This window comes from Physcomitrium patens, chromosome 13 (assembly GCF_059467195.1).
Source record: "Physcomitrium patens ecotype Gransden chromosome 13, ASM5946719v1, whole genome shotgun sequence".
NCBI lineage: Eukaryota > Viridiplantae > Streptophyta > Bryopsida > Funariales > Funariaceae > Physcomitrium > Physcomitrium patens.
This window is the reverse complement of record NC_143422.1, coordinates 12,217,438-12,361,616: the sequence shown is the minus strand read 5'-3', so window position 1 is coordinate 12,361,616 and position 144,179 is coordinate 12,217,438. Positions and strand designations below refer to the sequence as shown.

At 33.5% G+C, this 144,179-nt stretch overlaps 6 protein-coding genes, 1 long non-coding RNA gene and 1 other non-coding gene across 14 annotated transcripts in view; 7 read left to right on the top strand and 1 right to left on the bottom strand.

Moving 5' to 3' along the window:
- Positions 1-4,217, top strand: part of LOC112290802 (glycosyltransferase-like At2g41451) — a 4,783-nt gene extending 566 nt beyond the window's left edge. For 2 of the 4 annotated variants that reach the window (XM_024537506.3, XM_024537505.3), the window contains exons 2-10: positions 181-1,031; positions 1,196-1,248; positions 1,453-1,561; positions 1,715-1,849; positions 1,995-2,227; positions 2,456-2,597; positions 2,821-2,867; positions 3,129-3,216; positions 3,529-4,217. In XM_024537506.3, the coding sequence (XP_024393274.1) occupies positions 555-1,031; positions 1,196-1,248; positions 1,453-1,561; positions 1,715-1,849; positions 1,995-2,227; positions 2,456-2,597; positions 2,821-2,867; positions 3,129-3,216; positions 3,529-3,819 (1,575 nt within the window). In that variant the 5' untranslated portion in view covers positions 181-554 and the 3' untranslated portion in view covers positions 3,820-4,217. Of the gene's footprint in view, positions 134-180; positions 1,032-1,195; positions 1,249-1,452; positions 1,562-1,714; positions 1,850-1,994; positions 2,228-2,455; positions 2,598-2,820; positions 2,868-3,128; positions 3,217-3,528 lie in introns of all 4 variants that reach the window. The other 2 variants (XM_024537509.3, XM_024537510.3) reach the window with 2 other exon arrangements.
- A 30,060-nt stretch (positions 4,218-34,277) lies between these two features.
- On the top strand, positions 34,278-36,756 carry LOC112290423 (SRP-independent targeting protein 3 homolog). The gene is made up of 5 exons (XM_024536623.3): positions 34,278-34,576; positions 35,388-35,469; positions 35,828-35,894; positions 36,053-36,170; positions 36,295-36,756. The coding sequence occupies exons 1-5, from the start codon at positions 34,359-34,361 to the stop codon at positions 36,470-36,472; spliced, it is 663 nt and encodes a 220-aa protein (XP_024392391.1). The 5' UTR covers positions 34,278-34,358; the 3' UTR covers positions 36,473-36,756.
- Positions 34,763-35,218, top strand: LOC141046102 (uncharacterized). Its single transcript, XR_012218800.1, has 2 exons — positions 34,763-34,901; positions 35,158-35,218. It is a non-coding gene; the product is annotated as an uncharacterized LOC141046102 (long non-coding RNA).
- Positions 36,757-37,158: 402 nt separating the features above from the next.
- LOC112290422 (protein INVOLVED IN DE NOVO 2) lies at positions 37,159-41,044 on the bottom strand. 4 transcript variants are annotated; one of them, XM_024536621.3, is made up of 9 exons: positions 40,900-41,044; positions 40,067-40,537; positions 39,702-39,914; positions 39,337-39,613; positions 39,041-39,222; positions 38,845-38,934; positions 38,225-38,551; positions 37,917-38,117; positions 37,159-37,644 (listed from the first exon to the last, which is right to left on the bottom strand). In XM_024536621.3, exons 2-9 carry the CDS (start codon positions 40,520-40,522, stop codon positions 37,306-37,308), a joined length of 2,085 nt encoding a protein of 694 aa, XP_024392389.1. In that variant the 5' UTR covers positions 40,523-40,537; positions 40,900-41,044; the 3' UTR covers positions 37,159-37,305. The 4 variants fall into 4 exon arrangements, with proteins under 4 accessions (XP_024392389.1, XP_024392386.1, XP_024392387.1 ...); XM_024536618.3 differs by having other exon boundaries at positions 40,880-41,037; XM_024536619.3 differs by having other exon boundaries at positions 40,713-41,007.
- An 8,630-nt stretch (positions 41,045-49,674) lies between these two features.
- LOC112290632 (uncharacterized) lies at positions 49,675-51,811 on the top strand. The gene is made up of 3 exons (XR_016506109.1): positions 49,675-50,220; positions 50,452-50,921; positions 51,214-51,811. It is a non-coding gene; the product is annotated as an uncharacterized LOC112290632 (transcript).
- Positions 51,812-53,217: 1,406 nt separating this feature from the next.
- On the top strand, positions 53,218-117,984 carry LOC141044409 (uncharacterized). Its single transcript, XM_090255084.1, has 3 exons — positions 53,218-54,522; positions 117,566-117,774; positions 117,883-117,984. The coding sequence occupies exons 1-3, from the start codon at positions 53,289-53,291 to the stop codon at positions 117,982-117,984; spliced, it is 1,545 nt and encodes a 514-aa protein (XP_090111210.1). The 5' UTR covers positions 53,218-53,288.
- On the top strand, positions 117,820-120,588 carry LOC112290633 (U-box domain-containing protein 1). Its single transcript, XM_024537122.3, has one exon. The coding sequence runs from the start codon at positions 118,096-118,098 to the stop codon at positions 120,130-120,132; it is 2,037 nt and encodes a 678-aa protein (XP_024392890.1). The 5' UTR covers positions 117,820-118,095; the 3' UTR covers positions 120,133-120,588.
- Positions 120,589-121,643: 1,055 nt separating this feature from the next.
- On the top strand, positions 121,644-124,258 carry LOC112290216 (uncharacterized). Its single transcript, XM_090255083.1, has 4 exons — positions 121,644-121,899; positions 122,077-122,575; positions 122,811-122,841; positions 123,087-124,258. Exons 1-4 carry the CDS (start codon positions 121,644-121,646, stop codon positions 123,609-123,611), a joined length of 1,311 nt encoding a protein of 436 aa, XP_090111209.1. The 3' UTR covers positions 123,612-124,258.
- The last annotated feature ends 19,921 nt before the right edge of the window (positions 124,259-144,179 follow it).

The window sequence follows — 144,179 nt, the reverse complement described above, 5'->3', positions numbered from 1 at the left end:
ACGTCAAAGGTCGAAGGGAGCGTGTTTCAGTTCCGCAGGCTTTCTGCAGTGTATTAGATGTTTTGGTCTCGATTGCGTCGTCTGGGATTTTTTGGATTATTTGCCCTTCTGTCCGGAGTGACCCCTGTTACTGGTATGTGTACTTTACATTGGTTTTCTTCATTCTTTTGATCGTGACAGATATCGAATCAATTTCTGACAGCATGGAAGAGGCGAGCGTTTTGAAGGGATAGCAAATTTCAGTTTTTTCACTCCGCCCATCGGCATAGTTGTTACCAACATTTTTGAAGGGGATTACGGGTTGGGATTCAAAATTGAGCAGGAAGTGAGAAAGAGAGCATCGAAGAGCGATGCCGTTCCAATTCCCAGCAGAGGTTTAAGGAATAGGGTTTCAAAGCAAGAAAGTCATTCGACAGTGAGATGGGGTTTGGCCAAAAATTAGCAGAAGCGGAATCTGGAGTTTGTTAGATGGTCGTGAAAGACTCTGGCAAAGTCGTTGAGAAAGTCGGTGTATCCCTGGAATGTTGTTGCAGTGATACATATGCTGGTGCATCATGCCTGGAATTTCCCATGGACCGCGTTTGTCACAACAATTAAGTTCTCAGAGGATTCTCTTTGTCACGACAGCGCTCACCCTCTGTTTGGCTCTCTTCGCTTTCATGACCCAATGGACCGACAGAGATCTAGACGATTCTGCTCAACTTGGAGAGATTGCTGGGGGTGATGCTCGTTTTTCAAGAGCAAAAGATCCTGTGAACTCGCATTTGGGTGGGCGGTTTGGGACGAGTTCAGTGTGTGGAAAAGTCCAGGCCTCTCACAATGGGATGCTCCCGAATCACATCGGATGGCAGCATGTAACTCAGAAAGAACAATCTTCTAAGATAGCTATTACTTCAAGCACATCGGCTGGCCTAGAGCAGATCCTGCCCTGGCTATACTATCATCGGGTTGTGGGTGTCACACACTTCTTTCTTTTTGTTGAGGGACAGGCTGCGTCTTTGAATTCGACATCGACTTTGGAAGCTATTCCTGTATGTTTCTTGCCCTAATTTCCTTTCTTTGGGCTGCATTTCTACTATTCCGCAGTAAATGTCATCAAGCACAGTATTTGATTTCGCTTCTTATATTCTTTTTGATTTTATTAGACTCACTTTGGTGTGAATAGCAGTCTGAAGCACTTTTATTTTGGTTATAGGGGGTGAAGATCATTCATCATACTGAAGAGCTACAAAACCAGCAGGCTAAAAGGTTCATGATAGACTATTTTTCATATCATAAAATATTGTTGTTACTGTCCTACGACGTATGAGATTACCATGATTTCGTCCAATTTGTCTTCTAGAGTAGTTTTGGTTTTGGTTCGTGTATTTTTGGCTGTGGTTAATGAAGTTATCATCGATTGATGAGTTTTCCAACGGGCGAATGCGAATTTATCTTGTTTATCCTTCGCAGCCGTATATGGAACGAGACTTGGCTATCTGGCTTTTTCTGGAAACCGTGCAACTATGAGCTTTTTGTCAAACAGTCTCTCAACATGGAAACGGCTATTGTATTTGCAAGGGTAACTTAACAACTCCGAAATTTCATGTTGATCTGATCAAATCTCAATATCTCAATTTGATCACCTTGTATGTGCACCATCGATCAGCTAGCTATGAAGAGGGCATCCGCGATTTCGTTGACTTATTTTACTGGGTGTTGGTACGTTGAACAGGAGATTGGCATCGATTGGATAATTCATCTTGACACTGATGAATTGTTGCATCCAGCTGGAGCCCCGGAATACTCCGTGCAGCGGTTGCTTCACAGTATTGCTGCCGACGTTGATATGGTGGTTTTCCCCAACTATGTGAGTCCTATTCCCACAGCATCGTATTACTCATCTGTAGCACTCAGTGGCCTTGTTTCTAGTAAGTCTACTTGGGGTGCAAGTTCTCATTGGTCTTTTACGAACTTTATCTACGTATAATACTACAATGTGCTGGTTGTTGTAGGAGAGCGCAATTGAGCGAGATGATCTTGAGGACCCCTTCCGTGAGGTAACCATGTTTAAGAGAAACTATGATCACGTATCTAAAGAGACTTACTTTGCCCTATACAAAGAAGCTACTCGGGGCAATCCCAACTACTTCTTGACCTACGGGAACGGTAAAGCTGCGGCCCGCATAAAAGACCATTTGCGACCTAATGGTGCTCATAGGTGGCACAATTACGCTAAAGCGCCAAAGTGAGTTCGTCGCTTATTGGTGTGCTGTTTCAGATCTAATCCCATGATGTTCATTCTGGTAGTTGAGAGGTCTGGTCGTGTGTCTATTTCATAGTATTTTGTTTGTTAGATGACTGAGAGTATCATAGAAGATTACTGAAGAAATTTAGAATGAAATGCATGGGTTACTGCGCTTGTGAAAAGTGGATTTGCTTATGAGAAACCGTTCTTGGTATGACATCTGAACAGTGAAATCAAGCTTGATGAGGCTGCAGTATTACATTATACATACGCAAAGTTTTCAGATTTGACATCGCGACGCGATCGATGTCACTGCAAACCAACCAGGGAGGATGTGAAGCGGTGCTTCATGCTCGACTTTGATCGGGAGGTAAGCCAATGACTCTGATTGTGCTTCAGGGGCGCTATTGATTTGTGCCTTCTGATAATGTCTGATGGACATGTATATTACTTTTGAATTTGGAATCAACTGATTTTCTCCTATTTTCCTTTGACGTCCATCCTTCGAGAGTAATTTTTAAAGTAAAATTTTCATATTTAGCATGATGTATCAACTTCTAAGAAAATAATTAAAATCGCATTTGTCGTGTCAGGCTTTCATTATTGCTTCTACAGCTTCAGAAGAGGAGATGAAGCGCTGGTATGGTTTCTGGACACTCCACCTCATAGTCACGGTAGTTTCTAAATTCAGGCCATTCTTTTACCGTAGGATTAAAATTAGTGGCCCAAACCTTCTATCCTCTGAACAGTTGTGTGTTGTGAATGCATGTCGGATCTGTGGCTGCCATAAAGCCTCTTTCTGAGCGGTTATTGTTGTCAGGACTCTGTCCGATATTGATTCTATCTACTCTTCTGACAGGCTGGAAAGAATAGAGTTGCTAAGACTGTATTCTATTTGCAGGTATAGGGAACACGTGGTATGGGCTGACAAGGAACTGAACCTAAAACTGATGCGCAAAGGGCTATTGACACGGCTGTATGTTCCTCAGGTGAGAGTCGAAGTGATAAGTTTTCTCTGTAACGTCTTCGCCTCTTTCATCGTACAATTAAGTGTAATAGAATTTCAGAATCTTAAGATCTACACATTCAGTACTGCACGTTTCAGGGACATATGCAGCCAGCTTGTATCGATTAGTTTGCAGCTCAAGCTTTGGACTTAACTAGTTAGCTACATCACTCATTTTAACATGTATATCTTGTTTGGTGATTATTTTGCATGACCACGAAATGCATACCTACATGAAAGTGGTGATAGGACTTCGTTACTAATATAAAGTGCTTTCGCATATCAAATTTTGCAGGCGATTATGCAAGGTTTACAAGTTGCAGGGGTGTTCAGGAACGCGGTGCAAGTAGGCCAGGACCGTCTTGCGAAGTCTCTAAAACAGGAACACAGTGTCTTCAGATCTTCCAGCTCTGCAAAGTTTCTAAATGGCAGCACCAGTGAAGGCAGGCTGGTTTCAGAAGCAATTCCAAATGAGTTTTTGAGCATAAATGAAGCCAGCACAACGGCTGCAATGCCCCCTCTCTCACCTCCAAGGTTGCATCACTTGGGCTCAAATTTTTCAAGTAGTTTTGAGGGCAGTCAATGACGCTCTTACAAGTAAAAAAATCGGACATTTTGTTGTTTTTGGGCTCCCCAAAAAACTGGGTGAGGTTTAGTTTGCAAAGTTACGTGTGAGAATTATGTGATTCGCAGTCTGGATGCATGAGCAGGTTCCTGAATCTGCCATGAACAGAGTTTGAGGCTCAAGCAGCTCCATGAATACATTATGGTCCTCCTCTTTGCTCTAGAGTATCCAAATATATTGTTCACTGCTTTCTAAATTCTTGCTAAGCTCTAGTCTAGGTTTTGGTTAGCCGGAGGTTTGTTGGGTTTTATTTCCAACATCAGATGCTATTTAATTTGATCCTGATATTTGATTAGAACATTTTAATTTTTTTAGGGTAGCACCATCCGATTTTCAACAAGGTGAAAATTATTGTATTATCTATGTGCATGTCCCTGCCGTTTGGAATATTTTATTCATTTTGTATCCATTTTTTAGCAATTATGAAATGATAACAATAGTTAGAATTTAATTATATTAAGGACAATGTGATGGATACCTAAATCAAATATTCATTGAATTTAACACTGATTTTGGTTTCTTCCAAGATTTAAAAAAGGAAAAAAAAAGAAAATGACTATGTTACTCAAATAATGTGTGTTGTACTTTCAGTAAATGTTTTTAGATTATTTTACTTTTTTACATAAGAGTTGATAATGGTGTTTTTATAGAATATTATTACAATTTTTTTTTCAACTCATAGAATTTAATTTAAATTAATTTAAATATATGCATAATTAAAAATATCTTTTGATAATATTAAAATAATAAATAAATAAATAAACAAAATAGTGGTAGCTAAAGAAGATTAATTTGTAGATTAATTTTGGTAAATTTCTTACTTTATGCTCCAGTGGTCTGAGTGTTTTAATACCATATTAATCATGTTTTAATGACTATAAATACTTAACAGTATAATATTTAACAGTATGAAATTTGTATGTAATTAGTAGAAACATGTGCCATTAACTGCAAGAGAAGTGTAAAAGTTTAACTTGTGGTTGCTAAGTCAAAAATTGACCACTCTTTAAGAAATGTTGATTAAGATAATATATATATATATATATATATATATGTATATATGCAAAACAATGAAACTATTTATGTTCTTTCATTGTAATAGAAAATAGAATTTTTATTTATTACAATAATAAAAATAGCTAAGTTAAAAGAACTTTGAATAAAACCACATTTATGGTAGTTTTTTTTTATCTTCATTATTTTTAAGATATAGAATCTTAATCATATTTGGAGAAGTGTATTATAAAAGTGCAACATATAATTATTTGTATGCAAATATGGAGATTTGAAGATATAATCTTATATTCTTCAATGTTGTTCTTAAGTTTTGTTAATGGTCAATGTGATTCCCACCTTTATTAGAGACTGTCTTTGTTGCAACTTGAACAAAATCTCTGTAGATGATAGACATAATATGATCTTTGGAGGAAAAGCCAATTATTCCTTGTGGTCTATGGATAAAAGTCTTGCCTCAATAACTTCATCAATGAGCAACATAATGACCATGTATGATCTATTGTAAAGTCCTTGATGATTCAAAATCATTGTATCATACAAAATAGTTTTCATAAGTAAGAATCTTGTATAATGCATAACTTCATGAACTTTTCACCAAATAATCATTTTTTATTAGATACATCTTTTAAATGCATATTATTGGTCAACTTGCATACTTTAATATAAGACCAAATATTTGATTGTTGCAACGAAGCAACAACAATCTCTTCTCTTGAGATTTTAACAACAACAGAAAAAATTTGCCAAAAATCTCTACCAAAGACTATAATAATTCTCCCAAATAATTTCTTAGTACCATATATGTCTTCAAACATTTTATCAATTGCCTTAGCACAATGGTGATGTTGCATTGCTACCTCATCTAAGATGATAAGAATTTCTTTTTATAATATATTTGTATTGTCTTATTATGTATATTCTTACTTGAGAATGCATTGGGTACTTAGTTGTGGAAGGTATGTAGAAATACAATAACAATCCTACTAAGTATATTCAAGTCTTAAATAAATTTTAAGTAATCTTTAATAATTCTAATCAAAATTTAACAAATCCAAAGTAAATTTAAAAGAATTTACAAAAAAAAACACAAAGAAATTATAAATTAATATCAAAGAAAAATAACAAAGAAATCCTAAAGAAATATAAAAATAAACCTTAAAGAAATAACAATAACCTTTAAAAAATATCAAAATTAGAAATCCTAAATAAATCGTAAATAAAACTTGATTCAACTTTAATTTAATCCTAATTAAAATCCTAATGAATCTTAATCAAATTCTGGATCAAATCTTAATTAAATCATAATAAAATCCTAAATTCCAACTAAATCTTAATCAAATCCTAAATCCTAGATCAATTCTAATGAAATCTTAGAAAATCTTAAATCCTAACCAAATCTTAAATCAAATCATAAGAAAATCCCAACCAAATCCTATATCTTAAAGAAACTCTTAACAAATCTTATAGCACATTGAAAATTCAATAACTAAAGATGGAATTGTTCATTTTGACTCAAAATTTATAAAATTTTCAACAACTAAGTTATTAACAAGCACAAAATATTTGAAGAAAATCGCACATATCAAATAGATGATAATTCCTAAATTCTACTCAAATATGGACGAGCTTCCTTCTCTAACCTTAATGTTGATATTTCTGAGCCATGATCTCTTATTTTCACTCTTCTATTAGTCTCAAACTTTTTATAATTTTTAGAAGCCAAACTAGCTAACTTTGAGAAAAGATTTATTTCAATCCATTTGACAGATTGATAGATATCTTGAAATCCTTATTGGTCCTTTGAATTCCAATTTTTGGGGCCATAATCCACAAAAATTCTCATATACTTTAATCTACCTACTTAATTGACTTCAAATTTCTCATACACATTTACAACAAGTATAACAACAAATTGCCAAATTTTTATTTATATACATGCCAAATTTTTATTTATATTCATGCCAAATTTACAAAATCCTCAAATTTGTAAACTTATATTTATTTCTTAAAATCTAAGCCCACTTTAAAAATCCTTCAAAATATTAATATTAATCCAAATGACATGAAACCAACTCTCAAAAATATTTTTTTAATTTCGCTCTCAAATCTTGCTCTTTGATTGGCAAAAGAACCTTGAAGTCATCATAGGTGCATGGCTTTGTGCTTTAAGGTCTGATTTTGATCCTAGTTGGCAACCAATCTTCTTTAGATATCAAATCTTATTTTTTTATTTTATATATATATATATATATATATATATATAATTTTTTTAAACCTATTATTAATTCTTTTCTAAAAATACCTATATTATTTATTTACCTCATTAATTTCAATTTGAGGCTTTTATGCCTGTACAAAATAAATAAAAGTTTTTTTTTTTTTTATAAATGTCATTATTAATACTAAATTTTTTACTATCTTTCTATCAATTATTCTTATTTTTCTACTACATTTCTCTATTAGACTCTTCTACAATAACAGCCATATTTTTATTTTTTATCATACAGTCATATTACCATATGATAGAATATAGTGTGTTCTTTGTAATATTGCAAAATAAATCCTCATCAAGTTTGAGAAAAATTTTAAACATAAAGTATGTACTTAGTTTACTACTTGAAAGTTGTGAAACAATTCCAAAAGAAACAACATACACAATAATTTTTTTATTACTTTGGAACTTCAATGCTCTTATATTATAAACAAATGTCTTTCCACTTTTAGTTGGTTCTTCCAAAAAATAAAGGTTTTTAAGATTATTATTGAATGAAACAAGAATATCCAAATATATGGTATGTTGTTTATTATTCAACTTTGGCACATATTCTTCTATTGTTTATTTTATCTTGTAATAATTTCATGTCATATATTCCATAAACATTCAATTTATAGTATTTTCATTCCAATTAAATTTCTACAATAATATTAATAGAAAATCAATAAGTATCTTTTATATTCTTAAATAATTTTATCAAAAAGAAATAATCTATAACCTAATATCTTCCTTTCTATTGGCATGTCAATTTTATAATTTTGAATCAATAAATAAGGCACATCATCAAAAAAAAAATCTTTAAATTTATATATAGCTCCTTCAAATGCTCATATGAATATTAAAGAAAAATAATAGAGAGTAATATTCTTAACTACTTTTCAATTTTTTATTCCATTCTTTGTCATCCTCAAATAATCTTATTTTTAAGCATGCACTTTTAAAATTTGGTTGAAGTAATACATTTATAAATCACAAATTTTTAATAGAATATGGCCTATGTACTTTTATTATGAGAAGTTAAAGATAAAATCTTTCTCTCATAGTAAGATCAATGAAATACAACCTTCTAATTGTAAATTCATATTATCTTATTTTCTACTTCTTTGAAATCTTATTTTGTATAAATTTTTTTCAAAATTCTTGCTACTTGTATTTCTAAACAATTTCCATAGATTTATACATTTCAAAAAATATCATCAAAATTATTTTTTGCTGCTCTCCACAAGGTCAGGCTTCAAGAGTATCATCATTTGGATCAAAAATTACTAAGTGTATTTTCAGAAGATGCAATGACAATTGAATCACATTTGAAACTTCTTTATAATTTTTTTATTCTAAACAAGTATTATTCTACCTCTAAAACTACAATATATTGTACATCAATATATTACTTGATCATATCCCCTTTATTTCTAATTTACATTGTTGTATATTCATGCCTTTTATAGATATACTTATAAATATATTTTACAGAAAAAACTAAAAGAAAAGCCTATTACAAACAAAAATTTATTCTAAAAATTATCTAGGTAATATGATTAGATATAAGTAGATTAAAATAGATTAATTTCATAATATCTTTTAAAAAACCTTCTTAAAAGCTTTATAGACATGGTATTGTGATGTAACATGATTAAGAAATGAAAAAAAGAAGAAAAAATTATATTATAGATTTTATTTTAAAACATTGTAAAAAATTATCTTAAAAATATAGATAATAGTAAAAAAAATAGTAAAATTAAAAAATGCTAATGCTATCTTTTTGCAAAATGGACTTCTACTTACTTTGAAGGGCCATAAATAAAGAAAAACAAAGTAGATTGGAAAATTAAATGATATAGACATGTATAAGAAGAAATTAAGAGTAGATTTTAGCAAAACTTACCTCAAGAAGCTAAGAATTGATACCTGAAGAGGACCAGCTATCAACTTTGGTCAAAAGCAGACCCCAAGGCACAAAACCAAACACCTACAAACATTTGGAATTTTTTTGTACATTGGAGAGTGGAATTTGAAGATTGACTTGAAGAAAGATTTTTAAGCATTGATTTCGTGTCATATAAATCAATATTAAGATTTTGAAGAATTTTCATAGTTAATGGTTTTTTTTGTGGAATGAGGGTTTGAAAAATAAAAATAAGTTTACAAATTTGATTAAGGATTTGTTTAAGATGCAATAAGGACTTCAATTAAGATTATATTATGTTTTTTATTTTTAGTATTTTTTAAGGATTCTTTTTTGATTCTATAAAATTTCTATTTTTGATATTTCTTTAAGATTATTGTGGTTTCTTTAAAAGTTTATTTTTATATTTTTTAAAGATTTCTTGTTATTTTTCTTTAAAACTAAATTATTATAGGGATTACTTGAAGTTTATTTAAGGCTCTATTAGACTTTATAGAATTATTACATTTTTATTTACCTTTCAAAATTAAATACTTAGTATATTTTCAAGTAAGAACACATGAAATACGACAATAAATTTATCTTTATACATGTTTATAAGTGATTGGTAGGTTGAAAACTTAGCCAATAAGTTAGCAATATATTACACATATTAATAGCTTGTGGTACAAGCTAACAATCTGATGTACATATAAGAAATTTGCCTTGTAAGTTAAGACATATGTCTTTCAATTTCAACACATGCTAGAGGTCCTATAGAATGTTGCCATATAGCTCCTAGGAAGATAGTATATATAGAAAAAAAAGTGAAGCCTTTTTCATTCTTATCAACATCTTGTTTTTAGTTTAATTTCAAGGATCTATATTTTTCTTGTTTTTGGCAATAGCCATTCTAGTCTTAATACTATATTACTTTTAGAGTGCATATTTATTTTTTTTGAATTATATAAGAGTGATTTGAAGTTCTTATTTTTATTCGTATCTTTATTACTTTGATAAGAGTGCTAATTCGTTATTCTTATCTTATTTTAGAAGTAAATAAAATATATTATTTATAGTATTTTATTTTAAAGATTATAGATTATCCACCTTTAAACAAATAGTTTAGTTTTCTAATACTATTTTTTTTTAAAGTGAAAAAATTACCCTTCTTTGTAGAATTATTTTTTGATATTAGAAGTTATAGATTACCTTCCTTCAATTTGACTTGTGGATTTATTAAGTTGTTTAAAATGGAAAGAAAAATCATAGATTTTATACTTGGCAAAAGAAAGGATATATTTACAATTATCGCAGATCTTCACAAGCTTGTTAAAACTCTTAAGGTAGAAATTTCATACATCACCAATGCCAACAATGGAATTATTATTCTTATACTTTTGAAAGAAGTCCAAGGTATATGTCAAGAAGTTGTACAATTGAAAGAAGTAAATAGATCAACCTTTCAACTAAATCTAAAAAGTCCTACTTTTATAAGTATGAGAGAGACAAGAATTAATATGCACAAGAAGTTTGAAGGATTAAAATCAAAATTTCTAAGATTTTTTATAAAAAGTTAAGCTTTATCTAAGATTGTATCTATTTTAATATCTTAATGGATTTACTTAAGTTGGATTCATATGTATCTTTCTATCTCAAAGTACTCTTTTTTGATTTGTACCCTTGATAGAAAAGAATTCACAATTCTTTTATAATTTGAATTCATTCTTAGAAGTGTTTATAGCCACATTTGGAGAAAGTCATGAAGAAAGAGTAACAATGATCAAACTATTATTTTTACAATAAGAATCATGGTTAGCTATTATATATGCTATAAAATTTTAAAACCTTGCTTGTGATGTGAATTGAAATAACAAAGCCGATATTAATTAATTTCAATATAGATTGAAGGATAATATCAAAGATATATTATTAACGATATCAAAAATAGATTCTTTAAAATAATTTATTGCTCAATGGCATGTAATAATTAATTATTTGAAAGACATCAAGAATAAAGATTTGGCTAGAGAGGAATGAATCAAGTAATGATAGCAACTCTTAAGTTTTCAAAAATTTATTTATTAAGGCTAGAACCAATGCAAATTGATACAATATGTTTTAAATTTCTTAAAAAGTAAGAAAAGATTTAACATCATCAACACTATTTGTGCTTATATTATAGAGAAGCTAAGCACACTAAACATTATCAAAAGAAACAATACAATCACAAAATGAGAACCAGGATTACTAAAAAAGATAATACATCAAAACATAAGTTTTTTTTAACTACAATAGGAACTATGAAGCTAAAATCATGTGCAATATCTAAGAAAGATCCTAATCTCTCCTCAAATCCTTCATCTTTATTTTACAATAGATGTATATTTAAGACCTAAGAATTACAAAGACTTTACCTTATTAGATTTAAAAGCCTTAGCTTACTTTATCAATGACTTTGTTAAAAAATAAAAAATATATTTAATCAAAAAATCTAAAGCCATATATATAGAAAACATTGATGGTCATTTTTTACCTTTAGAAATGTTATCTATAAGACTATTCTTTTAAATATAGTAATTAAAGATCATAATAGTATAATAATATTTAATGTGATAAGATCTCTTTTTAATTTGATTATTTTAGGATTATTATGATTAGAAAAAATAATCCTCAAATAGATTGAATTTCTTGTAACCTTGATTTTTTTTGTAATTTAATCCAAAATTCTATTAATAAGGTAAAAATATATAAGTCTAATATATCTAAACCTTTAATAATAAATACAAGAGCTTTCATATATGCAACAAAAAAAGAGTTGTCTTTTGCTATATGTACTATGCCTATTTTTAATAGTAGAAACATGTCAAGTAATATCCCTAGCCAATATCAAGATTTTCAAGATATTTTTTTTTTAAAAAAAAAATTCAAATATTCTTTTGAAATATTAATTCTATGATTGTTTAATTAATCTTTAAAAAAGAGCTTAATGGCCATTTAGACCAATCCACAACGTATTGCAAAATAAGTTGGTTGTATCAAAAGAATAAATTGAAGAGAATTTAGTTAAGAACGTCATATACTATTCAAAATTTTTATCAAGAGCTTCTATCTTATTTATGAAGAAAAAAGATGAATCTTTACAGATGTGCATAGACTATTAAAGGTTTAATAAGATCACTATTAGGAATATGTATTCTTTATGTCTAATTTTAGGACTTCTTAAACAATTGAATCAATTAAAGATCTGTATAAAAATAGATCTATAAAGAGCAAATAATATGATCAACATCAAAGAAAAAAATGAATAGAAGATTAATCTTTAAACTAGATATGAATATTTTGATTATAATATTATGCCTTTTGAATTCACAAATACATCAGATACTTTTTAACATCTTATGAATGATGTTTATTATAAGTTTTTTAATGATTTTATTGTCTATTATTTAGAAAATATTTTAATCTACTCTAAAAATATAAAAGAACATAAACTTTATGTTTGTCATATATTACAAAAACTTAGAGATGTAGGAATATGTATCAAGATGGAAAAGTGTATATTCCATACTACTTAAGTTGACTTCTTAGAGTATATTATTTTTAACAAAAGGCTAATGATGGATCTTAAAAAAGTTCAAATTATTATAGAATAGAAGATTTCAAAAATAGTTAGAGATGCACAATACTTTTTGGACTTTGTCAATTATTATCGGATCTTTATTAAGATTTTTTTAAATTTTTAATTCCACTTACGTATTTGACTTGTAAAAACAAATTTAAGTAGAATAAAGAAGCCAAAGCATTGTTTGATGATTTGAACAAGAAATTTATTTTTTTACCAATCTTGTATTGCATTGACTTCTCTAAGGTATTTTTTTATAGAAACACATGCATCAATCTTTATCTTAGGTGTGATATTATCACAAAAGAAGCAAATAACAAATTCTACCCATTAGCTTTTTATTCTAAGAAATTTTTAGTATCAAAGATCAATTATAAAATCCACAATACAAAACTTCTTGTAATTATTAATTCTTTTTAGGAATTATGTCATTATCTAAAAGGTACTTGTAATCTAATCACTATATATATGGATCACAAGAACCTCAAATATTTCATGTTAACATATATATTGAATCATTGCTAAGTTTGTTAAAGCATATTATTATTAATATTTGATTTTAAGATCATATATCAACCTAAAAAATAATAAAGTTTATCAAACATACTTTTTAGACATTCTTATCTTGTACCAAAAAAAAAGTTGTAGCTTTTGATCAACAAAGAACACTTGCTTTGAAGCCGGAGTAATTTTATCTTTGAGTAATAAATCAATATTAACTATTGATTTAAGCTTTGTCAAGCATATTCAATCAAGTATGTCTTTTGATCTTCTTGTTTATAATATTAAGAATACTTCTTTTAAATCTAATGATACTTCTAAGTTCAAATTTAAGAACAACCAAGTCTATTTTGAAGGTTACTTATATGTTCTAATAGAAAAAGTATATTTATATATTCTCAAGCTTGTCACGACTTTCCAATAGTATCACATTTTAGATACAACAATACTTATGAGCTTATATCTAGAGATTTTTAGTGGCCACAAATATCAAAGGTTATAAAAGACTTTGTAAATTTATGTGACATTTGCTCAAGGTCAAAAACTCTTCATCATCAACCTTATGGACTTCTCCAACCATTGCTTATATCAAAACAACCATGGTCCTCTATTTCTATAGATTTTATTATGGATCTTCTAAGTTCAAGTTCATATGACTCTATATTCGTGATCATAGATTGTTTCATCAAAATAGCATATTTTGTATCATATATAAAATCTATTTTAGATGAAGAAATAACTAAGTTTTTTTTGACAACATCTATCACTATTATGGATTGCCATAAGATATTATATGAAATAAAGGGACATAATTTGTATTAAGATTTAAAAAAATCTTTTTTAAAATATTGAAGGTGAATATAAAATTTTATTTGATCTTTTATCTTCAAACTAATAGACAAACAAAATTAGTGAATCAAGTACTTGAATAATATTTGAGGTATACCATCAACTATTATCAAGATGATTGAACAATTCTTTTGCTATAGGCAGATTTTGTGTACAATAATTTATTACATTCTTCTATTCAACAAACACTTTTCTTTATTAATTATGGTAATCATCTATAACTTAATATTTTTAACTTTTCAAAAGTTAATAATTCTAAAGCAAAAGATTTGACAAATCATTTATCAAAGCTATATGCTACAATGAAGATGTAGTTAAATAAAGCTCAAAAATGACAAAAAACTAATGCAAATATATATTGCAAAGAATAATCACATTTCAATGTGGATCATAAGGTATAGTTACTTTGTAGCAATATCAAGACTATTTATTATTGTGATAAGTTAGATTATTATAGGATTTAATCTTTTTTAATTTATAAACAAATCAATCTAGTTGCTTATTGATTATATCTATTAGAATTAATAAAGATCCATCTTGTGTTCCATTTGTCTCTTTTTGAGTCATATAAGACAATAGATATATCAAAAAGATGACAAAAGTGATCTCTTCTTATAAAAATTAATAATAATCAAGTCAAAAACGACCAAATTTTCTAAGATCTAAAACCTTATCAAATCCATAATAACAAAGATTTGGATACAATGTACAACGAAACACACTAAAATAAAACTGAAAGTAACTAAAGAAAATGAAATCTAAAAGACAAGACTGAGTAGAAGAGAATAGAACTAAATAAAACCAAATAAAATCTCATAGAACACAGTAAGAAAACCAAATTTTATCAAGTGAAAGAGTTTGAAGCCATATTTGACCAAATGTCCAAATGGTCTTACTCAGTCCTATTTATACTTTGTTCAACTATCTTAGAATTTACTAGAATGTCAATCATTTCACTTTTGGTGGTATTTCTAAAAGATTTCTTGATAATAAGTGAGGTTTTATGTGAATTCTCACATTACATTATAGAAAGAATAATCTTTCTAAAGTACTTTGTATCAAAGTTGTGGACATCTATTACTACAACAAATGTAGTGATGTTCCAAAATATTATCCACTTCATATTCCTATTGGTCATCAATAACAATTGGTGGTAGTAGTGGTGGTTGGTGTTGGTTTGAAAAATACTTTGGTTCAATGTGAAACTCCTTGAGCTACAAAATATGAAAGATTGGATAGACCCACTTATGTGGTAAAAACTTGTGGTAGTATGCAACATTAGAAATTATTCCAGATATGCAAAAAGGTCCAAGCCATTGAGGTACTAGCTTATGGACTTGGATTGATATAGCAAGTAGAAGATTGTCATTGAAGAATAATACTTGGTCACCTTTTCAGAAGGTCTTGTCTTGCCGGTGGTTATCTGCATATTGCTTCTATCAATTTTGCGCAATAAACAAATAATGTTGTGCCTCTTGCAAGGCCGTTGTAAGCCATTATATAAACTCCTCTATTGTTGGATTGTTGGTGTTGATATGATAATAAAGAATTACTGGCATAATCAAATGTTCATTGGTATTAAGAAAGAATAGTGAATAATTGGTACTTACTTGAATACTATCATTCTAGGCAAATTTCAAAGGCATCAAATATTTATTCCAATCATTATAGTGAATTGCTACAAATGCTTGTAGTATATCATGTAGGATCAGATTTGCATGCTCTATTTCTTCATTTGTTTGAAGATAGAAGGCCATAGACATGATAAGTCGTGTATCCAGTAGCTTGAATAAGGTCTTTGAAAAACTCCTCGTGAAGCACATGTCTCAATTTGAAACAATGACATGAGGTAATCTATGGTGACAAAAGATAATGTAAAAAAAGACTTGTATAAATGTTGGAACATCAATATCAAAGCGCATTGGAACTAAATGAAGTTGCTTTGAGAATCAATCTACAAAGCCAGTAACTACAATAATATTATGAGGTGTCTGTGATAAACACGTTGTCGTATTACATGCTTTCTTGCTCGAGAACGCGCCGGGCGTCTGGCTATAGAAGGTAGTATGGAGATTCGTTGATAGTCAAGCAGTCTATCAGTTTTGACTGCTGGAATATAAACGACTGCAACAATGTACCGTAAATCTATACGGATGCTCTTCGACTGCTTGTCGAAGTCCTTTCTGCCCCAGCCGGTAGGTCTCTAGATGTTACAGAGAACCCCGAACAACCCAAACTGTTAATCTTCAATACCGCTTTGTACTTACGATCTTGTATCCACTGACTATCTTGTTAGATTAACCCAATAAATTTCATTCACTCCGCATACTCAATCTTATAGACACCCTTTTAATCCTTCAATCACAGACATAACTCGATTTCACAAAACAGTCAAGAGTATTCAAACCCACTTCATTAAAAATCCCGATTCACCATTACAATACTGACTTCAGCAGTAATTGCCTCAGTCTTCCCAAAACTCTACGAAGAAGTAAAATCCAAATTCTATGTCTTTCCTTCCCGGACTCAAAGCATGAAGCTCCTCTCTCTAATCCCCTTGATCTTCAAAAACTTCTAATGAAACCGAACTAGTAACCTTGCAAAAACTTGAAAACCCCCCCTGATCTTCAAAAACCTCCAATGAAACCGAACTAGTAACCTTGCAAAAACTTGAAAACCTCCCTGATCTTCAAAAACCTCCAATGAAACCGAACTAGTAACCTTGCAAAAACTTGAAAAACCTCCCCCTTGATCTTCAAAAACCTCCAATGAAACCGAACTAGTAACCTTGCAAAAACTTGAAAATCCCCCTTTCCCCCGATTCCCCTTCAAACTTATTCTTCCCCTAACCTTATCCTCTTGAATTCCTTCAATCTTTTGTCTTGGATCCGAAATTGGCTCCCGCCGTCAGAGTTTAGATCCAAAATTGGCTCACGTCATCAAGGCCTTCTCCTCCGTTTTTACCTTTAAGACATTCATTTGCCGCAAACAACGTTCCCTGGATGTTCTCGTAATTGGGTCTGCATTGGATTGCCCGGCCAATTCAGGTCTCATATTGGGTAAGAGGACCCAGATTGGATTCTCGAAATTGGATCCAAGTGGCTCTTCAAACCCGTCGTGTGAATTGGTCCTTCTCTTCTTGCTGACTCCTGTTATTGGAATTGAACGGAGCATTTCAGTATGCTCCGACTGACTGTAACGGGGTGACTGAACCTAGCCACTCAGTATTTGTACAGAAGTTGGTCGTTGCTCCCAATATTCAAGGTAACTGAATATTAATAAAATTCCCCTTTCTTTTTATTTTCACTGTATACTCGTGTTACAACACGACATCCACCCCCTCTGAACCTGTGCATCCTCCGGTATGCACTAATTTACCCAATTGCTGTTTGCTTCAGAATATATCCTCTACGTATTTGTCGAGTTCATCTTCGTCACCTTCATTATCCAAATCACTTTCATCTTCTTGCTACGGAATCTTTATACCTTCATTAAGGTCTTCCATATTCATCTCTGCATGTCTTCGTTTAAATATTTTTACTCGCTTCCCTGCAATTGGTATTTTCAATTTTGTACCATCTAACTCCCGTAATGAGTAAGTCGCATTATCATGAACAGTTGTTACCACATATGGTCCAAACCAACGTTTTGAGAATTTCCGCAAAGTACTATGTTAATTATCCAGACTATTGTCATAAACAAATACCAAGTCACCTTCTTCGATTGCTTTTGGTCTCAATCGATATTGCTTATCGAATCGCGCCTTAATTTGTAACCTTGCTCTTTTTAACCTTCCCAATGCTATCTGGACATCTTCCATTCTGTGCTCCAACTATCGAATCCTAATAGCCAGAAGTTCTTCTCTTGTCAATCCATCTTCCCATGGTAGCATACTCCAAGTAAGTACCTTTTCTCCAATCGACATAATTGGTTTTTGACCTGTCATAAGTTCTACTGGCATATATCCTGTCACCGAACTATGTGTTGTTCGATCAACCCATAATGCAAATGACAATAGCTGTGGCCACTCTTTAACTTTCCCATTACAAGCTTTAACCAATGCTTTCACAATCGGTGGGTGACCACGTTCGCTTTTTGCATTCTCTTCCGGATTATAAGCAGTAGTCAGTGATAGTTTAACTCCACATTTTTCAAAGAACTTACGAGCTTCTTGTGCATTTAATTCTCCACGATCTGCAGTGATTTTTCCTACGCACCCGTAATGGCAAATGACATCTTCAAGCAAAAACCTACAAATTTCCTCTGTAGATTTTGTCCTCAATGCTCTTCCTTCTACTTGATTTGATAAATCTTCACGAGCTAAAACCAAATATCTCATCTGCCATAACCCAACCGGCATAATAACCAAATCAACAACCCATTTAAAATGAATAGCCAGAGGATACGTAGGATGAAGACCATCTCGTTGTCGGATATTAGAATACGATTGACAGATTTCACATGACTCTACAAATGAGAGCACATCACGATACATATTTTTCCACCAATATCGTTCCTTGAGTTTAGCAAAAGTAACCCAGATTCCTCTATGCCCTGCCCATAAACTATCATGAAACTCCTTTAATAATTTTAGTTTTTCTTCCCTTTTGCCTATCACTCGTTGTGGCATCCCAATTCCTTTCTTCGGTCTCTTCCATAAGAATCCATCTCGAAGTAAAAATCCATATGCTTTTTTTCTTATTTGTTTGAATTTTTCTGTAGACCAATTCCCCTGCTTAGTCAAGATATTCAAATAATGACCAATATCCAATAATTCTCCTTCATAAGATTCTTCAAGAAATAGCTTGTCTTCTTTGTTGAGATCTAATATTGAATAGAATTTCAATCCGACATCATCAATGTCTTCAACCATTTCGTCCTCCCTCTTGTATCTTGCTCGAGATAGCATGTCTGCTACTAAATTATCCTTCCCAGTGATATGCTTAAATTCTGGATTTAGTGACTTAATATAAGCAATCCATCTCAACATTGCAATATCTGGCGTTGAACAGTTAATAATCATTCCAAGCAATGGCAAGCAATCTGTTTCAATTACTACTACTGCCCCAATCAAATAGTCCTTTTCAGCTTTTATAGCCGAAACGACTCCCCAAAGTTCTCTTTTGACTTGCAAATATGCACGCTGATGAATACTTAAAACTTTAGCCCCAAATCGAACTGTAAATCTACTCCCATTTGAATCATCTTGACCCACAGTCCATCCAACGGCAATTGGACTAGCGTCTACAGTAAGAATCACTGGTCTATTGCACTTGTAATCAACCTTCCTCAATATTGGAGGTGACATCAGTAATTTCTTCAATCTTTGCATTGCCTAAATATGCCTTTCTTTTCATTTAAATCGGTAATCCTTGCGTAACAGTTCATATAATGGATCCGCTATGTGAGCAAAATGAGGGATCCAGATTCGATAAAATACACATGCACCCAAAAACCTGCGAACCTCTGTTAAAGAATCACAATCCTCTTTCATCCTTCCAATTGCATCAACTTTAGTCGGATCTGATTTTCTTCCGTAAGATCCACATAAATGTCCAACAATTACAACCTCTCGTACTCCAAATACGGACTTCATACCCAATAATATAAGATGAACTTCTCCAAGCTGAGTTAAAATCTTTTTACAATCCTGTATATGATCAACAACATATCTGCAACACCCCCTCGTATCTAAAGTTTCATCCTTGTCTCCTTCTCTGCACCCTTTTATAGGAACATCATCCAAAAAAGGCATAGTCTTTTCCGGAATAAAATCTCTCAATACCTTATTCATCCGAGTCATCATATGCGCAACTGAGTTGGTCGCGCCTTGAGGAAGAGTGCACATTCTAACCAATCCAAGCGGTGTCCTCATCGTTGTCATATCTCTACTTCCTTCGGCAAGTTGAAATTGATCATAACCTGAATACAAATCACCCATTGAATAGATCGCCCTTCCAGCAAACGCCTCAGCAAATTCATCCACAATAGGTCCAATTCCTACATTCCTGACAGTTACTGCATTCACCGGTTGCATATCTTGAATAAACCGTAGTGACCCATTCTTCTTAGGTACCGTAAACCATCGACTAGAATACGACGCAAATGAAGGTTCCAATATTTTCATCTTTATCTTTTCTTTGAATAGTTCCACCAATTTAGGTAAATGTGCCCTCGGTACTGAAATCGGTCTTAGATTCCAAGGTACATACGGTACAGTGAAGATAACCATAGGTGTTATAATATTTGGATCTACACACCCAATTTCATGAGATTCGAAGGCAAACGATCTACCTTGTTTAGCCAACATCTTTTTGAAGCAAGTAATTTCCTCCGGCAATAAAGAACCATCAGAACCAATCTTCAATTCTTCAAAAGTCTCTTCAGTAAACTGATGTCCAATACTCATTGGATCTCTTAAACTTGCTTCTTTTGATGCTTCTCCCATTTGTTCTTTAGAATCCTCTGGTAATGGTCTGGCAACGGACTTTACCTTCTTATCTGTCGTTTTATATCTCGTCTCTACTGTGACTTCTGGTGCTTGAAAAGATTCAAGCATGGTATAATCCTCTCTCGAATGAATCTCAACAATCTTATCATTATTCCCTAACCCAATAGATGTAATCAATTCCAATGAATCTTCCAGTCCATTTTCTTCATAAACACCCAAAATCCTCTCATCATCTTGCAATGTACCTATCTTGCGTAATTGTCCTTCAATATTATATAATCTTTTTCTTTCTTTTCTTTTAAAATCATCAACTTTCTTATACATAATATTTCCATTCTCCAATATACCAATAAAACTCGCATCAAAGGCACCTTCATCTCGTGAGAGTACCTCCTCTTTTGTACCTCCATAATCTCACTTTATAGTGGTACCTCCCCAAAATCCTTAAATCCTTCAACAATCTTTGGCAATGGTTTCTCCCTCAACCTATCTCGATTCCGTTCATGGTTAGGAGGTACTGTTAGAAATTGTACAGCTTTCCTCCCATCTTCGCTCCGTACCCTTGCATAAGCAGAACCATCGTCAAGTACTTTTGTTTCCATCCGTGTTGCCGTGATATAAGGTTGTCCTAAAATCAACGGATAAGGCGTTGTATCTTGAACGAAGAAATGTTGCTCCGTCGCAACATCCCCAATCCGAATTTTGACATCTGGACAAGCTCCATATAATTCGCCTCGTGTGTTATTAACTGCTCGTATTGTCCATCCATGTTCCATATCAATTGGCCATTTTTGCTTCTTATAAAGATCTTTAGACATGAGATTTATTTCAGAACCATGGTCGACCAAAGCAACTATTGGTTCTTCTATATCTCCTACCTTCACCAATACCTCAGTAGTTGCCCTTGCCCAATGCTTTCGAGTATAATGGCTCAAAGTTTCCATTTCCTTGTCACTAGAATCTTCAAAACGTACTCGCTGATTATACCCATTCTTTTCATTTGTTGGTTGCTTGTAACCAATATCAACCTCTTCTTCATCTCTACATATTCTTGCATCAATAGCATGACTCATTCAAGTTTTGCCCATTAATTGCCTCTTTCGCTTAATGCTGTCAATGATAACATCATGAAACTCCTTCTTTGCAATTCCCAAGACTTCTTTCAATGTGAATTCCACCTTAGCGTTTAATATACGTTCTTCCAACACCCCTTTCAAATTTGTTGCCGCTTCAATGTCAGAAAGTAGCTTATAAGCAATTGATTTGCCCTTATCTTTTGTCTCCGTTGTTTTTTCTCCCAATGATGATGAGGTATCCTTTACAGGAAATTCTTGTGAAGCTTCCTCTCAAGCCTTGTCTCCTCGAGTTTGCCTCTTAAAAGAATTTCCTTCTCTAGTATCATCAAAATTTCCTCGTCTTTTTTCTTCCATCAAAGCTTCATGTTGGCTCTTAGCAATATGTGCATGAACTGAAAGAGACTCAACAGGATCCTCCCAACCTGTTCTACTTCGTATTGTAGCTGCAGTTTTCAATAACGCTTCTCGAGGTAATTTCCCTTCTTGCATTGTAGAAACGGCAGAAGCCCAAAACTCACTAGTTTCCATACTTCCACCAATTTCATCATCTACTCTAGCATCATAACTTGCACTTTCTCGTGCTACTGTTTCATGCTCTTTTAGGTAATCTTGAACCAATGCTTTCATTCCTCCCTTGCCAAAATTGGTTTGAAGAAGATCCTCTCTATTTTTCAATGCTATCTTTCCATCTTTCTAGCAAATAATTCCCTGCCGTATCATATTATTAAATTCATTGCAATCTTTTCTAATGTGTAAAGCATCATCACACCAAATACATCTTTGTACATATCCTTGTTTTGAAACATTCTTCGAATTGTTTATAGAAGTATTCTCTTCAAGTCTTGCCAATTTGATTTGAAGATCTCGCATTCCTAGTATAATTTCTTCCATACCCATATCTGCTTTCTTTGACAAGGATGTCGAAGGTTGAACTGTAGGCATTGTTGGTGGTGTTGTACGTACTGGAGCTTTGGGTGCTTGTACTGTTTTCGGAATATTGCTCCTATCCTTCCTCCTTTCTTTTTTTGTAAATAACTCCACCGCATCTTCAACGTTCTTTCATTTTGTTGTCAATCCTTCATCTTCTTCTTTGTCTTCAAGAAGGGGTTCTAATTTCTCTTGCAATTCTCCAACAGCAACTTGAAGAAATAGATCAACTTTGTTCGGCTCCAATGTCAATTTTTCTACCTTCGATAATTGAGAGTACTGCCTCTCAAATTCCTTTAGTAGCTCTGTTGCTTGCAAATTCTTATTGGGCCGTTCAATCCATCCCAAAAACAGCTTCTTAGTAACACAATCAGCATCTTCCAAGAAATATTCGTCTTTCAATGCATGTAAAAAATCCTCCCATGAATTCCCATAACGATCCGTAATCGATGTAATGTGGTCTCTTATCTCCGGTATCGTGGCAAGTCCAAATAGTGCAACCATTTTCTTCTCAGAAATCCGATTTAATTCCATTTCACGAACATAACATCTTAAATACCTTGAAATATTCCTCCCATCAAATTGATCAATTTTATTGACCATTGCTTGCAATGCTTTGGTTGCCAAAGCTCTCTTTCGATCATTGCTTTGCTATTGCTGCATTGACAATGAGAAGGCTTGAAACAAACTAGCAATAGATGGATCTATGTGCATACCTTGTCCTTTAGAAGACTCCCCACCAGAAACTCCTCCCAAAAATCCTTCAAAATTTTTATTTTCGTTTTCCATAAAAATAAAGATAAAATCAACCAAAATCCAATACCTTCTACCTCAAGCTTTCACGTCGGGTTCACCACTTTTTGTCGTATTACGTGCTTTCTTGCTCGAGAACGCGCCAGGCGTCTGGCTGTAGAAGGTAGTATGGAGATTCGTCGATAGTCAAGCAGTCTATCAATTTTGACTGCTGGAATATAAACGAGTGCAACAATGTATCGTAAATCTATACGGATGCTCTTCGACTGCTTGTCGAAGTCCTTTTTGCCCCAGCTGGTAGGTCTCTAAACGTTACAGAGAACCCCGAACAACCCAAACTGTTAATCTTCAATACCGCTTTGTACTTACGATCTTGTATCCACTGGCTGTCTTGTCAGATTAATCCAATAAATTTCATTCACTCCGCATACTCAATCCTATAGACACCCTTTTAATCCTTCAATCACAGACGTAACTCGATTTCACAAAATAGTCAAGAGTATTCAAACCCACTTCATTAAAAATCCCGATTCACCATTACAATAGTGACTTCAGCAGTGATTGCCTCAGTCTTCCCAAAACTCTACGAAGAAGTAAAATCCAAATTCTATGTCTTTCCTTCCCCGACCCAAAGTATGAAGCTCCTCTCTCTAATCCCCTTGATCTTCAAAAACCTCCAATGAAACCGAACTACTAACCTTGCAAAAACTTGAAAACTCCCCTGATCTTCAAAAACCTCCAATCAAACCGAACTAGTAACCTTGCAAAAACTTGAAAACCCCCCCCCTCCCCTGATCTTCAAAAACCTCCAATGAAACCGAACTAGTAACCTTGCAAAAACTTGAAAACCCCCCTTTCTCCCGATTCTCCTCCAAACTTATTCTTCCCCTAACCTTATCCTCTTGAATTCCTTCAATCTTTCATCTTGGATCCAAAATTGGCTCTCGTCGTCAGAGCTTAGATCCGAAATTGGCTCACGTCATCAAAGTCTTCTCCTCCGTTTTTACCTTTAAGAAATCCATTTGCCGCAAACAACGTTCCCTGGATGTTCTTGTAATTGGGTCTGCATTGGGTTGCCCGGCCAATTTAGGTCTCATATTGGGTAAGAGGACCCGGATTGGATTCTCAAAATTGGATCCAATTGGCTCTTCGAACCCGTCGTGTGAATTGGTCCTTCTCTTCCTGCTGACTCCTGTTATTGGAATTGAATGGAGCATTTCAGTATGCTCCGGCTGACTGTAACGGGGTGACTGAACCTAGCCACTCAGTATTTGTACAGGAGTTGGTCGTTGCTCCCAATATTCGAGGTAACTGAATATTAATAAAATTCCCCTTTTTTTTATTTTCATTGTATACTCGTGTTACAACACGACAACGTAATGATATTTATAGTCACTTACTCTCAATATGCCATAGGTAGTAGAATTGGCTACAACAATCTACGAGATGTTGTTTTGAGTGCTTTGTCACATTAGCATAATTCACAAGAATGCACAAAAGCTCAAACATCACAATCCAAACCTATCTAAAATCATGTCCTTTAGATCTATTCTAGAGTCTTCTTATACCTTAAGTATCCAAATATTGGAATATTGTATCCTTCTTGAAGTAAGCACATTTGAAATATAACATTGTCAAATACATAAATTTACTTCTTAAAATAAATTAAGCCATTATTGAGATGATAATCTTGACATTGCCTAACTTCAATCAATAGATAATCATCTAATAAGTATTACAATGCATAACTTTTTTTTATTCTACTCCTCTCATTAAGTCTAAAATCACACTACTGATGGTAGTGACTTCTATTTTGTCATTTAATTTAGATTTTAAGTCAAGTTTATACAATAAGGTATCCGATACTATGTATTGTCATCGTTGTTTGTATTCAAGCTAAATATCAAAGAACTTCAACTGTTCTTTTCAACAATGATGTTGTGATTTCATATTTTTTAAATGCAAATCGTATAGCAAGGATTGATAGTCAGTCTGAATAGTTACTAGCTTCATTCAACAAGTAGTATCACTACACCTTTGTGGCATGTACAATTACTAATTGCTTTCAATGACATATAGAATAATTGTACTCTACCCTTTTGAACTTGTACAATTCATACGCTATAGGTTGAAGGCCCTTATCATAGTCTTGTTGAAGAACTGTGTCAATAGTTAAATCAGAAGCATCAATGTGAAGTATACATAGAAGGTCAAAATCATATGGTTGGAATATTGGAGCTATAATCAATGCCTTCTTCAACTCCTTGAAGGCCTTTTTTTGTTCCAATTTCCATTCAAATGAGGCACCTTTCTTCAATAAGCTTGTCAATGAGGCAATAATGTGTGCAAATTATTAAATAAAATAGCAATAATATCTAGTAAGGCCCAAGAATGAATAGACTTTAGAAGCAACTTTGAAGGTTGGCTAATCCTTTAGTGCTTTCATCTTATCATGTTTCATATGCATGCCTTCATATGCAAAAGATATTACATGCTTTAAAAATGTGACCTCTATCTTTTAAATTTCACACTTTGATTACTTATAATAGAAATAACTGTCACGTAGCCAACACATCACTTCTCATAGATGTTGTTTATGTTCCTCAAAGGTTTTATTATAGATTAGGATATCATCAATAAAGATAATTACATACTTATCCAAAAGGTTTCAAAATAATCTGTTCATGTGATCCATATGTATATCTTTTCTATATTTTCTTTGACAATAGGAATCTACCAATAACCACTATGAAGGTTCAATTTGTTGTAGATGGATGCATCTTGAAGTTAATCAAGAAGATCATCTAAACATAGAAGTCAATATGTATTCTTCATAGACTACTTATTCAAGCCCTAATAATCGATGCAAAGTTTAAATCTACCATCTTTTTGGATGCAAAGAATACAAGTGCTCTCCTACGCCAATGTACTTTCGTAAATGAGGCCCTTCTCTAAGAATTCATTTAATAACTTTTACAATTCTTTAATTTATTTCATGCTAGAAAATAAATTGGCCAACTTGCTAGTTGGATTTCAAACATTAGTTCTTTTTGAAAGGAGAAACCTCAAACAAGTGGCACACCATTAGGTAAGTTGGTTGGAAAGACAATTCAATATTCACGTATGAGTTGTTCTACTCCTTATGCTTCTTTGATTGTCTTTTCGACTACTAAGTCAAGATTTGAAACCACTACATATACCAATTATTTATATTATATTTATTTCTTTATAAAGATTATTCCTACAAGTAAGCTCTTATTTATAGATTATTTTCCTATTCCACTTCATACAAGGGCACAAAGAGTCACCATGCATCCTCCATTCTCAAAAGAGATTGCCTTTGCTAGCTCATTGACTTATTTATTCTCTACCTCTAGCTATGGCATATTAAAAATAACATCATATGTAAGCTTTATTATTCTAAACTTTTCCCTCAATGCATAAGAGTCATTTAGCCTTAAGATTTTTTTTCACTTATTTCACTGAATATGTTGTCTTGATCATCTATTAGGTATATATTCCATCTTTTGATCACCTTTCATTTAATCCCAAGTTGGTTGCCCATTGCAATCAAGATGTAATTTTTTATAGAACTATAATCTACAAGCACTTCATAAGGTCGTGCTCTTAGTCAATCCATTAGACATATCAATTAACCATTCTAATAATTTTTCAATGCCATGTTGTTTCTCACTCAAAAATAACAACTATCTCCAACATTGGACCTCGATGCCTTTATTGGAAAGCTTCATTTTCCTACTCCACTTCTTCATCAGCTTGATGGCCATCCAAATTATGAATCCATCGAGACTTTTTGATGCTTGAAATTTGATATTTTAAACAGCTTCTAATTTGATGGTCTAGCTTACAACATTAAAAACATAATTCTTTTTGTGCCAATATTTATCGTCTTTGTGGTATCAAAGGGCTTTGCTAAGCATCAATCTCTATCGAAATTGGTTGTTGTGCCACAATATTAGGTAGTGGCATAGAATTCCGTACTATAGGTCATACTCCATGATTCTTGAAATCTATAGCATCAATCTTCTCTACAATCCTAACTGCCTTTTCAAATGTTTGTGGATCCTTTAATTCCACCTCTTGTTGGACCACAAGTTTCAATCTTTGTATGAACCAATCCACCATCTTTACCTTTGAGACTTTGTCAATTTAGAGACATAGGAATTTAAATCAAGAAATATAATCTTACATTGACATAGATTATGTCAAGTTAATCAATTGATCATGTTCTAACTTCTCTACATTGATAGGCTGAAATTGATTCCTAAGCTTAGTCTCAAACTCCTCCCAATCACCAAATCCACCTTAAGCTCTATAGCTTTGAGCTTGATGTCACCACCAAATGGTTGTTATACCTCTCAAATAATTGAAGGCATATATAATCTCTTTATTAGTGTTTGCCTTAGATAATTGGAAGAATTATTGCATATTGAAGAGCCATTGGCATATATCTTCGTGTCTTAAAGTCTTTGAACATGTATCAAGCTTGCTCAATTTCAACCTAGTAGTTGTCAACTCTTTTGTCTTAGAAGCTTCTATTTGTCCTTTCAAACTAGCTATCTAGACTAAAAGGTATTGTATCTGAGTCTCTATCTCGGATTGCTTTGCCATATCTCTCATGCTATAATTTCCTTATTGAACTTTGCTATTATAACACCTTCTCTTCTTCCAGCTAACTTCTTAAAGTAGCTCGTTGTAGTTCAAAAATAGTATCTAATGTAATCACAATAATTAACTTTCAAGTAAATGGTGGCTATTAATATACTACCAAAGAACAAATAAAATAAGAGGCTTTTATAAAATCCATGTTTAAATAATTTAAGACATTTAAACATGGATTTTATAAAAGCCTCTTATTTTATTTTCTTGTCTTTATAGCAAGTATATTGAAGATTAGCTAATAATTTTATCTTTTAGGATTTAATTTTTTTTATTACTTTAAAAAGTCCATATATTAATAAAAATAGGATAGAAGGAATAAATAACTAATATGGTTGAGACTAGCATTAAATTGAAGATAGGGTCGAACTAAAAAATTCTTAGAATATTTTGGATTGATACTTGAAGGTCGACCATTTTTGAGATAGGATCAAAATCAAACTTCTAGCCATTGAAATGATTGCCTAGGATAAAATATGGAAGTATTTGAAGATTGACGATTGGAATAGGTGAGCTAGTTTTAAGCTTGTTCTACAAGTATAAGTCTTGTTTTCATAGGATTTGGGATGATTTTAAAATTATTATTCAAAATTAGGATTTATTTTAGTGATTTTGGATTTATGCAATACAATTAGAGCTAGCACTCTCAATTAGTTCGTACAATTGGTGTCACATCCACATGTCAAAATTTGACAATGCTTGGTTGATTTTGTATAGATCCAAATATTATAATGCCTATGGTTATTTTTACTATACGATATGTATCTTAGAATTTGAAGCCAATTCTAGTTCCAAAAGCACATTTATCACGCTTGGTGGAATTATTGAAAGAAAAGATGAAGATTAAGATTTTTGAGCCTTTATTTGTACTATATTTTAATCAATGGTTTATAATACTTGAGAAAAATGGATCATTATAATTTATTCAAGATATGTAGCCAATAAATACAATAACTATCAAGAATACAAGAATTAGACAAATAATATATGAATTTATTGAAATATTTATAAAAAAGGTAATTTATTCAATATGTGACTTGTATTTAAGCTATGACCAATTTTAACTTACAAAAGAAAGTAGAGTCATGACAACAATGAGAATACTATTTGAATTAGTTAAAATATGTATGCTTTTTCAATGTACTACTAATTCAGTTGTACATATGATGAACAAAATGAATAAGGTGTTCAAGGATTTTATTCCTGAAAAAATTATGTTATTTTTGGATGATGTTCTTATTAAAGGATGCAAAAAAGAAAACAAAGATAAAACTGTGGATAAGAAGGGGTGTCGCAAGTATGTTATTGATCATATATAAGATTGTAAAAAAAATATTGACTCCACTTGATGAAGTTCATCTAACTTTATTAAATGTAAAATCTACATTTGAAGTACAAGAGGTCATATTTTTTGGAAATTTATGTGGATTTTATGGAAGGAAATTAGATCCAACCAAGGTTGATGCAATTGAGAGAATGAAAGTAAATTATGATTCTTTAATAGAGGTGCATAGGTTTTTGGATGTATGTTTGTTTTATCATATTTAGATTCCTTACTATGCTTACATAGTGGATCCATTATATGAATTGTTACTCAAAGATTATCAATTTAAATAGGAAAAAAAAGTAACAAGTATAAAGGAAAATCAATAAAAATTACTTAAGGAGTTTTATGATAGTCTATAGGTGATGTATAAAGGAATTTGGACTATTTTTGTTAAATTCATAGAACAATATTGATAGAAGAATATGTATCAAGATGTAATTGTGTTTGTAGAATCTTGTATAACTTGTCAGATGTATTCAAATATATGACATTGAGATGGTCTACATCCAACATATCCTTATATTATTCATTTTAAATGAATTGTGGATTTGATTATTATGTCAGTAGAACTATGAAAAATAAGGTATTTAGTTTTGGCTCGTGAAGATTTATCAAATCAAATAAAAGGAAGGACACTAAGAACAAAGTTTACATAAGGAATTTGCAAGTTTTTGCTTGAAGATGTTATTTGTCACCATAGATGTATAGGAAAGATTACTACAAATTGTAAAGAATTGAATGAACATAAAGCTTGTGAATTCTTTAAGAGATGTGGGATTAAATTATCATTGATTATTACTTATAATCTAGAAGAGAATGCAAAGAGTAAATGTGAATATCCACCAATTATAAAATCCTTAGTTGAAGCTTGCAATGAAAAAATGAAGGAACAGCCTCAACTTCTATTTTATGCATTATAGACTAATTGAACAACATATAGTTCAATGACATGATATATGCCAATGGACCTTATGATAGGTCAAAAACCTATTATGCCAATTGAAGAACATATGCCAAATTAGAATATGATAACTTGAGAAGATGGATTGACAAGAAAAGAATTATTGGCTATTAAAATTTAACAACTTAAGCAAAGATTAGAAGATATAGAATTAACATTGAAGAAATTATAAAAGATTAGACTAAGAAACAAGGCTCGGTTTAATAAACAACTTCAATTGAAGCCTAGAGCAATTGAAGAAAGGGATTGAATACTTATTTATGATAGCAATTTGGATAACTAGTATAGTATTTTGAAAAAGTTTTTAAAATAGTGGTTTGGACCATATGTAGTAGTAACAGTCCATGTTAATGCCATATATTTATTGAAGAAGTTTGATGGTACAAGGTTAAAGATATCTATTTCTAGGAAGCAAATGAAGATTTTCAAAAGATAAGATAGAGAAATCAATGTAGAGGATCATGTTAAAGATATCAATATTTTTGAAGAAGATAATTGTAATGAAATGAATGGTGAAAATAATAATGAAAGAATTGATGCAAAAAATGAAGAGATGGTATAATGCCAATCATGATGTATGATTCATTTCATGCATACTAGAGGATGCACAAGTTCAAAGGAGGTAGATGTCATATTTTAACACAAGTGTATGATGAAAATATAATCAAAAATAATTTTTAATTAATATTTAATTATTTTAAATTAATAATAATTCAAGACACGTAAACATGGCTTTTATAAAAAGCCTCTAATTTTATTTTCTTGTCTTAATAGCAAGTAGATTAAAGATTAGCTAATAATTTTACCTTTTAAAATATAAAACTTTTTTAGTACCATAGAAAGGCCATAAATTAATAAAAATAGGATAGAAGAAATAATTAATTAATATAATTGATACTAAGATTAAGTTAAGAATAGGGTCGAGCTAAAAAATCTCTATGATAGGTTGAATTGATACTTAGAGATCGACTATTTGTGGGACAAGATCAAAATCAGACCTCTAGCCATTAAAATGGCTATCTAGTACAAAGTATGGAGGCATTTGAAGCTCGGCAACTAGGATTGGTGAGTTAGTTTTAAGTTTATTCTATAAGTATAAGACTTGTTTTTATAAGATTTGAGATGAATTTGAAATTATTGTTCAAATTTATGATTTGTATTGGTGACTTGGAATTTATGCAATACAATTAGGACTAGCACTCTTAGCTAGTTTGTGCAATTGGTGTCATATCCATGGTTCAAAATTTGGCAATGCTTAGTTAATTGAGTGTGCTAAATGAATGTAGAATTTTTTGTTGATCTAATGATGTGATTGAAAGTTATTTTTTTTTTGATACAAGAAGATATTGGAAGTTGGTAGTTTGGAATTGAATAGGGTTTCTATAATATTTTAAGATCTACTAGCTAGATCATAGTGAAATTTGGTATAGTTTTAAAAGACTTGAAGATCAAACTATACATGAATTTTGAGCTAAAGTTAATAGTTGAAGTAGAAAAAAATTATATTGGAACATCTATATCAATATTTGAGTTGGTAGCCAAGTCACATTAATATAGTTTTTTGGACATTTCTCACAATATATAAGTTGGATTGGACTGAATTTTTCTAACATATAGAAGATTTATAGTGGCATTTGTGTGCAAAATTTTTCATGGATTGAATGGTCAAATTAGAAGTTACAGCTTGCTGAAGCTTACTCATTAGAATTAAGGCTTGCAAAGAAAAATCAAAATTACCTAATTATAATAGTAATAAGGCAATTGGAGTTTATATATAGTTTTCGTTAATAAAAAGAATATTTTTGAGTACTTTGTATTGGCTTTAAGTACTTTTGAGTTGAAATTCAAAATACATTCTTCTTATAATGGAAAAATCTATTAAAATTACTTAGATATTTGTAAAATACAACTTTACTTTCTACAGCTATATGCCTAGTGTATTTTCAAACAAAATAATACATAATATGACAAAAAAATGATACTAATAAATGTATATAGGAGCAAGCTAAGAACCTAACAAATATAGCAATTAAGGTTGATGCTTCTTATCAATAACATCTATCCAAATGAAGATGAAGGATGTCAAATCTTTGTTATAAAAGAATCATGATTTGAGAAAGATTTCATTCTAATTTCTATCCATGTTTGTATTTTTTTATTTATTTGTGGCATTAAAGAGATAAAAAACCAAAAAATTAAAAATTAAATTAAAAAACTATTGTTTATTGAGTTATTGGACAAGACATTGCGATTATCACAATCTTCAAGACAATACAATAGAGATGAAGACCTTCAAGAACAACATGATCTTTGTCAAATAGATAGTAAAATGCAATGTATTTTATATCATAATTTTAAAAAAGACTTCTATTACTTGGTGATATTATTAGATATTAAAACCACCTTTAATAGAATAATAAATATTTTATTTGAAAGAAGTTATGAAGGCCTTAACAATGATCAAATAATAGAGTGGTCTTTTTTCCTGAAATGGAATATTATTGATTGCTAAGAAAATCTATTGACTATCTTTGAAAAGAACAATAATTGAAGTACGTGACAAATATAATTCATCACATCTTAGACCATAAATATATAATCACTGTTCTTTGTGAAACTTATTTCTAGAAAGAAGGATAATATCATAGATATGTATATATTTTAATAGTTACTCAGGCAATATGATTAGGCTAAAGTAAATATAAATAGAGTGATTTCATAATATCTTCTTGAATAGTTTCATGGAAGCTTTATAGATACAAATTCACTTTTATACATATCTATAAGTGATTGATAGATTGAAAACTTAGCCAATAAATTACCCACATCTTATTTATATTAATATCTTGTGGTACAAGCTAACAATGTAGCACACATGTAGGAAACTTACCTTGCAAGTTAAAACATGTATCTTACAAATTGAACACATATCGGAGGTCCTGTAGAATGTTGCCACATAACTCTTAGATAGATAGTTTATATAGAAGCAAAAGTGAAGCCTTTTTTTATTCTTGTCAACATTTTTTTTTATTCTAATTTCAAGGATTTATACTATTATTGTCTTTAGAAATAGACATTTTAGTCTTAATACTATACTACTTTTGGAACAAATATTTATTCTTCTTGAATTACACAAGAGTATTTAGATATTCTTCATATTTTGATTCATGTCCTTGACAAAACTTCAATGTTGATATGACAATTATATTTTTTTTTAAGATTAGGATTGTATCGAAAAACATCTCAATTGTCTACAACATGATTGCCAATATTATACAAGTTATTGCATTATATATTTATATTAGAAATTATGTTTATTCATCTCTAAAGAATATAAAGAAGATAATTTCAAAACTTTAAATACTCACTATAATATTTCATAATTCTTATTTGTAGCATGTGTACCATCATACCCAAACCAATTCAAACAAGAATGGATCTTAAGTAATAATACATAATAATATTATTATTACGAATATTTATTGCAATCTATTACAATAATACAAAACAAATCTACTAATAGATTACAATAGATTGCAATAGATACTACTATCCACCAATCTATCCACCAACCTTTAATTTTTTATAGAATATTGAAGAAATTATATTTTTAAAAAATTAAAAAATAATTAGTCAAATTGCACCCAATTAAGTATGAATCATCAAGAATTCAAAACTAACAATACTTCCTCACCATAAATCTCCATTAAACATATCTCAAGATCATAAACAAAAACCACCACATGCCTTGAAAAAGTTCCAATCACAGAGTTAATTTTCATACAAACACACACACTCTCGCTCTCTTTCTTTGTATTGGTTCACGTCTGCAAAGAGTGACGCGGAGTATCCGACGTGGAGGAGATGTGGCGGTCAGGATCCGACGTATGCTGAGGTGGCAGAGGCCTTGCAATGGTGGCGTGGTGACGTCAGAAGACGAGCCTAACGCCGACCGCGACGTGAGGAAAGCGGACGCCGCAGTCACAGGGCCGCCTTCTTCCTCCTCCGTCTCCTTCCCCTTCGCCTTCCTCTTCTCCTTTTTTGTTTTCTATACAATCCCTTATTTCTGTAGTTGTTGTTGCTGTTGTTGTTGTTGTTGTTGTATTTGAGTTTCCGTGTGCGTAGCCCCTCGCGACGAGTCTCGCAGCTTAGTCTCATCGCGTTGCGGCAGCCATGGGGATGTCGTGGAAGATGATGGTCGGCCCAGCCATGCTGATGGGCATGAAGGCGGCCAAAATCGACTACGACGCGCCGCACAACTTGCTCATCATCCGGGTTCTGTACGCCGTCTCGCAGCTCGCGCTGTTCGGTGCTCTGTTTGTGATCTACCAGCGGATCAACCAAGAGGGCGATGAGAAGAGTACGGTGAAAGTGAAGGTTACTTCCGCCACGTAAGACCCGACTCCCTCCACCCTCTGGTTTTTTTAGCACATTGAAACCCTATGCATTTCCTGCTCGTGGGGATTTTGCCTGTTTCTGTTGGTGTCTATCTTCCGAGGGCTCGGAACTAGGTTGTGATGCCGGTGAATGTGTTCATCCGCGCTCTGTTAGTTTCGCTGTTATCTTAGTAATATGGTGGCGTAGATGGATGGACTTTATCATAGTTTAGTGCTGAAGGTTTCTTTGTTCCTTAATCAACGGATGGAGTTGTTAAGAGACTCAGGCGCTTAGATATCTGCGGTTCGCGACTTAGCATGGGTTTTTGTACAGCGCATGGTAACTTCACTTTGTAGAAATGTCGTCAAAGCTGTTCTATTAGGTGTAGAGAGGCCCTTTTGCAACGGTCTACTTGATGGACATTGCCCAGGTTAAGTGGATCTGATCGGTTGAGTGCCTAGGGCTTTTCTTTAAAAATAAAAATAAAAATAATATTTGGGAGATAAATTGAAGAATATGTTAGTTATCTTCGAACAAAGGTGATCTCTCTGGTAGAAATCTGTGAAAATATGTCACCTCGATTACCATTGTGCAGATGGTCTCGACTGTAAATGATAAGACATGTGGTTTTACCATGGCGTTTCAGATTCTTACACGTGTTAATCTCTTTCTGGCGAGTATCCTTCTCGCTAAGTTGCTTTCTGTGGTCTAGGATTAAGAACATGGTCACGAAACCCTTCTTCTGAATTAACGCAGATGTGAATGCTTGAAGCAAAAAATTCATCAGTCTTAACCTTAGTTCAATGTTTCATGTTTATGATGCAGGGGTACTTCAGAAGAAAAGGTGATGACCCATAAGGACTATGATATGTCAGAACTAATGAAGCTGGTCAAAAGTTTTGGAATGGTTAGTATTCTCTTAACGTACATTTTTCTCCCTATCAATGCCATTCCTCTTTGGCGTTGTAGAAGGTTGATCATTAGATCGTTTCATTTCATGGGAGTTGATCATGAGATCGTTCAGGCGCTATTTAGGTAAATGGTCACCACGTTGGGTTGTTTCCCCCGCCCCTAAATCACATGTATTGGTGCTATGAGCATGTTCATTGGACTCGTATGGTTTGTAGGTAGTGTTATGTGGTGCGTCTGAACTGCCTCACCTCGCGTTCAATAACTTATTTAGGTAGTTGTACAACTCTCTGAATAACGTTCGTGAATTTATTCAATCAAAGTATGACAGGAGTGGTTGGATAATTTTACTGCAGGGAGCTGTGATGACGGTCGGCATTCATGTCTACATGGCAGTGGTCCCCGCCCTTCTGTTACAATTGGGTACGATTCTTTTGAAATCTTCTTTCGCCTCTTTGGGTTAAATGTTAAGTTTGTTGTAAGTCACTAATATAATATGTAGAATTCAACGTGGGTATTTTTGCGTCACGTTGTAGCATATTCGAATCATTGTTTCTTACTGAAATGGAATTTGGATGCAGTCACGAATCCGATGACCTTGTGGGACAACGCCCTATTTTCCATATACATTTTGAAGAAGGATTCTAACAAGGATGAAAAGCTGAAGCGACCGTTCCCTAGTGACTCTCCTTTCGCCAAGTAAGTCCGTCGCTGAGCATTGATGTACAATCAACTATGCTTTGTAAGATATGTTTTGATCACGTGGTTTGAATAATTACACTTATATAATTGATTTTGGTTTCACTTGTGCTGATGACGACAGGATTGAAGCAATGAAGAAGGAGATGGCTGAAGCAGAGGAACTTGAGAGGAAGAAAAGAGAAGAAGGTGACCAGCCGGTAATTGAGGATACTGCCACTGCCACGGGAAGAGAACGTGTGTCAAGGGCTGAGAGAAGACCACGAATCAGGGATGAGAGTTCCGATAGCGATAAAGAGTAGGGGCAATTTTTTGGCTAGGAACTTTGCTATGGGTACACTGTTCTGATTTCTTGGATGTACATGAAGTTTTAGATACAAATACCCACATTAGATTATAACTCAGGTTGTATACGAGTTATTACTTGGTCAGGTAGTTTTGCACACCCTACAATGGGAATCTACTTTCAAATCTCTAACACCTTGTATTATTGTTAACAATACTCTTACATGTGCTAAATTTTCCAGACGATAGGATGTTAGATTTGTACCTGCATTAGGCACATTCATGGAAGATATTTCATTGATATGCGACGTGTTTACGGAGTACCAAGTCGGCCGCTAAATGTAGTACAACCGGGTTTTACGTATGCGATTACATCTGGCTTTAAAAACGTGGTGAAATTTTCTGACTATTTGTATAATCACTTGTTAATAATGATATTTTTAGACGTGTATACGAACAGAGGAACATTACTTGTGTAGCAATTAACAAACGGACATGTGGTTAACTTGCATTACATAAGTTCTATTCATCACATGTGCACATTTTCTGTTCCTAATGAACTATTTCCTAAGGTTGCGCTCCTAAACCTGGAATTTACCATGGATATATCACATGATCATTCTTCCCTGTATAAAAATCATTCTTCCGTGTATAAAGATCATTCACATTCATACCGACTTGTAGCGCATTAATGCAGAGCACGTGACAAAGCGATACGCAGACCTGGAATTGCATATACATAAATATTCCATAACATTGTAGGTAGATTAAACAAGGTTAACTAAGGTATCTAAGTCAAAATGCTCAGAGCAGATGGATCTGCTGGCTATACCTGTGCAGGTCCACTGTATTAGGGACGAGGCCTTTTTTTTCCTTTGGAGACACCAGAGGCGGGACCCTTCGTCTTCTCCTTCGTCAGCGCCATCGCTTCCTCCAACGCTTTCAGCTTCTTTTGCGTTTCCTTAACTTCATCTTCTTTATTTTTAATAACTTTTAGGAAAAAGTCAAAAAGTTGGCTCATAGTGGCTTTCTGATTTGCCTTGAAATCCCAGGGCATTGAGACAATATACCTTCCGCTAGGATTCCAAGTTGTCAACTCCAGCATGGCAGCTGCAACAGCATTAGCCACCAAGGGACCATACTTTTCGCGGATATTTGTCAACTCCTTATCGTCTTCATTAACGGAGTACTGCAGAATACACAAGCAAAAACCTTAATTAGCAAAGTCAGTTCATAAATATACACAAAATTTATCAGTCAAATGGTCATAACTTCCTTCAAATGTACTAAGAGAAAACTAACCAGAACGAAAAAAATACCCCTCTATCATGAGAAATGAAAGAAATCTGCACGAATCAAATAAAATCTCGCAACCTAAGATCTCTCACACGAACTATACAAACTAGATCAGTTCGACATAGAGGAGCTCTGCAATAATCCTCAATGTGGATAAAATCGTACCTTATGTCCTCCTTTCCCGTCGGACTCCACCCTGATTGGATTAAACGTATTATCTGCCATTAGTGTCTCTACTCTACTTTGCCACTTACAGAACCTCATTTTGCTTGGAAACTTGTGACCGCACGCTTCCCACCAACCTTCTGTGTTCAGCTGTCCCAATCTCTTCACCCCAATGTCGGATGTGCCATATTTTTCCAACACCTGGTCCACAAAAAGGATGAATAAATTACCATTTCGTGAAAGTATAGCCCGCACGTAAAAGAGTAAGTATATTTTCAGAAATACAGACATATGAAAACACTACTCACTTTCAATTTTATTATTAATGTCTTAGCATCTTCGACTTCACTATTTGCTTGTCTGTGCGAAATTGTTAATTGATTCACAAGATCATTGTTATAATCCATGTCTTCTTCGCAGTCCTTTAACTTTTCCTCCAACTCAGCGATCTTCTTGACATATTCCTCTTTTTCTTTTTCTGTTTCCTCTATGTTTGCTTCGATGATCTCTGCCTTCTTGGCCTTTTCCGCCTCCAATTGCTCCGTCACACGGTGATTCTCCAACTCACGCCAATGCTTTGCTTGAAGTTTTTTCCGTTGCTCTTGAAGCTCGTTCTCTAATTTGTCACTCTCATCCTGCAGTAATATGGACTCTAATTAAACCCAATCTAAGCACGTGTCCACGTTTTCATACTGTAAAAGAGCCTTGTGTACTAGACATTATAGAGACATACAAATCAATTTCAGAAGAATTCCACGGCTATTATTTCAGGATATCTACTTCGTCTGTCATAGCGGTACTCTAAGTTACACAGTCGTCATAGAATCCGCATTACAACAATGAAAATAGTTAAGCACGAATCAATGTCAATTACGGAATATTACACTATACACCTAACGTGGTAAAACAGTAGAGTAGAAATACCAACCTTGTGCTTTTTAATGAGCTCAATCTGCTTGAGTTGTTGCTCTTCCTGAATCTTAGCTTGAACCTTGTACCATGCTAATAGTTTTTGTGTCTACACGTGGAAATATGAGGTCAACACAGGTTTGAATGTAAAAAGGAAGAAAGAAGAATGGGTAAAAGACTAAAAACATGGATACTGTATCGAAGTTGCCGAGTACCTCCTGTCTTTCTGCAAAATTTCGAGCCTTCTCAGCCTCATTCTCAATTTGCAACATTCCTAGTTCAGAGCATTTGCTTTCTAGCTCTTTCATCCTGTTTTCGATTTGTGTTCGATAAGCACCCATATTCCTCTCATGCTCTTCCGCTGCAAGAGATGCCGCTCGTTGCAACCCCTCAAGTTCTGCGGATAAGATAAGCAAAAGCACATCAGAGAAACTTCAACAATGTGCCCCACAGATGGCAACAATGCTGAAAGATGTGGCTCTTATCCAAGAGAAAAAACGCAACACCTTACCTTTTTTATGATTCTCGATAAGCTTTAGCTTCTCACTCTCTGCTTGTTCACGTTGGGCAGTGACAAGATCTACCTTGTTGGTCAAGCTCCAGTTCTCCCGATGAGTTACTTGCAAGACATCATCCTTGTTTATGACGACTTTCTTCAGATTTTGCACCTGTTGCTGTGCTGTAAGTTCCAATTCCTTCACAATCTCTGGGAGGCATTTCAGGTCGCCATTTGCCCTCAGGTGCTCGACTAGAAGTTTGTGAGAGCCCTTGTTCCAGCCATCGACATCCTGTAAATTTGCCACTTCAACATCACCACCGTGAAATAAGAATCTAAAGAACTGGATAAAAACTAATTTGTTCGCAAGGAGAGCATACCTTCTCAGTAGCCATCCATCCATACAAGTGTTCGCCGAGGGCATGTGGATAGTTCATCTCGAAATCCTTCCGTCCTCGCCTTTTCAGGCAGAAGCTATTCTCAAACGCTTCAGCGTCTTTGAACCCATCCATTGTGTTCCGAAACCCAACGACAGCCATGCCTAGATGACCTTTATAATCATATAACACCTTAACCGATTCTGGGTTGAAAGCCTGAAATCAAAATAGAGCTTAATGGTTTTAATAGCTGAACCTTGACGAACAACAATTCACGACATAGATTGAATGAGGCTAACTTTACGCTTCGAATTCATGAATAGAAAGTTCATGCGGCGAACAATTGTATTCCTGAGTAGAAAATGTACCCGGAGATGCTCTTTGATATCTGCCGCACCAGGGCCGATTCGGAACTGGTCCGCTGGCCTGCGAGTTCGATTGTCAATGTTTTGCAATATGCCCATCCATGGACGGACACGTTTGTCGTCGTTATCCACCCTGGAAGGTACCTCTTGCTGCAAATGAATAACTCGCTCCGCCTGAGGGTGTGCCCTTGCAGCCATATCCTGTTCCAGGTACTTTTGCAAGGCGCGATGATTTCCAGCAGCGACAGGACCCCGCTCCCCTTTACCAACTCCCACAGCATGCTGATGTAATTCACTGTATACATAGTTCTGCTTCTTACGACCGGGTGAATAAGGACACCTGAAGGTGCCATCGGAGTTCAAACACTTGAGTGACCCATTTTTAAGTCCTGTCCAGGCTAAGTCGAATGCCTCATTCATTTCGTCAGAGTCATAGTCGTCACTGTCTGGCTCATCCATCTCTGAAGACACCTCCTGTAAGCAGATTAAAACAAAACGCCTAAAATACTCGTTTGGTAGGATTCTTACTGCTCAATTGTCCACACTCACCTTAACAAAACAAACCCTAGCATCTATTACTCCACATCCTCCACGAGATCATCCACGTTATTCTGAAGATTTCTAGCAAATTATGCGACACTCACGTCACCTTCAACTTCAACTCCCTTCAAGTCTCCGGACAATCAGCACTTAGGGAAGACGGAGAGTCTTCGGAGGAGAAGATCAAGGGAATAGAGATACTGCAGCCAATGTTTGAATCCACATTCGAATCGATATAAAAGCACAAATCGAAACACACGATGCAACATTCCAAACCTCCAACGGCGCCATCCTACCAAAGCCACAAGATCCAAAAGGAATCTCAAATGGCAGCGAATTACTCGGAGCCCGAAGCTTGCCTAACAGGCAGAGGCAAGAATCGCAAGAGCCAAATCGTATCAATGAAGCGAGTCTTTAATAATCTGTAGGCCACACACGTGCAGACACAACCACGCCCACTGTAGGGCTCCGGAGCAGCATAGTGCAAACTGACGGATGAAACAGCGGAACAAGTGAATGAATAAATTATGGATGAACGCAACCACGTTCTCATCAGACTCAAATACCCTGAACCGTGTCGATATCCGTGTTCGTTCCTCACAAAGGAGCCTTAAATTGGAATTCAAAATGCTAATCCTACGTAAACAATTGCATATTGTATTTGTCATTAAAGAAATATTATACAATGTTTAAGTTGAAACATACTGTGCAACTCTTTGTTGAAAAGTACACAATACTATATTGTACCAATAATGCTAGTGATTTAAAAATAAAAAAGGCATAGATTTTTTCTTTTTAAAAATATTTTGGCTAAAGTGCCAAATGTGTAATGAAATATATGAGCTTGATATCCATTTTTTCAATAAATAAATAAAATATTCACATCTTTAAAAAGTAATTAAGAATCATCAAAATAATTATTTTATACAACTCAAATTCAAAGAAAAATGAAATATATTTCTTTCATAGATTTATTAATATTGATTTTGAAATTTTTAATATTGAATTATAAAAAAATAAATTTTATTTAAATATTTTATATTTTATAATATATATGTATATATATATATATATATATATATAAAGAAATAATAAAGCAACCTAAATTGTTACTAAATTGATCCAAACTATCAAAACCATCATTATGCTCCCATCTCTCATTCTCATTCCTATAGTTCTCAATCTTCTCATCTTCATTCTCCATGTAGATCCTTCTAGATCTCTTTCTTAGTCATCTTATGCAACAACTAAGCATTGTTGCTATCGTGTGATAATACAACTATGTAGTGAAAAATAAAAAATAAATTGGATGTTATTATAGGAGATACTAGTAGAAAGATGTAGAAGAAAAATAATGATAAATTATATAAAGGGAGTAAAAATTTTAGTCCTATGTCTATGGAAGAAGTTTAAAATCTATATTAAGAAGTTGTGCATTTGAAATTAGCAAGTAAATTAATCTCACAACCAAATCTAAGAAGTTTTGTTTCTATAAGTATGATGGGAATTTGGATTAATTTGCTTGATAAGTTTTGATGGAACAAGATCAAAATTTCAAGGATTTCTACAACAAGTAAAATTCTATCTAAGATTACATTCCTTCGAACAATATTGACGTAAGTCGACATAGATGCTGAAAAAAAAAAAAAATGGAACTATAAGCAGGAGTCATATTAGATGTTTCATAAACGCGAATGACCTATCGAAATCTAGTTTATCACCCAGGATTCTATGTGTGGAAGAAGGAAAGAAAGGTCAAGGATTACAACATTTTAGAGGCACTAATTTGTGCTTTCTTCCTACAGTTTGAATATGATAAATACAACATACAACACCATGATGAGAAAGTTCCTTCTTCAAAAATCTGATGTTACATCCACAAGTGTGTCTCAACATTTCAAGTTTCCAAGTGAGGGACTTAAGAGCTGGTCAAATATGGATAGGGAAGTCTTGACATAGTTGAATTCAAGTTGATCAGTTCTTGCACTACGCATTCTTATACATTGGGTCAAATCAATCTGTTTGGCTACCATAGTAGCTAACCAAAATTATCAAAGTTTCGATATCTAAACTCTTGTTCCTTGTATGAAAACATCTTTTAAAAATCCTACTTAATGAGGTCACGACAGACGAAAAATCTTACATTGACCATAGACTAAATATATTGCATCAATCTTGAGAGTTTGAACCTAAGGAGCCGCTATATTATCGTTTAAATCATAAGTAAAGTCAATGCTTGTAACGTTGCTTATAATATCGAAAGGTAAACTTGAAAGTAAACAACCTGCATGTGTGACTTACACTTTAATTACTTCTCTCAAGGATAATCAAATGCGCCACTGCTGAATATAATGGATGTTCCAACACTGTGGATATCTAGCATTATAGAATTAGTACAAAACGAGCTACGAGCGGAAGTTGAATATGTATGTAGTATTTTATAAAAACAAGCATTTTGCAATACACTACCTAATCTAAACTTATATAAGTGGATCGAAACTCAAAGTTAACTTGAAGTTGTACCTTGTCCACCAACTCCTGTTTGACAAACCATAGATACATACCAAGATGAGGTGCAACTCATAAGAAACTATGTAATGTTGTGTCACAACTGAGTTCTCTATTATGATTAATACAAAACGGTCATAGGAAATTAACATCTTTTTTCATCAGCAAAGAAAGTAAAACCAAAGAGAGAGAGGAAAAAAAAAAAAAAAAAAAAAAAAAAAAAAACTGCTTCAGATAAGATTGTAAAAGCAGGATGCCTATGAAGATGGATATTAGAGCATGTAATAGTCAAGGAATCGGCTGCGGCAAAATTTTCATTCAGATCCATACTAAAATGGATCGATACTTATGGGTGCATCCCACTTGTTTAAACTATTGCAGATTCTTAGAGAGAAATTCGATCCTTGAGACCAAAATTAAAGCATATCAACATCATACCAACCTTGAAGAGAGAAATCTTTAAGGTTGATTCTACACAATGAGTAAATATCTGCAAAGATAGATTTATATTGAAGCATGGAAGCCAAGAATATCACACAGCAGAGCGCTTGCAAATTCGTAATCAACATCTACTAGTGAACCTCCAACAAGTATCCGTCTATAGCTGTGCAACAAGTTGCACTGGATGGCGTAGTTGTCAGTGTATATCGCTACAAGTAAAGAGACACCGACGAGTTAGGAAATCCACCCTAGAAACTCACGATGCTGACTACAATGTTAGAGAGCCAACTTTTTCATCTCTAGAACATGGCAAACGAAAATGACAGTTTGATAACATCAATAATCAACTAAATTATTAAGGATGAGCTAATTTTGTCTAGTTTTAGCTTCAAATTGGAGTATTTCTAAATGAACAGCTGCTTGTCCATTCTGTCCGGATATGTTCCTGCAAGCATATTAAAGATGTGACACTTGAAACAGAAAAATGTGACACTTGGTGCTTCAATTGTCAAGCCCTCCTTGAAAACATACAACCTTGATGAACATTCACATGAAAATTTCAGCAGACAATTATCACGTCAACAACAGAGTATATAAAGGGTATAGCCGTTTCGAAACATCATTCCTCACCTTTGTTGACACGGCAGCTCATGAAGTTACGCAACATGGAATCTAAACGAAACTTATTAAAGTTTTTTTCTTAAATATTGTTTTCCAATCAACTAACAAATCCCACACTTATTATAAGTATATGATGTGGTGCCCTAAGGACTAATGTCGACCATGTTTCAACACCAACCTTCTCTAAATATCAATCTAAGACTTTTCTAGATAATTTTTGTTAAAAATTATTCTTTATTTTTACCTAAAGATGCATATTTGACTTATTTTTTTATCTTATAATGTAAATAGAAGCCATTTTTATCAAAAAGAAGTACTAGCTCTAAAACATTTTACCACCTTATTAATTTTTATTTATATTCCTAAAATATATTTTTATTATAAGATCTTATATAATAAAAACCTTCCATTTATCTTTCATCTTAAAGTCAATACAACAATACAAAATTGTTTCTTTATTTTTAGTAAGTTTTGTATAAAAAAAGAATGTATAATTTTATTTATATGATTGACTATTATAAAGTAAGATATAAGAATTTGATAATTGAAATTTTATAAAAAAGACCATTAAAAAAAATGATTGATGGTTTTTAGAAATATATAGAGGTTACAAAGTCTATAGAAATGATAATGTAGAGTCTTTATTCAAAAATAAGTATTATAGTATTGAACAAATTTATTTATATTATTTTATATTTGATGCCTCCAACAAATCTCTATAAATAATTTTTAAAGTTAAATTATATTTAAAATTTTATGGCTCTAGAAAGTATTGTTATACTTGCAATGCACATAATAGTATTTAATCCTTTAGGTTATAAAAAATTCTTTTAAAATAAAGAATTATCTTTAAAATCATATTTTTTAGAATCATTATAATACTAATTTTTTAACACCAAGAATAAAAGAATTTTTAAACAAATTAAGACAAATTTGATTAATAAAAGTTGTGCCATCTAAAATTCTTATAATAATAGCTTAAAGATACACCTACTTTGATTTTAAAAGAACATTTTGTTGTGAATCATATGCGGCACCTCTTTTTTTCAATACAAGATAAGAATGTCTAGATAAGGCATTTTAAAAGCTCTATTCTTTTTTAAATAAATACATAAATATAAATACAAATCATAGAAAAGACATACTCCAACAACATTCACAATAATTTAAAATACATGTTGACATAAAATACTTACAATTTATGTGATTGATAAAATAAAAAGCTATTTTTAAGTTGGAATTCTATCATTAAAACGAATTCATAACAATTAGAATTTATTATTGTACTTTTTATAATTAATCTTGGTTGTTGAGAAGTTTTAAGAATAAAAAAAAATAGAATAAAATCTATCTATATTCAATTTTTATAGAATTATATTTAATACAAAATTAAATATATTTATTTTAATTAAAATATTTAAAGAAATTTAGAAAAAATAAAATAAAAGTTAAAATGAAAGTTATTTTTCAAACTTCTTATGCTCATTATATTTATCTTGATTCTACAAATATATATATATATATATATATATATATAGAAGCTAAGCATATAAATAGAACAACTTAAAAGTTCTTAAAAATTCTTGATAATTATTTAATAATTGTTTAGAAATACTAAAAAATATTGATTATATATAATTATTAGAATTGTATAATCTATAATAGTTTGTACGTTTTTAGAGTTTTTATTTAAAATTAGTATATCTATTAGTAATATCTAGAACTTCTACATATATTTTCTTATTTTTTAGTTGATTTTATCATAGCATATAATCCTACAACATTGAAATTTTATAATATAAGACAAATATTTTTTTTATGTCTGATTTTTTTAAAATATATTAACATTATTTTTACTAAATTAAGATTCTAATCTAATCTCTATCTAAATAAATACTTCATACTGCTTAAATATTTATAGAATAATATATTTTTTGTTTTGCAATTTGCATAACCATCTTCGCTCCAACAAATAAAGTTTAAGATATTTTTTTAGTATTTAGGCTAAATTTTGCAAGGACCTTTTCTAATCTCCAAAAACAATATCATAATTATACAATTTAAACTTTTTAAATTTATTATTAGTGGATATGAAGGATATTAAATGATATTAAAGACAATTTTAGATTCTTAATTTCTAAATGCCACTTTATAAGGCCAAGTTTCTTATATAAAACTTCTAATTGGAAGTAGTTGTGTATTAATAGCCTTATTTTTAAAAAAAAACATTCTATAATTGAAGTTGTGCTCTGTATCTTAAATCTATTAGATTTGATGTTGCAATATTTTTATTTTATGACCTGATTCTCTATAATATAAATATATATTTTTACAAAAATAATTATCATTTATATCTTTTATTGATTGTTTGAATTGAGTTGAATTGATCTATAAATATTTTGGGCTTAATCAATAGATATATAAAGCTTTAGAAGTTATTATTATAACTTGGATTGTTATTCTTTAAATAAATCATTGTACTTGGCATCTTTTGAAGAAATGACTATTGTTTGATATTGCTTAAGTGATGAAATATTCTAATGAATCTAATTTTTAAATTTTCAAAAATAAATTTATAACCTTTTCTTTTAATTTATTTTTAAACTATTTAAAAAAAAAAAAAAAAAAAAAAAAAAAAAAAACTTGATTGTTTTAATTCATGTCACAAGCAAGCTATTAGAATTTTGTAATACATATAGCAATTGAATGTGCTTTCTATTGCAAAGACTAAAGTTTTGTTTTTACTAGTCTTTTATAGTTTCTCTTTATTAATGTACTTGTAAATACCTCCAAAAAATAGTTTAAATCATTCAAAAGACTTAAATATTTTTTTTATTATTATTTAAGATGCAAAGCAAGAAAGAATATTTTTAAATAGAATTGAGTCTAAAATCCTACTTTAGTAAAATCATCAAGCTATCAAGAAGGATTTATTTGCAAAAATATTACTTAAAAGACAAGTTTCAATAGCCACATGGTGCAATTATTGGAATCTAAATTTCAAATCTCTATTTCAAAAAAATCTTCAAAGTTTCTCAAAGAAGATACTATCAATCTAATATATTTTACCTACTTCTACTTACTTCTATTTACTTAAGTAACATAGGAATTCATTTTGATCTTTAACTGAAGAGTACTCAATAAAACTTGATTATTAATACAACAATATTTTGATATTAATTATTATAACATCAAGATAAGATCTAATTAAAAAATAAAAAATAAATGTATAAAATCTCTTAAGATACTTAATTTATAATATTTTTTATTTAAAATTTATTATAAAATTATAAAATAAATATTATAGAATTTATTAAAATATATGATATATTGGAACCTTATTTATTATCATGAGTAAAAAAAAGAGGTTGTGATGGTTGAGTGGTGTTAGCAATCAGATTAGATTAGATTAGACTCTTGTAGCAAGAAAATAAATAAATAAATAAATAAATAAATATGATACAATAATTGATTTGTCATGTTTGGTACTCTTTCAGCAGCAAACCTTATCCAACTTTTTCAAAATTTTTAAAGATTTTTTTAATTCATTTTTTTTTGCTTAATCTTCCGAGAATAGTTTTTTATCATTGATTTTGCAAGCTTAGGTACACAAGTTCTGATATTGTTTTTTTGAAAGAGGCTACACATCTACAACAGCAAGCATCATTGAAGGTGTTATTTTATTATTATATGTGAAAGATAATCATAAATAATAAGCTGCTTTTTTAAATGCCACAATTGCCCTTTTCTACCACTTTATTGAAAACATAAGCAAGAATGATAAGAAGCAGATGTGACTAATTTTGACAATGTACTTTAGCCTCCCTTTGTGCAATTACATTGAGTAAAGGAAAACATGGTGAAGCAAATAACTAAGTTACCTATCTATCTAGAGTCACCTCAGTAGCAAACATGTATTTGCTTTATGTAATCCCACACGCGTTATATAATTCCAAATTGTCTTTGATGTAGGTAGTTTGTATAGTGTTATAAGTTGTTATCTCCATAATGCAAAAGTATTTTTGCACGAGCTTTGACATCTTTCAAACTTCAAGCATGTTGCACTAAATTAGATGTTATACTAAATTAGATGTATTGGGTGCAACCTCAAAGCCATTAATTACTTATAATTCTACTCCACTTAAGAGAGCATCCAAATTAATACTTCAAGTGCAATAATTAATTCCATAAAATGATAGAATTAATAGAGTGCAAGAAGAATTATGAAAAGCCATTGTGGATGGAGTTTTGTACTTACACTAAAGGAAATGAAGGATTATTAGTGCTCTGATACGATGTAAGAGAAAGAACACTAACAATGATAAAATAAAACATAAAGTATATTAATACAATAACTTGATTACATCATATTCATAAGAGCCTTTTATATTGTCTTATGGAGTGAAGTAGTAACTTTTGTAGTAGTAATAACAATAATAATATTAATAATAATAATTGCACTTGCAAGTGGATTCTTTCATGTCTTTCTTTCTAGGTATTTCATGATTCTCACTTGTTATGTATTTAATTAATAATAGAGAATAAATAAATAAAAAGTAGGAAAGAAAAGAAGAAGTGGTCGGATGATGGAAATGGAATGAGTATCTGATTAACATTCTCTCTGCTTACTCTGCCAATTGGGTGTTTCGTTTGTTTCGGTTCTCATTTGTTCTGATCCTTGCAATCACTGCACATGCCACCAACAGTTTCAAAATTGAAAGGTTCGCACGAAGGAAACAACTGACCGTGAGCCAACTCCACAATTGAACACAAAGTCCATCGAGGTTTTCATCCTGTCTGCCCAGCTGTGACAAAGCCATAAACATTCCAGGACAAAACTGAGGTACATGTAACATGGACACTCCCTACGAGCCCTATAAACACGGAAAGTCATCATAAATGTGATGACATTTGGCTACCCAGCCCCTCCACGACGCAGTAAAGGAATCCTTTTGTTACACAAGTAAGTACAATTTCATCGTCTTGGAAACCCTAATTCAGAGCTAGTTTGAAGGCCAACTATTCTGTAAACGTACATTGGATTTTACACCTAGCTTGAATCCTAACCAGGCATAATCTACAATACAAAAACAAAAAAAATACACCTAAGATGTATCCAAAAGATGGTGTGAATAAAAGCTTACTAAGTTCTTACTGAAAAGAACCCAGCTTGAAACTGAGTACTTTGTCTAGAAAGGGTAAAGGAATTGATTTTGCTTTGTAATGAATTTAGGAACTATTTTTCGAAGGCATTGGGCCGAGGCCAGCTTTCATCATCTTCTTAGTAATGAATTCATAGACTGTAGGTTGCAGAAGACTGAGCACATCAACAGCATGTAGGGATGGACAACGAGGACGAATTCATCCAGGAGCCGAGGAGGATGAGGGAGCTGCTGTATTGAAATGTGCTTTCGATCACAGAGAGCCGTCGATGCGGGGTCCCGATCCACATTCCTCGGGGAGAGAAGTTGTCGAGGGGGGATTCTGCTGCTGGATGGACTCTCTCGGTTTTTCCCCGGTTTTTGTTTTCGAGAGCTTCGCTTTCTTTGGGTGCTAGGGTTGGTGCTGTTCAGGTGCGGTGTGTTGTGGTGACGGCAGCGGCGTTGCTGCAATCTTAGTTTCGCTACGTTTCTCCTGTTGCCATTCCGGTGGTCTATGCTCCTAGTGTGGCGACGCTGGTTTTGCATTCTCTTCCTCGCAGTCGTGCAGTTGGAGCGAGATCTGGCTTTTTGCTCGCGTTACTGTTCCCGTGGAGGGGGGCTGCTCGTCATTTAGGGCGCTTCTGCAACGCCGTTCCTGGCTGTTCTACCTTTTTTGTTGTCTGTGGCGATCCTGCTTCGGAGTGTGCTGCGATCAAGGCTGGTGGCTGCGGAAGCTCCTGTTGTCAACGTGATCTGTTTTCCGTACTTCTTCCGTTGGTCTATCGTTAGAGGGCGAGCGATAGGGGTGTTCATGCTAAGGTGGTAGTTTTCGACGTCGCCTTGTTGCTCTATTGTTGTTATTGCGCCGCCGCCTACCACTGGAGTGTCGACGGGTGCCCTTTTGGGGTATTTTTTTTTTCTCCCTTTTTCCAGCTTCTGCTTCGAATCTTGTTGCTGTTTGTTGTAGTCGTGCATCGAGCTGGTGCTCGGCCCATGTTCTTCTTCATAGTGTGTGAAGGGGCGTTGGATGGTGCTGGTTGCACTGTGGTGGAAGCATCAAGTGTTTGACGGTGTCTCATGATTCTGTTCCGTTTGGTGCTCTCTGGTGGCGCTTCTTTTTTCGGGTTGGTGGTCCAGTGGCATTGAGGATTGTCGACGCTTTCTTGTTGCTGGCCTCGTCGTTTTCGCCTGGTTATTCTTCGGTTCTGTTCTCCACCGTCTTGTTGTTGGCTAAGGCCGTTTGATGCCACTGTTGCGGTTGTGGCTGCAAATTCGACTGCTTCACCGACTGTACTCCTTGAAGTCATGGCTGCTGCTGCAAGTTCTTGAAGAGAGTAGTGGACGTTTAGGTCGTGGTTGGTAGCTGTCGGGGAAATTGCGGTATTTGCTGTCCGCCGACCCGCGTTTTCGTCGCCGTGGATGCTGGAGGATTAAGTCCTGCGGTGCAGTGCCGTCAATTTTGACTGGTGGTTGACTTAATCCGGCTCTTGTTACTGTGCTCGTTCGTCTCCGACTGTTTTTGGGCTCCGGTGTTCAACTATCGCTGAGTTTCCAATCATCGTCCTCGCCTTTAGTCGGCACTCTCGGTGGACTGGCGGGGTTGGCAGGTATTGTTGAATGGGAGAAATGATGTTCTGCAACTAGTAGGCGGACGCGAGTTCGCTGGTGATGTGGGTCTGAATAGCAGATATCAATGCTTAAATTTGGAGATGTGACTGTGTCAGCGAAAAGTTGAGCAAGTAATTTGACGGTTAGAGTCCCTACCGACAATTGCAGAGAGGCAACGTTGTTCAGAATTCATTGTTGCAAGGGTGTTTGAAATGTAGTACCGATTTGTTAGTGCTGATGAGGTAAGGTGGTTGTTCATTAAAACACAGAATCGTGGTGTATGGTTGGCAGCGGAAGGTCCTCGTGAGGCAGGCATTGAAGTTGACAGCGTAGTGAAAAATTTATGTAAGCAGCTTGGTTGTCGATAGAACCGTCGGCTTCGCAGAAGAATTTCATGTGAGCAGCTAGCATCTGGAGTTCGGATAGCTTCCTGTGATACTCTTGGACTCGGAACAATTATGATACCATTATCATCCGGCAGCCCTCTTTTCCATATCCCGAGTTTCTGTTGCAAATCATCTTCGCCTATCCAGTTTCATTCTTGTGAAGGGTTGTAAAGATTGGTGGCAGCTTTGCCAACCCACTTTCATTCCTGTAAAGGGTTCTGAAGATCGAAGGACTTTGAGCCGCCAGTGGGTCGGCGAGCAATTCCATTTCTTCCTGCACAACTGCTATCGCAGCTACTCCAGGCTCGTTTTCGATATCTTCCACATTGCGGTTAGACTTCCAGATTGGGTGAATTGTTGGATTGGATGACTAATTGAGTTGGATAAAGTTAGGTTAGGAATTTGATCAACCCATGTGGATGAACAACTTGAATGAATACTTAGGTATGGGTGAATTCTTATTGTAAGATGACATTTCATTTATGGATGAAGTTTTGTATAAAGATGAATTCTTGTCAATGGATGAGAATATCTAAATTGGAGGTATGATTTTTTATTTTGGTTGCTTGTGATACGTTGGGCTGGGCTAAATTGAGGGAGTTAGAAGGTTAGGTAATAATTGTAATTTATTGGATATTAAAATTTGGTGAATTATTGCATGGTTGAATAAGCCATAAACCATTAGGGTGGTAATATTTATCTTGCAAGAATCTAATCTAGTTTCTCATAAGTCAAATGCTAATATTTGATGTGTGCATCAACAGGTGATAAGGCCATTTCTTAGTAATAAATTTGAGCATCCTAAACTACTATTTTCTAATTCTTCTTTGAATAATGGCTAGGTTGGACCCTACAACTCATACTTCAGAGTCAATGTTGTCGAATGTTAATGGTGTGGGTAATGCTCTTTCCACTACAAATTCAATATGGCTTGAGTTCAAAATGGTTCAAAATGGTTGCATTAGTGTGCCTCTTTTCATATTATAGATAGTGTATTTTCCTATAGGCATGTTTTTGGTTTTTTCTAGTTGTAAGTAATGTTGTGCTAATCTTTACAATGTCTTTTTAATTGTATCCACAACCATATCTTTTTGATTGTATCTACAATCATACGATTTAATATTGGTTCATGGTTATGAAATACATGTACATCATACTTTTGGTGGAGTTGTATCAAGCAAAAATTTAGAGTTGCAATTGTATTTAAAAATTGCAATGAAATCCATGGAAAAAGTCCAAGAGTTAATTTCTCAAAGAAAGGCAACAAATTTGCCAAAATTCAATAAAGAGCAATGTGAATATTTAGCTTGTAAACTCAAGTTCATCATTGAGAGTGCTAGTTCATTCTTTCATGCCATATGTCATCAAAAAGATGTTCCAGTAGAAGCTTTGGCAAGTTGTGTGGGTAATTTCAAGCTATTTGTTGCAAAGGCAAAAGAAATTGAAATCTTCATCCAAGATTGTTGCAAAAATGCATGGATCAAGGTTGTCATTGTATTGACAAAAGTGTAAGAGCGTGTTTCATCAATAAGTTTTAATTTGGAATTATGTAGACTTATATTTTTTGACTATGAGTTTAGAGCACCACTAAGTAGAACTTGGACAGAACTTGTTGACGAAATTGAAGAGATCAATAGCATTGAAGCCAAGATTGTGCAAGAGAAAGCATTTCAAGATGAAGATGCATTGTTAAAGAAAGTGGATTTGGAATTGAGATCATTGAATGGTAAGGAGAAAGAGTTGGCTTACATTTTGCTTGAAAGACTTACAAGCACATCAATTGCATCTTCACGAAACCTATTGAAGGGACAATTGGACAAGGTGAAGCAACACAACCAGATAGGAAAAGGTGCATGTGCAACTGTATTTAAAGTTAATTGGTTAGAGATGGAAGTTGCAAAGAATGTATTTTATGGATCAAACAATTAACATTTTGAATAAGAAGTGTCAATTGTATTGGAGGTGTTTCATGCAAATGTTATGTCCATACTTCACTATACTTCAAGCGAGCATCATTGCTCTATTTTCATGGAGTTGATGGATGGAGATCTTACTTCTTTAATATGGCATAGATTGAAAACTCTTCATCTAGATAAACCATTCTCTAATATAGTAGTTGTTGACATTATTCTTCAAATTGCAGAAGGTATGGTTTGTCTTCACTCAAAAGATATTGTGCATAGGGACTTGAAACCAAACAATGTTTTGGTGAAGATAATAAATATGGAAACTGGACATGTACATGCCAAATTGGCAGATTTTGGAATGTCCAAAACCAAAAAGAGTAGTTGTTCTACTCAAATACTAAATATAGGTACTACTAGATATATGGCTCCAGAAATGATTAAAATCCATGAGCAAAGAAGTGAAAACCATGCGCTTACAAGTTCAAACAAACGAAAGTATCTACCAAAAAGTGATGTGTATAGTTTTGGTATGGTGTGTTATCAAGTACTAACTGGAAAAGTCCCTTTCTCAAATCTAAGTAATAGCAAAGCTAAGAAAAAGATAAAGAGTGGAGAGTGCCCATCTCTACCTCATCATTGTCCATCAATTTTGAAGAGTTTGATAGAAGTCTGTTGGAAATTTAATCCCAAAGATCGTCCAACTTTTTTGGAGATTTGTAAGGATTTAAGGTGTATAAAGTATTTATTGATAATATTGCCAAATAAATCAATCAATTTTCTATCTTTTACAATCTTGAGAATAAGTGAATCTTCAAGTTTGATATCATTGTTAAATAAATTGGACAATTATTCATCTTTGACTACTTGTGAAATAACTAAGTGCTCAAAATTGATATCATTGCCAAATGAATTGGGCAACCTCTCATCTTTGACTTCTTTAAATTTAAGTGGATGTTTTAGCTTGATTTCATTGCCAAATGAATTGGGCAACCTCTCATCTTTGACTTCTTTAAATTTAAGTGGGTGTTCTAGCTTGATTTCATTGCCAAATGAATTGGGCAACCTTTCATCTTTGACTACTTTAGATATGAGTAAGTGTACAAGCTTGGCATCATTGCCAAATGATTTGGGCAATCTCACATCTTTAACTTCCTTAAATATATGTGAGTGCTCTAACTTGACATCATTGCCAAATAAATTGGGCAACCTCATATCTTTGACTTCCTTAAATATATGTGAGTGCTCAAACTTGACATCATTGCCAAATGAATTGGGCAACCTCTCATCTTTGGCTACTTTAGATATAAGTAAGTGTTCAAGGTTGGCATCATTGCCAAATGAATTGGGCAATCTCACATCTTTGACTTCTTTAAATTTAAGTGGGTATTGGAAGTTGACATCATTGCCAAATGAATTAGACAACCTCACATTTTTGACTTCCTTAAATATATGTGAGTGCTCAAACTTGACATCATTGCCAAATGAATTAGGCAACCTCACATCTTTGACTTCCTTAAATTTAAGTGGATGTTCTAGCTTGATTTCATTGCCAAATGAATTGAGCAACCTTTCATCTTTGACTACTTTATATAAGAGTAAGTGCTCAAAGTTGATATCATTACCAAATGAAATTGGCAACATCACATCTTTGACTTCCTTAAATTTAAATTGCTATTGGAAGTTGAAATCATTGCCAAATGAATTGGGCAACCTCACATCTTTGACTTCTTTAAATTTAAGTGGGTGTTCTAGCTTAATTTCATTACTAAATGAATTAGGTAACCTTTCATCTTTGACTACTTTAGATATGAGTAAGTGCTCAAGGTTGGCATCATTGCCAAATGAATTGGACAACCTCAAATCTTTGACTTTCTTAAATTTAAGTTGGTGTTGGAAGTTGACATCATTGCCAAATGAATTGGGCAACCTTTCATCTTTGACTACTTTAGATACAAGTAAGTGCCAAAGCTTGGCATCATTGCCAAATGAATTGGGCAACTTCACATCTTTGACTTCCTTAAATTTAAGTGGGTGTTGGGAGTTGAAATCATTACCAAATGAATTGGGCAACCTCACATCTTTGGTTTCCTTTAATTTAAGTGAATGCCCAAGTTTGATAACATTGCCAAATGAATTGGGCAACCTCATATCTTTGACTTTCTTAAATTTAAGTGAGTGCTCATTCTTGATATCATTGCCAAATGAATTAGGCAACCTCACGTCTTTGCTTTCCTTCAATTTAAGTGAATGCTCAAGCTTGATAACATTGCCAAATGAATTGGGCAACCTCACATCTTTGACTTCCTTAAATTTAAGTGGGTGTTGGAAGTTGATATCATTGCCAAATAAATTGGGCAATCTCACTTCTTTGACTTCCTTAAATGTATGTGAGTGCTTAGACTTGATAACATTGCCAAATGAATTGGGCAACCTCACTTCTTTGACTTCCTTAAATGTATGTGAGTGCTTAAACTTGATAACATTGCCAAATGAATTAAGAAACCTTTCATCTTTATCTGCTTTGGATATGAGTATGTGTCGAAGCTTGACATCATTGATAAGTGAATTGGGCAATCTCACATCTTTGACTTCCTTAAATTTAAGTGGATGTTGGAAGTTGATATCATTGCCAAATGAATTGGGCAACCTCACATCTTTTAATTCCTTAAATTTATGTGATTGTTCAAGATTGGCATCATTGCCAAATGAATTGGGCAACCTCACATCTTTGACTTCTTTAAATTTAAGTGGATGTTCTAGCTTAATTTCATTGCCAAATGAATTGGGCAACCTTTTATCTTTGACTACTTTAGATATGAGTAAGTGTCGAAGCTTGGCATTATTGCCAAATGAATTGGGCAACCTCACATCTTTGACTTCCTTAAATTTAAGTGGGTGTTGGGAGTTGAAATCATTGCGAAATGAATTGGGCAACCTCACATCTTTGGTTTCCTTCAATTTAAGTGAATGCCCAAGCTATATAATACTGCTAAATGAATTGGGCAACCTCACATCTTTGACTTAAATTTATGTTATTGCTCAAGGTTGGCATCATTGCTAAATGAATTAGATAAACTCACATTTTGTCTATCTTAAATATACGTAGATGTGGAAAGTTGAAATTATTGCCAAATAAATTGGATAACCTTACATTTTTGAAAGTCATTGATAAAAAGAGTTGGGTATCATGGTCGAAAGCAATAATCGATGATTATTTAAGAATATATTTATTAAAAAGGTTTTAAATCAATCAAATATACACTTATGTGTTAGTAAGAAATGTAAAATTAAGCCTAGATAGGATACTTTGAACATAAAATAGCACAATAATAATAATAATTCTAAGAAGATAGATTCAAATTTAAAATTTAGAATTTGGAGGATGAGATTTATATATTCTCTAAGAAATAAATAGACTTTTTAAAGTTGTAATTTGAACTATCTCTATATTTTGGAGATCTACAAATTTAATGGTGGACTTTTAATTTTCTATAAGTTTTATAAATTTTAAATATAGGGCCATTTGGTGCTTTACTTTGTTAATTTGTATTTTGCTTTATCTTTTTGAAATTTCAAATTGACAAATCTTTTTTTTAATAATGCTTTTGATTTTAGCAATACATTTAAAATTTTAAGCAAGTCTCTAGATTAAAAAATATGAAGTTTTCAAAATTTCTTAATAAAATTTAAAAATGATCAAAGTTAGAGAATAGAAGATAATGCTTTTAATCCACTAAAATATTGGATGTTCTCTCTTTCTAATATTAATGCAAAACTTCAAGCTTTAGTATTTCTCTCTTAAATTACAAACTTATTCTCAAATATTTTAAGAATATGAAAACTTTACTCAACCATAAACACAAATAATATTATTCTAATCTAACCAAAAATATGCTTAAAAATAAAAAATCTAATTTTTAAGATTCTAATTTATTTAAATCTTAATTAATTTTTTATTGTAATATTCAATTGTATTCAAATTTACAATACACATACACCACATATGTCTTCACAAATCCATAAAATTTTATTTATAAATTTGCTATAAAACTTATACACTTCCTCAAAATAATTTTTTTTAATGTAATACAAAGAAGAGTCAGTCCAAAAAACCTAAACTATATAATAATGTCACAAAGTCAATAAGCACTTAATCCCTCAAAAATAATGCTAAAAAAACTTTTTAAAGATTTCTTTTAGATAGTGCTTTCAATCAACAAACAAATCCCATATTTATTGGTATATGGTTTTGTGCCTTAAGGACTAATTTTCACCATAGTTCATTATCAGCCTTCTTTGAGCATCAATCTAAGACTTTTTTAGATAATTTTTTATTGAAAATTACTCTTTAATTTTATCTTAAGATGCCTATAATATTATTTTTTTTAAATTAGTTTATTTTGATTTATTTTTTATCCTATAATGTAAGTAGATTTTTTTTTTATTATTTATTTTTTTTTAATTTTTTTTATTATTATAAAGAAGCATTAACTCTAAATTATTTTATTATCTTTTTAAAATTTATTTATATTTTTAATATAATTTTTTATTATAAGATCTTATATAATAAAATTCTTCCATTTTTCTTTTACTTTAAAGCCATACTATAACATAACATTGTTTTTTTTTATTTGTAATAAGTTTTGAATAATTTTAAATAGATGATTGACTATCACAGAGTAAAATGTAAAAGTTTGATAGTTAAAAATTTGTAATGAAGTCCATTAAAAAAAATGATTGAAGGTTTTTAAAAATACATAGAAGTTATAAAGTCTATAGAAATGATATTATAGAGTCCCATACTAGGATGAAAAGACCACCTTGAAATTTGGTTGTTGTTGAAGCCTTCATAACTTCCTTCAAATAAAATATTTGGAACACCATTAGCGGTTGTTTCTACCTCTAATAAAATTACCAAACATTGAAAGTCTCTTCGAAGGTCGTGATATCAAATTCATTATATTTTGCCATCTATTTAAGGAAAAACATGTCGTTCTTGAGAATCTTCATCTTAATTGCATCGTATCGAAGATTGTGACAATCACAATATCTTCTCCAGTAGATCAGCAAATAAAGGCTCTTCAGTCGAATCTACTGATTATTAGTTCTTCATCTCATTAGCGTCACAAATATAAAGAAGCTACAAACAACGATTGAAAGTAGAATGTTATCTTGCCTAGATCTTGTTTCTTTTATAGAAAAGGTCTTTATCTTGATTTTGATGGATGTTGTAAGTGAAAAGTCTCCACCTTCTTTGTTGTATTTATAAGATTCTTACTAGATTCTATGTACATTCACTAATATTGTATCTATACCAATGAACAAGATATTCTAACTTATTTTGGTGCCACCTTGAGTCTAAGACTTCTTCTACTTCAAATTCTTCTTTATTATCCACTTCTATAGGAGAAGGTGGTACTTGTTTTCTTCTTGGTATGTCCACTGTCTTGTATGATTCAAGAAGAAACAAGTGGAATAGTAGATGGATTTTTATTGATTTTGATAGGTGTAAACAATGTGCAATTCGATTGATTTGTACAAAAATAAGAAATAGTCTAAGCCTACAATAGTCTAACTTGTTATAAGGACGAGTAGACTTAACATTGCAATGAAATAACCATACCTTGTTACTCACATAGAATGGCAGTTGTTCCTTTTGATAGACATCCTCATTGATCTTTCGTTATTCTTAAGCTTCTTTTAACTGCTCCTTGTTATATGTAGCTTTGACAAGCGATTTGTAAAATCTTCTACTACAAGATTATTAACTTCTGAAAAGTTAAAAATATCAAGTCGTAGATGATAACCATAATTGGCAAAAAAAGGTGTTTATTTTGTTGAAGAATATATTGCATTATTATAAACAAACTCTGCTAATGATAAAAAATTATATAATCATCTTATTGGTAGTTGATGGTACATCTTAAATACTATTCTAAAACTTGATTAATATGCTTCGTTTGTCTATCAGTTTGAGAATGGAATACTAAAGATAGTTTTATATCTACTTTTGGAATCTTGAAAAGAGTCTACCAAAATTTTGATACAAATTGAGTTCCCTTATCTGATATGATATCCCATGATAGCAATAGATATTGTCAAGAAAAAGTTGAGCTGTTTCTTCACTTATGATAGATTTTGTACATAGTATAAAATATGCCATCCTGATAAAATGATCTATTATCACGAATATAGAGTCATAAGAATGTGAGATTGGAAGATCCATGATGAAATCCTTAGAAACAGAAGGCCATAGTTGTTCTGAAATGGGTAATGATTAAAAAAATTCATAAGGTCGATTACAAAGAGTTTTTAATCTTGAACAAATATTACATGACTAAACAAAATCTTTTACACCTTTCCATATTTGTGGCCACTAAAAATCTTTGGATATAAGCTCCAAAGTCTTATTGTATCTAAAATGTCCTATTGCTGGAAAGTTGTGATATTGTCAAGGACACGAACTTGATAAAAACAAATAAATAAGTGAGACTTTTCTCAAAAAAAGTTGAAAAATAGAAATAATTAAATATACACATTAAGAAAAAAATTGGAATGGCTATTACCAAAAGACAAGAAAAACTAGAGACCCTTGAAACTAGACTATAAGTAAGAAATGAATCAACAAGAGTGAAGAAGGCTTCATTCTTGCCTCTATATATACTATCTACCTAGGAGCTACCTGACAACGTTCTATAGGACCTCCAAAAATGTATTGACTTTTTACAACATGTATCTTGAAAGACAAGTTTTCTACAAAGGTGCCACATAGTTAGCTTGGTCAGCAAGCTACCAATATGTGTGGTACGTGGTTAACTTGTTGATCAAGTTTTTAACCTACCAATCAAGTATAAACATATGTAAAATCAAAGCAACATCTATAAAGCTTCTAGGAAGCTTTTCTACAAGATATTATAAAATCAATCTATTTTTATCTACTTCTACCTATTCATATCATCTAGGTAACAATTACAATAAATATATGTCCATGACATTGTTCCCTCTTCTAGGGACGAGTTCCACAAGGAGCGGTGATCACATATTGAAGAAGTCTAAGATGTGGCGAATTGTATTTGCCACATACTCTGATCTTTGTTCTCTTCGAAGATGATTGATAGGGCCTCTCAACCATCGATAGTGTCCCATACCAAGGCGGGAAGACCACCCAATTATTTGATCGTTGTTGAGGCCTTCATAACTTCCTTTAAATAAAATATTTGGAACAACATGAGGAATTGTTCCTACGTCTAGTAAAATCATCAAACATTGGGAGTCCCTTCTAAAGTCATGATACTAAACGCATTGTATCTCACCATTTATTTGAAGAAAAATATGTCATTCTTGAAGATCTTCATCTTGATTATGTCGTCTTGAAGGTTGTGACAATCATAATGTTTTGTTCAACAGGTCAACAAATGAAGACTCTTCAGTCAAATCCACTAGTTATTGGTTCTCCATGTGTTCAGTATTACAACTACAAACAAGGATTAAAAATAGAATATTATCTTAACTAGATCTTATTTCTTTTATAAAGAAGGTTTTTATCTTGGTTTTGATGGATGTTGTCGATGAAAAGCCTCCATTGCCTTTGTTGCATTTGCAAGATTCTTTGTTGGCTCCCTTATGCATTCACTAATATCATATCCATGCTAATGGATAAGATATTCCAATTTATTTCAATGTTGCCTTGAATCTAGGACTTCTTCTACTTTGAACTCTTCATTATTGTTCACTTCTATAAGAGGAGGTGGAATTTGTCTTCTTCTTGGCATGACCACTATTTTGTATGGTTTAAGAAGAGACACGTGGAATATTAGATGGATTTTCATTCACTCTGGTAGATATAAATGATATGCGACTGGATTGATTTGTATAGAAATAGGAAATGGTCCAAGTCTATGATAGTCTAATTTGTCACAAAGATGAGTGGTCTTGATATTGTGACAAAGTAACCATATCTTGTCACTTGTATGGAATGGTGGTTGTTCCTTTCTATAGACATCTGTATTGAACTTTTATTGTTCTTGAGTTTCTTTTAACTGCGCCTTCATTGTTGCATGTAGCTCTGACAAATGATTTTCCAAATCTTTTGCCGCAAGATTATCAACTTTTGAAAAGTCAAATGTATCGAATTGTAGATAATAACCATAATTGGTAAAAAAAGGTGTTTGATTTATAGAAGAATATATCATATTATTATAAGCAGACTCTGCCAATGGCAAAAGAGTTGTCCAATCATCTTATTAATAGTTGATGGTACATCTTAAATATTGCTCCAAAACTTGATTAATACACTTCGTTGTTATAATACGTGAAGTCTTACTTAAAAATGCTCCGGGCACTTGGGTGTGAAAGGTGGAATAGAAATTATGACAACAAAATCCTAATTCTAATAGAACACTAACATTTTTAAACAAGCTTTAATAAAATTCAAAGAAACCTCAAAGGAATTCTAAAGAAACAATAAGAAATCTTAAAGAAATATTAGAATGATTACAAACATATCTCAAATACATCTCAATTCAATCTTAATTTAATCCTAGTTAAAATCTTACTTCATTCAAACTTTAGGCCAAAAACTAACTAAATCTTATATCCTAAATAAACTCAAATAAAATCCTAAATCTTAAATCAAACTCTAATTAAATCCTAAATCTTAAACCAAATCCTAACCAAATTCTAAATCCTAATCCTAAATCAAATCTTAACCAAATCCTAACCCTAATTCCAAATCCTAAACCAAACCCTAATCAAATCCTAACCAAATCCTAAATCCTAATCCTAAATCAAATCCTAACCAAATCCTAACCCTAGTCTTAAATCCTAAATCAAATCTTAATCAAACCTTAATTCTAAATCAAATCCTAACCAAATTCTAAATCCTAAACCAAATCCTAATCCTAAATCAAATCCTAACTAAATCCTAATCTTTAATCAAATTCTAATCAAATCCTAATCCTAAATCAAATCCTAACCAAATCCTAACCAAATTCTAACCTTAAATCAAACCTTAACCAAACTTTAACCTTAAATCAAATTCTAATCAAATCTTAACCTTAAATCAAATCCTAACCAAATCCTAAATCCTAAACTAAATCCTAATCCCAAATCAAATCCTAACCAAATCCTAACCCTAAATCAAATCCTAACCAAATCCTAGTAATTTCTACAATAGATTTAAACCTCAATAACTAATGAATGAACCATCGATCTTAACTCAAATTTTTCATACTTCTTAAAAACTAAGTTAAAAATAAGCACAATTTTTTTGAAAAGGATCGGAATTACCAAATAGACGATAACCTCAAAGACGTGCTCGGGTATTCGTCAGCCTCCTTCTCCGACCTTGATGCTAGTTTCCTAGAGCCAATATCTCTCTTTTTTACCATTTGATTGATTTCAAAATTTTCATACACATAGAAAAATAAGTCTAATATCCTCTCACATAAATTTCATTATAATCTAATTAGTAGATTGCACGAAATCTTGAAAACCCTCACTGAACCTAAAATTCTACTTTTTGAGACCTTGACTCACTTAAACCTCAATAATCCTTAATTTAACCATTAGATCAAGCTAAGATTCACAAAAAATATTAAGCACACCTATGACCATTAATCTACAATTTTTTTTCCATAGATTTATTATAAAACTCTTGAAATCACTAGAAACATCAATCCTATTTTATTTCATAAAATCCAAGTCATCTGAAAACAATCTTGACTTTGTAAAGCTCTTACAAATTCATAACAACTTCAAATTGCCCAAAACCAATGCTCATAAAAATCTTATCCAATTTGCTATTGAATTCCATTCTTCGATCTACCAAAGAACCCTCGAGTTGCCGTAGGTACTCAGTTTTGTGCCTCTGGATCTGATTTTGACCTAGGTTGATAACCGGCCCTCTTTGGGTATCAATATCTAGTTTTTTTAGGTAATTTTTTCTAGAATTTATTCTTAACTTCTTCCTAAAGATGTCTATATTATTTATTTTTCCAATCTATCTTATTTTTTCTTATTTTTGGTCCTACAAGATAAGTAAAAATTATTTTTTCTAAAAAGGCAACATTATTACTAAATATTTTACTACCTCCCTATCTTTTATCCATATTTTTCTATTTTTTTTTTAAATTGGTACTTCTATAATAAGTTCTATATTATTATTTTTTACCATATGGTCATGTAACAACATAACACCATTTGTCCATCAGTTTGGGGATGGAATGCTGAAGATAGTTTTATATCTACTTTTTGAATCTTAGAAAGAGTTTGCCAAAACCTTGATATAAATTGAGTTTTTCTATCCGATATAATATCTTTGAGTAATCTATGATAGCGATAGATATTATGAAAAAAGAACTTAGCTATAGATTTTGTACATAGTACAAAATGTGTCATGTTAGTAAAACAATGTTAGTAAATCTACTATCACGAATATAGAATCATAAGCACTTAAGATTGGAAGGACTTTGATGAAATCCATAGAAACAAAAGACCATGGTTGTTTTGGAATAGGTAAGGGTTTAAAAAGCTTGTAAGGTCAATGATGAGGAATTTTTGATCTAGAAAAAATGTTGCATGATTGAACAAAATCTTTTACATCCTTCCACATTTACGGCCACTAAAAATCTCTAGATATTAGTTCCAAAGTTTTATTGTATCCAAAATGTCTTGTTGCTAGAAAGTCATGATAAGCTTGAAGAACATATAATCAAGCTTCATCTTCTAGAACATATAGGCGTCCCTTGAAATATAGTAATTTGTTCTTTAATTCAAATATGGAAGTATCATGAGACTTTGAAGGATTTTCTTTAATATCAAAAATAAGAGTATCAGAAGATATACTTGACTGAACTTGCTTAATGAAAGTTGAATCAACAGTTAGTATTGATTTCATTGCTTGAAGATGAAGATGCTTTGGTTTCAAGAGAATTGTGTGTTGCTGATCAAAAGGAGCATTTCCATCCTTTGATGCAAGGTAAGATCGTCTAGAGAGTGCATCTGACAAACCTTATTATTTTTTTCGATCGATAAGTGATCTTGAATTTGAATCTTGACATAGATATACTCCAATAGACTTGGCAATGGACTTAACTAACACGTGTTGACGTAAAATATCCAAGGTTCTTGTGATCTATTGTCGTGTTGTGGTTCGGCTATTATATGAAAATAATATAATTATATACTTAATATATAATTTATTAAATAACATGATAAGAATCATGTTAGTAGATTTTAATTAGTTGTAGAATATAATTTGATTATTACCTTGAAAAGAGGTTGTTTAAAAAGATTACTATAGAATTTGTATAACTTTAATTCCTTTTTTGATAGTGGCTTTTAAGATTGGTTTTAGTTGATAGTAACTTCTAAATATTTAGAATCACCTTTGTTAGACATTGGTGATATTTGAAAACTTATTTTGGTTCTTTTATTTGATGTTTAGAGTATAAATTATATAAATCTTATAAGAAAAAGGATTGAAGAAGGGTTTTGGTAGCAAAGGGAGTAATTAAGGCACCAATATAGATGAATGGAGATGGATGATGAAAATCTCCATTCCTAGTGGTCAAAAGTCATGACCAATGGGCTTTGAGGAGGCTGCCCAAGGCCATATTAGGAATTAGGATTAGTTTTTCAGAGCCATTTGAGCTTTGAAGGCTAGATTCAATAAGTTTAGGTTTTTGGCTATGGTTTTGGTACAAATCTTGTATGATTTGGAGTTTATATGAAGGAGATATATGTGCTCAAAGTTAAGATGTAGATTTGGGAGCTACTTTCACTCTTTTTGACATAATGCATGTGTACGGATGGCAATTGAAGAATGGCAACTACGACTAAAGAGAACACTTTTGCGGCTATACTTTTTATATATTACTTGTTAGATTCTAAGTTTAAGTGAAGGAGTTATTGGATTTTGAAGTTAGAGTATGGAATCTAAGATTTAGGATGAATTCTATCTACTCTATAAATTTGAGACAAACTAAACGGCTAGATTAAGAGTTATGAATTTCTAAAATTTGGGACAACAAAATCCTTTGCGGGAAAAATATGCTTTGAAGGAATTTTTTTATATTTTGAGTTTTAAGCAAATCAAAGGAATTTTGGAAGTTAAGTCAAGATTCATATAAAGGTTTAAGCTAAACTCTCTACAATTAGATACTCAATGTATTCCTAGATAGTAAATCATGCCATACAATACTGTATATTTAGTGACTGGACTAGAAGCACCTTCTAGGTAATGGCGCCATTCTTGAAACGAATCCACAATTGCAAGAAGTTCTTTGTCATGGATCTTGTAGTTGATCTTCGTTATTAAAATTTTTTTGAAATGAAAAGCTATTGGATGAAGTTTATCACCTGTTCCGATTTGTGCTAATACGACATTGAAAGCTAAGTTTAATGCATCTATTTTCATAAAAAATGGCTTAGAAAAATCAACACGATATATAATTGGTACAGAATAAAGGTGTCACAGACACAGAAATAACTACATCAATTACAAATTTTGGTGGTGCTCTCCTCCTTTCTTATATTCTTGGGTGAGAAAGCTTCAAAAAGAAGCTATCGTCGAACTGGCTTAAGTTTATGAGGATGTTGTTGATGAAACTCATGTACCATTTGTGGCGCATTGGCGAGATTTTCAGTTAGCTCTTACGTTGTCGTATTACGTACTTTCCTGCTTGAGAATGCGCCGAGCGTCTGGCTGTAGAAGGTAGTATGGAGATTCACCGATAGTCAAGCAGTCTATCAGTTTTGACTGCTGAAATATAATCGACTGCAACAATGTACCGTAAATCTATATGGATGCTCTTCGACTGCTTGTCGAAGTCCTTTTTGCCCCAGCTGGTAGGTCTCTAGACGTTACAGAGAACCCCGAACAACCCAAACTGTTAATCTTCAATACCGCTTTGTACTTACGATCTTGTATCCACTGATTGTCTTCTTAGATTAACCCAATAAATTTCATTCACTCCGCATACTCAATCCTATAGATACCCTTTTAATCTTTCAATCATAGACGTAACTCAATTTCACAAAACAGTCAAGAGTATTCAAACCCACTTCATTAAAAATCCCGATTCACCATTACAATACTGACTTCAGCAGCGATTGCCTCAGTCTTCCTAAAACTCTACGAAGAAGAAAAATCCAAATTCTATGTCTTTCCTTCCCCGACCCAAAGCATGAAGCTCTTCTTCTCTAATCCCCTTGATCTTCAAAAACCTCCAATGAAAATCGAACTGGTAACCTTGCAAAAGTTTGAAAACTAGCTCCCCCTGATTCCCAGAGAAAAAAAAAAAAACCCCCCCTTCAAAACTATATCCCTTATAACCTTATCCTCTGTATTTCTTCAATCTTCCGTCTTAGATCCGGAATTGGCTCCCACCGTCAAGCTTGGATCCGAAATTGGCTCTTGCCGTTAGAGCTTTCTCCTCCGTTTTTACCTTTAACAAATCCATTTACCGAAATCAACATTCCCTGAAACGGCACAGAGAACAGGACAGTCTGAAACAAAATCGAACCCCGTAATCGGGACCACATTGAGTCGCCCGACCAATTCAGGTCCCATATTGAGAAAGATGCCCGTAGTAACCTGGATATTTCCGTAATTGGGTAGAATTGGTCCTCGCATCAGATTGGCTAAGACCCATAGTAAGACCTGGATTTTCCGTAATTGGACTGCATTGGGTTGACCGGCCAATTCAGGTCTCATATTGGATAAGAAGACTCGGATTGGATTCTCGAAATTAGATCCAATTGGCTCTTCGAACCCGTCGTGTGAATTGGCCCTTCTCTTCCTGCTGACTTCCGTTATTGGAATCGAATGGAGCATTTCAGTATGCTTCGGCTGACTGTAACGGAGTGACTGAACCTGACCACTCAGTATTTGCACTGGAGTTGGTCGATGCTCCCAATATTTGAAGTAACTGAATATTAATAAAATTCCCCTTTCTTTTTATTTTCACTGTATACTCGTGTTACAACACGACATCCACCCCCTCTGAACCTGTGCATCCTCCGGTATGCACCAATTTATCCAATTGCGGTTTGATTCAGAATATATCCTCTACGTCTTTGTCCAGTTCGTCTTCGTCACCTTCATTATCCAAATCACTTTCATCTTCTTGCTGCGAAATCTCTGTACCTTCATTAAGGTCTTCCATATTCATCTCTGCGTGTCTTCGTTTAAATATTTTTACTCGCTTCCCTGCAATTGGTATTTTCAATTTTGTACCATCTAACTCCCGTAATGAGTAAGTCGCATTATCATGAACAGTTGTTATCACATATGGTCCAAACCAACGTTTTGAGAATTTCCGCAAAGTACTATGTTGATTATCCAGACTATTGTCATAAATAAGTACCCAGTCACCTTCTTCTCTCGTCAATCCATCTTCCCATGGTAGCATACTCCAAGTAAGTACCTTTTTTTCAATCGGCATAATTGGTTTTTGACCTGTCATAAGTTCTACTGGCATATATCCTGTCACCGAACTATGTGTTGTTCGATCAGCCCATAATGCAAATGACAATAGCTGTGGCCACTCTTTAACTTTCCCATTACAAGCTTTAACCAATGCTTTCACAATCGGTGGGTGACCGCGTTCACTTTTTGCATTCCTTTCCGGATTATAAGCAGTAGTTAGTGATAGTTTAACTCCACATTTTTCAAAGAACTTACGAGCTTCTTGTGCATTTAATTCTCCACGATCTGTAGTGATTTTTCCTACGCACCCGTAATGGCAAATGACATCTTCAAGCAAAAACCTACAAATCCCCTCTGTAGATTTTGTCCTCAATGCTCTTCCTTCTACTTGATTTGATAAATCTTCACGAGCTAAAACCAAATATCTCATCTGCCATAACCCAACCGGCATAATAACCAATTCAACAACCCATTTAAAATGAATAGCCAGAGGATACGTAGGATGAAGACCATCTCGTTGTCGGATATTAGAATACGATTGACAGATTTCACATGACTCTACAAATGAGAGCACATCTCGATACATATTTTTCCACCAATATCGTTCCTTGAGTTTAGCAAAAGTAATCCAGATTCCTCTATGCCTTGCCCATAAACTATCATAAAACTCCTTTAATAATTTTAGTTTTTCTTCCCTTTTGCCTATCACTCGTTGTGGCATCCCAATTCCTTTCTTCGGTCTCTTCCATAAGAATCCATCTCGAAGTAAAAATCCATATGCTTTTTTTCTTATTTGTTTGAATTTTTCTGTAGACCAATTCCCCTGCTTAGTCAAGATATTCAAATAATGACCAATATCCAATAATTCTCCTTCATAAGATTCTTCAAGAAATAGCTTGTCTTCTTTGTTGAGATCTAATATTGAATAGAATTTCAATCCGACATCATCAATGTCTTCAACCATTTCGTCCTCCCTCTTGTATCTTGCTCGAGATAGCATGTCTGCTACTAAATTATCCTTCCCAGTGATATGCTTAAATTCTGGATTTAGTGACTTAATATAAGCAATCCATCTCAACATTGTAATATCTGGCGTTGAACAGTTAATAATCATTCCAAGCAATGGCAAGCAATCTGTTTCAATTACTACTACTGCCCCAATCAAATAGTCCTTTTCAGCTTTTATAGCCGAAACGACTCCCCAAAGTTCTCTTTTGACTTGCAAATATGCACGCTGATGAATACTTAAAACTTTAGCCCCAAATCGAACTGTAAATCTACTCCCATTTGAATCATCTTGACCCACAGTCCATCCAACGGCAATTGGACTAGCGTCTACAGTAAGAATCACTGGTCTATTGCACTTGTAATCAACCTTCCTCAATATTGGAGGTGACATCAGTAATTTCTTCAATCTTTGCATTGCCTGAATATGCCTTTCTTTTCATTTAAATCGGTAATCCTTGCGTAACAGTTCATATAATGGATCCGCTATGTGAGCAAAATGAGGGATCCAGATTCGATAAAATACACATACACCCAAAAACCTGCGAACCTCTGTTAAAGAATCACAATCCTCTTTCATCCTTCCAATTGCATCAACTTTAGTCGGATCTGATTTTCTTCCGTAAGATCCACATAAATGTCCAACAATTACAACCTCTCGTACTCCAAATACGGACTTCATACCCAATAATGTAAGATGAACTTCTCCAAGCTGAGTTAAAATCTTTTTACAATCCTGTATATGATCAACAACATATCTGCAACACCCCCTCGTATCTAAAGTTTCATCCTTGTCTCCTTCTCTGCACCCTTTTATAGGAACATCATCCAAAAAAGGCATAGTCTTTTCCGGAATAAAATCTCTCAATACCTTATTCATCCGAGTCATCATATGCGCAACTGAGTTGGTCGCGCCTTGAGGAAGAGTACACATTCTAACCAATCCAAGCGGTGTCCTCATCGTTGTCATATCTCTACTTCCTTCGGCAAGTTGAAATTGATCATAACCTGAATACAAATCACCCATTGAATAGATCGCCCTTCCAGCAAACGCCTCAGTAAATTCATCCACAATAGGTCCAATTCCTACATTCCTGACAGTTACTGCATTCACCGGTTGCATATCTTGAATAAACCGTAGTGACCCATTCTTCTTAGGTACCGTAAACCATCGACTAGAATACGACGCAAATGAAGGTTCCAATATTTTCATCTTTATCTTTTCTTTGAATAGTTCCACCAATTTAGGTAAATGTGCCCTCGGTACTGAAATCGGTCTTAGATTCCAAGGTACATACGGTACAGTGAAGATAACCATAGGTGTTATAATATTTGGATCTACACACCCAATTTCATGAGATTCGAAGGCAAACGATCTACCTTGTTTAGCCAACATCTTTTTGAAGCAAGTAATTTCCTCCGGAAATAAAGAACCATCAGAACCAATCTTCAATTCTTCAAAAGTCTCTTCAGTAAACTGATGTCCAATACTCATTGGATCTCTTAAACTTGCTTCTTTTGATGCTTCTCCCATTTGTTCTTTAGAATCCTCTGGTAATGGTCTGGCAACGGACTTTACCTTCTTATCTGTCGTTTTATATCTCGTCTCTACTGTGACTTCTGATGCTTGAAAAGATTCAAGCATGGTATAATCCTCTCTCGAATGAATCTCAACAATCTTATCATTATTCCCTAACCCAATAGATGTAATCAATTCCAATGAATCTTCCAGCCCATTTTCTTCATAAACACCCAAAATCCTCTCATCATCTTGCAATGTACCTATCTTGCATAATTGTCCTTCAATATTATATAATCTTTTTCTTTCTTTTCTTTTAAAATCATCAACTTTCTTATACATAATATTTCCATTCTCCAATATACCAATAAAACTCGCATCAAAGGCACCTTCATCTCGTGAGAGTACCTCCTCTTTTGTACCTCCATAATCTCACTTTATAGTGGTACCTCCCCAAAATCCTTAAATCCTTCAACAATCTTTGGCAATGGTTTCTCCCTCAACCTATCTCGATTCCGTTCATGGTTAGGAGGTACTGTTAGAAATTGTACAGCTTTCCTCCCATCTTCGCTCCGTACCCTTGCATAAGCAGAACCATCGTCAAGTACTTTTGTTTCCATCCGTGTTGCCGTGATATAAGGTTGTCCTAAAATCAACGGATAAGGCGTTGTATCTTGAACGAAGAAATGTTGCTCCGTCGCAACATCCCCAATCCGAATTTTGACATCTGGACAAGCTCCATATAATTCGCCTCGTGTGTTATTAACTGCTCGTATTGTCCATCCATGTTCCATATCAATTGGCCATTTTTGCTTCTTATAAAGATCTTTAGACATGAGATTTATTTCAGAACCATGGTCGACCAAAGCAACTATTGGTTCTTCTATATCTCCTACCTTCACCAATACCTCAGTAGTTGCCCTTGCCCAATGCTTTCGAGTATAATGGCTCAAAGTTTCCATTTCCTTGTCACTAGAATCTTCAAAATGTACTCGCTGATTATACCCATTCTTTTCATTTGTTGGTTGCTTGTAACCAATATCAACCTCTTCTTCATCTCTACATATTCTTGCATCAATAGCATGACTCATTCAAGTTTTGCCCATTAATTGCCTCTTTCGCTTAATGCTGTCAATGATAACATCATGAAACTCCTTCTTTGTAATTTCCAAGACTTCTTTCAATGTGAATTCCATCTTAGCGTTTAATATACGTTCTTTCAACACCCCTTTCAAATTTGTTGCCGCTTCAATGTCAGAAAGTAGCTTATAAGCAATTGATTTGCCCTTATCTTTTGTCTCCGTTGTTTTTTCTCCCAATGATGATGAGGTATCCTTTACAGGAAATTCTTGTGAAGCTTCTTCTCAAGCCTTGTCTCCTCGAGTTTGCCTCTTAAAAGAATTTCCTTCTCTTGTATCATCAAAATTTCCTCGTCTTTTTTCTTCCATCAAAGCTTCATGTTGGCTCTTAGCAATATGTGCATGAACTGAAAGAGACTCAACAGGATCCTCCCAACCTGTTCTACTTCGTATTGTAGCTGCAGTTTTCAATAACGCTTCTCGAGGTAATTTCCCTTCTTGCATTGTAGAAACGGCAGAAGCCCAAAACTCACTAGTTTCCATACTTCCACCAATTTCATCATCTACTCTAGCATCATAACTTGCACTTTCTCGTGCTACTGTTTTATGCTCTTTTAGGTAATCTTGAACCAATGCTTTCATTCCTCCCTTGCCAAAATTGGTTTGAAGAAGATCCTCTCTATTTTTCAATGCTATCTTTCCATCTTTCCAGCAAATAATTCCCTGCCGTATCATATTATTAAATTCATTGCAATCTTTTCTAATGTCTAAAGCATCATCAAATCAAATACATCTTTGTACATATCCTTGTTTTGAAACATTCTTCGAATTGTTTATAGAAGTATTCTCTTCAAGTCTTGCCAATTTGATTTGAAGATCTCGCATTCCTCGTATAATTTCTTCCATACCCATATCTGCTTTCTTTGACAAGGATGTCGAAGGTTGAACTGTAGGCATTGTTGGTGGTGTTGTACGTACTGGAGCTTTGGGTGCTTGTACTGTTTTCGGAATATTGCTCCTATCCTTCCTCCTTTCTTTTTTCTTAAGCAAGCCCACCACATCTTCAACATTCTTCCCCTTCGTTGTCAATCCTTCATCTTCTTCTTTGTCTTCAAGAAGGGATTCTAATTTCTCTTGCAATTCTCCATCGGTAGCTTGAAGAAATAGATCAACTTTGTTCGGCTCCAATGTCAATTTTTCTACCTTCGATAATTGAGAGCACTGCCTCTCAAATTCTTTTAGTAGCTCTGTTGCTTGCGAATTCTTATTGGGCCATTCAATCCATCCCAAAAACAGCTTCTTAGTAACACAATCAGCATCTTCCAAGAAATATTCGTCTTTCAATGCATGTGAAAAATTCTCCCTTGAATTCCCATAACGATCCGTGATCGATGTAATGTGGTCCCTTATCTCCGGTATCGTGGCAAGTCCAAATAGTGCAACCATTTTCTTCTCAGAAATCCGATTTAATTCCATTTCACGAACATAATATCTTAAATACCTTGAAATATTCCTCCCATCAAATTGATCAATTTTATTGACCACTACTTGCAATGCTTTGGTTGCCAAAGCTTCCTTTCGATCATTTGCTTTGCTGTTGCTGCATTGACAATGAAAAGGCTTGAAACAAACTAGCAATAGACCGATCCATGTGCATACCTTGTCCTTTAGAAGACTCCCCACCAGAAACTCCTCCCAAAAATCCTTCAAAATTTTTATTTTTGTTTTCCATAAAAATAAAGATAAAATCAACCGAAATCCAATACCTTCCACCTCAAGCTTTCACGTCGGATTCACCACTTTTTGTCGTATTACGTACTTTCCAGCTTGAGAACGCGTCGAGCGTCTGGCTATAGAAGGTAGTATGGAGATTCACTGATAGTCAAGCAGTCTATCAGTTTTGACTGCTGAAATATAATCGACTGCAACAATGTACCGTAAATCTATATGGATGCTCTTCGACTGCTTGTCGAAGTCCTTTTTGCCCTAGCTGGTAGGTCTCTAGACGTTACAGAGAACCCCGAACAACCCAAACTGTTAATCTTCAATACCGCTGTCGTATTACATGCTTTCCTGCTCGAGAACGCGCCGGGCGTGTGGCTGTAGAAGGTAGTATGGAGATTCACCGATAGTCAAGCAGTCTATCAGTTTTTGACTGCTGGAATATAAACGACTGCACCAATGTACCGTAAATCTATACGGGTGCTCTTCGACTGCTTGTCGGAGTCCTTTTTGTCCCAGCCGGTAGGTCTCTAGACGTTACAGAGAACCCCGTACAACCCAAACTGTTAACCTTAAATACTGCTTTGTACTTACGATCTTGTATCCACTGACTGTCTTGTTAGATTAATCCAATAAATTTCATTCACTCCGCATACTCAATCCTATAGACACCCTTTTAATCCTTCAATCACAGACGTAACTCGATTTCACAAAACAGTCAAGAGTATTCAAACCCACTTCATTTAAAAATCCCGATTCACCATTACAACACTGACTTCAGCAGCGATTGCCTCAGTCTTCCCCAAAACTCTACGAAGAAGAAAAATCCAAATCCTATGTCTTTCCTTCCCCGACCCAAAGCATGAAGCTCCTCTCTCTAATTCCCTTGATCTTCAAAAACCTCCCATCCCCAAAATAAAAACCCACACCACTCCAAAACTATATCCTCCCTAACCTTATCCTCTGAATTTCTTCAATCTTCCGTCTTAGATCCGGAATTGGCTCCCATCTCAAGCTTGGATCCGAAATTGGCTCCCACCTCAAGCTTTCTCTTCCGTTTTTACCTTTAAGAAATCCATTTACCGAAAACAACGTTCCCTGAGACGGCACAGAGAACAGGACAGCCTGAAACAGAATCGAACCCCGTAATCGGGACCACATTGAGTCGCCCGACCAATTCAGGTCCTATATTGGGAAAGATGCCCGTAGTAACCTGGATGTTCCCGTAATTGGGTCAAATTGGTCCTCGCGTCAGATTGGCTAAGACCCATAGTAAGACCTGGATTTTTCGTAACTAGACTGCATTGGGTTGCCCCACCAATACAGGTCTCATATTGGGTAAGAGGACCCGGATTGGATTCTCGAAATTGGATCCAATTGGCTCCTCGAACCCGTCGTGTGAATTGGTCCTTCTCTTCCTGCTGACTCCCGTTATTGGAATCGAACGGGGCATTCCAGTATGCCCCGGCTGACTGTAACGGAGTCACTGAACCTGACCACTCAGTATTTGTACTGGAGTTGGTCGATGCTCCCAATATTCGAGATAACTGAATATTAATAAAATTCTCCTTTCTTTTTATTTTCATTGTATACTCGTGTTACAACACGACACCGCTTTGTACTTACGATCTTGTATCCACTGATTGTCTTCTTAGATTAACCCAATAAATTTCATTCACTCCGCATACTCAATCCTATAGATACCCTTTTAATCCTTCAATCATAGACGTAACTCGATTTCACAAAACAGTCAAGAGTATTCAAACCCACTTCATTAAAAATCTCGATTCACCATTACAATACTGACTTCAGCAGCGATTGCCTCAGTCTTCCCAAAACTCTACGAAGAAGAAAAATCCAAATTCTATGTCTTTCCTTCCCCGACCCAAAGCATGAAGCTCTTCTTCTCTAATCCCCTTGATCTTCAAAAACCTCCAATGAAAACCGAACTGGTAACCTTGCAAAAGTTTGAAAACTAGCTCCCCCTGATTCCTTGAGAAAAAAAAAAACCCCCCCTTCAAAACTATATCCCTTATAACCTTATCCTCTGAATTTCTTCAATCTTCCGTCTTAGATCCGGAATTGGCTCCCACCGTCAAGCTTGGATCCGAAATTGGCTCTTGCCGTTAGAGCTTTCTCCTCCGTTTTTACCTTTAAGAAATCCATTTACCGAAAACAACGTTCCCTGAAACGGCACAGAGAACAGGACAGTCTGAAACAAAATCGAACCCCGTAATCGGGACCACATTGAGTCGCCCGACCAATTCAGGTCCCATATTGAGAAAGATGCCCGTAGTAACCTGGATATTTCCGTAATTGGGTAGAATTGGTCCTCGCATCAGATTGGCTAAGACCCATAGTAAGACCTGGATTTTCCGTAATTGGACTGCATTGGGTTGACCGGCCAATTCAGGTCTCATATTGGATAAGAAGACTCGGATTGGATTCTCGAAATTAGATCCAATTGGCTCTTCGAACCCGTCGTGTGAATTGGCCCTTCTCTTCCTGCTGACTTCCGTTATTGGAATCGAATGGAGCATTTCAGTATGCTTCGGCTGACTGTAACGGAGTGACTGAACCTGACCACTCAGTATTTGCACTGGAGTTGGTCGATGCTCCCAATATTTGAGGTAACTGAATATTAATAAAATTCTCCTTTCTTTTTATTTTCATTGTATACTCGTGTTAGAACACGACAACGTTCGCTCGTTACTGTCGTAGCCGCACCAATGAACAAGATACTCCAACTTGTCCCACCTTCGCCATGATTCCAACACCTTTTCAACCTTATATTCATCGTGGTTCTCGATCTCAGTACTAGGTGGCGGACATTGCACTCTTCCAAAAAAAGATGACTCTCGATAAGGCTCCAATAGAGAAACATGAAAGACTGGATGTACCTTCATAGAAGCCAATAATTCCAGACGATACGCCACTGGATTGATTTGCTTCTGGATGATAAATGGTCCTAATCTTCGATAGTCCAACTTATGACATGGTCGCTTGGTCTTGATATTCCGTCGAAGAAGCCATGCTTTATCTCTAATTTTGAAAGTAGGTGCTTGATTCCAAAATCTATTTACAAACGCCTTGTAGGAATCTTGAGCGGATTATAATTGAAGCTTCAACATAGTTTGAAGCTCTGATAGTTGCTTCGTAAATCCTTCAGCTATTGGATTGTTATTTGTTGACGGACTCAATAAATCAAGCTTCACATGATACCCATAGTTGAAAAAGAATGGTGTGTATTGAGTCGACGCATGGAGGCTATTGTTATATGCAAACTCGGTTAGCAGCAGATATGCGGTCCAATCATCTTGTTAATAGTTGATGCTATATCGTAAGTATTGTTCCAAGACTTGGTTCACTCGTTCTATTTGGCCGTCACTTTGAGGATGAAAAGTCGAAGAAAACTTGATATCTACCTTCAGTATCACAAAGAGAGATCTCCAAAACCTTGATCTGATACGATATCATCGGATAGTCCATGATATCGATACACATTATCGAGAAAGAGCCTTATTGTGACTAAACTAGACGATATCTTCTTGGAAGGGACAAAGTGTGCCATCTTTGTAAGCCAATCTACCACGACAAAGATGCTGTCAAATGAGTTCGATGATGGCAGGTCCATGATGAAGTCCATAGAAACTGAAGACCATGGTCGATGTGGAATCGATAATGGCTGTAGAAATCCATAAGGTCGATGTCGAGGATTCTGGGATCTTGAACAGATGTCGCAGAAGAGGACAAAATCTTTCACATCCTTCCACATTTGGAGTTGCCAAAAATCTCGAGAAATAAGCTCCAAGGTCTTGTTGAATCCAAAATGTCCCGCAGCTAAAAAATCGTGGCGAGATTGAAGAACTCGGAGTCGTGCTGGTCCTTTTGGAATATACAACCGCTCCTCAAAGTTTAAAAGATCTCCCTCCACCTTGAACTTATCGTCATTGGCATGCTGCTTGATATCAATGGCTACTGAATCTTCAATGGTCACGACACGTACCTAGTTTAGGAAGTCATCATCAACTGAGACAATAGTAGTGCAAAGTCAAAATTACTCTGGCTTTAACAACATCGTACATTGTTGATCAAACGCTGCTTCTCTAGCCTTTGATACAGGATATGATCTCCTCGATAAGGCATCAGATAGTCCTTGCTGCTTTTCAAGCCGATAAGTGATAACAAAATCGAACCTAGATAGCGACATACTCCACCAAGCTTGATGTCGTCTTAGAACTCGAGTCGACATGAAATACTCCAAATTCTTATGATCTCTGTATACAATCACTAGATGTGCAGCTCCTTCAAGAAAGTGATGCCATTCTTGGAAAGAATCCACTATAGCAAGAAGTTCCTTATCGTAGATCTCATAATTGATTTCAGCTGCAGAGAACTTTCGAGAATAGAATGCAACCAAATGGAACTTCTTGTCTTCTCCCATTTGTGAAAGTACAGCTCCCAAAGCAAAATCCGAAGCATCAGTTTCTAAATAGAAGGCCTTTATAAAGTTTGGATGTACCAAGATTGGAGCCATAGTAAATGCCGTCTTCAGGTCTTGAAACGCCTTCTCTGTAAGAGGTCGCCATTCCAGCTTATCCTTGCATGTCAATCGAGTGAGGGGAGGAGCAACTTGAGAGTAATTCTTGATGTAGATCCGATAGAAGTTGGCAAAATCAAGAAAGCATAGTACATCTCTAACCGTCTTGAAAACCTCCCAGGACACGATTGCTTCCATCTTCTTGGGGTCCATCTTCAAGCCTTCCGTAGTCGCAATGAACTCCAAAAACTCCATCTCCATTTGGTGAAATAAGCACTTCTCTAACTTGGCATATAGTCCTCACTCGCGTAGTTTCTCCAAGACCAAACCAACGTACTTTTCATGCTCTTCCTCGTTTTTGGAGAATATCAAAATATCATCCAAGTAGATGATAACAAAATCGTCAAGGTGCTCCCAAAAAATGTCATTCATCATATGTTGGAAGACCGCTGGAGCATTGCTAAGATCAAAGGGCATGACATTATACTCAAAATGGCCATACCTTGTACAGAACACAGTCTTCCACTCATCTCCTTCTTTGATTCGTACGAGGTTGTAAGTTCCTCTTAGATCAATTTTTGTAAAGATCCTTGCACGTCCAAGTTGTTCTAAGAGACCAAAAATCAAGGATAACGAGTAAGGATTCTTCTTTGTTACCTTGTTGAGGCCTCGATAATCCACGCACATCCACAATGAGCCATCTTTTTTCTTCACAAATAAGATGGGTGCTCTAGTTGACAATTTTGAATGACGGATGAAGTTCTTGGCTAGATTCTCGTCGATGTACTTCTGCAACTTCGCCAACTCCATCTATGATAGATTATAGATTGGGCCAAAAGGCAGTTGTGCTCTTTCCTGCAAGTCTATGGCGTAATCATATGGTCGGTGTTCCAGTAGCATGTCGGCATTTTTCTTTTGAAATACGTCTTTAAAATCCTTATATTGCTCAGGTATACTTGCTGTCGAGATCTTCTCCTCGGTAGTTGGAGCCGCATAAATGACGAATGGTGTGCCTTCCTTGGACGATCTTATAAACGCTCTTGCTCCAATGAATAAGGATTTCTCTATTCGAGATTTTTTACTAGGCTTGCTCTTGGGTGGTTTTGTGGGAAAGGTCATCTTCTGCAACCTCCAATCTATGGATGGATTATACTTTTTCAACGAAGAAAGACCAAGAATAACAGGATTTGATCGAGTTCTAATAATATTAAAAATAATATGACTACTATGGCCCTTAAATGTCACTTCTATAGGTTCTGATTCATGGGTGACACTATCAGACAATAAAGGTCGTCCATCTATGACCTCAACGTGAACAGGTTTGGATTTTTGTACTAAAGGGATCTTATGACGCTTTACAAATTCTTCGTCTAAGAAACAAGCAAATGCTCTTGAATCTAATAATTCTAAGGTTCTTAATTTCTGACGGCCAATAAATAAAGGGATTATAAAGCAAAAGACAGGTTGAGCGAAAAGAAAGGAACTTGGTTGTTGTTGTGATATTTCACTGTCAAGGCGCACAATTCCTATTGTAGTTGGGCATCCTCGTTTTCCTGAATAAACGTGCCCCTGGTCCTAACAATGTATTGATTTTTCTTCTTGGGGCAATTCCAACTTTGTGGCCTTCTTCACCGCAATACAAGCATAGGCCTTCCTCCATACGTCGTTTTTTTTCTTTTAGAGTAAGGAATTTGACTTGTACCGCATTAATTTGCATGTCTTGTACCTCTGAATGTGAATTCATGCTACTTGCTGACATAGTTGGGGCATGGTGAATCGTATGTTGTCTTAAATGTTGGTCTTGGCAACATTGGAATAGGCGGTTATCGTACTTCACAGCTTAGCTAATAGCTTCATTGAGCGTTTGCGGATCTGGAAGAATTAACAACAAATCCTTCACATTGTCTTTTAAACTCCAATAGGATTGACTCATCAACGCTTCTTTGTCTCAATTGATGTCGCATGCTAATTGCCTGAAATCCAATGCATAGAATGATGTAGAGCGCATCCCTTATCATAGTGACCAGATCTTTGTTGTAGCCCATCAAACCTTGTCGTGTTCACCAAATGCTTTTGCAAACGCCTCCAAAAAGGTTTCAAAGTTGTTTAGTATGGATGATCATTTCTCAAACAAAGGAGCAAACCATGATAGACCTTGTCCTGTAAGTAAGGTTCTAACAAGTCCAACACGTGACTCCTCGGTTGGATAGCGTTTTGGCTGTAAAACTGTTATCAACCTGATTTGGTTGACGAATCCTCGAAACTTGGAACGTGTACTATCGAACTTGTTTAGAAGGCTAATTCGGGACTCCTTATATTATAGAACCAGTGGTACATGTCGAACCTGAGGCAAAGTTGCTTCTCCAAGTACAGAAGTTTGAGGCTGGTGTAACCTAGAGTGTGCCATCGCAGATGCTCCATCATTGTGAAGCCTTGCCACAACTCCTTCAATCTCTACAATTCTTTGTGATAACGTAGCGAGGGCATTCATGATAGTATCCAACTTGGACTCCGAACTTTTTGTCATACTAATGTCTTAGCCTTCGGCCATTCTAAGAGAAGGACAGAAATTACTCTACAAGAAGACAATATTGGTTTAGAGGAGGGTACTCCGCAACCTCTAAAATGCCTTAAGAGCTTGAAGAAAAGGAGTAATCTACTCTCTCCAAGAAGAATAAGACTACAATATTGTAACAAAAGAAGTATCAGTTTAGAGGAGGGTAATCCGCAACCTCTAAAATGCTAGTATACTTCCAAGCAGAGGGGTAATCCACACTCTAACGAGGAAGAAACTAGCTCTAATATCTAAGGTGAGTGAAGTCTCGACAAACTATCATGGACACAGAAATACAGGCTCGAGATCTAACAAGAAGTTCAAGAAGAACTGATAAGAATTACATTAATGAGATGAATACAAGAACAACACTAGAGAGGTGAGCTAGAGCTCTAAGAGATGTGTTGTCAAGACTGAAGAAATCTTCAGCCTTGATTCTAATATATACTCCTATTTAGGAAGCTTCTCAAGTAACTTCTACCAATTAGGAAGCTTCTAGAAGGTTCCAGAGACTTGTTTCTAGAAGGTTCTAGAAACTTGTCTCTAGAAGATTCTAAGGACTATGTCCCTAACAAAAGGTTGTGTTCTAAGCTTCAAATACTACTTCCGCTTCTTGAATCCATTGAAGTTTGTCTTTACAAGTCAAACGTGTAAGTAGAGCTACAACTTGAGAGAAGTCTTTGATGAAGTTTTGATAGTAGTTGACAAATCCCAAAAAAAATTCAACATCTCTTATCATTTTTGGGATCTTCTAATTCATAATAGCTTGAACTGCCTTAGGATCCATTATAAGTTCATCATTTGAAATGATGTATCTTAAGAAGTCGACTTGATTAGTATGAAATATACACTTTTTTTTTATTTTGGTATAGAAACTTGTATGTCTTACTTTTTGTAACACACGATGAATATGAAGTTCATGTTCTTATATATTCTTAGAATAGATTAAGATGTTGTCTAGGTAACAAATAAAAAAATCATCTAAAAACTCCCATAAGATATCATTCATTAAATGTTTGAATGCTGCTGGTGCATTTGTAAGTCCAAAAGGCATGACGTTGTCGCGGTAGAGAGAGTTTGCCTCAAGAATGCGCTAGGCTTCTAACTACCACTAAATACTCAATCAAGTCTAAGATATAAAAATACTAAGTTATATATATATATATATATATATATATATATATATATATATATATATATATATATATATATATAATATTTTCTCTTTTTGGACAATTACATCAAAACACAAGCCCAAGTACCAAGAAAACACCCAAATGTATGATAAAGATCTTAAAACCTTATATATCCTTATGAGAGATGTTTCCTAAACTTCAACAGCTCATATCTCATGATTGGACCATCCAAACAACCTCAAATCTTATATAAAGTATTGATATACTTTCAAAAAATTCCACACAAAAATTCAACTGCAAATTTGTTACGAATCTTGAGATATCGCCAAAACCCTAATAGTAGCTTTAAATCCTAACTTACATACATCCATGTGCTAATTTCTTTATATCTCACAACATAAGTACTCAAATACCATGAAACTTTGATCTATAGCTTTTTTACTTAATAACTCACACTTATGAAAATTTTGAGCTAAAAATTCGTCTAAGAACTCAAGATATGACTCCAACCATTACTATCAACAAAATGACTCACTTACTGCCTTTGAATTACATGTGCTGCCTTCAAATGTCTATAATTCCTTCACTTAGACTTGAAATTCATCAAACAATGTATTTAAAGTGTAGCTAAGAAAGTGTCTTTTCCAACTCAAGTCGCCGATCTTTCATTGCTCTCCGTACGCATATGTTATGCTTCAAAGAGTGACAGTAGGTACAAATTTGACACCTTAACTTTGAACACCTATATCTCCTTCACAAAAATTCGAAATCACACAAAATCTTCAGCCAAATTATACCCAAAATCCTGAACTTATTGAATCTAACCTCCAAAGTACGAATGCATTCGACAAAGAAATCCTAATTCCTAATAAGGCCTCAGGCAGCCTTCTTAAAGCCCATTGGGCATGGCTTTTGACTTATAGGGATGAAGTTTCTCATTCTTTACTTTCATCCAACCATGCCTTGCTTTCATCCCTCCTAATAAGCCTCCTATTAGTTAAGATTTTCTTCTCTAGGCCCTAACCTTCTTTTAAGATTTATACTAAATATCTAAATCCTACATATTATAAACACTATAATCAAAATAGATAAATCTCCAAATAAATTTCTTTATATCAATTCTCTTTAAATTTATTTACTAACCAATCTAATCTACATCAAGACTTAGAAACATATTATATGTCTTAATTAATTTTTACATACTATAAGTAATTACAGTATGACAATAGATCACAAGAATCTAAAGTATTTCATATCAACACGTGTTTTAAATCATCTCCAAGCCCATCGGAGCATGTCCTTATCAAGATATGATTTCAAGATCACATATTAATGTAAAAAATAACAAGGTTTATCTGATGCCTTTTTTAGATGTTCTTATCTTGTACCAAAAGAAAGAAATATAACTTTTGATTAACAAAGAATAATTTTCTTGAAGCCAGAGCATTTTTATCTTTGAATAATGAAATCAATGTTGATTGTTGATTCAAACCTTGTAAAATAAATCAAATCAAGTATGTCTTCTGATCCTCTTATTCACACTATTAAGAATCCTTCTTCTAAGTCTCAAGATACTTCTAAATTTCAGTTCAAAAATAACCTATTCTATTTTGAAGGTCGATTATATGTTCTAAAAAGAGAAGCATAATTACGTATTCTTCAAGCACATCATGACTTTCTAGCAGCACGACATTTTGGATACAACAAGACATTGGAGCTTATATCTAGAGATTTTTGATAGCCACAAATGTAGAAGATTGTGAAAGATTTTGTTGAGTCAAGTAACATTTTTTCTAGATCAAAAACTCCTTGTCATCGACCTTACGGACTTCTTCAACCATTACCTATTCCAAAACAACCATGGTCTTCTGTTTCTATAGATTTCATCACGATGTCATATTACGTGCTTTTTTGCTTGAGAATGCATTGGGCGTCTGACTGTAGGAGGTAGTATGGAGATTCGCTAATATTCAAGCAGTCTATCAGTTTTTGACTGTTGGAATATAAATGATCACAAGAATATATCGTAAATCTATACGGATGTCCTTTGACTGCTCATCAAAATCCTTTTTGCCCCAATCGGTAGGTCTCTAGATGTTACAGAGAACCCCAAACAACCCAATGTGTAAATCTCCGATACCGCTTTATACTCATGACCTTGTATCCACTGACTGTCTTGTTAGATTAACCCAAAAATTTTCATTCACTCCGCATATTCAATCCTATAGACACCCTTTTAATTCTTCAATCATAGACATAACTTTGATTTTACAAAACAGTCAAGAATAATCACACCTACTTCATTAAAACCTCGATTCACTAGTACAACACATCGACCTTTCAGCATTGATCGCCAGAAGTCTTCCCAAAATCCTATGAAGAAAAAGAAACCCCAATTCTCTAACTTTTCTCCCCTCAAAGCATGAAGCTAGCTCTCCCCCCTAAAAACCCTGATTCTCCCACCTTTATTTCCTAACCTATCTTTTTTTTTAACCCTAATTCTCCCCTTTTTTAAACCCTAGCCTTTGAATTTTTTCAATCTTCCATCTTGGATCTGGAATTGGCTCCGCCATCAGAGCTTTCTCCTCCATTTTTTGCCTTTTAAAAGGTTCTTTTTCTGAAAACAACGTTCCCTGAAATGGCATAGAGAACAGGATAGCCTGAAACAGAATCAAAACCCCCGTAATCGGGACCACATTGAGTTGCCCAACCAAATCAGGTCTCATATTGGCTAAGAGATCCGTAGTAAGACCTGGATGTTCCTGTAATTGGGTCAAATTGGTCCTTGGCGTCAAGCTCGCTCAGTCATCAATTTAGTCTTTTTGATTCTATTGACTCCCATTATTGGACTTGAATGGAGCATTTCGTTACTGGTAAGTATTCCTTGACCGACTGTGACAGGATGTCTGAACTGGCCCCTGAATATTGGCACTGGAATTGGTCGTTGCTCCCAATATTTGAGGTAACTGAACATTAATAAAAGTCTCATTTCTTTATATTTTCACGATATACTCGTGTTACAACATAACATCTACTCCCTCTGAACCTGTGCATCCTCCGGTATGCACCAATTTATCCAATTATTATTTGATTTATAATATATTCTCTACGTCTTTGTCTAGTTCGTCTTCGTGACCTTCATTATCCAAATCACTTTCATCTTCTTATTGCGTACCTAACTTGTGTAATTCTCCTTCAATATTATATAATCTTTTTCTTTCTTTTCTTTTAAAATCATCAATTTTCTTATACATAATATTTCCATTCTCCAAAATACCAATAAAACTCGCATCAAAGGCACTTTCATCTCGCGAGAGTTCTTCCTCTTTTGTACCTCCATAATCTCGCTTTATAGTGGTACCTCCCCAAAATCCTTAAATCCTTCAACAATCTTTGGCAATGGTTTCTCCCTCAATCTATCTCGATTCCGTTCATGGTTAGGAGGTATTGTTAGAAATTGTACAACTTTCCTCCCATCTTTGCTACGTACCTTTGTTTAAGTAGAACCATTGTTGAGTACTTTTGTTTCCATCCGTATTGCCATAATATAAGGTTGTCCTAAAATCAATGTATAAGATGTTGTATCTTGAACAAAGAAATGTTGCTCCCTCGCAACATCCCCAATCCAAATTTTGACATCTAGACAAGCTCCATATAATTCGCCCCATGTGTTATTAACTGCTCGTATTGCCCATCCATGTTCCATATCAATTAGCCATTTTTGCTTCTTGTAAAGATCTTTAGACATGAGATTTATTTCAGAACCATAGTCGACTAAAGCAACAATTGGTTCTTCTATATCTCCTACTTTCACCAATACCTCAGTAGTTACCCTTGCCCAATGCTTTCGAATATAATGGCTCAAAGTTTTCATTTTCTTATCACTATAATCTTTGAAAAGTACTCATTGATTATACCCATTCCTTTCATTTGATGGTTGCTTGTAACCAATATCAACCTCTTCTTCATCTTTATATATTCTTGCATCAATAGCATGACTCATTCTAGTTTTGCCCATTAATTTCCTCTTTTGCTTAATGTTGTCAATGATAACATCATGAAACTCCTTCTTTGTAATTCCCAAAACTTCTTTCAATGTGAATTCCACCTTAGCATTTAATATACGTTCTTCCAATACGCCTTTCAAATTTGTTGCCGCTTGAATGTTAGAAAATAGCTTATAAGCAATTGAATTGCCCTTATCTTTTGTCTCCCTTGTTTTTTCTTCCAATGATGCTGAAGTATCTTTTACAGGCAATTCTTGTGAAGTTGCCTCCCGAGCCTTGTCTCCTCGAGTTTACCTCTTAGAAGGATTTCCTTCTCTCGTATCATCAAAATTTCCTCGTTTCTTTTCTTCCATCAAAGCTTTATATTGACTCTTAGCAATATATGCATGAACTGAAAGAGACTCAACAAGATCCTCCCAACTTGTTGCACCTCGTATTGTAGCTGCAGTCCTCAATAGCGCTTCTCGAGGTAATTTTCTTTCTTGTATTGTAGAAATGGCAGAAGCCCAAAATTCACTAGTTTTTGTACTTCCACCAAGGTCATCATCTACTCTAGCACCATAACTTGTACTTTCTCATGCTGTTGTTTCATACTCTTTTAAGTAATCTTGAACCAATGCTCTCATTCCTCTCTTGCCAAAATTGGTTTGAAAAAGATCCTCTCTATCTTTTAATGCTATCTTTCCATCTTTCCAACAAATAATTCTTTGCCGTATCATATTATTAAATTCATTGCAATCTTTCCTAGTGTGTGAAGCGTCATCACACCAAATGCATCTTTGTACATATCCTTGTTTCGAAACATTCTTCAAATTATTTGTAGAAGTATTCTCTTCAAGTCTTGCCAATTTGATTTGAAGATCTTGTATTCCTCGTATAATTTCTTCCATCTCCATATCTACTTTCTTTGATAAGGATGTCAAAGGTTGAACTGTAGGCATTGTTGGTGGTGTTGTACGTACTGGAGCTTTGGGTGCTTATACTGTTTTTGGAATATTGCTCCTATCCTTCCTCTTTTCTTTTTTTGCAAGCAACCCCACTGCATCTTTAACGTTCTTCCACTTTATTGTCAATCCTTCATCTTCTTCTTTGTCTTCAAGAAGGAGTTCCAATTTCCCTTGCAATTCTCCATCGGTAGCTTGAAGAAATAGATCAACTTTGTTCAGCTCCAATGTTAATGTTTCTACCTTCGATAATTGAGAGTACTGCCTTTCAAATTCCCTTAGTAGCTCTATTGCTTGCAAATTCTTATTAGGCTGTTCAATCCATTCCAGAAACAACTTCTTAGTAACGCGATCAGCATCTTTTAAGAAATATTTGCCTTTCAATGCATGTGAAAAAACCTCCCATGAATTCCCATAATGATCCGTAATCGATGTAATATGGTCTCTTATCTCTGGTATCATGGCAAGTCCAAATAATTCAACTATTTTCTTCTCAAAAACCCAATTTAATACCATTTCATGAACATAACATCTTATATACCTTGAAATATTCCTTCCATCAAATTGATCAATTTTATTGACCACTGCTTACAATGCTTTGGTTGCCAAAGCTTCTTTTCAATCATTGCTTTGTTATTGGTGCATTGATAATGAAAAGGCTTGAAATATACTAGCAATAGATGGATCCATGTGCATACCTTGTTCTTTAGAAGAACCCCCATCAGAAACTCCTCCCAAAGATCCTTCAAATTTTTTATTTTCGTTCTCCATAAAATAAAAATAAAATCAAATGAAATCCAATACCTTTCACCTCAAGCTTTCACGTCGAGTTGACCACTTATGTCGTATTACGTCTTTTCCTGCTTGAGAATGCACTGGACGTCTGACTGTAGGAGGTAGTATGGAGATTCGCTAATATTCAAGCAGTCTATCAGTTTTTGACTGTTGGAATATAAACGATCACAAGAATATACCGTAAATCTATACAGATGTCCTTCGACTGCTCATCGAAATCCTTTTTGCCCCAATCGGTAGGTCTCTAGATGTTACAGAGAACCTCGAACAATCCAATCTGTGAATCTCCGATACCGCTTTATACTCATGACCTTGTATCCACTGACTGTCTTGTTAGATTAACCCAAAATTTTTTATTCACTCCGCATACTCAATCCTATAGACACCCTTTTAATTCTTCAATCATAGACATAACTTTGATTTTACAAAACAGTCAAGAATAATCACACCTACTTCATTAAAACCTCGATTCACTAGTACAACACATTGACCTTTCAGCATTGATCGCCAGAAGTCTTCCCAAAATCCTATGAAGAAAAAGAAACCCCAATTCTCTAACTTTTCTCCCCTCAAAGCATGAAGCTAGCTCTCCCCCCTAAAAACCCTGATTCTCCCACTTTTATTTCCTAACCTATCTTTTTTTTTAACCCTAATTCTCCCCTTTTTTAAACCCTAGCCTTTGAATTTTTTCAATCTTTCGTCTTGGATCTGGAATTGGCTCCGCCATCAGAGCTTTCTCCTCCATTTTTTGCCTTTTAAAAGGTTCTTTTTCTGGAAACAACGTTCCCTGAAATGGCATAGAGAACAGGATAGCCTGAAACAGAATCGAAACCCCCGTAATCGGGACCACATTGAGTTGCCCAACCAAATCAGGTCTCATATTGGCTAAGAGATCCGTAGTAAGACCTGGATGTTCCTGTAATTGGGTCAAATTGGTCCTTGGCGTCAAGCTCGCTCAGTCTTCGATTTAGTCCTTTCGATTCTATTGACTCCTACTATTGGACTTGAATGGAGCATTTCGTTACTGGTAAGTATGCCCTGACCGACTGTGACGGGGTGTCTGAAATGGCCCCTGAATATTGGCACTGGAATCGGTCGTTGCTCCCAATATTTGAGGTAACTGAACATTAATAAAAGTCCCCTTTCTTTATATTTTCACAGTATACTCATGTTACAACAGGACAACGGATCTTCAAATCTCGGGTGCTTATAACTCTATATTAATGATAATAGATTATTTTACTAAAATGGCATGTTTTGTACCATGTACAAAATCTATCATAGGTGAAGAAACAACTAAGCTCTTTCTTGACAACATCTATCGCTATCATGGATTATCCAAAGATATTATATCAGATAGGAGAACTCAATTTGTATCAAGATTTTGATGAACTCTTTTCAAGATTCTAAAAGTAGATATAAAATTATCTTTGATATTCCATCTTCAAATTGATGAACAAACAGAGCATGTTAATTAAGTTTTGAAGGAGTATTTAAGATATACCATCAACTACCAATAAGATGATTCGACAACTCTTTTGCCATTGGCTGAGTTTGCTTATAATAACATGATACAATCTTCTACAAAATAAACACCTTTTTTTATTAATTATGATTATCATCTATGACTTAATACTTTTGAATTTTCTAAAGCTGATAATCATACGGTGGAAGATTTGGCAAATCATTTATTAGAGCTACATGTAACAATGAGGGCGTAGTTAAAAGAAGCTCAAGAACAACAAAAGATCAATGTAGATGTCTATCAAAAAGAACAACCAGTATTCCACACTATTGTATTGTAAATACTTATAATATGTAAAAATTAGTTAGAACATATATTATGTTCATAAGTCTTGATATATGTTAGAATAATTAATAGATTAATTTAAAGAGAGTGGATTTAAGAAACTTTATTTTGAGTTTTATCTATTTTGATTATAACATTTAAAAAAATTATAAGACCTAAATGTTTAATATGAGGCCTAGAGAGGAGATTAGAGCCTAAAGAAGAAATTTTTAACTATTAAGAGGCTTATTGGGAAGGATGAAAGCAAGGTATGGTTGGATGAAGGCAAGGAGTGTAGACCTTCATCCCTATTGGTCGATAGCCATGCCCAATGGGCTTCAACGAGGCTACCTAAGGCCTTATTAGGTATTAGGGCTTCTTTTTTGAAGTAATTCGAGCTTTAAAGGCTAAGATGAGCAAGTTCAGGATTTTAGATATAAGTTGGATAAAGAGTTTGTGTGATTTCGAGTTTTTGTGAAGGAGATATATGTGTTCAAAGGTAAGGTGTCAAACTTGTACCTACTATCATTCTTTAAAGCATAATATATGTGTATGGAGAGCAATGAAAGATTAGTGACTGAAGTTGGATAGAAAACTTTCTTTGCTATACTTAAGATATATAATTTGATGAATTCCAAATCTAGATGAAGGAGTTATAGGGCATTGAAGACGACACATGTAATTCAAAGGCAATAAGTGAGTCATTTTGTTGATAGTAATGGTTGGAGCCACATCTTGAGTTTTTGGACAAATTTTTAGCTCAACATTTTTAAAAGTGTAAGTTATTAGATAAAGAAGCTATAGATCAAAGTTTTATGGTATTTGAGTACTTATTTTATGTGATATGAAGAAAATAGCATGCAAGTATATATAAGCTAGGATTTAAAGCTATTATTAGGATTTTGGTAATAACTCAAGATCTATAATGAATTTGTAGTTGAATTTTTTTGTAATATTTTTGGAAAGTATATTAGTACTTTTTGTAAAATTTAGGATTTTTTGGAAAATCTAATCGTGAGATATAAGCTGTTGAAGTTTAGAAAACATTTCTCATAAGGATATATTAGGTTTTAAGATACTTAATCATACTTTTGGATGTTTTTTTGGTACTTGGCTTATGTATTGATGTAATTGCCCTAAAAGAGAAAATATTATTAATATTAACTTTATACTTTCATATCTTAGACTTGTTTGAGCATTTAGTGGTAACTAGAAATTCAAAGCTTTCTGGAGGCAAACTCTCTCTACCTCGACAATGCAGTGTCATGATGTAATACGACTATATAGTGAAATTATAATCAAAGTTGAATTTCTAATTAATATCTAATTATTTTAGTTCAATTATAATTTGAGGTATCTAAATATGGCTTTTATAAAAGCCTCTTAAGTTATTTTCTTATCTTAATAGTTAGTAGGTTGAAGGTTAGTTAATAATTTTACCTTCTAGGTTATAGAGACTCTTCTACTACCTTAGAAAGACCATAAATTAATAAAAATCAGATTATAAGAGGTAAATAATTAATATAATTGGTATAAGGATTAACTTGAGAGTAAGATTGGACTAAAAATATCTTAGGATAAATTAGATTGATAACCGAGGATCGACCATTTGTGAGATAGGATCAAAATCAGACTTATAGCTACTAAAATGACGGCTTAGGGCAAAATAGGGAGTCATTCGAAGATCGAAGGTTAGGATTTGAGAGCTAGCTTGAAGTTCTTTCTAGTGACATAAGAATTGTTATGAGAAGATTTTGAAAGACTTAGTAATTGTTGTTCAAAGTCAGGGTTTGTATTAGTGATTTGGGTTTTATATAATATAATTAGAGCTAGCAATTTTGGCTTGTTTGGGTAATTCGTGTGACATTTATAGTTGAAAATTTGAAACTGTTTGGATTATTGGATGTGCGAAGTGTATACAAAATTTTGTGATAATCTAACGATGTGGTTTAGAGATATCTAATTTTTAGCACAAGAGGGTTTCCAAAGGTGGCAATTTGAGGTTGGATAGGATTTCTACAATATCTGAAGATCTATTAGTTGGATTAAGGTAAAAATTGGCAAGGTATTGATAGACTTAAAGATCAAGCTACATACCAATTTTGAAACAAAGTTAATGGTTAAAAAGAGAGAAATCATTACTGAGATTTTTGCTTCACTTTTCAAGTTGGTGGCCGAATGACATTAGTGTAATTTTTGGAGGTTTTTTCACAATCTATAAGTTGGATTGGGCAAAAAATTCTTGAGCATATAGAAGACTTACATTGACAATTGCATGCAAAATTCCACATCAAGTAGACGGTTGGATTGGATGTTACAGCTTGTTTAAGTTCACTGATTAGGATTGGGACTTACAAGAAAAATCTAAATTGCTTAAATATGAAAGTAACAAGATGATTGGGATTTATGTATGGTTAAAACTACTAAGAAGAGTGTTTTAAGCACTTTTGAATTGAAATTCAGATTATATTCTTCTTGTATGGATGAAACCTATTAGGGTTTCTTAGATACTTGTGAAACACAATCTCACCTTCCACAACTAGGTGTCTGGTGCATTTTTGAGCAAAACAACACATAATACAACATAAGTGGTGAACTCGATGTGAAAGTTTGGGATAGAAGGTATTAGATTATATTTGTGGTTATTTGGAATTGATAGAGCAAAAAAGTAAAAAGGTTGAATTTGGACTTTTTGATGGAGCTTTGGATGGAGCTTCAAGTCGATCTTCAAGCCGATCTTCAAGCACAACTTCAAGTAGAATTTCTACTAGTCAACAAGGGATGTACCTTGATCCAAACACTGTAAAAATATTTCAATTATTTACATTATTTATGCAACAACAACAGGACAATAATCGCAAAGAGGCTTTGATAACCAAAGTATTGCAAGCTCTGGTTAATAAGATTGACCAATATGATGGGAGGGATATTTTCAAATATTTAAGATGTTATGTGCAGAAAATGGAATTGAATCACATTTTTGAGAAGGAAATGATTCAAATATTTGAGCTTGCTACAATACCAAAGATAAGAGAGCATATAAGGTCTATTATATGACAATTTAGAAGTTCGTGGGAGGTATTTTTACATGCATTGAAGGATGAGTATTTTTTAGAGGATATTGATCGAGTTACTAAGAAATCATTCTTGGAATGGATTGAGCAATCTAATAAAAATTTAAAAGCTACAGAGTTATTAAGAGAATTTAAAAGGTAATTTTTCCGATTATCAAAAATAGAAAAGTTAACATTGAAATCAAATAAGGTTGAATTATTTCTTCAAGCTGCTAATGAAGAATTACAAGAGAAGTTACAGGTTCTTCTTGAAGATAAAGAAGAAAATGCAAGATTGACAACAAAATAGAGAGCTGTTGAAAATGCTATTGGATTACTTATAAAAAAAAAAAGGAAAAAGGATAGGTTTAGTACTCAAAGAGTGGTATAAGTACCAAAGATCCCAATGCCTACTATAAGATTGACTGTACCTATTGTTCAACCTCCATTGACTACATCAAAGGAAAAAGATATGGGACTTGAAGAGATTGTACAAAGGATGCAAGATCTTCAAATCAAACTTGTAAAGCTTGAAGAAAAGACTTCTACAATAAGTTTAAAGGCTACTTTTAAATAAAGATATGTGTAAAGATATATTTGGTGAGATGATGATTTTCATTCTCGAAAAGATTGTGGTAAATTTGATGAGGTGGTAGAACAAGGCATTATTTATTGGAAAGATAGGAAGGTTGTATTGAAAGATACTGGTGATCTTCTCCAAATGAACTTTGGTAAAAGAGACATGAAAGCATTGGTTTAAGAATATTTGGCAACATATAGAATTACGGCAATAGAAGCTATAAGTTATAGAATGTGAGGCCAAATTTCACCACTTGATGAAACCTATGCCACACAACAAGTTCAAGAGGTGGAATTGGAGAGCTCCCAATTGTGTAATTGTTAGATTAATTTAAATCTTTATATTAAAAATTCAATTAGTTTTAGGCCTTCCAAGCAATGGTTACCAATATTAAATTAACATGTTCAATATAATTTAATATGTAATATAGTAGAAATAATTAACTAAGTTATTATTATTAATTGACCATAAGAATAAAAACTTAAGTTTGAATTAAAAGTTAAGTTAAAAGTTAAGTTTAAAATTTAAAGTTATAAATTAGGATTAAAAGATTAAATTAAAAGTTAAAATTAAAAGGTTAAGTTAAAGGTTAAAATTAAAAGGTTAAATAAAAAAATTAAGTTAAAAGTTAAGATTAAAGGTTAAGTTAAAAGTTAAAATTAAAAGTTTAATTAAAAGTTAAAATTTAAAGTTAAAATTAAAAGTTAAAGTGAGAATATTAAAGGTTAAAAACTAAACTTAAAATTTATTAGCCAAAAGTGAAATGTGGAGCTTACGAGTCACGGTGAAGACAATAGTAAAAATAAAGTGAGAGAGGTGAAAGCGAAGGTACCTTGACAACACGTAAGGATTGAAGGCAATGACCCCCTTCTACTCCAAAATTTTCCTAAATTTGTAATCGGCTTCAATTTGAATGATTCTTAGTTGTTTCAAGGCTAACTTGAAGGTGCTTTTGATCCAACAAACTTCGTTGCAATCTAATGATCCAATCGTGAGAATTCCTACTTTGAAATTGAGTGATCCAAACTGCCACGGTGACCAACCCTCTTCACTTAGAAATTCACTAAAAATTTAGATTATCTTCAAATTCACCAAAACTTGTGCCTTTTAGAGCTTAGCTTATAAAGCTTGATGCTTCCAAAATTTCAAATAAATCTAATCACTAGGCACTGAGAAATGCCTTTCTAAACTCGATTGACTCAAACTGCAAAGGCAGTCGACTCCCTCAAACTCAAAAATTCACCAAAAATTCTTTCTTACTCCAAATCAAGCAAGTCTTATCTTTTTGGAAATCTAACAAAAAAATCTACAACTATTCAGAATCTCACATTGAAACAACAGAAATTAAGTGACCGAATAAAAAAAATCCGAGGCCCTTGAAACCTTGGGATATTTGAAAGGCCGAGGAGATATCTACCTCAATGAAACATATTTTAAAACTTAATGACCATCCTTCACAATGAAAAATCTATACAAATACAATAACAAGGTTCACAATGAGAATTAAAATCTAAGTAAAATTAAGATTAGGATTTCGGCCAAATTTTGGCATGGCTTTGCCCTTCATCCAAAAGAGGAGAGAGAGAGGGCTTGGAAAACTAAGCCTCTCTTGTACAATTGAGTGGAGGCTCGTAGAAGGGTTGCTACATCTCCACCCTTGATTTTTAAGATCCCTAATCTAGATCTACAGCCTTCATTTATCCAAGAGTCAATTTCGTAACCAAGGCTGATGGCTCTTGTAAGTGGTCAAGAAAGCATTTTTTTGTAAATATAACTATACTGTTGTGTTCAAAACACTTTTTTAAGATAAGATCGACTACTCACATGCCTCAATCCATGCTCAATTATAATTTTCATGGAAGTTTTTACTTACAAGGAACTTGGCAATTTTTGTGAAATTCTTCAAAATGAGAATTTCATTGCTTCTCTTGTATTTTGAAGGAGAGGTTGCTGATCTTCTTTACTTCACTCCACGAAGTATATCTGGTGCCACCATTGCATTAAAAAGACTCCCATTAAGTAGAAGAACCACCATGCCACTTGAATTTGTCAAATTTGGAGGAAATTCCAAAATTATCATTGCTAACTTTCCTAAATCTTTTAGAGAATTATAATTCCAACTCCTAAATCATGTGAATGATTATAGATGCATTCATAGGTATTTAGTCAACCCTTATAGTAATGACTAACAACCTCTAAATTATTAAATTAACTAAGTTGTTATTCTAATTTTTTAACTCTTATCACTTTAGTCCTAATTAATCTAATTCAAGGAATTAAGCTATAATTTATACCATCAAGGGTTGTAATCTTAAAAATTCTAAAAAACTAAATTTTACTTATATAAATCCTAATCAAACATGTTTAATTATTATAAAATAAAAAAATAATAAAAATTTAAATTTTAGATTATAATTGAGAGTTCACATAGAACTAGGATGGATAATGATGGCAGATAGAATTTTTTTGGAAATATTCAATCAAGTGGACTTTGGTCTTCTGCTATTTCTACAATGCAAAAAGAGAAGATGTCACGAAAAGCTTTATTGAAAACTGCTGCAATAATTTGTGGTACTATGAGTTGGGAGGATCCTGTAGAAGCTTTGTCACTACATGCATATATTGCTAAAAGCCAACATGAAGCTTTAATGGAAGAAAAGAGGAGAGAAAATTTTGATGATTCAAGAGAAGGAAATTCTTCTATGAGGCAAACTCGAAGAGATAAGGTTCATGTATCAAGTTCACAAGAATTGCCCACAAAAGATACTTCAATAATATCAGAAGAAAAAACAAAGGACATGAAAGATAAAGATAAATTGATAACTTTTAAACTACTCTTTGATATTGAAGTAATAACAGATTTAAAAGAAATGCTTGAGGAACATATATTCAATGTTAAGGTTGAATTTACATTGAAAGAAATTTTAGGAATTATCAAGAAAGAATTCCATGATGTCATTATTGACAGTATTAAACAAAAGAGGTAATTAATGGGAGAAGCTGGATTAAATCATACTATTGATGTACACATATATGAAGGTGAAGAAGATATATTTGATAATTATTACAAACAATCAACAAGTAAAGGAAGGAGTCATAATCAAAGGGTACGTTTTGATGACCAAGGTAATAAAGATAGAGAGGTTTAAAGTCATTATACTTAGAAGCATTGGGCTAGAGCAACTACAGAGGCATTAGTGAAGATTGGATATATGGATGAACTGGTTATTGCTTTGATTGACTATGGTTCAGAGATAAACCTTATGTCTAAAGATCTTTATATGAAGCAAGAGGGCCAATTGACATGGAGCATGGATGAACAATATGGGCAGCCAATAATATACGAGGGAAGTTATATGGTGCTTTTCCAGATGTGAAAATTTAAATTGGTGATGTTGCAATGGAGAAGAATTTTTTTTATTCAAGATGCAATATCTTATCCTCTTATTTTGAGACAACCATATATTATTGTAACTCGGGTGGAAACAAAGGTACTTAATGATGGTTCAGCTTGTGCACAAATTTGTAGTGAGGATGGAAGGAAGGCAGTACAGTTTTTGACTGTGCCTTCAAATCATGAGCAAAATCGAGACAAATTGAGAAAAAATCTACTACCAAGGATTGTTGAAGAATTCAAGGATTTTTTGAGGGTACCACTATGAAGCAAGATTATAGAGGTACTGAAAGAAAGGTACTCTTGCAAGATGTAGGTGCCTTTAATGGAGGATTTATTAGCATTTTTGAAAATGGAAGCATTATGTACAAGAAGATTGATGATTTAAAAAAAAAAAAAAATGAAGGAATTAAGTACTATTGAAAAAGAATTGTATAGGTTGGAAATATTAGAAGATAATAAAAAGATTACTGGTATTTATGAAGAAAATAGACTGGAAGATCCTTTGGAATTGATTGCATCTATTGGATTATGTCATTATGATAAAGTTATATCAATTCATTCAAGAGAAGTTTATGATATGATTGAATCTTTTCAAGCACCGGAGGTTATAATTGAGACAAAATATAAGACAGTAGATAAGAAAGTTAAATCGATTGCCAGATCTTTGCCAGAAGATTCTAAAGAATAAATGGGAGAAGCATCAAGAGAAAGGAGCTTGAAAGATCTAAAGAATATTGATCACAAGTTTACTAAAGAGACTTTTGAAGAATTAAAAATTGGTTCTGATAGTTCATTATTGCCAAAAGAAATTACCTGCTTCAAAGAGATGTTGGCAAAATAAGGTAGATCATTTGCCTTTGAATCTTATGAAATTGGGAGTGTGGATCCAAATATTATAACACATATGGTTATTTTCACTGTACTACATGTACCTTGGAATCTAAAGCCAATTTCAATATGAAGGGCTCATTTACCAAGATTGATGGAATTATTAAAACAAAAGATAAAGATGAAGATTTTGGAGCCCTCTTTTGCACCATATTCTAGTCGATGGTTTACAGTGCCTAAAAAAAATAGGTCATTACGTTTTATTTAAGATATAAAACTAGTGAATGCAGTAACTATCAAGAATGTAAGAATTGGGCCTATAGTAGATGAATTTACTGAGGCATTTGCAGGAAGGGCAATCTATTCAATGGGTGATTTGTATTCGGGCTATGATCAATTTCAACTTGGAGAAGGAAGTAGACATATGAAAACAATTAGAATACCACTTGGATTAGTTAGAATGTATATTCTTCTTCAAAGCGCAACTAACTCAGTTGCGCATATGATGAACGGAATGGATAAGGTATTAAGAGATTTTATTCTTGAGAAGACTGTGCCTTTTCTAGATGATGTTCCTATAAAAGGGTCCAAAGAAGAAGACAAGGATGAAACTTTAGATAAGAAAAGGTGTAGCAAGTATGTTGTTGATCATATACAAGATTATAAAAAAATATTGACTCGGCTTGGAAAAGTTCATCTTACATTATCAGGTACAAAATTTACATTTGGAATAGAAGAAGTTGTGATTGTTGGACATTTATGTGGATTTTATGGAAGAAAATTAGATCCAACTAAAGTTGATGCAATTGAGAGAATGAAAGAGGATTGTAGTTCTTTAACAAAGATTCGCAAGTTTTTAGGTACATGTGTATTTTATCATATTTAGATTCCTCATTATGCTCATATAGTGGATCCATTGTATGAACTGTTATGCAAAGGCTATTAATTTAAATGGGAAGAAAAGCATGATAAAGCAGTATAAAGATTGAAGAAATTATTGATATCGCCTCTAGTGTTGAGAAATGTTAATTATAAGTGTAATAGACTAGTGATTCTTACTAAAGATACTAATTCAATTGCCATTGGATGGATTGTAGGTCAAGATGACTCAAATGGACACAAATTTGCAGTGCAATTTGGAGCTAAAGTTTTAAGTACTCGCCAATGTACATATTTACAAGTGAAAAGGAAACTATAGAGAGTTTTTTCAGCTATGAAAGCTGAAAAAGATTATTTGATTGGAGCTATGGTGGTAATTGAAACACTTTGTTTGCCTTTACTTGGAATGATTTCTAATTGTAAAATACCAAATATTGCGATGTTGAGATGGATTGTTTATATAAAATTATTAAATCCAAAATTTAGGCATATTTTGGAGAAAGACAATCTGGTAGTAGATATGTTATCTTGAGGAGTGTGTGAAAGAGAAGATGAGATGGTTGAAGATATTGATGATATTGGAACAAAATTCTATTCAATATCAAATCTAAATAAGGAAGAAAAGATGTTTTTTGAAGAGCTTTATGAAAGAAAAGTACTAAAAATTGGTCTTTATTTGAATTCTTTTGTTCCAATATCATCAATATCTTCAACCATCTCATCTTTTCTTTCATTAAACAAGAGAATTGGTCAATAGAAAAATTTAATCAAATGAGAAAGAAAGCTTATGGATTTTTGCTTCAAGAAGGGTTTTTATGGAAGAGACCAAAGAAAGGAATTGGAATGCCAAGACGAGTAGTAGGTACGAAAGAAGATCAGCAAAGACTACTCAAGGAGTTTCATGAGAGTCTATGGTCAGGACATAGAGGAATTTGGGATACTTTTGCTAAAATAAAAGAATGATATTGGTGGAAGAATATGTATCGAGATGTAACTTTATTTGTAGAATCTTGTGTAACTTGTCAGATGTATTCAAATATATGACATTAAGATGGATTGCATCTGACATATCTTTTGGCTATTCATTTTAAATGGATTATGGATTTGATTATTATACTAATAAAACTATGACAAATGAAATATTTAGTTTTGGCTCGAAAAGATTTATCAAACCAAATAGAAGGCAGGGCATTAAGAACAAAGTCCACAGAGGGAATTTACAAGTTTTTACTTGAGGAAGTTATTTGTGTTGCGACCAACAAGATTCGTATTTTGTAACAAGGCAATCGATCAGTAACGTTGTATATTTCACAGTTTTGACAACTTATAACTGATGTCAAGTGGGATGATGCTACACTTATCAGCCAATTTCTCTATGAATTACAATATGAAGTAAAAAAATTAATGCTCAACTTATCTGATGCTCAAATATTGAATCAAACAATTGACTTTGCTGTGAAGTGTGACAATCGTCTTTTTCAATTTTGATCTGAGTACCATACAAGTGAATCTCAATATTACTATAATTCAATGGCTATTACAACATCTCTTCAACGCATACATTTGAAAATAGAAGATATGCAAATTGATGCAGTACGTTTTAAACCTCTTATTAAGCAAGAAAAAACTCGTCATTGACATGAAGGATTGTGCTTATATTATGAAGAACCTAAGTACAGTGCTCAACATTACCCAAAGAAGCGACACAATTATAAAATAATGAGTATGGCTATGAAAAAAGATAGTATGTCAGAAAATAAATTTGTCTAGCTACAATAGAGACCGTGCAACTGGAACCTTGTACAATACCTAGTGAAGGTCCTATTCTCTTCTCAGAAATCTCTCCTTGTTTTACAATAAATGTTATTTTGAGACCTAAAAATCACAAAGTCTCTGCCTTATTAGATTCAAGAGCCTCAGCATATTTCTTAGATGAAGAATTTGTTAAAAGACATAGCATACTTTTGGTGAAGAAAACTATACTTATTCATGTAAAAGACATACATGGTCATCCATTGTCTTCAGAAGATGTTACTAATGAAACCCTTCCTATAGAAGTAACAACTAATGGTTATAGTAGCTTTGTAATATTTAATATCATTAAATATCCTTTTAATTCAATCATTTTAGATTTATCATGGCTAGAACAATATAAATCTAAAATAGATTACACTTCTACTAGTCTTGACTTTTTTAAAAATATAACTAAAAGCGTAGTTAATCAAGTAGAATGTCATAAGTCTAGTATAATTAAATTTATATTTGTAAGTATGAGAGCTTTCTTGCATGCTACAAAAAAAGGATTACCTTAAATCATTTATGCCGTATATGTTTCTACTGGTGAAAAGACTTCAAGTCGCATTTCAAGCCAATATCAAGATTTTCAAGATATATTTGAGAAGAAGAATGCGGATACTCTTCCGAAACATCATTCCTATGACTGCTCAATTGACCTTCAAGAAATAGCACAACCGCCATTTGGACCAATCTATAATTTATCACAAAACAAGTTGGCTGAACTCAAGGAGTATATTGAAGAAAATCTGGCCAAGAACTTCATACGCCATTTCAAATCTCTAATAGGAGCTCCAATTTTATTTGTGAAGAAAAAAGATGGATCATTGTGGATGTGTGTTGATTATCAAGGACTCAAAAAAATCACCATCAACAACATGTACATGCTACCTTTGATATTTATATTTCTTGATAAGTTGAATCAAGCTAAGATCTATACAAAAATAGATCTACGAGGAGCATACAATCTGGTACGCATCAAAGAAGGAGATGAATGGAAGACTACGTTTTGAGCAAGGTATGGACATTTTGAATACAACATTATTGTACTATAAAAGCTTATAATATGTAAAAATTAATTAAAATATATTATATGTTAATAAATCTATATGTATGTTAGAATGGTTAGTAGATTAATTTAAAGAGAGTGGATTTAAAAAACTTTATTTTGAGTTTTATCTTTTTTGATTATAACATTTAAAATAATTATAAGACCTAAATGTTTAGTATAAAGCCTTTAAAGGAGATTAGAGCCTAAAGAAGAAAATCTTAACTAATAGGAGGCTTATTGGGAGGGATGAAAGCAAGGCATGGTTGGATGAAGGCAAAGAATGAGAAACTTCATCCCTATTGGTCAAAGGCCATGCCCAATGGGCTTCAAGAAGGCTGCCCATGGCCTTATTAGGAATTAGGGTTTCTCTATCGAATGCATTCGTACTTTGGAGGCTAGATTCAACAAGTTCAGGATTTTGGGTATAATTTGGCTGAAGAGTTTGTGTGATTTCGAATTTTTGTGAAGGAGATATAGGTGTTCAAAGTTAAGGTGTCAAATTTGTACCTACTGTCACTCTTTGAAGCATAACATATGCGTACGGAGAGCAATGAAAGATCGGCGACTTGAGTTGGAAAAGATACTTTCTTAGCTACACTTTACATATATTGTTTGATGAATTTCAAGTCTAAGTGAAGGAATTATAGACATTTGAAGGCAGCACATGTAATTCAAAGGCAGTAAGTGAGTCATTTTGTTGATAGTAATGGTTGGAGTCATATCTTAAGTTCTTAGACGAAATTTTAGCTCAAAATTTCCATAAGTGTGAGTTATTAAGTTAAAAAGCTATAGATTAAAGTTTCATGGTATTTGAGTACTTATGTTGTGAGATATAAAGAAATTAGCACATGGATGTATGTAAGCTAGGGTTTAAAGCTACTATTAGGATTTTGGCGATATCTCAAGATCCGTAACAAATTTGCAGTTGAATTTTTGTGTGGAATTTTTTGAAAGTATATCAATACTTTATATAAAATTTAAGGTTGTTTGGATGATCTAATCGTGAGATATGAGCTGTTGAAGTTTAGGAAACATCTCTCATAAGGATATATAAGGTTTTAAGATCTTTATCATACATTTGGGTGTTTTCTTGGTACTTGGGCTTGTGTTTTGATGTAATTTTCTAAAAAGAGAAAATATTATATATATATATATATATATATATATAACTTGGTATTTTTATATCTTAGACTTGATTGAGTATTTAGTGGCAGCTAGAAGCCCAACCCTTTCTTGAGACAAACACTCTCTACCCCGACACCGTATATACAATGACTGGATTAGAAGCGCCTTCTAGATGATGATGCCATTCTTAAAATGAATCCATAATTGCAAGAAGCTCTTTGTCATAGATTTCATAGTTAATCTTGGATGTTGAAAACTTTCTGAAATGAAAAGCTACTAGGTGAAGTTTATTATCTACTCCCATTTGTAATAATACAACACCCAAAGCAAACTCTAATGCATCTATTTCCGTAAAAAATGCCTTAGAAAAGTTGAAAAGATAGAAGATTGGTACAGAAATAAAGACTAACTTGAAAGTTTCAAAAAATGCTTCAATCTCTTTAATCCACTCAAGTTTGACTTTGCAAGTCAAATGTGTAAGTGGAGCTACAACTCGAGAAAAGTCTTTGATGAAGATTTGATAATAGTTGACAAAGCCTAAAAAGCATTAGACATCTCTTATCGTTTTTAAAATCTTCTAATTCATAATTATTTGAATTTACTTAGGATCCATCATAAGTCTATCATTTGAAATGATGTATCCTAAGAAATTGACTTGAGTAGTGTAGAATATATACTTTTCTATCTTGGTATAGAGCCCCACTTCTCTTAATTTTTGTAACACATGACAAACATAAAGTTCATATTTATCTATATTCTTAGAATACATAAAGAAGTTGTTTAGATAATAGATAACAAAATCGTCTAAAAACTCTCAAAAAATATCATTCAATAGATGTTGAAAAGCTACTAATGCATTTGTAAGTCCAAAAGGCATGACGTTGTATTCAAAATGTCCATACCTAGTTCAAAATGCAATCTTCCATTCATCTCATTCTTTAATACGTACTAGATTGTATGCTCTCCGTAGATCTATTTTTGTGTAGATCTTTGCTTCATTCACTTGATCGAGAAGTCTGGATATGAAAGATAGAAGGTATCTATTCTTGATGGTGATCTTATTGAATCCTCGATAATCAACATACATCCGCAATGATCCATCTTTCTTCTTCACAAATAATTATGGAGTTCAGCCAATTCATTTTGTGATAAACTATAGATTGGTCTAAATGGCAGTTGAACTCTTTCTTGAAGGTCAATGGAGCAGTCATAGAGGCGATGTTTTAGAAGAGTATCCGTATTTTTCTTCTCCAATACATCTTAAAATTCTTGATATTGGCAAGGAATGCCACTTGAAGTCTTCGCATCATTAAAAATAGGTGTGGCATAAATGACACAAGGTGATCCTTCTTTTGGAGCATGTAAAAAAAATTCTTGCACCTACAAACATAGGTTTAATTATATTAGACTTAATACTTTCTATTGGATTATTTTTACTCTTAATTATGCTTTTAGAGAAGTGAAGAGTATAAGAAATCCAATCTATGTAAGGATTATACTTTTCTAACCATGATAAACTTAAAATAATTGGATTGAAAAAAATTCTAATTATATAAAAGATTATGCAACTACTATGACCATTTATTGCTACATCTATAGGAAGTGTTTTATGAATAATATCTCTACAAGACAACGGACGACCATCTATGACTTTTACATGAACAAGTTTTATTTTTTGTACAAACGATATTTTATGACTTTTAACAAATTCTACGTCTAAGAAACAAGCTGAGGCTCCTAAATCTATCAAGGTGAATGCTTTATAATTATAAGGTCCTAAAAACACATCTATTATAAAATAAAGAGAGGATTTTGAGGAGAGAAAGGACCATCTATGATGGACATATATTTATTGTAATTGTTACCTAGGTGATATGAATAGGTAGAAGTAGATAAAAGTAGACTAATTTCATAATAACTTCCACAAAAACTTCTTAGAAGCTTTATAGATACTACTTTGACTTTATATCTGTTTATACTTGATTGATAGGTAAGAAACTTGGTAATCAAATTAATCACATGCCACACATGATGGTAGCTTGTGAAACAAGCTAACTATGTCGTGCCTACATAGAAAATTTGTCTAGCAAGTTAAAATACGTGTTGTGCAAAGTCAACACGTTTTTTGAGGTCTTGTAGAACGTTGCCACATAGCTTCTAGATAGATAGTATATATAGAGGCAAGAGTGAAGCCTTCTTGACTCTTGTCAATTCCTTTCTTGCTTATAGTCTAGTTTCAAGGGTCTCTAATTTTCTTGTCTTTTGGCAATAGCTATTCCAAATTCTTTCTTAATATACATATTTAATTATTTCTATTTTGTCATCTTTCTTTGAAAAAAGTCTCACTTGTTTATTTATTTTTTTCAAGTTCTTGTCCTTGATAGATTGACAAGAGTGCACTTACAATATCACAGCTTTGTCTAATCTTGATTAAGAGTGGATTACCCCTTTTTCTTAATAAGACATAAGCGCAATAGAAGTTACAGATTATCGTCTCCTAAATTGATATTATTCTTAGTATTTTTTTTTATTTTCAAGTCATTTCTTCTATTTGTATTAAGTGATATTAAACATCTTTTCTTATCATGGTAGAACTTCCTAAAGTGAAGAGTGCAATGGCACACATGTAAGAACAATTGAGGGAGTTAATGCTTGTGATGCATTAGCTCAATTTACCACCACAAGGAGCAAGAAGATTGGCAGGAAGTGAAGATATAGAAATGATTGGAGCTGCTTCAACATCTATACTAAATCATGTCTCTTCTCTTATAGTGGAACGTCCTTCCAGTGTTAGAGAACCAAAAATTGCCCTACTTGAAAAGTTTGACATCACTAGATCAAAATTTAGAAGATTTATCAATCAAATATAATTTTTAATTAAACTTCAACTCTAAAGCTATCCAACTCTAGGATCGCAAGTAAGATTCATTGGTACGCTTTTTTTAGGTTCAACATTATCATGGTTCTCATCTTTTCTTGAATGACGAGAACCAATATTGCATAATCTGGAGGCTTTTTTGGCAGAGTTTTGATCCATGTATAGAAAAAATGATATAATTTGTGTTGCAACCAACAAGATCCATATTTTGTAACAAGACAATCGATCAGTAACTTTGTATGCTTCATAGTTTCAACAACTTATAACTGATATCAAGTAAGATGATGTTGCACTTGTCAGCCAATTTTTCTATAGATTACAATATGAAGTAAAAAAAAATTAATGCTCAACTTATCTGATGCTCAAATATTGAGTCAAGCGACTGACTTTGCTGTAAAGTGTGACAATCATCTTTTTGAATTTTGATCTGAGTACCATACAAGTAGACCTTAACGTTATTATAATTCAATGGCAATACCAACATCTCTTCAATACATACATTCGAAAGTAGAGGATATGTAAATTGATGTGGTATGTTTTAAACCTCTTACTAAGTAACAAAAGACTTGTCATTGTCATGAAGGATTGTGCTTATATTGTGGAGAATCTAAGTATACTGCTCAACATTGCCCAAAGAAGCAGTACAACTATAAAATGAAGAGTACGACTATTAAAAAAGATAGTATGTTAGAAAACAAGTTTGTCCAACTACAATAGGAACCGTTTGATTGGAATCTTGTACAATACTTAATAAAGGAATTGTTCTCTCTTCAAAATCCTCTCTTTGTTTCACAATAAATGTTATTTTGGAACCTAAACATCACAAAGCCTCTACCTTGTTAGATTCATGAGCCTTAGTATGTTTCTTAGATGGAGAATTTACTAAAAGATATAGCATACTTTTAGTAAAGAAAACTAAACCCATTTATGAAGAAGTCATAGATGGTCGTCCATTGTCTTCAGAGGATGTTATTCATGAAATCCTTCCTATAGAAGTAGCAACTAATGGTCATAGTAGCTTTGTAATATTTAATATCATTAGATCTTTCTTTGTTCTAGTCATTTTAGGTTTATAATGACTAGAAAAATATAAACCTAAAATAGATTGAACTTCTTGTAGTCTTAACTTTTCTGAAAGTATAATCAAGTAGAAAGCCATAAGTCTAATACAATTAAATTTATATTTGTAGGTGCAAGAGCTTTCTTGCATGCTACAAAAGAAGGATCACCTTAAATCATTTATGCCACATATGTTTCTACTGGTGGAAAGACTTTAAGTGGCATTCCAAGCCAATATCAAGATTTTCAAGATGTATTTGAGAAGAAGAATGCGAATACTCTTCCGAAACATCATTCCTATGACTGCTCAATTGACCTTCAAGAAGGAGCACAACCGCCATTTGGACCAATCTATAATTTATCACAAAATAAGTTGGCTGAACTCAAGGAGTATATTGAAGAAAATCTGGCCAAGAACTTCATACGCCATTTTAAATCTCTAATAGGAACTCTAATTTTATTTGTGAAGAAAAAAGATGGATCATTGCGGATGTGTGTTGATTATCAAGGACTCAAAAAAATCACCATCAACAACATGTACATGCTACCTTTGATATTTATATTTCTTGATAAGTTGAATCAAGCTAAGATCTATACAAAAATAAATCTATGAGGAGCATACAATCTGGTACGCATCAAAAAAAGAGATGAATGGAAGATTGTGTTTTAAATAAGTTATGGATATTTCATTTCCTTATTTGGATCATTTCCTATTTCTGCACAAATCAATTTAGTTCATATTGTTTACATCTACTAGAGTGAATGAAAATCCATCTAGTATTTCATGTATCTCTTTTTAAACCATACAAGATAGTGGACATACCAAGAAGAAGACAAATTCTACCTCCTCCTATAGAAGTAGACAATAATGAAGAGTTCGAAATAAAAGGAGTCGTAGATTCAAGGCGGTGCCAAAATAAATTGAAATATCTTGTCAATTAGTATGGATATGATATTAGTGAATGCACATGAGAGCCAACAAAGAATCTTACAAATGCAATAAAGGTAGTGGAGGCTTTTCATTAATGACATCTATCAAAATCAAGATAAAAATCTTCTTTATAAAAGAAACAAGATCTAGGCAAGATAATATTCTACTTTCAATCTTTTTTTGTAGCTTCTTTGTAGTTGTGACACTAAAGAGATAGAGAACCAACAACCAGCGGATTTGACTAAAGAGCCTTTGTTTGCTGACCTATCGGATGAAACATTATGATTGTTACAAGCTTCAAGACAACACAATTGAAATGAAGATCCTCAAAAACGACATGTTTTTTCTCAAATAGATAGTAAGATACAACACGTTTGATATCACGACCTTGGAAGGGACTCCCGTTGTTTAGTGATTTTATCAGAAGTAGGAACAACTCCTCATATTGTTCCAAATATTTTATTTGAGGGAAGTTATGAAGGCCTTAACAATGATCAAATAATTAGGTGGTCTTCCTGCCCTAATATGGAAGACTATCGATGGTTGAGAGGCCCTATCAATGATTTTTGAAGAGAATAAAGATCAAAGTATGTGGCAAATACAATTTGTTGCATCTTAGACTTCCTCAACATGTCATTACCGCTCCTCATGGAATTGGTCTCTAGAAGGGTCATGGACATATATTTATTGTAATTTTTACTTAGGTGATATAAATATATAGAAGTAAATAAAAATAGATTAATTTCATAATATCTTCTAGAATAGCTTCTTAGAAGCTTTATAGATATTTCTTTGACTTCTTATGTATTTATACTTGATTGGTACATTAAAAATTGGTCAACAAGTTAACCACGTGTGACATATATTGGTAGCTTGCGGAACAAGCTAATTATGTGGCACCCACATAGAAAACTTGCCTTGCAAGTTAAGATATGTGTTGTACAAAGTCAATATATTTTTTGAGGTCATATAGAACGTCGCCACATAACTCTTAGTAAGATAGTATATATAAAAGCAAGAGTGAAGCCTTCTTATCAATTTCTTTCTTTCTTATAGTCTAGTTTCAAGGGTCTCTAGTTTTTCTTGTCTTTTGGCAACAGCCATTTTAATTTCTTTCTTAATATACATATTTAGTTATTTCTATTTTGTCATCTTTTTTTGAAAAAAGTCTCACTTGTTTATTTGTTTTTATCAAGTTCTTGTCCTTGACACCTTCATTAAAAATTATATAAGATTCCAGCTATACGGTCCCTATTATAGTTGGACAAATTTGTTTTCTGACACATCATCTTCTTTGATAGATGTGCTCCTCATTTTGTCATTTCGTCTCTTCTTTGAACAATATTGAGCAGTGTGTTTAGGTTCTCTACAATGTAAGCACAATTCTTCTTGACGACAATGAGTCTTTTCTTATTCGATAAGAGGTTTAAAACGTACGACATAAATTTGTATATCCTCTGCTTCTGAATGTATGTATTGAGGAGATGTTGGTGTTGCCATCAAATTATAGTAATGTTGAGGCCCATTTGTATGACTTTCAGATCAAAATTTTAAAAGTTGATTGTCATATTTCACAGCAAAGTCAATTGCTTGACTTAATGTATGAGGATCATGCAAGTTGAGCATCAATTTTTTTACTTTATATTGTAATCGAAAGAAAAATTGGCTAATAAATGCAACATCATCTCACTTAATATCAGTTACAAGTTGTCAAAATTGTTAAGCATATAATATTATAGATTGATTATCTTGTTGCAAAATATAGATCTTGTTGGTTGCAACACGAGTTATATCATGTTCTCCATAAATGGACTGGAATTCCAACAAAAATACCTCCAGATTATCCAATATTGGATCTCGTTGTTAAAAAAAAGATGAAAACCACGATAGTGCTGAACTTGAAAGAAGTGTACCAATGAATCTAACTTATGATCCTTGAGTTGGATAGCTTTGAGGTTGAAGTTCAATCACAAGTTTTACTTGAATGATAAATCCTCAAAATTTGGATCTTATAACATCAAACTTCTCGAGCAGGGCAACTCTTGGTTCATTAATACTTGAATGATGTTCTATCATGGATAGAGGGACATGATTTGGTGTAGATATTGAAGCACCTCTAATCATCTCTATATCCTCATTTCTTGCAATTCTTATTGATCCTTATAGTAGTAAGCTAAATTGATGTATTGCAAGCATGAATTCTCTCAATTGCTCTTACATTTGTGCCATTGTACTCTTCATTTCAACAAGCTCTGTCATAAGAATACTTAAAAAAATATCTAATATGACTCAAGAAAAGTAGAAGAAAGGACTTAAAAATAAAGAAAATACTAAAAATAATATCAGTTTAGAAGAGGGTAATCCACAACTTCTAATATGCTTATGTCTTATCATGAGAAAGGAAAAATCCACTCTTAATTAAGACAAGACAAAGCTCTGATACTGTAACTGTACTCTTGTCAATCTGTCAAGGACATAAACTAAAAGATGATACATAAACCAATGAAATCCATGTCAAAAAAAGAGTGGCAAAATAAAAATAAAGAAGTACATATATTAAAAAAAACTCAAAAGGCTTATTGCCAAAAGACAAGAAAACTTGAGACTCTTGAAACTAGACTATAAGCAAGAAAGGAATTGACAAGAGTGAAGAGGGCTTCACTCTTCTTTCTATATATACATTCTAACTAGGAGCTATGTGGCAATGTTCTCTAGGACTTCCAATGTATGTTAACTTTGTAGAACATGTGCCTTGACTTACAAGACAAGTTTTTTCATGTGTGGGCCACGTAGTTAGCTTGGTCTTCAAGCTAATAACATGTGTGGTACATGGCTAACTTATTGACGATGTTTTCAATCTAAAAAATAAATTAAAGATACCTATAAAATCAAAGCAGCATCTATAAAGCCTCTAGGAAGCTTCTATAGAAGATATTATAGAGTTAACTTGCTTTTATCCACTTCTACTTACTTCTACCTATTTATACAGGTAATTATTAGCTTACATGCATATGTCCATAACAAAATCTCACAAAAAATATCATTCATATGATGTTGAAAAGTAATCAATGCATTCATGAGTCCAAAAGGCATAGCATTATATTCAAAGTGTCCATACCTAGTTCAAAATGTAGTCTTTTATTCATCTCTTTCTTTCATATAGACCAAATATATGCTCCTCATAGATCTATTTTAGTATAGATCTTAGCTTGATTTAGTTGATCAAAAAGTCTAAATATCAAAGATAAATGGTACATATTCTTGATAGTAATCTTGTTGAGTTGTCAATAATCTACACACATTTTTCAGTGATCCATCTTTTTTCTTCACAAATAAGATATAAACTCTAGCATGAAATTTTGAATGATGCATAAAATTCTTGGCTAAGTTCTTGTTAATGTATTTTTTGAATTTAGCTAATTCATTTTGTAATAAATTATAGATTGGACCAAATGGTGGCTAATTTTTCTATTTAAGTTTGATTGAGCAATCATATGGACAATGCTTCAAGAAAATATTTTCATTTTTTTCTCAAAAATATCTTTAAAATCTTGATATTGACTTGAAATTTTATTTGAAGTTTTTCCACCATTAAAAATGGGTGTGATATAAATAACAAACGGCGATTCTTCTTTTGCAACATGCAAGAAAGCTTTTGCAACTACAAGTATGGATTTGGCTATATTAGAGTCATAGCTTTTTACAAAACTCTTAATAGTGCTTTGAAGAAAGTCAAGTTTATAAGAAATCGAATCTATCAAAGAATTAAACTTTTCTAACCAAGATAAATCTAAAATGATCGAATTAGAAGAAGACCTAATTATATTAAAAATTATGCAACTATTATGACCATTTATTGCTACATCTATAGGAAGCATTTCATGAGTAATATCTCCAAAAGATAACAGATGGCCATCTATGACTTCTATATGTACGGATTTAATTTTTTATACTAATAATATTTTATAGTTTTTAATAAATTTTTTATCTAAGAAACAAGTTGAGGCTCCTAAATCTATTAAGACAAATACTTTGTGATTATTAGATCTTAAATATACATCTATTGTAAAATAAAGAGAGAATTCTAAAGAAAAGATAAGACCTTTATTTGTACAAGATTCTGAGTATATGATTCCTATTGTAGATGGACAAATTCATTTTCTGAAATTTTTTCATCTTTGATAGCTATACTCCTCATTTTGTAGTGGCATTGTTTCTTTTGCCAATGTTGAGTAGTGTGTTTAGCTTCTCCATAATATAAATACATTCTTTTTTGATGACGACAAGTCTTTTCCTATTGAATAAGAGATTTAAAATGTATCGCATCAATTTGCATGTCTTTTACTTTCAAATGTTTAGATTGAGAATTTGTAGATGTTATCATTAAATTATAATAACCTAAAGATTTTTTTACATGATTCTCAGATTAAAACTCAAAAAGTCAACTATCACACTTCACAACAAAATCAATTACTTAACTCAATGTCTAAAGATCAAATAAATTGAGTATTGTGAGCTAAAATAAACCTCCACTAATTAGAAGTTTATTCTAATTCTTAATAAGTGAATTAATTATGTGAATTTAAAATAAAGATATTATTAAATTTTAATCTACTTATTACAATTTTTTCTTAAAACACCAAATTATTAATCAAATCTTCTGACATTACTTACATTCATAATGATAATTCACTCCTTAACTTTATGCAAAACAATTCTTTCTTCTACTTCTAATTAGATAATTTGGTTTAATTTTTTATTATATTTTATTTTATTATTATTATTATTATTATTATTTTATTAGGTCATTTTTATTATGTGTTATTATTTTATTATTTTATCAATTTTAAAAATATATAATTTTTTACTTCTTAAATAACTGATGGTAAAAGTAATTAATTAAGTTATTATCCTTAATCTATAGTAATTTTAAATTTTTTAAAGGTTGGGTTAAAAATTAAAAATTAAAAGTAAAGTTCAAAAAGTAAAAATAAAGTAAAAAATAAAAAGAAAATAAAAGTTTGAAAATTAAAAAATAAAAGTAAAACGGAGAAGATTAAAAGTTAAAAATTAAAGCCAAAAGTGAAATGTAGAAGTTACAAGTTATTGTAAAAAATAAAAATAAAAATAAAAAAATAAAAATAAAATAAAATAAAATAAAGAGAGGTACCAGCGGAAGTACCTTGACAATGCCCAAAGATTGAGGGAAGACCTCTCCTTTACTCCAAAATTTGCCAAAAATTCAAAATAGCTCCAAATCTAATAAATTTTTTTGTGTTAAAAATTTAACTTCAAGGCACTCTTTCTCTGTAATTTTCTTGGCAATCTAGTACGTGAGCTGCGAGCAATACTTCTTCAAAATTGGGTCATTGGGCTTGCCACTACAGCCGACCCCCTTCACTCAAAAATTCGTTAAAAATTCCAAATTTCCTAAAATTCAATGCAATATATGCCAATGGAAGCTTATATTAAATATACTTGTTGGAAAGCTTATTGTTAAAATTTTAAAATGATCCCATTGAGTGGCACTGAGAATTGCCTTTTCAAAATTGGGTTATTGAAACTGCCAAGGCAGCCGCCCCCTTTGCACTAAAAACTTCACCGACAATTCGATTCAACTCCAAATTGAGCAAGCCTTAACTTGTTGGAAAGCTAATAACAAGGGCTATGTAAAGAAAAATCCTCACTTAAAAATCATAAAAAACCACAGACTGATTGAGGAAATTTGAGGCCCTTCAACCCTTTTGACTATGGAAGTGGTTGGTGACCACTAATTGCAAAAAGGCGCTTTTTAAACCACAACAAGCACCACCTATGACACAAAATCAATGCTCCTATGTTCCTAAAGTTCACAATGAGATCTAAGATCAAGAAAGAAGCAAAAAAATAAGATTAGGATTAAGGTTGAGACCACACTTTGGTATGGTTTTGCCTTCATCAAAAGAAAGAGAGAGAGAGGCTTGGGAAACCAAATTACTCTTATACAATTGAGTGGTGGCTTGTGGAAGGGCGGCCACATCTCCACCCTTGATCTCTAAGATTCCTAATGTAGATCTACAACCTTCCTTCATCCAAGAGCTAATTTTGTGACCAAGGCTGATGGCTTTTGTAAGTGGAAAAAAAAAAAAAAAAAAAAAAAAAAAACACTTTTTGATGAATCTAATTTGAATATTGTATTTAAAACACCTTTTTATGCTAATATTGACTGCTCACTTGCATCAATCTATGCTCCTTTGTAACTTTTATGAAGGTTTTTTACTTACAAGGATTTAGACAATATTTATAAAATTCTTCAAAAAAATGAGGATTTCATTTCTCTACTTGTACTTTGAAGGGAAAAGGTGTTGATCTTGTTTTCTTCACTTCACATGGTGCATTTGATGCCTCCATTGCATTTGAAAGGCTTCCATAAATTAGAAGAATTACTTTGCTCCTTGGATTTGTTGAATTTGGAAAAAATCTTCAAACCCACCATAATTAAATCTCACTAAATTTTCTTTTTTCTTTTTTTGACATCAAGACTACTTCTTTTGTAATTCTTCTACTACTAGCTAATTAGAAAATTATAGTCTTTATGATTTTTTCTTACTAAACTCTATTCTAGATTACATGTCTACTATTAGTAATCTATTTTTTATTTTTTTCCTCAAATTCTAATAATAACTCATAAAATTTTTATTTTAAGTACAATAAGTATATTTTTTATACAAAATATCAAAGTGAATGAATTCAATGGCTCACAAGCATCAATTTTTTTACCTCATATTATAATCTGTAGAAAAACTAGATGACAAGGATAATATCATTCCACTTGACATCAGTCATTAGTTGTCAAAATTATAAAGCATATAATGTCACTAATCAATTGCTTTGTTGTAAGATACAAATTTTATTAATTGAAACATGAATTGCATCATGTGTTCTATACATGGATCAAATTCCACCATAAAAGCCTCTAGATTATTCGATATTGAATCTCATTGTTCAAAAAAAGATGAAAACCATGATAATGCTGAATTTGAAAGAAGTGTATCAATAAATCTAACTTGTGATCTCGGCATTGGATATCTTTGGGATTGAAGTTCAATCACAAGTTATACTTGATTGATAAATCCTTGAAATTTGGATCTTATGCCATAAAACTTCTTGGATAAGGCAACTAGGTTTTTTAATATTAGAAGGATATTCTACTATAAGAAAAAAAAAGATGTGATTTGGTATAGATGTTAAAGCAACTCCAAATATATTTGTATCTTCACTTGTCATTTTTGTTGCTCCAAGTGGTAATAAACTAAATTGATGTATTGCAAGCATCAACTCCCTCAATTGTTCTTATATTTATTCTATTATACTCTTCATTTCAAGCAGCTTTGCCATGATGACACTTAAAAAAAAAATGTTTAATATTATTGAAAACAAGCAGAATAGAAGACTTGAGAATAAAGAAGATACTAAGAACAATATTAGTTTAGAAGAGGATAATCTACAACTTCTAATATATTTATGTTTTATAAAGAAAAAGAAATAATCTACTCTTAATAAAAAAAAAGACAAAGTTCGAATATTCTAAGTCTACTCTTATCAATCTATTAAGGACATGAATTGAAAAAGATGTATAAATCAAAAAAAAAATTGACCAAAAAAAAGTAACAAAATAGAAATAAAGTAGTATGTATTTTAAAAAGAAATTAAAATGGCTATTGCCAAAAGACAGAGAAACTAAAAACTCTTGAATCTATAGTAGAAGCAAGAAAGGAATTAAAAAGAATAAAGAATGCTTCACTCTTGCCTCTATATATACTATCTACCTTGGATCTATGTGGTGACATTCTATAAGACCTCCAAAAACATGTTGACTTTGCATGATATATATTTTGACTTGTAAGGCAAGTTTTTTATATGGCCACCACATAGTTAATTTATTCTGTAAGCTACCAATACATGTGGCACATGGATAGCTTATTGACTAAGTTTCTATCCTATCAATTAACTACAAACATATGTAAAGTCAAAATAGTTTCTAGAAAGCTTCTAGGAAACTTCTCTAGAAGATATTATAAAATTAACCTACTTTTATCCAATTCTAACTATCTACGTAACAATTATAGTAGATATATATCTATGACATATGGCAAGAAATTCATTGCATAGAGCTTTGAGATTAAAAGCTTAATTCAGGCGACAGTACTTGGTTGTTAGACAAGATAGCTAAAAACAAGATCTAAGAGAATCTACTTAGGGAACGAAGATAAAAGGATTAAAAATAGTGTGAATAGAGATGGAAGATGAGAGCATGATGATGGTTTTGACAATTTGGATTGATTTAGTAAAAATTTAGGTTGGTTTATTATTTTCTTTGATATATATATATATATATATATATTCTTTGATATATATATATATATATATATATATATATATATATATTCTTTGATATATATATATATATATATATATATATATATTCTTTGATATATATATATATATATATATATATATATTCCTTGATATAAATAATATATATGAAATATATGTACATCCTCCATAATTTATTCCTAAAAGTTATCATAAAAACTTGAAAAAATCATAAAGTAGTGTGGTAGGATTATAGACTTTAATATTATTAACATTTTATATTAATACACTAATAAGGCAATTATTATCACATAAAGTTATTTTTACGCTTTATAGATTAATAATTGATGTTTAAAAGATAGTCTTATTTTATCATTTAAATGTTATAAGTAATATTAAGTTCTAAATTCATTATAAGTTGTGCATAGTTGGATGTTACTACCATTAGACATAATAATGTAAATAAATCTGATAGTAAAACTTAATTTGTTTGAATATAAATAAAAAAAAATTATACCTAATAAAAATAGAGGGTTGTTAAAGCACCACCTCCATTTTATTAATGTCACTCATGCTCCTTGCTATTTCATCATTTATTTATTTTATCTCATGTCATTGATCCAAACTCCCTCTCATATTGCATGTTATCTATTTCTTGTTACTTTCTTTTTGTTCTTCATTTCTTGTTCTATATTCTTTTTTCTAAGTTCCTTATTCTTGTTCTTTGTTTCATACTCCATGTTTCATACTCCCTTGTTTTATGTTCCATATTACCTATACCCTGTTCCTTATCTTTTGTTTAGAGATAATATATATTATTACTACATGTTTTGAGATTTTTCTCTTATTAAGAATTAAAGTATACATTTCAAACTTCTTTACAATTTCTTATGATTATTTAAAAAACATAATTACAAAATTATCCATTATATTTTTGAAATAAAATATATATACATTAAAATTATGATATTTAATTCAAATAACAGCAAACTTAAAAATGAAAGAACATGGATTATTTATAAATTAAAATAAAATAAATATAAAGATAATATAAGAGAAAATTTCTATTTTTATTTACAAAAATTACTCAAAATTAAAATTAATTATTTATATTTTTTAAATACTAAATATTATACTATAATAATCTCATATTATAGAATTAAGTAACTCTAAAATATATTATGTTATGAAATATTTGAAGTAATAAGGAATTAATATATTTTTATATAATACTTGCTAAAATCTATAAGCTAGAACAAATTTTAAGTAAATAAATAAATACATTAGTAGTCATTAGTTGACAATAATAAACATATTGAGTATTAGTATTATAACAACCATAGGAACATTCAATACAAAATAGTATTGGATAGGAAAATAATTTTTATGTACGAATAAAAATAAAACTAAATAAAATAAAATTTACTATTTTTTTTCTTTTTTACTTTTTAATACATATTTTAAATTTCTTGAATTAAAACATATAATCATAAAATACAAGATACTTAATTATAATGTTATTAGAATAATTATTTCAATAAAAAATAACCATTTATGAAATAATTTTAATAATCCATTAAATTTAAAGAATACATTATAAAAAAATAAGCTCAATAATACTTAAAGGCTTAAAATATATTTATAATAATAATAACATCATTATATATATATATATATATATATAGAGAGAGAGAGAGAGAGAGAAGTGTTAAATAGATCTATGTTTTTACTAAATAGATCCATTCTTAATGAAAAATATGGTAATCATGATGATTGTGGTTGGTTTTCATGGATTGTAGATCTAATGATGGAGAAATGAATCTAGATGTCATTTGTTTTGTTTTGTTTTGTTTTTATTTTTGTTTATTTATTTATTTATTTTTCATGATGGTTTGGATGAATGGGTTGATTTAATAAAAACTTGGGCCTATATAATATTTCCTATATATATATATATATATATATATAAGTAGTTGTTAAAGCCACACCTCCAAACCATGTGATGATTAATTTTGGAAGATAGAGAATAAGGGACGGAAATAGGAAAATAAGGCATGAGGGTTGAGAAGGGAAGACAAGGGATATGAAACAAAGGACAAAGATGAAAATGGATGGAATTGATCATGAGATGGTAATGTAGGGTGTGGTTTTAATAACTTCATATATATATATATATATATATATATATTAGAAATTTTTCATTTAATTCTTTAACTTTTTTCAAAATTATTTCTTAAAATGGATATATTGTAAAATTTAAGAAACAATACTTTTCATATCATATAGGAAAAAGAAAAGAAAACAGAAAACAAAATATTTCACCTCATTTTTTTTTCTTCTCATGTTTTTCTAGCTGATTATCTTGACTAGAATGCCAACTATGTGAAATTTCTCAATTTCAACTAATCCTGAGATTTGAAAGTTGTGACCACTCACTGTCTCTTCTAATAAAAAAAGACCCCTTAATTTTACTATTTTAATGCAGAAAACCCCCAACATGTCAACTTCGCATAAAAAGCTATTATCCTTTAGGAATTACAAGATAATATATAGTATGAAACAACAAAATCTCAATGAGACACTGCAACAATGGAGTTTGCTTAAAACCTTACATTATATAACCCATGATCAAAAGCAATGTGCAACCATACCAGGCAGCACATCACCTTCTTCTCCCTACGATCACAATAACATAGAACAACTGCCAAATACAAACCAAAAATGCAAATTGCCACACTACCTCCACTGAAAAGGTACAAAAACCTTACCTCACACCCCATTATCTCCAACACACTGGACATTAGGGCTACAGCAGCAGCGAAAATGGGGCAGAGCTGCCCGGGAATGAAAATTCAGGAAAGATGAACAGTAGATGAACAATGGATGAAAATATGAAAAGTGGATGAACAGGGATTTACTGGACATCCCGAGGCACGAGATGAAAAGAGATGTCGCGTCAAATGGTGGAAAGTGGAGGCAAATTACGGAAAGATTCGCACTGAGAATGGCGGGACGCTCATTTCGACGAAGGACACTGAGTTGACTGCGCGACGAACACTGGAAGAGGTCGGGGCCGCGCAGAGATTCCACTTCAACACGGCGTTCATGGTTTGCGTCGCCAAACGCGCTTCATTCATGGTGCGAGCTTGACAGGATGGTATGAAAGAGTCGGAATTCTCTGTTTTTGCTACCACAACGTGTAGGCGCTGGCGGCAGAGCGATGATGTGACGGGGATTTTTGAGTCGATTGTTGCTTCCGAAGGAATTGATAAGGTTATGGCAACGAGGAGTCAGTGTCTTCAGAAATATCGATTATAGAGTGGAGAAGTGGTAAGTTGGATTCCGAGATAAGAGCAAGGGTTTGGAAAAGGGCAGGGCGAGTGAGCGCTTGGTGGTTGAGGTTGGAGTTGGAGAGAACAGACGTTGAGTATGGCGCACCTTGCCCCCGTGCAGACCATAAAGAGGCGGCGGCAGGCGATTGCATTGCCTCCACCCGTGACTCCCTCAGCTAAGACCTTAGTGAAAGCGCTAATGAGCCTGAAGAGGACTTTGTCGTCTGCCGGAAAGCCGACAGTATGCCAGTGTCGTAATGCCTCGAACGTTGTTCGTAGAATTGAGCTCTTGGCGACTCTTTTCGAGGAAATTGAAGTGTCCGACCGTCCTTTTCCTCCATCAGCTGTGATTTCTCTCCGAGAGTTGTATAGGTTGATGCAAAGGACCTATATGCTGCTTGAAGAGTGCCGAGAGATCAGCAGATTTTGGTTGCTGATGGAGCAAGGCACGTATGCGCAGTACTTTTACGAAATCACTCAAAGTTTGGGAAAGATACTGAGCTCCATTCCTTTGGAACTTCTGGATCTATCGGAGGAAGTTATGGAACAAACGGAATTAGTGCGTGCACAAGCGATCCGGGCACGTTTTGTGCAGAGCCCCGCTGAAGTTCAGCTGCGTGAAGACGTTGTCAATATGTTGAAGCTTGTGGAAAGAGAAGAGACTCCTCAACCATCCCAATTGAAATGCCTCTTCAACGTTCTATATCTGCTTAATGCTGCAAACTGCGAGACGGAGATCCATAAGTTGGAAGAGATAAGCACGGAAGAAAGTAGACTACAGGATTTGAACATCCAGGATAGGGTTGCTGGATTGATTAGTTTCGTCCGATATGGGAAGTATGTGCTATATTCGGGGGAATTTGAAGGAGTTGAAGACGAAGTTTCTCGAGTTCACTCCAGAAGTAGACGTGATGAAAACAGGAGTGAGGTATCAACAAGCGAATCAGATAAAAGCGCTGCGATGGTCGTCCCTCCAATCGAATACCTGTGTTCAATTACTCTTGATCTCATGCGTGATCCTGTGATCGTTGCAACTGGACAGACGTATGAAAGGTCTTCCATCACAAGGTGGATTCACGCAGGACACTCAACATGCCCGAAGACCCGCCAGAAGCTTGCTCACCTCGACCTGATTACAAATTATGCATTGAAGAGTTTGATTTCACAGTGGTGTGAAGACAATAATGTTGAATTTGAGAACGGAACTCAAAAAGACAACGGAAAAGGCGTTCGAGTTCAACGTATTCACAATTCAGGAGGTAACCTTGAGGCCACGAAGCTCGCTGTGACATTCTTGGTTCAGAAACTTGCTACTGGTAATGAGTGTATTCAGAAGCAAGTCGTCCGTGAGCTTCGCTTGCTTTCAAAGAGTGGAGAGGAGAATAGGATATGCATTGCGGAAGCTGGGGCGATTCCACATCTCCTTCCGCTGTTATCATCCTCCGATGTCAAAACTCAAGAGCACACCATCACAACTGTGCTAAACCTTTCAACTGTCGAAGACAATAGACGAGTAATTGTCGCAGCCGATGCCTTGGATTTGGTTATTGAGGTCTTGAAATCAGGGCATACGATGGAAGCGCAAGAGAATGCTGCTGCATTACTGTTTTCCCTTTCCAGCAATGACGAGGTGAAAGTGCAAATCGGAAGCAAGCTCGATGCAATTCCATCACTGGTCACTCTGCTTCGGGAAGGCAGCATGCACAGAGGAAAGAGAGATGCTGTGAACGCATTGATGAACTTGGCCAGATACCACGGCAACAAAGCCAAGATTATCGAAGCCGGTGCGGTGCCATTCCTTGTTGCTTTCTTCCGAGACGAATCACCCTCCACACTCGACTCTTGCGCAGCACTCCTCGCTTTACTGGCATCTCACCCTGAAGGTGTTGACGCAATGTTCAACGCGAATGCCATCTCCATGTACGTTCCTCTTTTACAACATGGCTCGCCAAAAGGACGAGAGTATGCTATTTCGATACTGCTCGCTATGTGCCAAAGCCAAGACAAGAAGGTCATAGACGAAGTCTTCCAACATCTGAACGAAATCGTGCCATATCTCTACAACTTGCTCTCCATTGGCACGTTACGGGCAAAGCGCAAAGTCGCTCCTCTGCTCAAGCTCTTCCGCAGCTAGGAGCCTACAGAGATGAATGGCCACATCGCAGCAGTTTTACAGGTACCTCAATGAATCTGCACATCGATTCAGCAATTTTCTGGAAGAAATATTCCAAAATATTAGGTTGTAACATACATTGAATTTTTTTACGACAATCGCTGTGGATAATTTTTATTGCACCAGTAGTTCCTCACTTGGTTGCAGTTAGTTTACACATCATTCTTTACATAAATCCTACCACCTGCTACAGAATTTTTTTGTTAAGGCAGGGATGGTTGATTGAGGAGCTTGAAGTTAAACAAAAGCTCGATTCGGATGCACCCAGAAATCTCCTTTTCTGACATGTGCCGTGAAGGCGATTTAGCAATTTTTTAATGGCAAAGTATCAAGTGCCAGAGCTTCATTATGAAGCATTCATGTATTTTAATATTAATACTCTAAAAAAATTATTAAAAAAAGAAATTAAAACTGGAATACTAATTTACATTGTCATTTGAGGTCCATTCTTCACGATGGAAATTGGACATTGTGCCTTTTCTAAGATTTCTTCTGTAGTCTGTTTCTCTTTTCTAAAACAACCCTGTGTTTTTTATTATTTATTTCTTTAATTTAATATAAATGTTAGATTAAAACATTATAGAAAACATATTTTAACAAGATTTTTAGTTTGGTGAAAATGCAGTGTTATGCTAGAACAATGCAAGTGGAATTAGAAGAAAACAATATAAATTGTAATTTAGTAAGTTTATTACAAATTAATTACTTATGTAAATTTTCTTTACTATTATTCAATATGGTTTTTGACATATGGTTGTTGCACCAAAGGTTAATAAATTTTGTTTTATTATTAATGAAATTTCAAATATTATTAATAAATAAATAAGCAAATAAATACATATTTTTAATAAAATTAGAATAAATATAATAAGTATGAATTAAAAATCATTGACTTAAAATAACTTGTAGTTTATAAGCTTATTAACAATAACAAAAAGTGGAGGTGGTAATAGAATTCTTGATAGATTCTCTGGAAGACATAAATGCAATAAATAATTGATTTGAGTATCTACCATTGTTAAGAAATTTATGAATAATAGATCAAGAAGGAATATAAAAATTGTAAAACAGTCAATAATTAGAAAGACTCTAAAAAATATCTTTAAAAAATGCAATAAACAGTCTTTAAATCTCAAATGAAAGAATTGACATCATTTTTTATAGCACACATATTTATTATATTAATAAAAAAATATACGTTTATTTTTTTTAATACTATGCATATAAGATTAACAATTCAAAAAACAAATACTTGAATTTGTTTTATATGATTTCATTAGAATTTAGGATTGCTTTTAAGAAAATTATTTTATTTTTATTTTTTTAAGATTGATATGGTTGTGTTAAGCTTGAAAAAGATTATAATTTATTCAATATATGCACTACTGAATAAATTATTGAATAAATATGAACCTGAAGTGGTTACTGGTCACTAATTAATCGGGAACAGTGGAACTTGGAGTGGAGAAGGGATGGCGCTGATGCAGGTTTTCGGGAAGGAATCCCGTGGAGGAGGGGTCCGCGATGATCTGGGGTCTCTCTGGCACTCTCTGTTTCTCTGCGTCTGTTATGTGGGATTGGAAAGCTCCGCATTCTGTAGAGCGTTACGGTGTTGTTCTAGCGCCGCATCACTGTTTGTGCGTTTGGGGGAGGTTAGGGCGTACTGTGGGGTTCTCTGGCTGTGTGCATGGGCGTGCGGTGTTGTCGCTCCTCTTGCCGCGATTCCTTGTGCCTTGTCTGCTGAGCTGTTGCACAATTAGGTGTTCTCTTTTTTTCACGTTGCTGCTATCAACGTCTCGCTTTGTGAGCTAGGAATTTTTTTGACTTCAGGTTCATGTTTTCTTCCTGGTTTCGGATTCCAACTCGCCAATTCTATTCTATTCTCTTCGCTGGTGGTCTTCCCAGGTACAAGAACACAGCTCACCAGCGGTCGACTACTGGTGAGCTGTGTTCTTGTACCTGGGAAGACCGCGATCTTAGAGCGGGTATCATTGCGAAGTTGGAGTTGCATGCCATCTACGTCGGCTACTGGACGACTCTTCTTTGGCTGCGTTTTGCTCTATCTTACTCTCTTAGTTTTGTTGCTGATTCCCGGAGATCCGAGTTTCTCGCCGAGGTACTTCTCCGTAGCGTGCGACGGTGTCGCAGACTGTGTTCCTGTTCTGTGCTCTGTGGTAGTGCTATGGTGGTGTCGATGGCTACTAGTTTCTGTTTTGTCTACGCTTCGGTTGGAGCGACGGCCCCGTATTTTTCCAGTGTTCTGTGTGTGGTTTCTCTCTTCCTTTGGTGACACTACAGAAAGGCAGGGATCTGGAGTCCCGTGTTTTCTGGACGAGGCGGCACTGCTTGTTATAGCTGTTCTGTTGCAGAAGTGGATCCGAGCAAGAAGTGACTACAGTAATAAGTTACGTGGAGTCATATAATGCAAACACTGAAAAAATTCAGCGGAAGCATGAATAGCATAAAATAACATGCTAGTCTAATATGAAGAAGCATAAGTCGAACTATGTATGTGGAGAGTAAGTAATAGAGTTTCTAAGTGGTTGGAAAAATCCTTCACTGTCATGAAACTGCAGCATATGTATTTGAATGCTCATGTGCATTGACTGTTGTTTTCGTTTTAATTTTCATGTTTGCAGAGTTCGAAACTTGGATGCGCATGTGGAGAAGGTAGGTGTGATTTTGGCCACTGTGATCACGTCTTGATGTTTTGACAACGGGGAGGCCTGTGACAAGTCGGGAGTAGCTATAGAAGGTCGATTCCCTGATGATAAACTAGGCCGAATCATTCTTGAGGTAGGCTACCATAAGGATGCTTCCGTGATATTGGAATGTTGTACGGTGAATTTTATTACATATGGTCCTTGCACATGAATCATGTTTGAATAACAATATGAATCATATGATTTTTGCAGGAGGGTTACATGGTATATGAATGCAATCCTAGCTGTCTTTGTCGGGAAGACTGTCAGAACCGTGTCTTACAAGAAGTGACTATTGTTGATCGTCTATCTCTGATCGGGTTCTGGTTGTCTCTGTTTTTTCCGTTCTTCTCTCACTGCCGATCTGGTCGCATCTTCTTTGTGTTGTGGATTCCGCTTTTGTTAGCTGCCGATCTGGTGGCTGATCCCTCCCTATTCCGCTGGGTTCTTGGTTCTGTCGTGCTGATTTCCACTGTCGTCGACAATCCTGGCGCTGGTTGCTGGGATTCTGGCCTTGGTTGGGCAACCGGATCTTCTAAGACTTGGCGAACTTTCCAACGGAGGCCGCAGGTTCAGGCTCTGCAGTTGCTGGGTGGGAAGCTACCTCGCGTTGTCGTTGCTCATCACGGCCAAGCTACTGCGCCGCTTATTATTCCATGCTCTTCTTGTTCATCAGTCCTATTTTCACACAAGTTCTTCCGTTATTTTATTACCATATACCGAATTCTCCAAAAGTAACAAGTCTGGTCGGATCAGACTTGATTCTTGCGTTCCATAATTTAGCATTTCAGTTTCCAATTCTTAAAACTCCTTGTAGGCAGTGAAGCAGAGAATTGTTGGAGGTCCAGTAGGTGCTCATCTCAATCCGTGAATTCATCACACTGGAATCCAAGAAGCATCTAGTATAGTTCTTCATTGGGTTGTTGTGGGTGGATCATGATGTCTTGGCTCACAGTTTGGCTTCGGTGAGTGATGCAGTGAAGTGGGGTCGGACGTGTTGCTGCTGCTGTTGGCGGTAGTGTCGACCTTGGCTTATAATAAGAAGGGTGCTGGCTTGGGAGCGAAGTTTGGAACCGTAATGGTTGGAGAAGTCCCTGCAAGATGGATTGTTGGGCTTGGACATTGTGTCGTCGCTGTCGTCATTGCCTCGTTGGGCTATTGCCGTTCCACTCGGTGAGCTGGGAATGAGCTTGTTCATACTTCGTCAAAAGCTTCATATCCAGATGAGAACTTCGAGAATGTATGAAATTTATATTCGGATAAAATCAAGTTGGATGAAGCTAAGTTAAGGATTTACGAAGTTAGGGTTGTATGAATACTTCATATCTAGATGAACTTTAGTGAATGTATTCTCATTTGTGAAAGAATTATAGTTACAAAATGAATTATTGTCAATGGATGAAACCTTTTAAAATTGATTAAGGTTGCATGTATGATTTTTTATGAAATTTCTTTATGTTAAGTTGGGTTAAATTGGAGGAGGTAGAGAGCTATTCAAAAAAGGCAATACTTGCAATTAATTAAATACCTAAGTTAGTCTAATTGTTGTGAGGAAGAGTAAACTACCAATTAGTGGGAGTTTATTTTAGCTCACAAATAAATATATAAATCTAGATTAAAGAATTGTTGTGAGTTTCACATCAATAAGTTTGGAACATTTGATTGTGAATATAATTATTTGTTGTAGAAGCATTTGTATTTTTTGATAGAAGGATGCATTTTTGCTTGATGGTTGAATCATGTGGAGAAATATAGGCATAGGTGTTGACAAAGTTTTGAATTGGTGTAAAGAGAGATATTTTTATTACCTTTATTATTTACGTTTATATGAAAGTTGTATGGAAAATTAGAAATTGTAAGAGTGTGGTAATGAATTAATGTAATAAGTACTTCTAGGTATAGCATATATATATAGTGCATGTAATGTGCAAGTTTAAATTTGAAATTACAAATTTAGAAGCAAAAAATCAAAATTGAATTAGCAAGTTTGATTTGAAGAAGAAATTATTTTTCTTTGATAAGTTGGAAATTATAAGAGTGGTAATTATTTATTGTGATTAATATTATAAGGTTTATCCATTATAGACATAATATCCTAAATAGGTAATTATGGTATATACAATTTTGTAAGTTTAAATTTGGGATAAATAAAATAAAGAAGAGGTTAAGTCAGAATGTCTTCAATTGTGAGATGAGTTGTTTTAATGATAGTTTTATTTGAAGAATTTAATATATAGATAGAAATATTGAAGGTTGAAAGTTATATTGATTAAACTTTGCATTAAGAGCTCATGGTGTAGTTGGATAATGTACATATTAGATACATTATTGCTAGATGTCTTGTGGAATTTTAGTTGGTTTTTTTATTCAATCAAAAGAAGGTGGGTGCATGCAAAGAATTTTATGTCATGATGTTGCATTCTTGTTATAAATATTTTTGAGCATGTTTATAGCTTGTTGAAAGATTGGTTTAATAATGTTTTAAGTATTTTAGATATATTTGTGTAGGTAGAGATCATTCAAGGTTTAAGATCAGTAAATTTTAAATTGAAGTTATAGGTTGAAAATTGGCTATAAAAATATTTAAAGAAATGAAGTATTGAATTTGGGATTATTTAGGATTGATGATTTAGTCTTATAAATTTGATGTATAGGGTACAAATTTGTATGATTTGTGGAGAAATTTAGGCCAAAGAGCATGTAATGAATGTCATGAATTACTAATAAAATTTAATGTGCAATTTAATAGGTGGTGATATAACGAATTTGGAATAGTTTTATCAATTTATTATGGCATCTATTTTGAAAACAATCAAGAAATATATTATGGTGTAAAGAAGTTTTCAATGCATTTGGAGGCAAAGATTTTTAACAAGAATGGAGTAATTGGATGTGTATTTGTTACATATTGATATAATGTCAAACATAGAATATTGTTGGAGATATTTAGAGAGAATGTTAAGCTTATATTGTAGCAATGAAGGTTTTATTGAAAGAAAAATATTTGTTGAATAAAAACCAATGTTCAAATTTATGCAAGACCATTAAGCATGTTATGGAGGTTTTTGACCACCTAATCATTTGTACTAATGATAAATTGAGGTTTGAGTTTTTATTGAGTGAGTTATTTCTTGCACTAAAGAAATCCTTATTTTTTGGTAAAAAAATGTGAAAAATAAAATTAGTGTAAAGAAGTCATCTTCTAATTTAATAATGAAGGAACTTTGAGATCTAGTGTAAGATTTGAAATTTTATTGTAATGTAGTAAATATTATGATTTCCAAGAATTATTCTAATACATTTAAAGACCACATTTGCTACTTTTGATATTAAAATATGTAATAAGGTAGAAAAGGATGATAATTTTTTATGTGAGAGGTTGATCCATACAAATAAAAAAGAATATTTCGAACATTATGGATTAATAAAGTATCTATTACAAAGCTTGGAAGATTGGAGTTGTACAAAAGGTGGAGATTTAAAACTATTACGTATCACAAAAAGTCTTAAAACTATTGAACAAATAAATGGAATTTATAAAAAAATTTATAAATCAAAGTGATTGGAACTTTGGTATGTAATTATAGAGATGGATGTTGAATTTGAGCAAATTTTTATCTAAGAAGAGAGCATTCTAAAAAATTTAAGCCATTTCAATTTCATAACATATTACTTTACAATGAAAGGTGATGCTAATGAAAGAAGTGAATCTTTTGTTGAATATTACAAGAATGAATATTTATACTTAAGAATGGAATTGATGCAAAAAAACTTGAGAAATATGTTGAAAGAAAAAAAAGAAGTATCTTATGTTTTCTTCATTGATATTATGTTAGAGACATAGTCCTTAGAACCTTCTAGAAGCAAGTTTGTAGAACCTTCTAGAAGCTTCCTAATTGATGGAAGTTACTTAAGAAGCTTCCTAGTTGGTAGAGGATGTTAAGGACATAGTCCTTAGAACCTTCTAGAGACAAGTTTCTAGAACCTTCTAGAAGTAAGTCTCTACAACCTTCTAGAAGCTTCGTAGTTGATAGAAGTTGCTTGAAAAGCTTTCTAAATACGAGTATATATTGGAATTGAGGTTGAAGAGTTCTTCAGTCTCGACAACACATCTCTTGGAGCTCTAGTTCACCTCTCTGGTGTTGTTCTTGTATTCATCTCATTAATCTAGTTCTTGCCAATTCTTCTTGAACTTCTTATTAGATCTCGAGTCTGTATTTCTGTGTCCGTGACAGTTTGTCAAGACTACACTCACCTCAGATATCAGAGCTAGTTTCTTCTTCGTTAGAGTGTAGATTATCCCTCTGCTTGAAGGTATACTAGCGTTTTAGAGGTTGCGGATTACCCTCCTCTAAACTGATATTTTTTTTGTTACAATATTGGAGTCTTATTCTTCTTAGAGAGAGTGGATTATCCCTTTTCTTGAAGCTCTTAAGGCATTTTAGAGGTTGCAGAGTACCATCCTCTAAACCAATATTGTCTTCTTATAGAGTCATTTCTGTCCTTCTTTTAGAATGGTCAGAAGCCAAGACATTAGTATGACGAAAAGTTTGGAGTCCAAGTTAGATGCTATCATGAATACCCTCGCTACATTATCACAAAGAACTGCAGAGATTGAAGGAGTCATAGCAAGGCTTCACAATGATGGAGCATCTGGAATGGCACAATCTAGGTTGTACCAGCCTCAAACTTCTGTACTTGGAGAAGCAACTTTGCCTCAGGTTCGACAAGCACCGCTGCTTCTACAACATAAGGAGCCCCGAGTTAGCCTTCCAGATAAGTTCGATGGTACATATTCCAAGTTTCAAGGATTCATCAATCAAATCAAGTTGATAACAATTTTATAGCCAAAACGCTATCCAACGAAGGAGTCATGTGTTGGGCTTATTGGAACCTTACTTACAGGGCAAGCTCTATCATGGTTTGTTCCTTTCTTTGAAAAATGATCATCCATACTAAACAACTTTGTAACCTTGTTGGAGGCATTTGTGGAAGCATTTGGTGAACATGACAAGGTTTGATGGGCTACAACAAAGATCCAGTCACTACGACAAGGGATGCGCTCTACATCAGTCTATACATCGGATTTCAGGCAATTAGTATGCGACATCAATTAGGACGAAGAAGCATTGATGAGTCAATTCTATTGGGATTTAAGGGACAATGTGAAAGATTTGCTGTTAACTCTTCCTGATCCGCGAACACTCAATGAAACTATTAGCCAAGCTGTGAAGTACGATAATTACCTATTCCAACGTCGCCAAGACCAATGCTCAAGACAACATACGATTTATCACGCCTCAACTATGTCGACAAGCAGCGTGAATTCACATTCAGAGGTAGAAGATATGCAAATTGATGCGGTACGTATCAAATCTCTTAATCTAGAAGAAAAAAAGTGAAGTATGGAGAAAGGTCTATGCTTGTATTGCGGTAAAGAAGGCCACAAAGTTAGAAACTGTACAAAAAAACAAAATCGACGCACTGTCAGGACCAGAGGCACGTTTGTTCAAGAAAACGAGGATGCCCAGCCACAATAGGAACCGTGCTGTTGAACAATGAAATATCGCAACAACAACTAGGTTCCTTTCTTTCCGCTCAACCTGCCCTTTGTTTTATAATCCCTTTGTTTATTGGTCATCAAAAACTGAGAACCTTAGCATTATTAGATTCAGGAGCATGTGCTTGTTTCTTAGATAAAGAATTTGTGAAGCGTCATAAGATCCCTTTAGTACAAAAATCCAAACATGTTCACATTGAGGTCATAGATAGACGACCTTTATTGTCTGGTAGTATCACCCATGAATCAGAATCTATAGAAGTGACGTTTAAGGGCCATAGTAGTCATATTATTTTAAATATTATTAGAACTCCATCAAATCCTACTATTCTTGGTCTTTCTTGGTTGAAAAAGTATAATCCATCCATAGATTGGAGGTTGCGAAAGATGACCTTTCCCACAAAACCATCCAAGAGCAAGCCTAGTATCAAACCCCGAATAGAAAAATCTTTATTCATTGAAGCAAGAGCATTTGTAAGATCATCCAAGGAAGGTACACCGTTTGTCATTTATGCGGCTCCAAGTACTCGAGAGAAGATCTCGACAGCAAGTATACCGAAGCAATATAAGGATTTTAAAGATGTGTTTTAAAAGAAGAATGTCGACATGCTACCAGAACACCAACCAGATGATTGCACCATAGACTTGCAGGAAGGAGCACAACCACCTTTTGGTCTAATCTACAATCTATCGCAGATGGAGTTGGCGGAGTTACGAAAGTACATCGACAAGAATCTAGCCAAGAACTTCATCCGTCATTCAAAATCGTCAGTTGGAATATCCATCTTATTTGTGAAGAAGAAAGATGGCTCGCTGTGGATGTGCGTGGGGTAACGAGGCCTCAACAAGGTAATAAAGAAGAATCGTTACCCGTTACCTTTGATTTCTAGTCTCTTAGAACAACTTAGACGTGCAAGGATCTTTATAAAAATTGATTTAAGGGGAGCTTATAACCTCGTACAAATCAAAGAAGGAGATGAGTGGAAGACAGCATTTCGTACGAGGTATGGCCATTTTGAGTATAATGTCATGCCCTTTGGTCTTACCAATGCTCTAGCGATCTTCCAACATATGATGAATGATATTTTTCGGGAGCACCTTGATGATTTTGTTGTCATCTACTTGGATGATATTCTGATATTCTCTAAAAAAGAAAGAGCTTGAAAAGCACGTTCGTTTGGTCTTAGAAAAACTATGCGAGCGAGGACTATATGCGAAGTTGGAGAAGTGTTTATTTCACCAAATGGAGATGGAGTTTTTGGAGTTTGTTGCGACTACGGAAGGCTTGAAGATGGATCCCAAGAAGGTGGAAGCAATCGTGTCCTAGGAGGTTCTGAAGACGATTAGAGACGTATAATGCTTTCTTGATTTTGCTAACTTTTATCGAATCTTCATCAAGAATTATTCTCAAGTTGCTGCTCTTCTTACTCAGTTGACATGCAAGGATAAGTTGGAATGGAGACCTCTAGCGAAGAAGGCGTTTCAAGACCTAAAAATGGCATTTACTATGGTTCCAATCTTGGTACATCCAAACTTTATAAAGGCCTTCTATTTAGAAACTGATGCTTCGGATTTTGCTTTGAGAGCTGTACTTTCACAAATGGGAGAAGACAAGAAGTTCCATCCGGTTGCATTCTATTCTCGAAAGTTTTCTACTGCAGAAATTAATTATGAGATCTACGATAAGGAACTTCTTGCTATAGAAGATTCTTTCCAAGAATGGCATCACTTTCTTGAAAGAGCTATACATCCAGTGATTGTATACACGGATCACAAGAATTTGGAGTATTTCATGTCAGCTCGAGTTCTAAATCAATGTCAAGCTCGGTGGAGTATGTTGCTATCTAAGTTCGATTTTGTTATCACTTATCGACCTGGAAAGCAGCAAGGACTATCTGATGCCTTATCAAGGAGATTGTAACTTATATCAAAGCCTAGAGAAGCAACGTTTGATCAACAATGTACAACGTTGTTGAAGCCAAAGTAATTTCGGCTTTGCACTACAATTGTGCCAATTGATGCTGACTTCCTGAACTAGATACATGTCGTACCCATTGAAGATTCAGTAGCCATTGATATCAAGTAGCGTGCCAATGACGACAAGTTCAAGGTGGAGGGAGATCTTTTATACTTTGAGGAGCAGTTGTATATTCCAAAAGGACCAGCACGACTCCGAGTTCTTCAATCTCGCCACGATTTTTTAGCTGCGGAATATTTTGGATTCAACAAGACCTTGGAGCTTATTTCTCGAGATTTTTGGTGGCTCCAAATGTGGAAGGATGTGAAAGATTTTGTCCTCTCCTGCGACATCTGTTCAAGATCCAAGAATCCTCAACATCGCCCTTATGGACTTCTACAGCCATTGTCGATTCGACATCGACCATGGTCTTCAGTTTCTATAGACTTCATCATGGACCTGCCATCATCGAAATCATTTGACAGCATCTTTGTCGTGGTAGATCGACTTACGAAGATGGCGCACTTTGTCCCTTGCAAGAAGACATCATCTAGTGAAGTCACAGCAAGGTTCATTCTTGATAATGTGTATCGATATCATGGACTACCCGATGATATCGTATCAAATCAAGGAACCCAGTTTGTATCAAAGTTTTGGAGATCTCTCTTTGAGATACTGAAGGTGGATATCAAATTTTCTTCGGCTTTTCATCCTCAAACTGACAGCCAAATGAAACGAGTGAATCAAGTCTTGGAACAATACTTACTATGCAGCATCAACTATTAGCAAGATGATTGGACCGCATATCTGTCGCTAACCGAGTTTGTATATAACAATAGCCTCCATGCGTCGACTCAATACACACCATTCTTTTTCAACTATGGGTATCATCTGAAGCTTGATTTATTGAGTCCGTCAACAAATAACAATCCAATAGCTGAAAGATTTACGAAGCAACTATCAGAGCTTCAAACTATGTTGAAGCTTCAATTACAATCCGCTCAAGATTCCTACAAGGCATTTGCAGATAGATTTTGGAATCAAGCACCTACTTTCAAAATTGGAGATAAAGCATGGCTTCTTCGACAGAATATCAAGACGAAGCGATGATGTGATAAGTTGGACTATCGAAGATTGGGACCATTTATCATCCAGAAGCAAATCAATCCAATGGCGTATCGTCTGGAATTACTGGCTTCTATGAAGGTACATCCAATCTTTCATGTTTCTCTGTTGGAGCCTTATCGAGAGTCGTCTTTTTCTGGAAGAGTACAATGTCCACCACCTAGTATTGAGATTGAGAACCACAAAGAATACGAGGTCGAAAAGGTGTTGGATTCACAGCGAAGATGGAATAAGTTGGAGTATCTTGTTCATTGGTGCGGCTATGACATTAATGAGCGAACGTGGGAGCCAGCTAAAAATCTCCCCAATGCGCCACAAAAGGTACATGATTTTTATCAACAACATCCTCATAAATCTAAGCCGATTCAACGATAGCTTCCTTCTGAAGCTTGCTCAACCAAGAATATAAGAAAGGAGGAGAGCGCCACCGAAATTCGTAGTTGATATAGTTATTTTTTCCAAGATAAAGTAGAATTTTTTCAGTAGCCATAGTTTGGTCTTTTCATATGGATAGCCAAGAGATAGATACTATGTCAGTCAGATTATCTCAACCGACTAGCTCACGAAGGCGACCCCGAGATGAAAAACCGCCTACACCATGACGACGACGGAGGATACCGAGTAATCAATCACTGATGATTGTATTGGAGATCAAGCCTGCTTACGATGGTCAGTCAGAAGGCATGTTTGTAGGATAATTTCACAATGAGGACATGAAAGTTCATGCTTGGTCAGAAGTCAAAGGCGTGGGCCACTACCATTGGCTTCAAGGAGCGATGAACCACTTGCCTCATGAACAACAATTAGAATTCATAGCAAATGTTCATTTTCTTGCTTTGGTACTGATTAACAACAACATTGCTTCTCAAAGACCTCAAAGCTAAAGGAGGGGGTGGTGTTAGGGACATAGTCCTTTGAACCTTCTAAAGATAAGTTTCTAGAACCTTCTAGAAGCAGGTCTCTAGAACCTTCTAGAAGCTTCTTAGTTGATGGAAGTTACTTAAGAAGCTTCCTAGTTGGTAGAGGATATTAAGGACATAGTCCTTAGAACCTTCTAGAGACAAGTTTCTAAAACCTTCTAAAAATAAGTTTCTGGAATCTTCTAGAAGCTTCCTAGTTGATGGAAGTTGCTTGAGAAGCTTATTAGTTAGTAGGAGATGTTAGGGACATAGTCCTTAGATCCTTCTAGAGACAAGTTTCTACAACCTTCTAGAAGTAAGTCTCTAGAACCTTCTCGAAGCTTTTTAGTTAGTAGAAGTTACTTGAGAAGCTTCTTAAATAAGAGTATATATTGGAATCAAGGCTGAAGAGTTCTTCAATCTCGATAACACATCTCTTGGAGCTCTAGCTCACCTCTCTAGTGTTGTTCTTGTATTCATCTGATTAATCTAGTTCTTGCCAGTTCTTCTTGAACTTCTTGTTAGATCTTGAGCCTGTATTTTTGTGTTTGTGACATATTATGTATCAAATTACCAAAGAGATGAGTTACTTATATAATATGCACATTGTACAATGTAATTTAAAGCATGAGAATATTTTGGTTAATATTATGGAATCAAAGATTATAAATGAGATTGTTCAATATGCTATTATAAAAATGATTTAATTTGGATTGTATAAGTTTTAAGTAGGAAGAAATTCAAAAGCTATAAGAAATAATTATATTTATTATATTCTAAACTATATGGTTCTAGCAGTATTAAAAAATAAATTTCAAACAATGACAATGTGTCTTTTTGAAGTTGGTATTTATTCTTTTGCAATGATATATTTTAAGATCCTTTTAAAATAATATCTATTTAAAAATATTATAAAAAAAGTGATATTATCTAAAATTAAAAAAGATAAAGGATCAAAGTTACCTTCAAATTGTGATGATTTAGTTGAATTTATCTAAGAATATTAGAAGTTGAATCCTTTTTATTAGCCAAAGTTTTCAAATATTTGTAAAAGATTGAACTTATTAAAGAAAAAGTTTTTGGTTGAAAAATGCTCCATATTTTGGAGCAACAAAATTTAGTTGTCATAAAAATATAGAATTTTAGCAAAAATATAATAGATTACTATTGATAAGACCTAAATTATAAATGAAAGCATATATCTATTAATTGAATTGAATTGATTTTATTATAAAATTATACACTCTTTAATGCTATAATAATACTTAAATATCATAATATGAGCTCAAGTTAATAAGACTAGATTTAAATATATTATATGCATTATTTATTAAATTTTTTGATTTGTGGACGAATTTTTTAATTATAAGTTAATTTACATGAAGAAGAAAACTCAAATAGATCACAATATTTATCACAAATAAGACAACAATGTACAAACAAAGTTAAGACATTGTATCTTATTAGAATGGGTAGAATAACCAAGATTGCAATAATAATGGCTTTATTGATTGAAATAGAAGATACATACAATGCCTCATACTTTGTTGAATGTATTGAAAGTGGTGATGATTGCTATACAACTTCTTGTATTATTTTAGAACCATTTAAAGTTGAAGCAAAACCAAAAGATGTAATAGAAGTTCAAAATGTTAAAAAAAAATTTGGTGGAGAATAAAACCATTTTGGTCTTTGAAAATGTGAAGAATCAAAATCAAATTGAAAATATGGCATTTATAGATGATATATTTGCTAGTAATGGTAGCACATTAATTACAATAATTTGAAATTCAAAAGAAATAAAGCATTGTTGTGAAGAAATTTATGAAATAAATATTAAAGAACTTGATGAAGGAATAAGCATAAATTTTTTTATTATTTATTTATGTGGCCAAGGAGATTTACACAATTAACTTGTTGAAGTTGATAAAAAAATTGTAAAAGCTTGTAATTGCCTACCATTGAGTTTAAAAGTTATGGGAGCATTTTTAAGAAATAACAAGATATTTAGATGTTAAGAGCGAACTCAATAAAAGTTGAAACAAGGAAGAGAGTTAGATGGAGATGAAAACAATAGTAATCACAAGATTTGAGAAATATTCAGACTAAGCTTTGATAATTTTAAAATTAAAGAGAAGAAAATCTTTTTAAACATGTGTTTTTTTTTTTTAGTAATATTTATCTTAAAGGCATGCCAAAAAAAAGAGCATTGCAATTATGGCTCAATAGTCAAAGTAACAAATTTAAACAAGATATAGAATTTATATTGGATACATTGATTTATGAGTTATTAGTAAAAATAGATAAAGATAGAATTATAAGAGTATATGATCAACTATAAGATATGGATAGAAACATTGTTGAAAAAGAAATAGAATATAAATATATAAAAATTACCAAAGATATAAAGTTTAAAGAAAGAAATCCTCAATACACTCTTGTGTCACTCAAAAAAATTAGAACATTGCTCAAAGATGGTATAGTATTAAACTAGAATGGCTATTGTAAAAAACAAAGAAGATTAAAAAGACTTGAAACAAGATTAAGGAATAGAAAGGTAGTGACAAGAGTAAAGAAGGCTTCATTCTTACCTCCATATATATTCTTATCTAGGAGCTATGTAGCAATGTCCAATAGGATGTCTAAAACATGTGGACTTTACAAGATACATGTCTTAACTTGTAAAGCAAGTTTTTAATATATGCACCACATAGTTAGTTTATTTTGTAAGTTATCAATATGTGATTAATTTATTGATCAAGTTTCTAACCTACCAATCAATTACAAATACATATAAAGTCATGTAATTTTTATGAAGCTTCTATGAAGTTATGTTTAAAAAATATTATAAAATAAAATTATTTTTATCTATTTTTATTTAACCAGATAAATAAATATTAGAATAAATATATATGTCCATAATATTACTTCTCCTTCTAAAGATGAATTCCACAAAGAGTAGTCATCAAATGCTGAAAAAAATTAAAGTGAGAAGAATTATATTTGTTACATACTTTGATCTATATTCTCATTAAAGATGGTTGATAGGTCTTTTCAGCTATTTATAATATTCCATATTAGGATAAAAAGACCATCTTGTTATTTGATCATTGTTAAGGTCTTTATAACTTTTTTCAAATAAAACATCTAAAATATTGCCAAAAGAAATTCCAACCTCTAATAAAATTACCAAACATTAGAAGTCTCTTAGTTTTGATGAATGTCCTTGATAGAAAACCTCAACCTTTTTTATTAAATTTGTAAGATTCTTTGCTAGCTTCCATATGCATTTATTAATATTATGTTTGTACTAATGAACAAGATATTCTAACCTATTTTGGTATTGCCTTGAATCTAAGACTACTTCGACCTTGAACTCTTGATTACTATCCATTCTTATAGGAAGAGGTGGTATTTGTCTTCTTTCTAAGTTATTCATTGTTTTATGTAGCTATAAAAGAGATACATGGAATATGGAATGGATTTTTGTAAACTTTGATAGATTTAATTGATAAGCAATAAGATTGACTTGTTTATTAATATAAAAAGGTTTAATCTTATAATAGTCCAACTTGTCACAAGAATAAGTAATTTTGATATTATGACAAATTAGCCATATCTTGTCATCCACATTGAATTATAATTGTTCTTTGTGATAGGCATCCGCATTGAACTTTTGTTGTTCTTGAGCTTCTTTTAATTATGTCTTTATTGTTGCATATAGTTTTAACAAATGATTTGTCAAATCTTCTACTGAAAGATTATCAACTTTTCAAAAGTCAAAAGTATCAAGTTATAGATGATAACCATAATTTGCAAAGAAAGGTGATTGTTGAATAGAAGAATGTACTAAATTATTGTATGCAAACTCTACCAATGGCAAAAAAATTGTCAAATTATCTTGATGATAATTAATGATATACCTCAAATACTACTTCAAAATTTGATTTATCTATTTTGTTTGTTTATTGGTTTGAAGATAAACAGTTGAAAAGAACTTTATATCTACTTTCAATATCTTAAAAAGGATTCTCCAAAATCTTGATATAAATTGAATCACCTATTCAATATAATATCTTTCAAGAATCTATTATAGCAATAGATGTTGTCAAAAAAAAGCTTAATTGTTGCTTCACTTATGATAGATTTTTTACATGGTAAAAAATGTGCCATCCTAATAAAATGATCTATTATCACAAATTGTCAAGGACAAGAACTCGATGAAAGCTAAAGAGTAAGTGAGACTTTTCTCAAAAAGAAATAGGACAAAATAGAAATATGTATATTAAGAAAGAAACTGGAATGGCTATTGCCAAAATACAAGAAAACTAGAGACCCTTGAAACTAGACTAGAAGCAAGAAAGGAGTTGACAAGAGTGAAGAGGGCTTCACTCTTGCCTCTATATATACTATCTAACTAGAAGCCACGTGGCGATGTTCTATAAGACCTCCAATATATGTTGACTTTCTAGGCCACATGCCTTTGCTTGCAAGGCAAGTTTTCTATGGATGGACCACGTAGTTAGCTTGTTCTTTAAGCTTCCAACATGTGTGGCACATGGCTAACTTGTTGACCAAGTTTCTAACCTAAAAGTCAACTATAGACTCCTATAAAGTCAAAGCAGCGTCTATGAAGCTTCTAAGAAGCTTCTCTAGAAGATATTACACAATTAACCTACTTTTATCTACTTTTACATACTTTTATCTATTCATATAGGTAATTATATGTATGTCCGTGACATTACCCCCCCTTCTAGGGACGAGTTCCACGAGGAGCGGTGATTATATATTGAGAAAATCTAATATGCGGCGAATTGTATTTGCTACATACTCTGATCTTTGTTCTCTTCGAAGATAGTTGATGGGTCCTCTTAGCCATCGATAGTGTCCCATTCCAGGGCGAGAAGACCACCCTGTTATTTGATCACTGTTGAGGCCTTCATAACTTCCTTCAAATAATACATTTGAAACACCATCAGGAGTCGTTCCTATCTCCAATAATATCACCAAACATCGAGAATCTCTTCCAAGGTCGTGATACCAAACGCGTTGTATCTCACCATCTATTCGAGGAAGAACATGTCGTTCTTGAGGATCTTCATCTCGGTTGCGTCGTCTTGAAGGTTGTGACAATCGTAATGTCTCATCCGGTAAGTCAGCAAACGAAGGTTCTTGAGTTGAATCCGCTGGTTGTTGGCTCTCCATCTAATTAGCGTCACAAATGCAAAGAAGTTACAAACAAGGATAGGAATTTGAATGTTATCTTGCCTCAATCTTGTCTCTTTTATAAGAGAGGTTTTCATCTTGGTTTTGATGGATGTCGTTGATGAAAAACTTTGACTTTAGCTGATGCATTTGCTAGATTCCTGGATGGCTCCCATGTGCGCTCACTAATATCATATCCGCGCCAATGAACAAGATATTCTAGCTTATTTCGGCACCGCCTTGAGTCTAATATCTCTTCCACCTCAAATTCTTCATTATTATCTACTTCTATAGGAGGCGGTGGCATTTGTCTTCTTCCTTGTATATCCACTGTCTTATATGGTTCAAGAAGAGACACGTGGAATACAGGATGGATCTTCATTGACTCCGGTAGATGTAACCGATATGCAACTGGGTTGATCTGTTCAGAAACAGAAAAGGGGCCAAGCCTACGATAGTCCAATTTGTCACAAGGTCGAGTGGTCTTGATATTGCGACGAAGTAGCCATACCTTATCACCCACGTTGAGTTGTGGTTGCTCTTTACGATATATATCTGCATTTATCTTTTGTCGTTCTTGAGCTTTCTTCAACTGCGCCTTCATTATTGCATGTAACTCTGACAACCGATTTGCCATATCTTCTGCTGCAGGATTATCAACTTTTGAAAAATCAAAAGTATCAAGTCGTGGATGATAGCCATAATTGGCAAAGAAAGGTGTTTGTTGCGTGGAGGAATGTACCGTATTATTATAAGCAAACTCTGCCAATGGCAGAAGGTTTGTCCAATCATCTTGTTGGTAGTTGATGGTACACCTTAAATACTGTTCCAAGACTTGGTTTACGCGCTCTGTTTGTCCATCAGTTTGAGGATGGAAAGCTGAAGATAGCTTTATGTCCACTTTTAAAATCTTGAAAAGAGTCCTCCAGAATCTCGACACAAATTGAGTTCCCCTATCCGATATGATATCTTTAGGTAATCCATGATAGCGATAGATATTATCAATGAAAAGCTTAGCTGTTTCTTCACCTGTGATAGATTTTGTACATGGCATAAAATGTGCCATCTTGGTGAAACGATCTACTATCACAAATATAGAATCATAAGATCTTGAGTTTGGAAGATCTGTGATGAAATCCATAGAAACAGAAGACCATGGTTGTTCTGGTATAGGTAATGGCTGAAGAAGTCCGTAAGGTCGATGTCGAGGAATTTTTGATCTTGAACAAATATCACATGATTGTACAAAGTCTTTGACTGACTTCCACATTTGTGGCCACCAAAAATCTCTTGATATGAGTTCCAGAGTCTTATTATATCCAAAGTGCCCTGCTGCTGGAAAGTCATGACGTGCTTGAAGAACACGCAAACGTGCTTTTCCTTCTGGAACATATAGGCGTCCTTCAAAATATAATAGATTATTCTTGAACTCGAACTTAGAAGAATCATGAGACTTGGAAGAATTATTCTCGATATCATGAACAAGAGGGTCTGAGGACATACTGGACTGGATTTGCTTGAGAAAAGTTGAATCAACAGTCAATGTTGATTTCACTGCTCGGAGATGAAATTGCTCCGGTTTCAAGAGGACCGTTCTTTGTTGCTCAAAAGCTGCATCTCCTTCTTTTGGTGCAAAATAAGAACGTCTAGACAGGGCATCGGACAAACCTTGTTGTTTTCCTGGCCGATAAGTGATAATGAAGTCGAATCTTGACAAAGACATACTCCAACGAGCTTGACGACGATTCAACACGCGTGCTGACATGAAATACTCGAGGTTCTTGTGATCTGTATACACAGTGACTGGACTAGAAGCGCCTTCTAGATAATGACGCCATTCTTGAAAGGAATCCACGATCGCAAGAAGTTCTTTATCGTGGATCTCATAATTGATCTCGGCTGCTGAGAATTTTCTTGAATGAAAAGCTATCGGATGAAGTTTGTCATCTGTTCCCATTTGTGATAAAACTGCACCCAAGGCAAAATCCGATGCGTCTGTTTCCATAAAAAATACCTTGGAAAAGTCAACACGATATAAGACTGGTGCAGAGACAAACGATGTCTTCAAGGCTTCAAATGCTGCTTCCGCTTCTTGATTCCATTGAAATTTATCTTTACTAGTCAAGCGTGTAAGTGGAGCTGCAACTCGTGAGAAGTCTTTGATGAAGATCCGATAGTAATTGGCAAATCCCAAGAAACATTGGACATCTCTTACAGTCTTTGGAATCTTCCAATCCATGATTGTTTGGACTTTCTTAGAATCCATCATGAGACCATCATTTGAAATGATGTATCCTAAAAAGTCAACTTGAGTAGTGTGAAATACACACTTTTCCATCTTGGCGTACAATCCTGCATCTCTAAGTTTTTGTAATACTTGACGAACATGTATTTCATGTTCTTCAACGTTCTTGGAATAGATCAGGATATCGTCTAGATAGCAGACGACAAAATTGTCTAAGAATTCACGAAATACATCATTCATGAGATGTTGAAAAGCAGCTGGTGCATTCGTGAGTCCAAAAGGCATGACATTGTATTCAAAGTGTCCGTACCTGGTTCGAAACGCAGTCTTCCATTCATCTCCTTCTTTGATCCGTACTAGATTATATGCTCCTCTTAGATCTATTTTTGTATAGATCTTAGCTTGATTTAACTGGTCAAGGAGTCCTGATATCAAAGGTAATGGATACCTGTTCTTGATTGTGATCTTGTTGAGTCCTCGATAGTCAACACACATTCGTAAAGATCCATCTTTTTTCTTTACGAATAAAATTGGAGCTCCTGCTGGAGATTTTGAATGACGTATGAAATTCTTCGCTAAATTCTCGTCAATATATGTTTTGAGTTCAGCCAACTCATCTTGCGATAAACTGTAAATTGGTCCAAATGGTGGCTGAGTTCCTTCCTTGAGATCGATTGAACAATCGTATGGGCGATGCTCAGGAAGAATATCTGCATTCTTTTTCTCGAAAACGTCTTGATAATCCTGATATTGACTTGGAATGCCACTTGAAGTCTTTACGCTTTCAGAAATAGGTGCAGCATAAATAGCAAAAGTTGATCCTTCTTTTGCTGCGTGTATAAATGCTTTTGCACCTATAAGTGCGGGTTTTACTATACTAGACTCATGGTTTTTTACTTGATTAATAGAACTGTTACTAATGCTCCGAGGAAAATCAAGTTTACGAGAAATCCAATCTATTCGAGGATTATACTTTTCTAACCATGATAAGCCTAAAATTACTGGATTAGAGGGAGATCTAATTATATTAAAAATTACGCAACTATTATGACCATTTATTACTACATCTACAGGAAGTGTTTCGTGAGTTACATCTCCAGAAGACAACGGACGACCATCTATAACTTCTACGTGTACAGGTTTAGTTTTTTGTATTAATGATATTCTATGACATCTAGCAAATTCTTCATCTAAAAAACAAGCTGAGGCTCCTGAATCTATCAAGGCAGAGGCTTTGTAATTATTAGGTCCTAAACGCACATCTATTATAAAACAAGGAGATGGTTCTGAGGAGAGGATAGGACCTTCATTAGAAGTTGTACAAGATTCCAGCCGCACGGTCCCTATTGTAGCTGGACGTACTCGTTTTCCGACATACTGTCTTCTTTCACAGTCGTACTCCTCATTTTGTAGTTACGTCGCTTCTTTGGACAATGTTGAGCAGTGTGCTTAGGTTCTCCACAATATAAGCACAATCCTTCTTGTCGACGACGAGACTTTTCTTGCTCAGTAAGAGGTTTGAAACGTACCGCATCAATTTGCATATCCTCTACTTCCGAAGGTATGTGTTGAGGAGACGTCGGTGTTGCCATTGAATTGTAGTAACGTTGAGGCCCACTTGTACGACTCTCGGATCGAAATTCAAAAAGTCGATTGTCGCACTTCACAGCAAAGTCAATTGCTTGACTCAATGTTTGAGGATCAGGTAAATTAAGCATCAATTTCTTTACCTCATATTGTAATCCGTAGAGAAATTGACTCACAAGTGCGGCATCATCCCACTTGATATCAGTTGCAAGTTGTCGAAATTGCGAAGCATATAATGTTACTGATCGATTGCCTTGTCGCAAAATACGGATCTTGTTGGTTGCAACACGAATTGCATCATGTTCTCCAAACATGGATCGAAACTCCGCCAAAAAAGCCTCCAGATTATCCAATATTGGATCTCGTCGTTCAAGAAAAGATGAAAACCATGACAATGCTGAACCTGAAAGAAGTGTACCAATGAATCTAACTTGTGACCCTGGAGTTGGATAGCTCTGGGGTTGAAGTTCAATTACTAGTTGGACCTGATTGATGAATCCTCGAAACTTGGATCTGGTACCATCAAACTTCTCGGGCAAGGCAACTCTCGGTTCTCTAACACTCGAAGGGTGTTCCATTCTGGGAGAAGGGACATGGTTTGGTGTAGATGTTGAAGCAGCCTCAATCATCTCTATATCTTCACTTCCTACCATTCTTGTTGCTCCTTGTGGTGGTAAATTGAGTTGATGCATCGCAAGCATTAACTCCCTCAATTGCTCTTGCATCTGTGCCATTGCACTCTTCATTTCAACAAGCTCTGCCATAGTAGCACTTAGAAAAGAGAAGATGTCTAATAACGCTCAAAACAAATAGAAGAGAGGAATTGATAACAAAGAAAATACTAAGAACAATATCAGTTTAAAAGAGGGTAATCCGCAACTTCTAATGTGCTTATGTCTTATCAAGAAAAAGGGGTAATCCACTCTTAATCAAGAAAAGACAAAGCTCTGATATTGTAAGTGTACTCTTGTCAATCTGTCAAGGACAAGAACTCGATGAAAGCTAAAGAGTAAGTGAGACTTTTCTCAAAAAGAAATAGGACAAAATAGAAATATGTATATTAAGAAAGAAACTGGAATGGCTATTGCCAAAATACAAGAAAACTAGAGACCCTTGAAACTAGACTAGAAGCAAGAAAGGAGTTGACAAGAGTGAAGAGGGCTTCACTCTTGCCTCTATATATACTATCTAACTAGAAGCCACGTGGCGATGTTCTATAAGACCTCCAATATATGTTGACTTTCTAGGCCACATGCCTTTGCTTGCAAGGCAAGTTTTCTATGGATGGACCACGTAGTTAGCTTGTTCTTTAAGCTTCCAACATGTGTGGCACATGGCTAACTTGTTGACCAAGTTTCTAACCTAAAAGTCAACTATAGACTCCTATAAAGTCAAAGCAGCGTCTATGAAGCTTCTAAGAAGCTTCTCTAGAAGATATTACACAATTAACCTACTTTTATCTACTTTTACATACTTTTATCTATTCATATAGGTAATTATATGTATGTCCGTGACACAAATATAGAATCATACAAATTTAAGATTGAAAGATCTATGATAAAATCTATAGATACAAAAGGCCATAATTATTCTAAAATAGATAATTACTAAAGGAGTCCATAAGTTCAATGATGAAGAGTTTTGGATCTTGAACAAATATTACATGATTATACAAAGTCTTTGACTGCCTTTCACATTTGAAGCCACTAAAAATCTCTTAATATTAGCCCTAAAATCTTATTGTATCTAAAATGTTTGGTTGTTAGAAAGACATGACAAGTTTGAAGAATATGTAATTATGCTTTATCTTTTAGAATATATACTCATCTCTTAAAATAGAATATATTATTTTTAAACTCAAATTTAAAAGTATTATAAGTTTTAGAAGAATTATTCTTAATATTATAAACAAGAATTTTAAAGAAATACTTGATTGAATTTCTTTGACAAAAGTTGAATCAACAATCAATGTTGATTTTATTGCTTAAAGATGGAAATGCTTCGACTTTAAGAAAATCATTCTTTGTTGATTAAAAGTTACATCTCTTTCTTTTGGTGTAAGATAACAATGTCTAGAAGGGACATTTGATAAATCTTGTTGTTTTTTTCATCTATAAGTAATCTTAAAATCAAATCTTGATAAAGATATATTCCAACAAGCTTCTCAATAATTTAAAATATGTGCCTATATGAAATTCTTGAGGTTCTTGTGATTCGTATATATAATAATTGCACTAGAAGTGTCTTCTATATAATAATGCCATTCTTGAAATGAATTCACAATTACAAGCAACTCTATGTCGTGGAACTTATAGTTAATTTTGGATGCTAAAAATTCCTTGGAATGAAAAGCAACTAGGTGGAGCTTATCATCTCTTCTCATTTGTGATATAACAACACCTATAACAAATTTCAATGCATCTTTTTCTATAAATAATACCTTAAAAAAATTAACACAATATAAAATTAGTATAAAAATAAATGCTATCTTTAAGGCTTTAAAAGATATTTTTTCTCCTTTATTCCACTTAAGTTTGTCTTTATATGTCAAACGTATAAAATAAGTTGCAACTTCAAAAAAGTTCTTGATGAAGATTTTATAATAATTAGAAAAGTTCAAAAAATATTGTATGTTTCTGATTGTTTTTTAAACCTTCCAATCCATGATAGTTTGGACCTTCTTAAGATCCTGTCACGGACACAAAATACAGACTTGAAATCTAACAAG

Excerpts from the sequence above, each read along its gene's own strand:
- LOC112290423 (XM_024536623.3), top strand. The coding sequence starts at position 34,359 with ATGGGGATGTCGTGGAAGATGATGGTCGGCCCAGCCATGCTGATGGGC. Across the intron at positions 35,470-35,827 it reads TGGTCAAAAGTTTTGGAATG|GGAGCTGTGATGACGGTCGG; the intron begins GTTAGTATTCTC and ends ATTTTACTGCAG. Across the intron at positions 35,895-36,052 it reads CGCCCTTCTGTTACAATTGG|TCACGAATCCGATGACCTTG; the intron begins GTACGATTCTTT and ends ATTTGGATGCAG.
- LOC112290216 (XM_090255083.1), top strand. The coding sequence starts at position 121,644 with ATGGCGCTGATGCAGGTTTTCGGGAAGGAATCCCGTGGAGGAGGGGTC. Across the intron at positions 121,900-122,076 it reads TCCTCTTGCCGCGATTCCTT|GTACAAGAACACAGCTCACC; the intron begins GTGCCTTGTCTG and ends TGGTCTTCCCAG. Across the intron at positions 122,842-123,086 it reads TGGATGCGCATGTGGAGAAG|GAGGGTTACATGGTATATGA; the intron begins GTAGGTGTGATT and ends TGATTTTTGCAG.
- LOC141044409 (XM_090255084.1), top strand. The coding sequence starts at position 53,289 with ATGTCCATACTTCACTATACTTCAAGCGAGCATCATTGCTCTATTTTC. Across the intron at positions 54,523-117,565 it reads TTTGGCTACTTTAGATATAA|TGGATGAACAGGGATTTACT; the intron begins GTAAGTGTTCAA and ends AAATATGAAAAG. Across the intron at positions 117,775-117,882 it reads ACTTCAACACGGCGTTCATG|AGCGATGATGTGACGGGGAT; the intron begins GTTTGCGTCGCC and ends CGCTGGCGGCAG.
- LOC112290633 (XM_024537122.3), top strand. The coding sequence starts at position 118,096 with ATGGCGCACCTTGCCCCCGTGCAGACCATAAAGAGGCGGCGGCAGGCG.
- LOC112290422 (XM_024536618.3), bottom strand. Across the intron at positions 39,223-39,336 it reads TATCGAGAATCATAAAAAAG|AACTTGAGGGGTTGCAACGA; the intron begins GTAAGGTGTTGC and ends TCTTATCCGCAG. Across the intron at positions 38,935-39,040 it reads ATTTTGCAGAAAGACAGGAG|ACACAAAAACTATTAGCATG; the intron begins GTACTCGGCAAC and ends TTCCACGTGTAG.